At 39.6% G+C, this 134,639-nt stretch overlaps 2 protein-coding genes across 2 annotated transcripts; one reads left to right on the forward strand and one right to left on the reverse strand.

Annotated features, from left to right (window-relative positions):
* Nucleotides 1-6,129: 6,129 nt before the first annotated feature.
* SLC6A2 (solute carrier family 6 member 2) lies at nucleotides 6,130-73,254 on the forward strand. The gene is made up of 14 exons (XM_032701474.1): nucleotides 6,130-6,508; nucleotides 27,260-27,391; nucleotides 31,144-31,381; nucleotides 43,188-43,326; nucleotides 44,140-44,274; nucleotides 47,846-47,949; nucleotides 48,688-48,812; nucleotides 49,397-49,509; nucleotides 52,646-52,774; nucleotides 55,219-55,318; nucleotides 59,704-59,804; nucleotides 61,826-61,993; nucleotides 64,460-64,531; nucleotides 66,032-73,254. Exons 1-14 carry the CDS (start codon nucleotides 6,202-6,204, stop codon nucleotides 66,053-66,055), a joined length of 1,887 nt encoding a protein of 628 aa, XP_032557365.1. The 5' UTR covers nucleotides 6,130-6,201; the 3' UTR covers nucleotides 66,056-73,254.
* Nucleotides 73,255-106,424: 33,170 nt separating this feature from the next.
* Nucleotides 106,425-132,093, reverse strand: LOC116793371 (alanine aminotransferase 2). The gene is made up of 11 exons (XM_032701180.1): nucleotides 131,414-132,093; nucleotides 121,866-121,955; nucleotides 120,561-120,669; nucleotides 116,790-116,923; nucleotides 114,550-114,793; nucleotides 113,734-113,813; nucleotides 113,035-113,171; nucleotides 112,184-112,358; nucleotides 111,458-111,613; nucleotides 110,323-110,435; nucleotides 106,425-109,106 (listed from the first exon to the last, which is right to left on the reverse strand). Exons 1-11 carry the CDS (start codon nucleotides 131,738-131,740, stop codon nucleotides 109,016-109,018), a joined length of 1,656 nt encoding a protein of 551 aa, XP_032557071.1. The 5' UTR covers nucleotides 131,741-132,093; the 3' UTR covers nucleotides 106,425-109,015.
* Nucleotides 132,094-134,639: the final 2,546 nt, after the last annotated feature.

The raw sequence follows: 134,639 nt of genomic DNA on the forward strand, positions 1-134,639 counted from the left end.
GTGACCACATGAATACACCTGTGAGATGAACATGTAAACGTTAATAAGGCAAAAGATACAAAAAAAGTTCTTAAACTTTGAGTAGAAATTATTTTTGGCTCTTTGACTAATACCCACTATGAGACTTGGAGCCTTTGGAATGTTTGTATTTTTAAAGATTCAGTATATCTTTAAAAGAAATAAAGAACTGGTCTTGTTCAGTGTTTTGGAAAAGACTATTTTCAATTAGCTATTGGATTTTGTGTCTCCTGCCTCAAAAAGGTGGAATCACAGTCTCAAAAGCTTAAGGAAGTGAGTTTCCTTAGGACCACTGACAGTTGCAATGATCCTTTCTCTGAGTTAGAGCAATGGAAAGATCAAGCTAGAGCAATAGAAAGCACACCTTCCCTTAGTGAAAAGGCAAGTTTATTTAGCATAATTCAATTTTTTCTGAGTACTTTTAGAAAAGTTAAAAATGAGAAACAGAATTTAGATAATGAGGCTTTCATTTACACATCTCCTCTCCAGATCTGTGCATACCATTCTCACTGGCCACAAAGAGAGTTTTGTTTCTGTACCATAGGAGGTAACTCGGTACCAAATAGTGATATTAGGCCTAGTAGAAAACACCAACCATCAATAATTTAAATGTTTTCACTGTTTGGACTTTAGTGTGATGACTGAAATCAGCTGTTTTTCATTTGGCAAAAGAATCAGTCCTATTGTGTCATCAGGTATATGGGCATGATGGCTCTTAAACTGAATGAGGCTACACAAAGATTGGCTTTGAATGTTCAGCAATCAGTACAGTAAACGATAAACTTAAAATCAGAAGCCTATATTAAGGTACCTGTTTCAAATTAAGCAGGATATCAGACTCATCCTCAGTCTTTGTTTGCAGCCTGCACAATTGGACATATTTTACTTGCTGTACAAGCAGAGATATCAGCAAGAGACTGGCACCAAGAGAAAGGACAGGTCCTCCCAGCAAGCAAGGACAGATTGCTTCTGGGTTTTTGTTTACTCTTTTCAACAGGAGGAAAATAATACCCAGCACCTTGCCATCAGTGCTGCAATAAAAAAATCTAATCTCGAGACCTTCTGAATTCAAGGAATTTTCGTATCATGAGATGTTTTGGGTCCTCTCTCAATCCAGCTTTGGACATCGAGCAAGGTGTCTTGTTCTGGGTCTGCAGAGGACAGAAATTACAAAGTGTCTTGCAAAAGCCTTGATTTAGGGAGATGCAAATAATCCTATGACCACACAGAGCTCCCAAGTTAAAAGGCTTTTCACAAATTCTATCCATAGGTGCATAAGCACAGAAAACTCCTACATGTGAAACGAGCTTCCCAAAGGAAGACAGATTAATCTGGCACCTTGTTCTGATAACTGCCTTTTATAAAAGCAAGGAAAACGTGGTAGATATTAATCTATCACGACTTTACAAAAGTAGCTGCTGCAATGACACTTGTAATTGTTAGTCTGAGCAGAAGACGTGGAGATAAATAGAATTGTTAAGACAAGAAAAGAACTGACTAAAGAGGATATAATACTATGTTGTGCTATAAGGATAATTACAGGCTTGGAGTGAGATTACCCATCCTGAAAGATCTGTTAACGGGAATGATCTTATTAAATATTTGCATTAATAATATGCACCCAAAAGTTTGTGCTTGATAATGAAATTTGGAGATGATGAAGTTGGCAGGCAATATTGAATTAGTGAAGAATGGGACTCGCATGGGGAAAAAAAAGGAAACATAACAGAAATTAATGGAAGCAGACAGAGTAAAATGTTAAACCTGGCCTTTAAGAATTAAAGAAGTGATGGAGCAGAATGACTTCAGTGTTTATAACTTATCTATAGACAAACATTTAATACAGGTTTGAAAAAGGCAAGTGTGATCCTCTCCTCTTTGAAGTCTTGGCTGATAGTCCTGGGAATCATTACTATTTCACTCAAGGTTCGTAAGACTCCATCTGAAATCTAGGCCATGTTTCCTCAGGAAAGGTTTATTTCAACCAGAAAAAAAGAAAGATTACACAGACATGACATGGTGAACTTGGAGGAAGCACTACAGAGAACCCAAGTGTACTGGTTCTCTTACTGTTCAAAGCAGAGATCAAAGCAGAGACTAGATCAGTGTGTGTGCCCTGGTTCCCTTTTGGACCCTGCACAAGTCCAAAGGAAGGGAGGACTGTTATGACTGTTATAAAATGATATATGTTATAAAATTATAAAGATGTCATGGGATAGCTTTCTGGGATGACACTGATGGCCCTCATGAAGAAAGTCATCTGATGCCAGAGGTAACAGGTAAAATTAGCTTTGGAGGTGTGTATTTGTGACAATCTCAAGCAACTTGATAAGGAAGATACAAATGCTACTATCACAAGAAACAGGGAGAGGCCTTGTCTTCCCCTACAACCTGGCATGTTTGCATAAACAGAATGCTAGAACACTGTGGAGTGATTTTGTAATATTTATTTTCAGTCTGAAGACAGTTTGTAGCATGACAGGCACTGTCAAAATGCAGGGTTGGACCAACCCAAACAGGCCCTTCTCAGTGAAAGAAAGGTCTCTTTAGCTCTAAGGAAGAGATACTATGACAACAGCCTACTAACAATAGAACAATAGAATACAGAGCTTTTAAATACTGAGTAAACACTAGATTTGGAATGGCATTATGATTTTAGAGACACTATGAAGCAAACCTGCCCAACTCACTCGTAAAATTCCAAGTAGCTGGAGCTAATATATTGACTTTCATCAAAAGATGTCCAATACGGTCTACAGCATGGTATCCTTTACCTGCTAACCTAGAAAGATGGGCACCCCTGCCAATGCCATGTTCCTATCACTGCGAAATTGTTTTAACATTGATTTAGTCAGAAGGCTTTGTTCCCAGTTCCCACAGCAACTGGCTATTTCCCAAGTTTCTTCTATCACAGAACGACCAAACTTAACTTTATTCAACTTATGCACTTTGTTTGAGAAATGTTTAGTCTTTTAGTGCTGGTGAGCCCCAAGGCCCAAATGAGCTCAGAGTTTCTGTGGATGTACCAGGATGTGAAATTAAATACTTAGCGTATATAACCCCTGCCCCTTTTCCTCTTTTCATTATATCTTAGGTTAGAATAAGAAACTGATGTCCTGAGTCTGCAAATCCAAATCCCAGTTCTCACAAGCAACTTCATCATACAAACCTGCTCATAAAACAACATCCTAAACTCCAGGTCTCTAGTTCCCACTGCATTCACTGCTTTGACAGTTAGAATTCTTCTCACTTTCTAACTAAATTTTCATGATTCCGTTGTCTTTTGGTTTAAATGGTGGCAGTGTATTTTTTTCTCGTGACATTTACCTCGATTTATTTATAAAGCAATCATATCCCTGCTCAGTCACTGTTTTGTTTGGCTCAGCTGCCAAGCTCTTGCACCAAGTGTATCAGACATCACATGAAGCAAGACTCTTTCAGATTCACCAACTGTAAAGTGCAAGTTTCAGCATATTTAAACACTGTTTGATACTGCCCTTCTCAAAAAGATGGTTCACAGGAAGGACAATAGCCAGCCTCTGTAGTTCTGTAGTATCAGTGGCAGAGGGCTGTGCTGCCAAGCTGGAGAATTCAAACCCTGCTGCCAACAAGCACAGTAAGCCTTCACACCACCAGCAAATGGAGATCTGGAAGCACAAACTAAATTGTTGTTCATTGGAGGTTTTTTTTCTTCACAGACACTAATGTGTGAGAGTGACAACTTCAGCTTACTGTTAGAGCATATAGTATATTCTCCAATACATTGAGAGAATGATAGACAGGAATTTGAATAATTAATGACTATTTTCTGAAGTAAATTACAGCCTTTTTCCCAGCTGACAGTGGAATATCACTAACACCCTGCCATCTTGCCTGGCTACATTGAGGTTTCTAAATACAATATTCCCTTCTCTGACTTCAACTTCACCCACTGTCAGCCTCCATTAGGCATAACAAGATCCAGACAGATTCAAGATTAAGCAACTTTTCTATAAAATCCAATTGAGCACTTTCTTACCTTGAGGGTGCAGCAGATATTGCATTAACCAGATTGTGCACGCTTTCCATGCAAGAACTAAAGGCACATATATATACACATGTATGTATATATATATATATATATATATATATATGCAGAGTGACTTAATTCTCTTAGGAAATAAGCAGGGGCTTTCTAGATTCCTCCCAACATAGACATCATGATCAGGCTCAGCTAATTGAGACCTTGTGGGGAAAAGGGTGTTCCTTAGCAAGGCCTTATTTTTCCAGAAGCCATATGGAAGTGCTGTTGTCTAGTGCAGAAAGTCCATGCAGATCATTAAGGCAGCAATAGTCACGTGGAGAGAGGGGAACCAGGTTTAAAAAGCTCCTTACTGGCTAGGCTACACCTTCAACTCCCAGAGAGACTGCAGTCCCTGAGTGGTGGAACAAAGAAGGAGGAATCCCCTTCAGCCATCTTCCCCCTCCCCATAGGTACCAGGGAATGGGACAGAGACATCCTCAGTGCTACCTGGTGAGTCTGTTATCAAGATGGTTTTAGGGCTCTGCAGAGCAGGGGCTCCCTTTTTTGTCCGAAAGAGAACATGTCCTTTATTTGCTGTGGGAGAATGGGTGTGCAGGGTCATTTAAATGCAGGGGAGCAGGGGTATATTTGGGGGCACTGCACCTAACATGGGTATGTGTTGGATGGATGTGGTGGAAGGAGTGAGGGATGGTGTGAGGACTGGGCAGCAGTGTAGCTGCACATGAGCATGGTCCCATGGGCTGTGCTGCACAGGCAAACAGCAAGTGTTTATAGGGCAGAGCATGTCCCTGACAGGAGAGAGAAAAGTCTTATGTGGTGTATTTGAAGAAGATGAGCACAGGAAATCACAGAGCAACCAAAGGAGACCACACGAGCTGTATGTGCTAAGCACCCAATTGCTCTGAAGCAGTATAGCCACTGCTGAAATACTTCACCGAGATCCTGGAGCTTGAACCAAGTGGTTTTTGTGAAGACAGAACACCCCCAAATTTTCAGCTGCTGTCTTACTAGCATCTTGGTAATCTGTGGCCTAAAGAGAGGAGGGGAGGATGCCAATAAGTGAACTTTAATTCTGAGATGGGATTCTTTTTAACGTTACAAGTTCGCAGAGAAATCTCATATTCCTTGTGAACTCTGACTAGTGCCTCTTTATATATTACCACACTGCATTATCAATCCTAGCAGAGTGAATAGAATGGTAGGCTGCAACACCTCTGAGAATGCTCTGCGGTTTGACCTGTTCTCACTGATGCCAAGCAGAAGGGAAGCTGCTTAGTGTTGGGGAGAGGAAGCCAGTTTCTGCCTTTTGTGTTTAAATTTTATTCCCTTAACTGACACTGAATGTAGAGTTACCATTCACAGCTGTAACAAGAAGAGTTCTTGAAAACCCCTTTCTGCAGCTGTATTTGCTGTATTGCCAACTTTTGGCACCAATCACTGCTCTGCCAGATAATTGTTTACATGTAAAAGACTCACATTCCATTTGAAATAGCGGCAAATAGTTAATGCCTTACAAATACCTCAACCCGACAACTGAATTCTACCAGCCTCACTCTTGCCATGACAGAAAAAGCTGGCCATCCATCAGTCCTGGCGTAGGAGCATTAGCAGCGTCCGGCTCTGCTCTTCAGCCTGCACCCTACCGCGTTCTGATACCAAAAGCCAAATTGTACTGTTTAACTAAAGCCACTCTAGCGGACAGGGCAGAGCCGCTGTAGCGTAGCTCAGCCGCCAAAGGAGGGAAGCGGGCGATCCAAACAGGCTGTACCTGTTGCCTGCAAGCGGCACTTCCAGCTTGCCTGCCCGGGGATGCGTGTTTGGGCTGGCGGGAAGGAGCCACTCCGCAGTCAGCGGCAGGACGAACCCGCAGTGTCCAGCTCGGGGGGAAGCGCCGGCCGGTGCGGAGTCGGGAGCTGCCGGTGCCGCCCCAGGTGCGGGCGCGGCTCCGCCGCTCCCCGGCGGAGGAAGGGCGCGGGCAGCCCCGCTCCCCGGGGGCGCCCCGGTCCCCCCTCTCCCGCCTCATTTGCATGGCTCTTATTACGGCCGTGCCTCGCTCCCGCCGCGCTGACACCGCCGGGCTGAGCGCGGAGTCGCCTCCAGCGGGAAGGCACTTCCGTTATCTGCGCGCCCCTCCTCAGCCCCGCTCTCTCTCTCCCTGGATGTTTAAGGCGAGGATGAACAAACAGGTCCAGCCCGAGCGCAAAGTGTCGGTGGTGGCCCCCTTGCCGGACCGCGCGGGGCCGCCGCCCCCGAAGAAGGACGTGGAGCTGATCCTGGTGAAGGAGCACAACGGGGTGCAGTACACCAGCAGCAGCCTCCTGCCCGCCGCCCCCGCGCCGCGCTACGGCCCCCAGGACAGGGAGACCTGGGGCAAGAAGATCGACTTCCTCCTCTCCGTCATCGGCTTCGCCGTGGACCTGGCCAACGTCTGGCGATTTCCATACCTCTGCTACAAAAATGGAGGGGGTAAGAGCACCGCTTGCGAGGTCTTCTTTTCCCCCGTCCCCCGCGCCCCGCCGCGCCGCACCGCCGCAAGGGCAGCATCCCCCTCTCTTCTTCCCGGAGTTTCTGGGAGAAAGCCGAGGCTCACACCCCGCGGTGCCCGGCCGCGGTGCCGGAGGGCGAAGGGAGGAGCGGCGGCACTGCCCCGGCGCTCCCCCGCTCCTCCCTTCGCCTCCCGGCCGGCGGGGACCCGCCGCGGCCCCGGGAGCGCTCGGGGCGCCGCTCCCGCCGCGCCGCTCGACCCACCCCACTCGCGGGAAGGATTGCTCGCACACCCCTCGAAGTTTAACTTAGTTTCGAGCACGGGCGTATTTCCCTTCTGGTGCCTCTTCAGCCTGTTAACACTTTTTTTTTTTTTTCGTTCGCAAAAAATAGCACCAAAAGGGGAAAGAAAAAATTAAAAAAAAAAAAACCAAACCAAAAACACTCAAGCAGAAAAACAGCATCTAGAAGAGCTAGCGCCGGACCACTGAAAGGTTTCGTGGGGGTAGTTTTAACGTGGAATCGGGATTTCTGCCCTCCGTTCTGCAGCGTGGGTGTTCTCCCCCCCTCCAAAGTAGATAGGAGACTTGTTACAAACAAAACCTCACCTCCTGCACAGTTTGGCAATGGCAACAACAAAAAAATTACACGCAACAACTACGGTTGGCTCAGATTGTCTTCGGTAAAACCTTAACTCATCATCCCCTTTCATCTCCCTGAAATACGCTGTGTTGTCAGTGATGACTCCAGACTGTGATGGAGTAACACCATCTGCAAGCCGGGCAGGTGCCTGGGGTGCTTTCAAATCACACATAGGAAGAACAGACCCTGCCTGGCAGATGGAGGACTGTTTGTGTGAACGATGCAGATAGAAGAACTGATAGATAGAAAGCACGTTCTGTGAGATAGTTATGTATGTATATAGTGATAACGTGGTTGCCTGGTGATAAAGGCTAATGGGTCACTTGTGGCATAAAATACTTGCTTCCTGTGAAAATAGGAATGCAGGATGGATGGGAAAATCCCTATCAAATAACATGGAATTATACTTAACAGGTTACTAGTGCTACTGAAACACTCAGTCAAGTTTGGAACCTCCAAAACTTCTGAGAGGAGTTAGAAAATCTCTCTGCTCACCACCCAGACAGGCTGAAGAAAGTAGTTAGTAGAGAAAAATAACCTCCACCCTTATTTCGTTATGTCCAAAAATAGTTCTAGCCACTCACACTGTAGCAGCACAATGCATCATGAACCCAGCAGGCTTCCACGGTGTCAGGTGCAGGTGTGGCAGCAGCATCATTCATACCACTCAGTATATATGCACCATTTCCAGATCTCCAGGTCACCTGGCAATTTTTAGGAAGACAGATATATTCCCCTATCTCACATTGCCCAAGGTGACACCCAGAGTGCCTGACCTCTTTTCTGTTGTCTCTTGGGTCACTAAGTTTCTTAACCTGCTTCCTTTATAATTTATTGCCAGCTCAGGCACAGGAGGTAACAGTCTGCAAGTCTCTTGCATTTTGTTTGGTCGCTGTGTATTATTCTGTGTCATTTCAGCTAGAGAAACCTGAGTTTTCCTTAGCATCTTCTGATTCAAATACTTCCAAAGGGCAGTGGAGAGAAAGCTGATACAGCTACAAGAGGTACCTTTCAGTGAAAAGTTTGCACCAATTCTTCAATATCAAAGTAAAATCAGACCCTTACAAGCAAAGGTAGAGAGGCCCTGTGCTATCCGAGTCTATAGAATGACTGAGAACTATTTACTGCTACAGAGATCAAACACTGTGGTGTCTTAAAAATTTTCCATCCGTTGCCTCTTACGTTGGACATACATATCAGTTTTGGTTAATAGAACTCTTGTAGGAGATTCAGGCTCTAAAAGTACTTTACTGAATTTCAAGCCACCTCAGTCCCCTTCTTTCTTTCAAACTGGGTTTGGGAACTTGTTTGCTTTATGAGTAAATTTTCCTTCAAGACCATAGAACATCAGGCAATGGGCAGAGCTATATTTATATATATATATATGTATAAATAAACATAAACACACATTTATTTATTTATTTTCCCCCACAATGCTATTGCAGCAGGGAACCTTTCTAGCACTAGCCCAACTTTTGCTGCCTCAAAAGGATAATACAATGGGTTCCATGTAGTTGCTATGTATCCCCATACTGAAGATGTAATAAAGGTACATGGGTATAGACATGGAGAAAATTTAATTTCATTGTCTTTGTAGTTTTTCTGGACTTTTGAGTAAACTAAAAGGATAAATTCAGAAGGTGTTTCTGTATTTGTATAGCATGTTCCAGACTTACCCTTAAAAAAAAAATTACAAGATGCTCGTAGTAGGATTACAGTTTGTCTTTTGATATTTATAAGACACTACTAGATACAGGAAAAACCAACACAACAGATTAAATTTGAATTGGATAGTATGTATAAAGTAAATGAGTGGAAGGTAAAGGGTTTCCTTTCCTCTTCCTTCCTCAGTTTCTTTTTACTCTGAAAGCCTCAGCAATTACTCAGCCTCGGGGATTTAACTAGAACTGACTTTAGACAGTCAGTTGTGGGTTATGAACTTGTATATCTTCAACAGATTGATACAAAATAGGCAGTGAAATGGAAGCGTGTTGCAATGCCCTAAATCCCAGGTCAGCATAGCTTGTGCTATCTAACAAAAAGAAATTCTGTAACCTTACCAAAAGCTACACTCACAGAGGTTTTACAGATGTTCCTAGAAGTCAAAAAACAATGTCACGCACATGGAAGTGGTGGAAAATGGCATCTCCCTTTACAGATGAAAAAAGTGAGGTGGGTGACATATGGACTGCTAAGTTCCTAAGGTTGGCTGTGATTAATTTAAGATGCCTGCAGACACATTAAGGGCCTTTCCATGCTTATAAAAATAGGTGACTCTCAATAAGGCATGAGAACTTACAAGAACTCAGAAGGAAAGTATAAATACACACTGTATTCCCTCATTCAAAGTTGAATTTTACAAGGACATGGATACATTTACACCCTATTTTTTTTACTAGGCAAGTCCTTGAGTTTCTTTCTTTAGCAAACTCTAGGGAAAGTTCCTAGAAAAAAAACAGACATAGAGGCTTTTGGGTTAGATCTGGAAGTTCCACTTATACAAAAAAGTTTACTTCAGTGAGTTTCACACCACCCAGTGGCTGCTATACAGACCTTTTATGTTAGATAACTTTGGAGACAGCACTGTCAACAAAAAGAAACATTTATATTTTAAGAAGCTTCCAGTAACAAAAAGCTGGAGAGTAAGAAGCATCCAGCAGAATTAAAACACTGAATGAATAGCCAGAAACATCTGTGTTTTGGGAGTAGCCTGCTGAGAGACCCCAATGGGACTTCTGCACAAGGATAGATGGCAGAATGTAACCCTTCTGTGAACAACTGGAATTTTTGGAATCATTCTTCTGTTATTAAAAAAAAAAAAAAAGAAAAAGAAAAATCCCCAATCTCTAGTAAGATCTAAAAAGCATTTAATTTTTTCTCTCTCTTACCTACTTTCATGAGACTTGCCTGCCTTACAAGGGCAGAGACAAATCCAGTGGCTATATTGTAATATGAAACAGGCACAGAAACCTTACAGGACAGTTTAATATGAACAGACTGGATGAGATCTTGCACTCACCAACTTCTTGGAAGAAGGATAAGTCCACTATGTGCTCTAAAGTATTTATCAGGTGACAGGGAGGCTCTGTAGAGATGGGAAAAATCTGCAAGCTCCCATTAAGCAGATCAGAGAACACTCCAAAAGAGGGAATTCTCAAGCATCACCTTGTCAGTCTGGCTGATCAACGAACACCATGACTTACATGTATTTGACTGCTTCTCACAGCACCAAGGAAAAGCACTGCTGGCAGCAAATCGAATATTTTTTGTACAGTGCATTTGTGAGAGTTTCAAGGAACAGGGCACATCACTGGAGAAATCATCAACTATGGTTATTTCTACTGGCTAGGCTCGCAGCTGCTATACTCTCATTATAACTCATTGCTGGCAAAAGCCCTTTTTTTTTTTTCTAAAAAAGAAAAAAAGACTCCTTAGCTCTCTGTAAGTCGTCAACATCAATATATTAAAAAGAATGCTTCGTAACACATCCAACCTTTTAATTGCTCCCCGACTATGTAAGAGGACATGGTGAATTTAAAAATAAGACTACTATTAAAGCTATACTCTCATCAACTTAGGGAAAGATTTACCCTGATATTTGGATTACATCTTAAATTTTACTGATGCCAAATGAAGTTGAGTAATGCCTACTATTATTAACTGATGTGCTCACAGTGGGGGAGGATGATGCTCAGTCTTAGTTAACAAAGCTATTGTAGTTTTTGTACAAGATACTTTCAGTATTAATGTTCATTTTTGTTTCCTTTTCCTCCATAGTCATAGGCAAAATTGATATTTCCCACTTAAATTTGAGGAAAAAGAATTTACCAACTTAAAGTACTTTTTTGTGAACCAAAGGATTTGCAAGGTCAGTGATGTTCAGACTACTCATTAGGAAGCATGTAATTGTTGGATTAGTCACTGGAGACTTACTGTATCATAAGAATCAGATTAAGTTTTTAATGAATTTAAGAATAGCTACAGATAAATATTTTAACAGTATTCTAGTTATAATACACACTTCTAATCTCCTCTGCAGCGTTATTTTTAAGTGTTTTCAGACAACGGTATTTCCAGAAGAAAATGTTTGCTATTGTTTGCCAGCAATCAATACACTTCAGAAGTATCTTACAGTTTATTCTGATGATCCCTTTCCTATTCACATGTTCATAAACTGTAATGCAAGACTGAGCAATCCACAGCACAGATATCAAAGGCAGCATAAAACCAAATTTGAATATTCCCAAACAGGGCCAGCACAAAGTCAGGAGCCAAGAGCTGTTATGCATTGAGAACAATATCAGTGAAGCCATCACCTCCCCCAGAGGTGGGACCCTGGTTACTGCACTGCTTCACCAAAAGCTGTGGTGCTGACTAGAGCACCTTGTCTTTCTATTGCATTCTGCCTCCTCAGTTTTGCCAAGTGTCTGCCACCAAATTTAACCATTATTTTGGGAAAGAAAATAACCTGGCACTTTACAGTTTGAAGGTGGATGACCTTTTCCTTGTAATATCAGAGTTTATATTCCAAAATAGCATTGATGATGATAATAATAATAAATCAACTTTGAAGTAATCTCACTGCAAAGCCTACGCCAAGAGTTTGACTCATCAGTCAATCAAAGCTTAGATGCAAATCTAGAGATCTTGATTTCCTAATAAGGGGGTTTCAATTCCCATTAGCACATCAAACCAGTGACCTCGGAGAGGTTAAACTGTTATGCTGATCTCCTCAGGGTGGCCATGAGCTCTGGGTTCCCAGGCATCCCCTGACATTGTGGACAATGCTCAGTTGTGTGGGGTGGCAGTACCTCCTTCCCCAGGGCCGGATTCAGTGGCTAGTTCACACTTGCCCTCTTCCCTTTCCCACTTCATCTATTCTCTTTCCTTTCCTTGATCAGCCACTAATCACCTGGTGCACACAAAGCACAGACTCACCAAGGCTCATCAGCACTGGAGTTCACATGCCAGTTGCCAGCTGCTTCTCTGAAATTCCCTGTTCTGCTCTGCATGTGTTATTGGTTCCACCAAATAAATCTTCAAAACAGTAATGTCTGCAGGTTTATAAGCTAGTGTGTCACACAGTAGCTACATATGAAACATAAAGGATAGCTGAGAAGGAAGAACTGAATCTTTCTCTCCCAAATCTTTCATAATCTTTCAATTCTGAAATTCTTCTTTCTGACTCTCAGGTATGATACCATGAAATAGTGGATAAGTGTCACACCGTATAGACCATCAGCTAAATACCTGGCTGAGCAGAAGTTATGTGTCCCTGAACAATTCTAGCAGCCTTATATTGACAATTTTACAAAGGTTCTAGAGATACACCAGCACAGAAAGGTTCTAGACAAGATGTTACACCTTGAGATGACCATCCTGTGATTGAGGCAGGGCAGGTATTCAGAACGGATCTAAAGGATGCTCCAGTCAATCATTAAAACTTGTTTTCCAGCTTTCCTGTCAATGAAAGAGCTGATGTGATCCAAATGAGCTGTTCTGACAAAAGCAGAGATACCTCTTTCTAAGTACAGTGGATGCACGTTTTAATTACCACTTGAAGCACTTTATTCTAAACTAAAAGGCAGAAAAGACAAACAGTGAACCTAAGTCTGTTGTTTGGAAATTTAAAATCTCTGCTAACGGTCTTCCCATCTTCCTTCTCCCTCCCTCACCCCTCTTCACTCCTGTATGCCCTTTTCAATTCTTTAGAGGAACTGAAGTAGTGAAATATCCCTAGAAAGCCATTCCTGCACAAGTAAATTTTGAAAGTCCCATTAGGAAGCCTTCAATGCTCACATTAACTCCTATTAAAACAAATACAGGAATTTCTTACGGTTTGGCTAGGGGTCCTGGTTTTGGATACTCATTCAAGTTAAAATAGCAGGCACTTAAGTTTCATGTGCTTCTAGTCTGCTTTCTCACTCACATCTTCTTAAGCTCTTTATTAAATTTACTGGGAGCATGGAAAATAGAAAGGCTGCATTAGGAGTGTAGCAGCCAACAGCTCTTCTTTACTAAAGAAACCAAAATATCTCTAAAGAGACTGAGACATGGTCTGTAGGGTTTTGGGGCAGAATTTCCCTTTCATCTTTTGGCAAAATACCACAAATCTGTCTATCAGTTTAGTGAATATGTGAATACAGCTCCAGCAGTCTAAAGATGTTATTTCAAGGCCAATACTTCCTCCTCATACTTAGAACAGAAATATGAAATATGAAACAGAATGTTAATACAACTATTTACACGTAAGATCAGAGGGAACATAGAGCTTTAGTGAGTGTTTAGATATGCTGTGAGGGAAATGATGATTAAAACCACTCCATAAATTACTGAACTTCTTGCTGTGAATTAAAATGGAAATGAATGACTTAAAGAATTTTGAGCAGTTCTGAGGAGCAACATCAAATAGCTCATGCCTTCAGTTTTGCTATGTCTAATGGCAAGCAAATCAGCAACTCCCAGTTGTAAAGCCTTTGTACCAGGTTAACCAATTGATTAAATAGTTAACAGCTGTAGTTTGGCTGTCTGATATCAATTTGCCCTGTAAACTACATAGCATTTACATGCATTGTCATTACTAGATGTAGTTATTAGATGATGTTGTACCTAACTGCTCTGAGCAGTGCTACAAAATAATAAACCATAACAAAATAAATTCTTGGAGATATACTTATATTAAAATATTATAATTCAGAAGGTGGGAGACAAATTTGAATGGTGTGTCTTTGTAAAACATTTCAAGGTCTTTCACTGCTACCTCGCTCTTAGTACTTTCCATTCTCTCTGTACATACAGAATCATAGAATGATTTGGGTTGGAAGGGACCTTGAAGATTATCTAGGTCCAAGCATCTAGGTCCCTGGAATCTCACAATTGAATCTCAGCTTCTTCCGGAATGTGACAAGAAAAAATATTGTTGTTGTTGTTATTATTATTATTATTATCATCATCGTTAAAGTTGTAAAAGAAACAAGTTGTTTTCAGGACAAGTCCACTGTCCAAATCCAGTTTCAGTGAAGAGTATGTAAAGAATCCAGGAACATCACACTGATTATAAACTTTCAGTTTTCCTTCCTCAGGGCATTTGAAGACAAAGGATTCCTGTTAGTAAGCTATTACCCGTGACTTGACAACCTGTAATTCCTTTCTCCAACTATAATCCCTTTATCTTCCCTTTCCTTCAAGTTAAGTCTTGAACCTTTGATGGCAAGATTTCATCCTGATTGTACAGATCTGATATACTGGTGCCAAGTCAGAATAGTTTCAAAGGAAGACTTCATGACACTCAAAATTTGACTTTCTAAAGATGGATATCTGAGTACTTCAGTAAATCAGCACCAGAAGTGCCTGGATCCTCAGTACTGCTGAATAATCCCCATTCTCATGGAAATTCTGGAGACATAACTGTAGCATAATTCAGCATCTTAACTTCTATATAGATTCAACATACTTAATTTTAAAGGTTTTGAAACCTTTAATTGATAAAAAGGGGAAAGGAGGTGGGAGGAACAGAAGGGAAACAGTTAAGTTCCTTGCCTTGCAACATATTCTTCAAGAAAACCATAGGAAAGAACCTCTTAACTACTTGTCAAAGCTATCCTTTGTTTTATTCCTTCTCCTTTCCCCTATTCTATATCTAAACAAGATTTGCAATCTCTCCTGAAGCATGACAAAGGTGACAGCACAGTAGAGCAGTGTGGGAACCAGGGTCTTCCATTCAGAAGCAGAGACTATCAGCAGGGAGGTCTGGCTATGTAAGCCACATAGTTCTTCACGCTCACATTCATCCAAAGCACACTACCAACTTCCCAGTGCATGGAATTCCGTGATAACATATTACTAAACAAAACTCAGGCAGGATTGGGCAGGCAGTTATCTGTTGCCAGTCCATAAATGTTTTTTTTACGACGAGTGTTCTGATTGCTGGTATGTAGTAAGACAAGTTGCCCTTATTATACAATAAGTCTTTTTATAGAAGACAGTAATTTTTCTAGTTCTCCTACTCCTTAAGGCTTTAGGAACACAACCACTCACTTCCAAAAGCACAAGTGATTGCAGAAGCTGTGCTCTTAATGTAGGTATTAACTGGTTTCTGTTGTGTGGCTTTTATAATTGTCTAAGAGTATATGTTAATTTAAGTGTCCAAAATAGGATTTGACACTCCCAGACCAGTGGTGTTAGACTACACAAGCATAAAGCCTTTCTTGGAATGCTTTGTTATAGTACAGCATCAGAAGAGCAGTACTGGTTTGATCTCACCCCTCTGAAGGACACAGGAGTTGTGATTTCGACAGCAGAAGAGTATTGCCTTTATTTCAGAGGTGGAGAAAATTATTGCATGATTTCCAAGCACTGGGTGCCGTGTCTTGCTAGTTTGATGAACAGCATTTTTGTCAATGACATACAGGAGGGATTGTGGCTGGGCAATTGCACAGAATTCATCTTTACTGAAGATGGCAGAACTGTGGGAATGAGCTGATTTTCTGGCCCACAGGCAGCACAGAAGAATGCACCCTCTCTGCCTGCCTCCCTGACCATCCAGACAAACCGTTTCCTTGGGCCCCGTGGACATACTGAAAAAAAGCAGCTGAGAATTGTGCATCTTATTTTTTGCTGGCTATTTTTACTTTATTCTGCACCTCCTGAACTATCTGAGTGCGTAGAGCACTCTTCAGTGATTTAACTTTTATTTCTCTTTCCTCCCTTTCTCTTCTGTAATGAAAGACCTCCTGCAATGTCTATCCTGAAGCATGCCAACGGTGACAGCCCTTAAGATCCATATCTCAGGGAAAAAGAAGGATGCTGATTCTAGTCAAATTCCAGTTAAATAAAAAAAAAGGGGAAGAGGCTGGACTTTTTCTGGCACACCACTCTACCGAGTAGAATAACGGAAAACGTTTTTCAGACCACAAGGTGGAGCAGTAGATCCTTATAGATGTTGGGAGATCCTATTAATGTCACAGCAACCTACTGCATTTATGAAAAAAAAAAAAATTTCTGGAGGACCTGACAGGGTGGCTCATGACTCTTAAATACAGAGCTGTCCCTTAATAGCAATGATAATTCCCAAAGAGACCCTTCTTGCATTTCCTGATTCATTTCATCTAATAGGATATTACAGGAGTGGCAGCTTTTAGTGGTGCCTAATTCACACAAAGGACTTCACTTATCAGCATGGCCACAATGACAGGAAGGAGACAATCCATTGATAACAAGGTGTTACCCCCTGAACACACCTTTTTTAAAATGAGTGCAACATTAAAATGGCAATATATTCTATTCCCCCCAAGGAATGATACAGGTGGTATCATTTCCAGCAGGTCTCAGCATCTTTTCTTCTTGGCAGAGGCATCATTATTTCACAAAACAATAATTTCACAATTAAGTATGTTGGGCTTACTATGATATTAGAAAGTTCAATGCCAAATGTCACCAAAACATCAAGTTCACAGCTTAGAAGCTACTCAAAAATATCTTTGCTATGTGACTGTTCATCAGCATGCAGGACTGTGTCTGTCTACTGGTGGTCAGTAAGACTGATGCTAGAAGAAAGCTCAAGAGCTTGTGCCCTCAGCTGAGGAGTGATTACAGCTGTACACAGGCATCTTCTTTCTACAGTTTATCACAAAACTAAAGAATAGCTTGTATTGTGCTTTGTCTCCTTTCTAAAGAGAAATGCAGATGTGTCAATGAGATTATGAGGCTGGTGTTGGTGAGATCAAAGACAGTCCAGGACTTTATTTTGGGGAAGAGTTTGATCATTTGCTTCTTGTCTGCAGTTTGTTTCTCATTTATGTATGGCTCTACAGCCTTAGTTAAAATCAATAGATTTGTAAACCACATGGGAGAAATCCTGACCCAGCTGAAGTCAATGGGTGATTTTTTTCCATTGACGTCACCAGAGCCAGGATTTAAACCCAAATAACAGACGTCTCTCTTTTAAGGACTCCTAAGTAGACAGAATTTCCAGACTAAGAATTATGTGAGAAGAAAAACAGAGTAAAGTAATAAAAAAAACTGCTCAGACTAAACTGATATAGAAGACTTCCACTGAGGAATAACTCAGTACAATAGCTCAGTACTTTCCCTAATAAGCAAACTGTCAGGATTACATAGATGATGGTCATTATTACACAAAATGGATTTACTCTGTGAGAGTTAGACTGTGACCTCAGCATTCTCCTATGTCGGGCTCAAGCAATAAAAGAAAGTACTATTTTAAGAAGTGCCTTCTACTCTCATAGTTTCATAGGGACAAACGATTAGGCAAGACTCCTTCTAGCTTTCAAGAGTGAAGAGAAAACCTGGGAAAATACAAAGTAAATTCAAGACTAAAAGCCAGGTAAATAAAAAGATTGGACTAGAGGATCATACATTTTAAAGTATTCTGGGGCCTGCTCCACAGGTTTTGAACTTTTGAAATTGGTGGTTGTAGGAGTACAGCTGGCATTAGTTACTCTTTCTTGACTCTACCCTAAAAGAAAGACAGAAAACAGTTACCAGGCTATTCCTAAACAGCCAGTTAATCCTTCATGGTCTCATATGGAGGCTGATGACAAAGTCACTGTCTCTAACTTTGAAGTAAGAGATTTGGAGATCTTCAAGACCGCCTACACTTTTCTTTCTAAATACTGTTTTACAGACATGATGTATTATGTGTTTAAAGCTGTTTAGAAATACAAAAAAGTTTTACTGTGTGACAAGTTGCAAACACCAAGCTCAGCCACACTGATTTATCATAAGGTCTGAGTAATCAGTGAACAAAGTTGCCCAGGAATCTGCCCTAGCAAAAGCTTGCACTGGGATGAAACAAGAAGGATTTTGCTTCAAATTGTTAATAGCTCTGCTTCATCTTGGCAGTGAGCTGTGATGGGCCCTGAGGTCGTTTTCACATTCTTCCATGGCATTTCAAGCTAGGAGGCCCTGTGCAGAATGGCAGTGATAAAGCATGTACTGGACAGCTTGGACTGAGGGGAAAATTTACTTCGTTGCTTGAAGCCTATTAGGAAAATAGCCCTCTAAGAGCAAACATAGAGCTCAAGTTCCAGACTTAAATAAAAACTCTTGTCTGATTAATTCCCACAGAAGAGAAAGAGTAGTTGGAGGACAGAAAATGAAGGAAGGGTGTTGCTAGCCAGTACAGGTAGGTTGATGCAGCACTGTTATGGTTTCATACTGGTCCAGAAGAGACTCAGTTTACCCTTTCTAGCAAAAGAATATCAAGAGAAGTAGTTCTTATAATCCTTCTGCTGCAGGGATGCGACTGAGAAGTTTTACTTTGTGCTCACAATGCCCAAATTCTCAGAGACCCCACCTGATGGCTCTACAGTGCAGAGTATTATCAACAATACCCTATGCCAAATACAGACTTTTTCCAAATGGAAAGGTTTTCTATGAAGAATCCTGGACTCCTGTGACAGTTTTCATGAAATTCTTGTTCAGTGTTAATAGAAAGGTACAAAGTAAAGAAGCCACAGCCATTTGGAAGCTACCCTTGCCTAGGAAGCTACCCAGCCCTTTCAAAATATTAGCACAATCCAACAGCAACTATAATCTTTGATAAGAACACAGGATTTTGCCTTTTTGTGATAGTACAGAAAGTATTACACCATTACAAATAAATCTCTAATAAGGCCTGGAAGGAAAAGGAATGTTTTGCTTTAGTCATTGAGTCCAAAAATTGAAGTTACAGTTTAGAATTGGATTAATCACTAAATGGTAAGGGAAGTTTTAAGTGTACCACAGATTATTATGCTTGATTCTTCTCTAGCAGAATTTCAAGGCATTTACCTCCTATTGGTTTGCACATTAATCCTCTTGAAAGCTGCTTGGCACTTGTCTAGAGCTGATTTAAGATGTCTTGGGCACTTTGTTTTACCCTGGCACAGTTATGAATCTCATACTGCCTAAAATGGGTACTGTATCCTCCCCAGAGGGTGCTTAGCTTGGGGGCTGTTTTTTACTTTGACAACCTGCAAATTAAAAGCAGCGTTTAAGAGAAACACCCTCCATCTGAGGTTGTGTTGTGAACCAGAAATTGCCCTGCTATGTGTACAGAACAAAGCACGTTTCACACCCCTTGCCTTGCTGTGTCCATGAGCTGCTCCTGTGGCTCTGATTAGCTCTGCCAGGGCAGTCACATCCCCTCGAATTAGGCACCCAACACAAGGGGCATAACTGGGAGGTGAATCCCCCCTGTACAACCTGTACAAGGCACACAGGACAGCGAGCAGCTCCCACAAGGGCAGTCCTGAGAATGTTAGAGTAGAAAGGCCAAAGCAAGGACTAATACTGGCCTAAATGAGCAGCTGAAATCCAGAGGATTCATCCCAGGCTCTTTTCTAGTAAGATGGAGGAACATCTCAGGTACATAAACTTAGCATTCCTAAAATATCAAGTGGGCAGCTCAGAAAGTGGGTACCACAACTTAATGTAAGTACCAAAAGTGCCTACATAGCTCTTTGACCTGCTAACACATGAACCTGCTGCACCAAGAACTGCCTGCAAGGTGGCAATTTCAGACAGAAAAGTAGGTATCACTGTTACACTGTAATTAATTAGTTTAGTTCGCTCAGTCTTTACAGATTATAAAAAAAAGGCTGAAACACTTGATTACAGCACTTAAGCATCTTCTCAGAAGGGAAATAGAAAGTATTTCAGGGTATTCTAATTCATCAGGGAAATCACTGCCCCCAATCAAATGTCATATATCTTCAAATTAGAAATAATGAATTTTTTAAATTATGTTTTACAGCAGCAAAGTCGTTAACCTATGAAACAAAATGAAAAAAATAAAGCTAAAGGATTTGTCTTGTATCTTCAAGTCAGGTTTGTATTTTTTTCTGTCTGAAACCGTGGTGTATATTAGAAAATCAGGAAATTACATCAAAGTACCTAACAAGCCATTCTGGCATCAAAATCAGACTGATCCATGAATTTTGAAAGCATTCATTTTAGTTTACAGCTGACTGAGGGAAAAAAAAAAAAAAAAACAAAAAAACCCAAAAAAACCAACCAAACAAACAAAAAAACCACAAATGTACAAATGAACATACAAGTTCTCTAAGAGAGAGAAAACTATGACTAACAGTCTGTATCTGAACCAAAGTAAAACTGTAGTTGCCAAATCTCCCCGGCACCTGGCAAGGACTTCCCTACATTTAAGAGGCAGCTAAAGCAGACAAAGTAATATTTCATTTCATGCACATGACTATATTCTATATATCACAGAAAACTATCTTTTCAGTACATACAATTTAAGGAAAATTTATCCCATGAGGTTATGTTATTATGGATCTGGTGCTGGAATGCAGAAGAACCTGCTTATCTTGATCCACAAGCTCACAGAAAATACCTTCTGATGTCTTCGTTGAAAAATATTTTTAGCCATGGATGTTCTGCCACCAATAAAACAAGGTACATTTTGACAGACACTTGCTTTTTGTACATTTGAAGTACAGCCTACACCTTACATGGGTGGTTTTGTTGATATGCAATTGGAGGTGAATATATCCTTGTGTCACCCCTAAAAATTGCAAGACTGGAAAAAAAAAAGCCACGAATAGAGCATTCCTATTAATGATAGAATAGTATTATTTCCTCTTAATTTAACATCTCTTAAGCTTCCAGTCAGTCATGTGTATTGTCAAGCAGCAACATTCTCCAGCAAGGCACCTGCACACTGACCCAGCAGCCCAGTGCTACTCATCTCCTCTGGCTGGGACCTTCTGAAAAGCTTGTGAACTAGAAAGTTTGCTGTTTTGTTCCCAACAGTGTTATCTGTTCCAGGAAAGAATGCCACCACTCCTATAACCCCTGTCCTATTGAATATTAGCAACAGGGATGTCATAAATAACAAAGTAGCCTACAAGCTGACTCCACAGTCCAGCTCACTTACTTTCCCATTTCTTGTTTAAACCAGCCAGGTTTAAACCAGTTAAAAAAGAAAAGGGCACAAAATCAAGAAGATGGATTTGGGCAGGAATATTAATAGCTAGGCTGTCACATTGTTACAAACTCCAAGTTATTTACTTACCAAACTACAGGTAAAGCTCATTTATTTACAAACAAAGGGGCCAGCTCCAATAGTATCTCTACTATAAAGCTATCACTGCAACCTGGAAAGCAAATTTTTGGACTTCCTATGGTCACACTCATGGTAGGTGATGGGAATTGTTCTTTTCCTAAGCTAGCTGCAGCAAGAATGCTGTTGTGAAGGTCAGCAGCAGGAACCCCCTCCAAAGCTCTGGGGCTCCCCCTGCCACACTGGCTGCCTGGGATCAACCTGACTTAGATTCTCTCAAACCTACCATGTCTCTTTATTTATTCTTTAGTTTCCTATCAAACAACACAGGCCAGGGTTCTGTTCTTGTAGGTACCTGCAATTATCTTTAAGCTACACACTGTTGTAAATGTGATCATTTCATTAATTTACATAAATAGGACCTTGGCCAATGACTTGGGTGTTATTTATGAATGAATCATGCTGCTGTGAGTGGCTGGGTATATTTAACTCTCATTAATTTGTTCAGAATAGCTACTAATGGGTTTCTTGAGCTCATGACTTTTGTAACAAAAGCCAAAGAGATGACTGGGTTTCCATGGGGAGGGCTTGGGTAACCCTTTCTGTTACTACCCAGCGACCAGCTTGTAAATACACTGAGCTTCAAGTCACATCAAGTGATTTTGAGGCAGTAGCAGGTTAATGGCTCAAGACAAAAAAATGCAGGCTTCACTTGGCCTCAGCCAACAGCACTGAACCATTTCTGGAAACTATTTGTTTTCACTTTCTTTTGAGTGAAAGGAACGCTGTTAAAATTGCAATTCTGAAAAAACTGAAGGCTCTGAGCCCAAGTTGAGAGTAGTAATATAAATAGGTTCAAATCTAGCAGCAATTTGTTGGAGGGAGTAGCTAAATATAAAGGCTTCAAAAGAAACATGCCACTCACCATGGTATAGCTCCACTGGTTTTATGATTCAGAAATACTTTCCATGAAAAAAGGCTGCATACTTGGAAGATTTTATTGTATACTTGGAGAATTTTATATGTGTAAAGTGCTGCTGAAATTTTTATAGTGTCACACAATCTGTTTTGCGGAAAAATGTTATTTTTGACAACTATAATGTATTGCTGGCTGGGCTCAACATCATCATAAAGCTGCTGTTAACATCATCATCTTGTCTTTGACCTGGGGTTACACATCATGTATCTCTGTCTCCTCTTTGCTGTACCACACAAACTCTTATTGCTTTTAACCTCAGCTCAGTAAGGTCTTAAAGACGTTTCACCCCTTCTTCCCAGGCATCAGCAGCAGGCTCAGAGGTGCCCTTGGGGGCTGTGCAAGCTTGGTGGCCTGTCTGCTGAAGAGCCACAATAATGTTCATGTGCTAAGAAAGGACTTCCTTTCTAATTATCTAGTTTTCTACCCATGGGGGTCTTGTACAATCTCAATTTCAAGATCTCTGCTTCAGGGACTTTGTTTTTCATTCACAAGACTCTGCACAGATTACAGTTTCCACCCATTTTCCTTGTTGTCCAAGCAAACAAACTGCTATCGATGTACTACTACGTATTCTATCAACTGTTTGTTGATATTGTTTGAAGTACTATTTATTCTGTATGAAAAAAAAAAAACAAACCAACAAGCAGTGTTGATCAGATAGAGATATTAGCTTGTATTTCAATTCACCAATTGGGAGAGCTCTGTTTTTAGATTTTTCCTGCACAAATGCTAGAAACTCTCCTTTCGGAAAATATACTGCAATATTTGTTCCAAGTTGGTTGTTTTAGCAGACAACCCTGCCAGTATAACATTTTGACCAGAAATAACCATGGTAACAAATGCAGAAGGCTAATAAGCACAAAAAGTTCAAAGTTGTTTCAACTACCCCTGTCCTGGCCTACTTCTTGTCTGTGCATCAAAAATCCTTTTAGGATAACCACAGCTGTTTAAATTGTCTTTTTTTCAACCATTAGTAAATTAATGCTTCTTTCTTTTTGGTATTTAAAAGTTAGATGAGACCTCCTAGTAGGACTGAGAGGAACATTTTGAGCTTTTCTTTCTCACCCCTTAGAATGCTGGGAATGCTGAGGTACAAAGAGAGGAAACACTCCGTGTGGATTCTGGTATACCACAATTAAGAAGTTGTTTTGGCACTGAACACAGGAATGCAAAGCCTGTCTTGTATTTTGTCCTTCATTAATTAAATGCAATAATTTTTAAAAAAAATTCTGTCTAAGTTTCCACTTGAAGTTTCACACAGATGGTTCTTGTAGAAGCTGAGGGCTTGACCTAACCTAGTTTTGCATAAGACACAAGGCTGTCTTAGCTCTGTGTTTACACTGGTACTTTAAAGGGACATATATGGATCTTGTGAAATCTGTTAACAGAGAAACTTAGCAGTTCACAACAGTCTAAGGCCCTTTCGAGATGCTTGTGACTCAGCAGCAAGTCAAGTATGGCCCTTGTGCCAGGGCTGTATTACAGATGTTAATTACTTCAGATTTTTAGTCGTAAAAGGAAATTAGGGACCATTAGGGATTGCTGAAACTAGTGTTGCCTGGTGGGATGCAGCTGTGTGCTCAGCCCCAACCCATCACACCGTGGGGGAGTGGAATCCCCTTGAGTGCTATCAGCGTGTTACTGCCAAAGCAGCAATCCCACAGATTGCGTTCCCTCAGCTCTCTGAGGTAGGTAGATCTTGGCAAGCTAGTCTGATGTCTTAGCCAAACTGTGCTTCCCAAGAGTTCAGCTGTCTGGCCTATACAAATCTGACTTTGGGTTCATGCAATTAAAGCACAGCAGTCTCTGTGGCTGGTGGCACAGGCAGGAGTGACACAGCTGACATCACGTCTCCCTTCCTAACGTTTTGCCTTCATACACAGGGTAGGCATTATCAGCAAGGTTGCTCCTGCAGAGAAGTCTGGTATGATGCTCAAATTCACACGAGTGGACCTAAAGCAAGAGCCCCCCACTCCCAGGGTGCTGGTTTGGCTCCTCCCTGGTCCACAAGATGTTCACGCCTCCAGGACGGGAAGTCTCCTTCCAAACAACACCTTTTGTTCACAAGACACTGTACCAAAGCAGCCCTAGGATGGAGCCCCTGTGCAGTCACAGAGTGACAGCTCTCACACAGATGCTGCTTACAAGCACTTGCAGACAATTGTATTTTGTGGAAATTTGAATGATACTTGGACCATCATTTATTTTTCTTTGAAGGGGCCATAATCTCAGAAAGGGTTGAGTAGACACCATGAAATTTGATTCTGGATATTGGCAAAGGAAGATAAGAGCATATGTAAAGATACTTACAAAAACACCTGGTTTTTTGTATTTTTTACCTAATCAGAAGCTGCTAAACAAGAAGTTTCCAGAAGGCTCCAAAACATTAAGTCAAACTAATGTGACTAAGCACCCTTACTTTGGTATTTACCTCAATTTCAAAATACTTCAATCATTTAGTACCTGAAAAGTAACCCAGCTATGAAACCCTGCCATACTGTCTAAGTGCTCTTTGATGAAAATTACACCACACCTTATTAATCCCTTGCGGGGGCAGGGCGGGGGAAGAAAAAAAAAAAAGAAAGAATACTCCTTTAACTAAAGCCTGGAATGACTCGCAGCCAAATAGATGACGCTTAAGCAAGTATGCCTAAGTACAGTACACTTCACAGTTCATCTTGCTATTAGTCATACTTAAAAACCACGTATTTTAAACTAGCATTTAATAGCTATGTCCACTACGCATCTCCTGGATTAATCTTCTCAATCACAGATGTCCCTGAATAGGCATCGTGTTTTCCACACTCTCATGACATTAATCAAACAACACTCAGTGCAAACTCCATACCTCCCAAATACAATCTGAGTTTGTGAGTCAGCTCCACACACTGTGGCACTGTCGAAGGAAGACAAGGATGGCACTTCAAAGGCTCACTTACAGGAAATCTGACAGTAAGAGCACCTAAAATAGTTTTTTCCAGATTCTAGATAGAGTGAAAGCAATATGTAGTATCCCAGACTGATTTTGCTGAGTGTGTTTCAACACTGAAACATACAGAGCTCAGAACTGCAGGGTATCAGGTGTCCATTGAATACAAATGTTTTTTCTGTACAATATTCAAACATACAACAGTTCAACATGACAATCATAGAAAGCAGCTTACAAAAAACACTAAAATATTATTAAAACGTGTATTGCTGCTACTCTAGTAGCTTATGCAAATGCAGGTTGCATTTATATTATACTCTGTACAAACATCATGAATAGGAAGAATCTTGCCTCCAAAGGGGTACAACCAATATATTTCAATTTCAGCACACATTCTCAAAGCTTTAACTATTCTTTCTTTCTATTGATATACCTTGTCTCTGTTCCATTGCAAGATTTTACCTTTCAAATGACTAAACTTATGACTGAATGCTGAATACATTGTCCTTACCATTATGTTACAGCACGTTACTTTTAGAAGTAGACTGGTGGTATGACTAAGAGAGCAGTTTGTTTTTCCACACTTATTCTCCAGTATATACTCAAAATTCCCTTTCTGAACAGTCATGTTAGGCAGCTTACACCAGTAATATCTGTGAGAAGCAAACACGAAAGGTAAAGGAACAACTATTCAGACTTTTAAAAGCACAGCAATAGTTTCGGAAATACTTTTTAAATATGCAATTCATTCTGCTTACTCGTGTGTTTCAGAAAGCTGCACTGATGCTTTCAGCTTTTTACCTTCTCTAAGTTTATAAATTTAGGAGCAATGCAAACTTACTTCCTTTTGCAAAGGAAGTTTTCGAGTTACTAGACCAGCACAACAGTTTTTAAAGGTTTGCAAAAGTTTCTAGCACTTGCTGTGGGGAAAAGCAGACAAGCTGCTGGGTTATTTTTTCTTTTGCTGAAAAATTGAACCATGATTTTCACTACGTGTTTTCCTTTTCATACATAACTCCTAAGGACAGCAGTCAGTTATTCAGGATAAGTAATTATTCTGTCAGCAAATAATGGTTTTAATGTTTTTAATAGAGGTAAATTTTACATTAATTAAACTGTTCTTGACCAAGTAAGCTATGCAATAAAAATAAAAGCTGCACTTTGCAGGTCCCACAAAACAGAGAACTGACAGAGCACCCAGTTATTAAATGTGACACCAGCTATAATTGTTTTATAATATCACATGTAGCCATGTGCTGGGGAAATCTTTCTGTGACCTGGATCATATAAAATAGCCAAGAAGTTTTCAGATAGTTTCAATATTAGATGATGCTTTTGCATTTCAGGTGACAATACGTTTTATGCTACAGTAGCATTGATTTTTCCAGAGGTGTCAGTTTTTTGGTGACAGTCCAAACTCACAGGAGAACCCTCAGCCCAGTGATGTGTTCCAGGAAGGTGCAAGCAGCCCTGGCACTGTCCTGCTGCAATATAAGGATGCTGTGCTTGGGCCTATCAGGGGAACCCAGTACATCCTCCACATTAATGGTCATGAGCCATTTGGAATGGGAGGGCTGTCTAACCCATTTCATAAGAATAAGGCAATTTATTACAGCAAAAACCAAAATATGCCGTGGAAGCCCAAATTCCATATGATTAATTTTAAAGCCAGAGATTCCTGCAGACACCTCACTCACACAGTATGATTTAAGCTGCACTTGCAGGAACTCACATTTTTCTCCTCTGTTGCTGGCTCCATACCCCCTTTTGAACTTTTTTTACTACACTAAAAAAAAAAAAACTTAATTTTTCATGGTCCCTTTCCCTTTAAGCTGTGCAAGTGTGTTCAGCATCATTTTTTCTTCTGTTAGGGACTAGTTCTCAGGGACACTTTTTTTTCCCTTTAAAGACAAAAAGCAGAGGGGAAACATTAGGGGAAAATAGGAGCTTTGGCCCGCAGCTTCTTTTAGGAGTTCTGTCTCTGAGACATTAAAAAAATACAGGAAAGGGACAAGAAAACATGAGTTCTTCCTTCCTGATATTTGCTTTCTACTTCCCGAAGGCAATGGCTTTGTCTTTAGCCAATAAATGTAAGCAGCAGAGAAAGCAAAATGTAACCAATACAAAGACTACAGTGTCTACTTAATGTCTTTCCAGGTGCTTTTCTTATTCCCTATATCCTCTTCTTAATCATTGCGGGAATGCCCCTGTTCTATATGGAATTAGCACTGGGACAATATAACCGAGAAGGGGCTGCCACTGTCTGGAAAATCTGTCCAGTTTTCAAAGGTAAGTGTCCCTCAGCACCATGAGGGTGCCACACACCTGTGATCACAAAGTAAAGGACTCTCAGCTTTCACAGACAACGTTGTACTTGGTGACCCTTCCCCAGTCCATGAAGTTAGAAGGCTTTTTGTTATTACAGATGAAGCACGAAATGGGAAAAGCCACAGAAATCATGTTCAGGGTGATACCTGCCTGAGTGCAACAGAGAGCCATGAGCAGGAGCAGTTCAGCCCTGTCCTCCCTTTCCCCTGCACACTGGGGAGTGGGAGGAACTGAAGATCTCTAGGTGGAGGGAGGGGTTTGGCAATGCAAACATTGGAAATACCGAACCCCATCAGGGTCAGTTCAGCCCTGTCTTCCCCATTGACTAAGATAACCACCACTCCAATCAGGGATCATGGAGAATTCTCTGCACAAGTCAGCACACCACAGAGGCTACAACACTAAAATGTGCAGACTGCAGTTCAGCCACTAGATTTGTAACATCACACGAGTTCTCTGTGCCTCAGTTTTCCTGTCTATGAAATGGGAACAAAGTCTGTCAGAATCATTGCTAAGTGGTTTTCAAATCTAGCAATGAAAAGCACTTAGTAAAATCTGAACATTACTTTTGAGTGTTTTCCACTAGGATTAACTCTCCAGCGTTGCTGAATAAAAGGCTGTGGAGTGTTGTTTGTGCACTGAGTTAAAATCATTCTGCAAGTTAAAAATAGCCAAGTTAGGTGTTTGGATGCTGATCAGGGTGTTTGGCATTGATCAGGGATAAAGGGATCTCCCTGTGTGAAAGAAGCCATAGGTGTTCTGTACACAAAACAAGTGCTTGTTAAGGAGCCTCAAGAATTTTCTTAACCATTGCTTACCAGCAAAAAAATGTAAGTTTCCTTATATCTATACCAGATTATATCTAAAATTTTATACAAAAGCCTTTTCAACACAGACCTATCTGAAATGAAACCAGTCAAGTTCAGCTGATCTTATAACCTTAAAATTCTGATCATGTCTCTCCTGTGACTGACAAAAGCTGAGGAGCTTAACAATAGCAATCCAAACTTGACGGATCTGCTGCTTGGATATAGGTTACACTGAGTAAATGTTAGTCTTCTTTCTCAAAATACAGCTTTCCTCTTCAAGCAATCTAGTGTCACAGAATAGGAAAAGTGAAGGTTTTCTTTCTTACCGGTCAAACTCAAAACACACAGCAAAATCAGAGACAGAACAACAAATAAATTAGCAAGCTAACAAAATAGGTGTCCCAAAATTTTTAAAATTCATATAGATTTACCTAGCCCTTATATAATCCCATCATAGGAGAAAAAACTCATCCCAGCACCCAGGAACCTGAAGAGCCTTGAACAATCAAAATTCCTGTTGATATCAATTAATACCTTTGAATGACAATGAGGATTTTGAAGACTGAACTGCAAAAATGAGACTTTCAGGATCTCAAAGTGTTTGAGCCAAATACCAGTGCTCAGACATACTCTATGTGTTGACTTCAGGATTGAAAAGATTATGAGAAAAGAAAATAGAGCTTATTTAATGTATAGTCTTGTTGACATTCCATCCGTGTTTTTAAGCTGACATTTTCAGGGTGGATTAAACATACATTGCTGTTCATTTTTAAGGGTTCTTATTACAGGGACATAGAATAGCATAAGTTATTTGATTCTCAAAAATAGTAAGCATTGAGTTGTATCTGCACCTCAGTATAAACTCAGTACTTTTAAAGTTTTAACTAAAACTTCTGATAGCACACAAACACATTTTACTGCTAATGTTTTAGAGTTGTTGCTGGGATAACTCAAATTTCTCACTCAAAGGAAAAGTACACAGTCTACACAAATTTATAACAGCTTCTCTAAATGAACAGCACTATAGTACTAATTTTAGCTATGAATATTATTGCTATGAACTCTAAGGACTCCTAATGAGATGCTATCATAACACATACAATTAAAAATATATCCTATAACCTTTGTAACACAATCTGTTTTCATCTCTGCATTTTTCCAGGGTTTATTTTAGACTGTGGGTGGAGCAGCATTACTTTTAAGAAAACCTAGAAACAGGACAGCAAATTCATTCCTGAACATTCTCAAGATTTTAGGGAAGTGCCATTTAGAACACATTTGATCCAGTAATTTTTAATCTTGATATTAAATATCTCTCATTGCCCTTCTGAACTGGAGGAATGTCAGGAACACTTTCTTTAAACAGCAATCATCCAATTTCAGCTCAAGATATGTTATTCATAGTATTCATATTTTTTGTATTATTTGTATTTTAACATTCACCTTAATACTTAAGAATTATCTCCTTGGGTGATTGCCCCCTCCTGTCCATTATGTTGATCATAATATATCACTAGAGTGTTCCTGTACTAGATTCATTTAAGCATCAGGGATTTGAAAATACAGTTTCATCTTTACTCCACAATTTTCCCTGTGTTAGGGAAAACCTGTTCTACAGATTAAAAGCCTCCTGAAGAGCAAGGAGTAACTTTTGTACACGCAGCAGTCTTTGAACTGCCAGCTCCTTCAGGGTCAGCATCTGTTCCTTAGGCAAATTTTAAACCAAGGATTAATACTCACAGTGTGTGCTACTTCCTTACTTTATAAAGAACTATGAAAGCCTAGTAATCTCCAACTGCTAGGCCTCCTATGCAGTATTCCTAATTTTTTCAGTTTTGTTTTTTTGGAAGTACAGGTTTATACTTGGGTGCTATAACAATACAGTGATGTATAAAATAGCTGTAGTCTCTGTCTGTTATGTGCAATACATACAACTTGGGGGGAGGAGTCAGGGAACAATGCTGCACACATACTAAAGGAAGAATGATTGAAGTCAAGGTAAAGAAAGCTTCCTGAACAATCCTGGCAACCAGCTTCTGTTCTGCTCCAACATTAATACCAAAGCCTCCTCCCAAACCATTGGAAAATGTCCATTTTCCAATGGACAGTGGAGGAGAACAGGCACACTCTGGGCCTTTCTTGCTAAAGGATCCCTCCAAACACACTTCGCAATACGTAAAAATACAAAGCAAATGTTCAAAATCAAAAGAGAATGTTTACACTGGGAATTCTGTAATCCCAGGGAGATAATAAAAAGGTTTGAATGTCCATACACAGTTTAACCCTGACTTGATATTCACCAAGATTATTGGCATGCCCAAAAACCACCTGGAGACCCGCAGTGGAATAGCACAGACTGTTTCATGCGTGTTTTGGACCAGTTACATGCTGATAGAAGCCAAACTGGAGAGTAATGATGGGAAAGAAACAAGAGAGGGATTGGTGTCTGTTCCAAACTAGTTCAGGGTGGGAACATGAGGCATAGGGAAACTTCATTTAAGTGTCAAGCTTTACTTTTCCAAGAGAAGTTGCCAAGGTCTCTGACATCATGAAGATAAAGTGAGTTTCACTCCTAACATGGGCTTGCAATCTTCTGCATTGGAAGCAAATCAGCAATGGAGTTGTACAAGGGCAAATTTTGACATTGCTTAATTTCTTTTTCTGGCAAACAAGTGGATTTGATAAAACCCAGTCATTTTCCAGATTCACTGCTGTAATTTTTTGTTTTAAGGTCAGGGACATTGTGTCTGCATGTGTGTATGTAAATGGCAAAAATACCTTCTGCTGTTGTGAAGATCTAAAATGAATTTGCAATATGTATGTATGGCTGAGTACAACTACAGTGTTTGCATATACTGTTGCATGTCAAACACGATGTATAATCTAGTTTTCCTTTGTCTTTAGGTGTAGGCTATGCAGTGATACTCATAGCTCTTTACGTGGGTTTCTACTACAACGTTATCATAGCTTGGTCTCTGTATTATCTATTTTCGTCATTCACATTTGAGCTCCCCTGGACAAACTGTGACAACAGTTGGAACAGTCCAAACTGTACAGACCCCAAACTCTTCAATGCATCAGTGCTTGGCAATGGTACTAAATACTCGAAGTACAAGCTCACTCCTGCAGCTGAATTTTATGAGTAAGTGTTGACTTGACTTTACTTTTTATTCAAAATTCTTTGTCTAAGAGTGTTTCCTCTTGAAGGTTAGTTAGCACCTAGCCTCTAGAATGAGCATCCGAAGAGTAAGGTTGAAATGGAGTTGTAATGTTGATCTGTGTTCCAGGGTGACTCTCTTGCCTCTGTGAGCTTTGGTTGCTCCTGTACTAATGTAGTACTTGCTGCTGGGCAAAATGGAGCTGGACAAGACACGAATCTTCTCTATGTACCACTTTTGCTTGCACTAGCATTGCCAGGGCAAGGAAACACAAGGACTGTTTCTCTACTTGCAAAATATTTCAGAGCAGAGAGCAGACCTCCCTTTGCTCAACTGCTTCAATAGTTCAATGAAGTGAGATGCACTGAGCAAGAGGAGGGAGCCAGGTTATAGACAGACAGGCTTTTACTGATTCCTAAGCAAGAGAGCATTAGGCAACATGAGTCAAAACAGACAAAGGCACACTCAAATCAAGCAGTTGGAATCAACCCCAAAAAGGTATATAAATTAACAACTGAACTAGAAAATAAATATATCAATCTATGTATAAATATTTGCATTATGGACCTCTAGGGGAAAATGGGATTTGATTAGGAGAAAGAAAGGGGGATGAGCATCAGACTAATTGAATCAGCTGTTGAATTAATCTGAATAATCAGTTAATATTTCTGTGTTGGGAGTAAAAGGATATCAGGGAATGCACCTGCTGAGCAGTGAGTCCAACCCTGCAGAAACAAAGGGACATTACTGTTACCATAAATAACCTAGTGTGTGTTACACCATGGCTGGCTATAGTAAGGATCTTGAGGTCTCTGTTTATAGCTCTGAAACATTTGTGGCTGCTGTTTCTTCTCTGAAGACAGCACAGCAAAGGATCAGTGGTGATACACAAACTGTTGGCAGGGGTTTGGGTAAACTAAATTCAGTGCTCTGAAAACAATATGGGGTGTTGAGTTCAAAGGAACTCACTACAATGGCAAATAAAAGACAGCCATGAAATCTGCTGCCCCTACAATATATGATGTGTTCACAAATCAAATGTAAAAGTAGATCATTTATAGCAAAAGCCTATGTATGCATGTAGTCAGAGAATCTGACATTGAAGTGAACTATAAGAAATTATAAATTCTGAGTCTTAAAACAAAGAACTGCATTATTACAGAACTTTCATTTAAACATGTTTAAAAAGAGTTTCTTTAATTTTCTTGGGTTTGAGCCTTTGTAAAGCAAAATGCAATCCCTATATTCTTGCTTTGCCTTTTTATGATTAAAAGTGGTTCTGTGCATGTTCTGTTATCACATCACACTTGGGGGATGATTGTGCAGTGGGTGAGCTTGAGGTAGAGTGGATTCATGATGTTTTTATTTAGTTTCACTGATCTGGGGAACAGCTCTATTTGTGATTGTCTGTACACTGAAACTTGAAATATTTTGGTTCTTTCTTCACTGTGAAATAGATTCAAGGTGCAGTTTTCAGAAGGTAAGAATAAAAAGGGAATTTGACATTTCATTAGGCTTTGATTCCTGAATTTTGGGGCTGTACTCTAAGTCCCTAGGCCCTGTACTTATTAGTAAGTAGATTATATTGCAAAAATGAGAAGAATAATCACTTAAGTAAAACAATCTATAGCATCTGTTTCCTAAGCTGTAAAAACAGGGAATCACAAGGGGCATTATGTTTACCTGTCCAGTATTTGGATTAGCTCATCAAATCCAGCTGTACAGCTCAGGTGTGGACCCAAACTTGTGCAAAGTCTTAGTGTATTCAGATCCAACCTGATAAACCACATCAGAAAGCAGTGTTGCTTCTCTTACATCAAATAACCTGACTCATGCCTGTGGTCCTCTTACAACAGGGAGAGCTGAATCTTCTGATTGTAAAGTTTCCTATTTTGTGCCACAGGATGAGGGAATGGGAAGTGGTACAGCTTAAACGTGGTTCTCTAGTTTGTGTACTTAGGTCAGAGCACACACACAGAGTTTTGCCCTCTGGTGGGCAGGCTGAATGGGGAGCAGGGAGACCAGAAACAACAAACATTTATTTTGCAGCTGGAGAGTGACTGGAAAAAGGTAGTCCCAGAACTGGCTACAAGCAGAAGGATGGTGTGATTACCTCTAAACCAAACAGGCACTTCTTCTCTTTGGGACATGATTCCTTCACACAAAGCTGGCCTGACCATGAATTTAGAGTCAATTAATTCCTAAAACCCTGTAGCTGCCAGAGCTGACTGCCTCTATCTCCATCAGCACAGGAATAAACTGTAGGAGGAGGTGGGAGTACTGTGATGTGACATCACAGTTCATCAAATACTTCAAGAAAGGTACCTCAAATTCAGCAGAAATATGCTGGTTGTCACCACTTACATTGAGTGAGAGAAGACAAAACTTGCAATCCAAATCTATCAGCTGTCCAGTATTTGACAGAGAGGGAAACCAGGGGAAATCGTCTAAGCCTCAGACTTGGAAGAAATCACTTAAAGTTGCAAATTCCATGCCAAGGCACTGACAGGAGAACTTCCAAAAACATATTTGGCTTTTGTTTTCAAACCTCAAGAGTTGGACAGTAATTGAGGTTGAACTGGTTCTACACTGAAACCTTCTAGAGAGTTTCATTTTACTAAATCTGGTTTCATTTTTTCAGGCTTAATTGAGGCCAAGGTGACATTGATGTCATAGGGACAGTTTCCTACAACAGGAAGGAATGGAACCTCTACAATACTTCATTAGAGATGAATTATAAAATCAATTATAAAGTATTTGTACACTGGAAACTTAACAAAGCAAGCCAAGCCTAATAACAACTGGTGCCTTTCTGCTAGTAATAGCCAGACATAAGAGAAACCAGTTAGGAATAAAATGTTAATTCCACATTTCTTTGGAGGCACACATCACTTTAATTACTTCCCTCTTCAGTGGTTTGGAATTAAACACAAAATGCAAAGAACCTTCTCTCCTTTCCACATATGTTAAAATAATTCATTATGAACCTTTTTTTTTTTGGAAAAGCAGAAGTACATGACTGAAAAAAGCCTCCCTACCTACGCCACATCACTCCTATTTAAATACTTTGCCTGAACACAGGCATGTTTTACATTTGTTCTCTCCAGCCTTGTGTCCAGAAAAAGTTTGCTACCATCTTGCTTTCATTTATGCTGACAATTAAGAAGAACAAAACCACTTCCAAACTAGTTTAGAAGAACAAAACCACTATTCTTTTCATGAGGTACTGTGCCTGTAAAAAATCAGTGTTGTAGGAACAAATCTTGGCAATTTTTAAGAAAAAACAGTGAAATTATCAACAAATATATTAAGCTACAGCTACTTCCCTCTGATAGTACTTTTTCCTCAGGGCTGTAATACATTCTTTCTGCATGAAAAATAAAAAACACTTTTACAGGGAAATTTTCATGCCAGATTCAGTAAAGGAAACTCACAGAATTCACAAGTCTGCCCAGCTGTGAGTAATCGCAAAAACCTACCTAAGAAGAAGGAATAAAGACAAGATTCAGTCACAGCAGTCTACATCTATCATATTTATTAACATAAATTAGGAACCAGGAATGTCCTGAGAAAAACCTCACCGTATACAGTAAAGGGTACTTTTATGGACCAATAGGTTTGTCCTTTTGGGTGCAATTCTTCACCAGAAATGCCACCCCAGGCAAAGGGTCCACATACTTCAGCATCATGTCAGATGGAGTGACCAACACTATGTGCTCCAAAGGAAGATATAGGAACCTGTCCCCTTAAAACAACTGTGGAACAACTTTTCCCAAAAGAGATGACATCTCTTCAAAAGTCAGCATAAGCAATTCTGCCTATAAATGCTTCTGAAAACTGAATCAGACAGCAACAACTAGTGAGAGTGGATAGCCCTATATTGTGCCAATCACACCTGGCAAGAAAGGACTCTAAGTTCATGCTAAACATGGTCAGCAGCTCCCAACGTCCACTTTTCTGGACAACAAACCTCCACTGCAGACATCTGAAGCTTAAAGGGTTTTCTTTATTCAACATCCATACTATATAAACTAATTAGGGAGTCTGTAAGCAAGGAGAAATTAAGAATCTCTCCAGACATTTAAGGTTTGCTCATGTTTTGCATCTTAAGTGAAAGGAAATTTGTCAGATGTTTCTGAGAGGTTTGAAGTTGGGTAGCAGTCATCTGTTTACCTTCCTAGAGATCACACAACCCAAGACTAAGAATTCTAGCCAAGTTCTGTACCTTCACCACTGGCAAATATCCTGAGTGTAACAGAAAAAAACATCCTCTGATTTCAGTGGGTTTATAATCTTGTAAATTATTAAATACTTTGTGTGAGAGATTCCTGGGCACATTGGTAAAATAGCAATAAGCCAGCTGTTTTAGATATCAATTTGATATTAACTGCACAGGCATATTTAAGAAGTGTCTGGTTGCACTGGTTACACAGCTTTAGATGGAGACTAATATATTTGCATTACTGCAGATTGTGTATTTAATTTTGACCCTGCTGACATTTTGGACTCAAAGTAACTCAATCTTTCTCAGAAATTTTTGCTACAAGTATTTATGTTAATAAAATAAATACACAGCTTTGAAATATATTTTTCAGTATTTGTTCACATCTTCACATCTGTTGACCGTTTACTTATATAAAGAGAAAAGAAATTAAATGTGAGTACAGTGGAAGTCAATCCTTGTAAATGTGAACACCCATTCTTAGGCTTTGGGCAACTTTATGGAAATGATTCCTAAACCACAACATGCCCCTATGTAGCAAGTCCAGAAGACTTGAGAAATGACCACTTTGACAACAAGTTTGCAGTGGGTTTTAATGACATATTGCAAATGTCAGGAGTTGCACATTATGCAGTTGGCTTGCTTTGTGCTAACTTGCAGGAGGAATTCTAAATGCTTAACTTACATACAGAATCCTATGTAGTCCTGCAGCAGTACCAGTATTTACAGTCAATACAGTAGCTGAAGTCAGTGCTGCAGCACCTCCCCTACATTATCTTGCATTTGTAATTCAGGCAAGCAGAAGCAGAACATTTCTCTGTGGAGCATCTCCACCTGGCATATATCCCTCCAGGCAAAGCCAATAAAATTGTCACACACAACTAAACATCCATTTATTTGTATTCACCTGTTTCTCATCAAATCATCTCTACAAGACAGTAGTGACATAACATCACCACTAGTGTTTTATATGTTGCTCCCTGTAGGGAAAGTGCTCATCCATAACTGTCACATCTAAGTATTAATTCCATGAAAAAATAAAGTAACCTCACTCTGTAAAGGAGCCAGCATTACAGCAAATGGCAAACCATAAAGTGAGCATTCGTTTGTTTAAATGTGTCAGCAGTCCTCAGGTTGTGGTGCATGGGCCTATTCCTGTGACTGACCTTTTGGCAACTTTGGGTCTTCCCATGCAGCTCTTCTGAAATCAGTAAACTTTGGAGAGCTCTGAATGCATCCAAGTGGGGCACCATAGCAGGGGAGGTCAGAATTGCTAAGTTAACGGGAGAATTAAGATGGCTAAAGATTTCAGTGAGTTGGGAAATGTCATTTCACTCAATACAAATAATAATTTATTACATACCAGCCAGGGTGCCACTGGCAAATTATCTTTATCTAAGTGATTCCCAAAATCTAGTTTGCAGTCCACTACACACCTCCATTCTCTAACACAAGAGGGAGCTGAAATATCTTGACAAACAGAAAAACCCAGACAATGGTGTTGGCAAAAGACAGTGTGGTATCCAGAGCTGGAGAGAGCAGGTATAGCTGCTGTCTACTGCTGAGGAGAGCATGTCCAGCTGAAACCAAGCTGGCTCCTGCAGAGCCTCTGGACACCCCTGGAGCTTGCCCAGTGCTCCAGGGTGGGAGCAGGGAACACAGGCACTGCACATCCAATAGCTCAGCCCGCTCTCCTGTGTGTATCTCCTGGGTGTATCCTTTGGCACTGCAGCCGTGCCTTACTCAGAGCTCTTTGCAAAGTACCCAGAGGCACCCAAGCAGCTCAGATGGCAGCTGTATGTATGGCAGAGCCAGTCTGAGCCAGACTATGTTGCACTTCATGTGGAGCCACTCCGCTCTCTCTGCACTTCACCCCAACCCCAGAATGACAGGCAGGAGACACTGCTGCCCAACCTCGGCTCTACAGGCTTTGTACCACGAGCTCTGTCCCACACACTTGTATGGACACAAACTGCCATGGGCACAGCACAGCTCAATCTAGGCAGGGCTATACCTGAAGTAAAAGTACCCAGAACCTGGCAAACTCTGCAAGAAGAGCTCTATCCACACGTGCTTGGTGCAGACAGCCTGACCTTTCACAGGCAAAACCAACTGCATTTCATTCTCTGAAGGAAACTGGCAACACTGATGACTGAACTATAGTTGCCCAAAAGAATAACATAGAAGATGCATGTAGAAGAGCCTTTTAATTGAGCACAATTATTATGCTTTAAATTGCCTTCTAAATTGATTATGTAATTTAATTCCTATAGATTGCACACTGTATACATTGACAGTCCTTTTAGCATCTTCAATCTATGATTTGCATTAAGTTTGAAACCATAAAAACCTGGTCTAACTACCAGAATGGGGAATATAGCTTTGGAGGCCAGGACTACATCTATTTATACCTTATCCAATTTGCTGATTCTTAGTTTATGCAAGCCATTTGGGTTTGATCTCATAAATGCAACTGCTAACTTCCTAAGGACTTAGAGATTCTTATAAGTACTCAATATGTTAACAAATACATTTGTTAGTTAACATACTAATTTGCTGACAAGTGATGGCATTTTTCAAAATTGGAACCGATCTGATGTAACACATCTAAAAATTCAGATAAATGACACCCTTCTACTGATCACGTCAAATTTATGCCAGTAACTTTTGCCTTTACTAAGCAAAACGAGCCTATAGAGCTGTGTAATCATATTTGGGCTGAAAACTAAAATTATAGTTAATTTGGGATTGGAAAAACTAGGCTACTCCAAGATCTTAAACTCAATCTGCTAGTACAAACCCTTCTAAATTTCTAAAAGACAATCATATAAATCTGTCTAGGGATGGAAATACAAAAAGCTCCTTAGAAAGTACTGGTCTGACAGAAATGCCTCAGAGTATTCTACACCTAAAATTCTTACCTCCTGCTTTCTGGTTATAGATTAAATGTTTTAGAGTGAACAAGATACAGAGAAATTTTCAGATCACAACCCTCCCCATTTCTTCCCTGCTTATGCTCAAACACTCACCATTTCCATAACAAGTATGTTCTGAATTGCTCAGAGAAGATACGAAGCAAATATTTATAATAATCCTTTTTTTACAGGTGGGAACACCAAGACAGAGAGAAAAATTCGTTGGTTCCAACATTACTTCTTATTAGAGCTATGACTGGGTCCCTCATTTACTGAGTCCCACTGAGCAGCTGCCCCACTGCCTCCTCAATAATTTGGTTTTAGGATTTATGTGTAAACACCAAACAGCTGGGATTCCTGTTGGCTGTTCACAATCTGACACCAAATTAAAGAGGACCCAAGTGCTGCACAAAGACTAAACAGGAATTGGTGGTTCTAACAAATGAATTGCTGTTGGCAGATTTCAGTGGAGGTGAACTATCTCCCTTAAGCTAAATGCAGTGTGGAAGTAAGGCAGGAACTGGAGTTATTGGGTAACTGGGAGAATCTTCCCAGCAGGGAGCACAGGGAAGGAGAAAACAGGATGAAATTTCCCAAGAGAGAAACCAGAACCTCAGAGTGCAGCTTCAATCTGAGACCCCTTCACATTCCTGCTCCTCTTGCAGACAGGTGGAAAGAGTTTTGGCACCCACATATACAGTCTCAAAGTCATTGCAAATGTAATTTACACTCCCTTAAGTGGAATGCAGTCTTAGCATAAATCAAGCTCCTTTGCACAAATCCCTACTCTCTAGTGCATGTTGTTTGATTCTTTGTGCAGCACTAAATAAATATTTTTAGAGTTCTGACTAGAATATCAGAAAGCTTGATTTATTAGTTTCTCTTGTATTTTGCTCAGCATAAAATCCATTCCATCAGCTCCATCTGTTAATGTTTTTTGTCACACTCTTCCCTCGTAACATTCTCTTCTCATTTTTGCATGTATTTCTCATCTACTTTCATTATTTTCTCAATCACAACAAAATACTAATTCTAATTGTCTTACTACCCATGATTTTTCCATTCTCTGACTCAGAGGTCTGAATTATGAGTGTATTTTATTAGCAGAATAGGACAAAAAATCTCGTTACTTATGAAGTAAGGATTGCTTTCAGAATTTTAAGACATTGCCAATAGCTCTGGACATAATCTGAAGAAGCTGACAGACAACAGAGGCTGATGCTGGTGCTGTACCTCCTCTGGTTCCCTGGCTCGGGGATTTAAGATAACACTTCATGCAATTTTGTCTATGACTTGTACATATCTACATAGCACTGGGAGATGGGACAATCCTGCAATGAGTGCAGACAACCTCAATTCAGGAGTGGATGTTGGCCACCTTGCATTATTCTGCTATAATATCAAAAGGCTGAAAACTCAGGTGTTTTGACCTCAGAGCTTCCCAAATGGGGAATCTTGCAGTATGTCTTACTTCATATTTTCCTCACTGTAGCCAGTATAAGGGAGGTGACTGAGCATAATCTAAAAGACCCAGTCAGGGATTTATCACTCAATTTGCTTTAACATAGAAAGGTTTAAAACAGCCTCAGCTGTTCCTGAAATAAGCACTCCTTGATGTGAAGTAACTGTGGCATAATTGAGCTAACTGGATTTTCTGTAGCACTGTTGATGTATGCTAATTTGGATGAAGATGAAGAGTGCAAAGTTCCTTTCATATTTGCCCTCCTCAAAAAAAAAAAAATCACTGTTTTTAAAAGAACATTACAGAGCTTTATTCTTTAAATCAAAAAATTCTTAGTCCATCTAATACTTTGGCCACTGCTTCTTCCCTTCAGATGTCAGAACACCTTAACCTAAATCACTAGGTCTGTTATACTTTATGGTGCTACTGGAATGGAAATGTAGGTTCTAGTAAGTAAACATTCATTAACTACTTACCAGCAATCCTCAAAAAGGGCATCTTTTGAAAGCTTTTGAGACTTATCTTCAGAGGTCACCTTAAAAAACAAACAAACAAAAAAATCCCCACCCCAGAATAAAAGGAAAAGGAAGCAAGACCTGCCAGAATTAGATCTCAGAAACAGCAGCTGTCTCTAAAGATTTCCTTGCTTAGCTGCCCAGTTACACAGCTGGTTTGACTGGTTACAATAGTATTTTTCTCTTCCTATTTTATGATCTCTTACCCTGATTAAGGGGGAACTCTTGGAATGGAGATTCTCCTGAAAATCCTGGGAATCCCACATTTGAAATGGCAGTTCTGGCAAGTGTTCCAAGCAGTAAGACACATTGCTAGGTGCTTCTTGGAAAGCAAGCACACAGGGGAGCAGAAAAAAATGCTTGGGCACAAAGAAAGCAAGTCCAGAAGCCCAGAAGCAGTTTTTCTGAGTAGACTTTACATATTGTACTCCAAAGAACTTTGTTTATAACACCCAGCTCTGGTGGCATTAGCAGGGTAACTGTGACAGCACAGATTGCCAAAACCCTCCCAAGATCCTGGACAGATGTTCTGATCAGAAACCTGTGACTCTTTTCCTGGCTGTACTTATCACTGCCCAAGCTGGTGCCTGGAATCAGGCACCCCTGGCCAGGATTCACTTACACTGGGGATTCTCTATCAAGTTATACTTCATTAGCAGAAATACAAGTTGCTTTTGTTCACACTCTAAGCAAAAGTGGAGTGAAACCTATCTATTTATTTACATTTAATTAAAGATATTAGGGTTTTAGATATCACGAAGTCTGCCTCTCTGTTTCACTGCTCCCACAGGTAACAGCTACATTGTTATTTAACTGTATTGATGTATACATAATAAGAGTTAAACTCACCTCATACTTTCTAAATAGGAACATTCTTGAATATATGCCAGAAAAACATGTTCACTACCCTTTTAATGCCTCACTTGTTATTAGCCTCACAAAGCAATAGAAAGAGATCAGCTGCTTAATTTAGGAGGATGCTTTCTAGCACCATCTTGTATCCAGTTGGGAATTAATCACAGAAACAGTCAGAAATATAGTATTTCTTAATAAACAGGAGAAACTACAGAAGCCAAACCACTGCAGTTCTTCACTGATCATAATGCTTCAGAGATCCAAAGGGAATTGTATGCAACTTTTTCGTATTACTAGAAGGGTTATTCTGATGGGCCTAATGTTCCCAATATGCTTCCAGAATTTAAGTAGTACAGAGACATTTTTCAGTTTTCCTCACTGAAGTTTGCACAGGTTTGTCCTATCTTGGAACTTATGCAACTGTCTCACCCATCTCTGACTTGGCAAGACAAGTGCTTAAGTTAATTCTGAAGGACTAATATCTAGTAAGAGATTGTACAGGGACCAACAATGGGCCTGGAATTAGACTCCTCAGGCTTTAGTCCCTGCAGTCATGCAGGGCAGATCACACAGTCCTGCAGTTTCTCTAAAATGTACTTATTTTCATTAAACATGTCAAGGTCCTCCAGTGAAAAGGACTTTTTTGATTTTTTTCTGCTATTATGGACCTAAGAGAAGACAACAGAGATCAACTTTCTATTTTGCCCAAGAAGTCCATAGCAAACAAAGGGTGACAGAGAAAGGGAGGAGGCAAGGAAGGTCATGACCATTTTATCTGGATGGGCAATGAAACACTAACAAGTTGAATCCCTGAGACACATCCTGTAGGTTCACATCAGAGCCAGGAGTTTACTCTGCAGTTCACCTCTGGAGCAGGGCTCCAGCCACAATGCCATTCCTCCTGGCAAATACAGTTTTCTGTGAAGCAAAATATTCCTGCATTTCTTAGATCTGTAAAAGCAGCAAGAGACACTTTATAGCATAGAGCTGAGTTAAAGGAAGAAAGATCCACTGTAACATCTCTTCCATATCCCAGTGCCTGCTGCACACAATGTGTTTGACAACTTAACTAGATATCACCAGTCTCCAGGACAAAGGCTCTTTTCAACACTCCATTTCTCTGTGTAGATCTCAAAAGAGTTAGCCTGCCCTGGTAAGAAACAGAATTTCCTCTGCTATGACTCCACTGTCTCAGTGAATAACACAGACCACTACATCCAATTTAAATTGAGCAACTGTTGCTTTTCCTATCCAACCACTTGTTTTGCACCCTCAAGATAACCTCTTCAAAAAGAAATTGAAAATAAGGTTGGAACTGCTAAAGTTGCAGGAAGCCAGCTGTTTGCTTATCTAGAATCACAAAACAATTTAGGTTGAAAGACATCTCTGAAGGTCATCTAATACAACTCCCTATCTAAAAACAAGGCTAACTTAAAAAGTAAATCAGTCTACCAAAGGCCTTCATTGGCCAAGTTTTAAAATCTCCAAGGACAGAGATTCTGCACCCTCTCTGGACATTGTTCAGTGTTCAAGTAAGAACAAACCAATGATACTTCCAAGTGCCCCATACACTTCCAGTGAAGGAGAGCATGGTATCATTATGGCACTGTGGGATTAAACAGTGATGGGCCCGTGAGACCATAAAGGTGTTGTGGGGAGAAGCCAGTACATGGTTTCACAAAACACCTTTCACTGCTAGTGATGCCAGCAGGGCAAGTCCTGCTGCAGTGCAGCATGCATTCCTGCTACCCACAGCACGAGAGATGTAAAATCCTTTTTCCTGCAGTGACTTGGCTTTGTTTCTGTGTATCTGGTGTGTAGGCGAGGAGTTCTGCACCTGCACGAAAGCCGTGGGATCCATGACCTTGGCTTGCCTCGCTGGCAGCTTTCCCTCTGCCTCTTGGTGGTGGTAATCATTCTTTTCTTTAGTCTGTGGAAAGGCGTGAAGACTTCGGGAAAGGTAGAGCTAATCTTGTCCTTCTATCTCAACTACATTCTTTGTCTCCTTTAAAAAGTCTCCTAATTTTAGAAAGCAAGGAAGTAAATCACTGATTCTGAGGGATCCTCGGGGACCAAACCATGTGAGAGACCTTCACATATGTACAATGAAAATACACCATCCCAATTCAGCCTTTATTGTATTTGCAAGCTTTGCTTGTGTGATGTTACAACTGGAAATTTTATTAGCATGTTATTTTCAATTCAACAAAAATTTCTGAATTGTGAAAAGTGGTCACATCCAGAAAACATTTTTAAATACTCAAAACTGTCTTAAATGTGCATCCTATTCTTAGCCAAATGTACTAATGCTTCAATGGCATTGAATGCTTTGGTTTTACTATATAAAATGCCATGTCAAGAGAAAGACCTGATCAAAGTCATTTGAAGTTACTCTTTGACATCCCTCAAAAACCACCTCAGGAGTATTCTAGGGTTGGATACATCTGAGAGCTTTTTGTACATTTTCATGCCAGTATCACCTAATATGATGACTGCACTATTTTAGTAAATGATACAGAGCTGAGCAGCTCATTGGCAGTCTAACACATGTTGGTAATGTCTTCTGTTTGTCAAAACTGCCTCCTACTGGTATCTGTAAACTTATATCTGAAAAGACTCATGATACATAACAGCATTTTCCCCCAAGATGTCCTGTAGAGCGCTTCTCCATCAAACTGAATGGCCAAACCAAGAAAATGCCAGCTGTGCTTATCACACATTCTTAAATCTTCTGTAAGAGCTCATCAGTCTTTGGGATTTCTGTTGCCTGCAGGTTGTTTGGATAACAGCCACTTTGCCTTATGTTGTATTATTTGTCTTACTAATACACGGAATAACCCTCCCTGGTGCATACAATGGAATAAATGCATACCTGCACATAGATTTCAGAAGATTAAAAGAAGCCACAGTAAGTGTACTTTTCTGCTCTCATTCCCTTATTATTAAAGCTACTGCCTTGTTATTAAAACTGAAAATATTACAGCTAACTTCTGAACTTGTATAGCCACACTTCTGCTTCTGCATAAGCACTAGTCCACTGTCTCTGACAGTCTAACTTTACCACTCTCCATAACAGCACTATCTCACACCAAACCCAAACAGTTCAGGTCACAAAACACTTGTCTGAAGGCAGTTACAGGTCTGGCAAACCCTTTAAAGAGTCCATGTTTTGACTGTACACCCAGTAAATTACAGTATTCTTTATACAAGAAAATGGAGTCATGCAAAAATTTAGTTCTCAAAAGGCTAAGAATTCCCTCAAGAAGAAAATCTTGCTATTTTAATCACTAGCTTAATATTAACCTGGTAAACAAAAATTCTGGCCTATGCAAATCTTGCTAAACATATAAAGTCAGGACTAACTCAGCTGTTCAAACCATTGTCCTTCATACAAAGGAGATTTGCAATAGCATGGTGTTCTTATCTTGCTATTGAAAGTAGTCTACATTTCACTGTATCACTTAACAACATTAACAACATTAAATATATATCCATACCAATTTACTTTGTGGAGTGACTTGGAACTAAGACTTATTTCGTACATTTTAAAGCAAGATATCGTCACTAACTCATGAATTTACTGGCATTTCAGACCTACAAAAAATGAAGATCTGATGATTACAGAGAGATTTTACCTGTACTATTCTAAAAAGATCATAAATCATTTATAAGACAGTGATATCTCAATGGATGGGTCACAAGACCACTCAAATGGTTATGAAACTGAAAAGCAATGACATCACTCTCCTAAAAGTAAATGCATCATCTTGAAAATTTGCAGAAGGGTCTGCAGTCTGTCCATAGTTGCACTGTACCTTTCCTGTGAATCCTATCTTGATTTTTCCAGAATAATTAAAAAAGACCTTGAGAGTTAAGAATACGGAGCTATTTTATATACTTTTAGCAGAACAATACTTCCCTGGCTTTTTAATACTAAATTTGGAAACTGACATTTCTTCAGTAACAGAATTTTCACCAGAACCCAGATCCCATCTCACTCTATTTTGGAATAGTAAAACCAAACTTCAAATATGGGACTTTAATCACAAGGCAGTAGCCACCCCAGTAGTTCATACATTTAAATACAAAGATGCAAGGATGAACAAAGGAGGTGATTAAACTTTTCATATGTATTTTAAGTGCTGTTTGGAGAAAAGCATCATAAATTCAACTAGATGGAGCTGTGCCTGCTTGCACCAGCTCAGGATCTAGGCCCCCATGACCATAGCTGCCCTCTGCTTCTGGAAGGATATTCTGTGCACTGCTCTTTCATGGCTTATTATTTCTGCAGCTGCTATTTAAGTGACCCTAAAGTTACTTGTTGCTAAGACGAAATTTTTCAGACAACAACAACAAAAAGTTGCTCTAGAATAATAAAAGACTAAAGAGCAGTTATACAGAGAAGTTTCACTAATTGCTTTGCCATGTCAGCCTTTCCCCTCTTGGAGACTGGGATACCTGCTGCTGCAACAGTCCTGTTTGTTTAATCTTAGTTCTCAGGCTCCAAAGAATAGAATCCCACTTCACTGGATCTGATTTATGATTTTTTTTTTTTCTTCCAAATGAAAACAAAGAAACACTGTAAGTCACAAAGAGTAATGACACGGAGGCCTCTACCAATGCTCTTCTAGAAGACCTCAAAGCACCCAGATCAATGTCCAGGTGTGCCTCATTTTAGGGAGCCACATCCTGCACAGCACTGAGCAAGCCCTGAGACACCTCAGTTCTCAGGGATATTGAGTCCACAATCATGTCTATAAAAAGGAGAAAAAGATATTCAGCTGAGGATCTTTTAACTAGACCAATGATCAATTCCTTGCTGAAAGCCCAAGAGCTACAAAGTCACAATGCTCATCTCCACTGCACAAATGGATATGTTAAAAATCTGCGTAAAACAGAATCTGTGTTCTGCTAAAGGGATCAGTGTTAATTAGGGACTTCAATCAGACGTGGAGGTGACACTCACTCTTTCATTCACCTTAGCGAATATCCTGAAGATTATATAACACCTGGTGCTGCACACAATGTTTCTTCTCCTCACAATACAGTAACTTTTTAAATCCACATACACAAGAAAGAATAGGCACAAAAGTTAAATGCCAAACACTGAAGAAAGCTGGAAAGACTGATGGCTGCCTCCTGTAAAATGCTTCTATTTTTTTCATTTTTCATGCACATAAAAACAATATCCTACCATAAAATATATTAGACTATGCATCAGTCAGATTCAACTGAAGTGAAAGAGAACATGAGCATCAACAGCAGAACCAGCCCCACTGTCTGCTTCACATCCTGCTTCGGTACAAAAAAAAGGAATGTCTTACATTTAATCTTAGTTGTAAAGGAATTTCTGGTTTCTGCTCTTTGTAACCTTCACCTTGATCTTCTCAATTTGTTTCCTAATCAGCTACTAAGAACCAAGACTCTTACTCAACAGACACGGTGCATAAGTCCTTTGGGAGGCAGCAGGTGCTTATGTCTTACTTCAATCAATAGGACTTAAGCACATGCTTAAGGGTGCTTGAATAATAAGAAAGGGGAAGCACAATGAATGCAATTACACTGGCAAGACACAAAAGAACTAGAGAACCACAGAAACAAGTGCTTTATGGTGGCACCATGCAGACCTAGTTATGGTTTAAACAAAATTGATGTTACAAATGTTCAGGAATTTTGTTAACAACAAGCGTTATCTGAAGTTATTAAAAAACAAGAAAAAATATAAAAGATTTTGCACCCCTCCTTCTGCATTCTTATCCACAGAAACGCTTTTAAGAGACCACAACCCTATTAGACGTCAACCTTTGTGTGAAAATAGGATATTAAGATGTAACTGGTATATAAAAAGAATGAGCAAGGAATTGGTGTTACAGGATTGTCTTGCTATTATTGAAAGAAATCCGTGATACCTAGAAGTCCTGTATGAACTGCAATTTCTTCTGCAACTCCTCCAGCTAAGTGAGAAAGCTGATAGATAACCTACCTGGTTCTGTTCACAGCACATCAACTGTGCTTCAGTGTCTGATTCAAGAAAGCATCATATAAAGTGCACTAACAGTCACACAAAGAAAGCTCCATTGTGGGAAAGAAAATGTCCTCTAACTTTTGACCCATTAACTATTTTTAGTTTTCTGATTATACATTCCAAACTAGCTTGGAACAAGGACTATTGGAAGTGTATTTCTGCCACCCAGGAGAAAAATCCTGTAATCATTTCAGTAGTTGGTAAAATCTCAGAGGTACAACTGTCCACTCCACAGGTAACAGGGTGCACAGAGCAAGAATGTGCCAGAAGTTAAGCCATTCCAGACCATGACCATGCCCCATGTGACACCTCACTGGAGCTGGTGGCTCACACTCCCACAAGCATGAATGCCAATTGTTTTCCAAAAGCCAGTTGCTTTGTACTCGTCTTGCTTTTCTCCTGATGTATCCCTGTGGACTGAACTGACACTGACCATGTTGGTGTCATTGTGCAGGTGTGGATTGATGCAGCCACTCAGATATTTTACTCCTTAGGAGCTGGGTTTGGTGTTTTAATTGCATTTGCCAGTTACAATAAGTTTGACAACAACTGTTACAGGTAAGAGCCTATTCTTTCACTACTATTGCAAAATTATAGTGTTTTATTCTGACTGCAGCTGGAATAAGTACTATCTTTATCTTCAGTCATTTGTTAAGGACAGTGAGTTTTGCATAGACATAGCAACCAACCCAAATCTTGTAACACTGTCTTCCTTACTGAAATTTTAGTAACATGGACCTGCCAAGATATCTGCTGCACTGCAAAAACAGAATGGGATTAGGTCTGGACTTTAGACAGCTGTGTAAACTGTACTGGTGTTTGCCTTTCAAAAGTACCATTAAGCACAACAGTGAGCACAGGGTGAAATCTCATTGGTCCAGGAACTAATAGCAGAAAGATTCCAGTTTCCAGAAGTGTTCCTGTGCTTTGGGATTATATTTCTGATATTTCATGTTGAGTTCCAATTTAGGAATGCACTTTAAATCAAGACAGTTTGTAAGTGCTTTGCTGAATCACTGCCATGGAAATTCAAACAGAACTGCTCTGCACCTTCTGAGAAATTCCAACATTTAGACGTTTTGCTAACATTCCCTTTTGGAATGAAAACAAGCATCACTTAAAATTTTCCCGTGAAATATAAATTCAAGAAGTACACGTATTATAAATACAGTGGGAACTGAAGGATGGAAAGGAAAAAGAAAAGTTAAAGACAATCCCTATCTAGTCCTTAAAGTGTTTTTTTTGTTTGTTTGTTTTGTTTTTTCCTCACTGGGCTGTTCCTCTTTCCACAATTAGGGATGCTTTGCTGACTAGTACCATTAACTGTGTCACAAGCTTCATCTCGGGATTCGCAATTTTCTCCATATTGGGGTACATGGCTCATGAACACAAAGTTAAAATTGAGGATGTAGCTACTGAAGGTAGGAAATGAATACTAATTTTACCCCCTTTTTTGCAAATGTGTATATATTAATATTAGTTCAAATTAACTTGCTTGGAACTAGAACTCTGTCTTTAAATGCCTTCTTGAAATGTGAACTCTAAATGGCTTTGATTCATCTCCCCTCTACTGAACTGAGGTTCCCCAACATCTTACCCCCCCACAAGTGTTGCCTGTGCAACGAACAGGCCTTTGACCGTTTTTGATGGTTCTGGTGAGCTCAACTCTCTTGTCCTTTCACTGGTAACTCATCACACCCAACAGTTCCTTCTCCCCCACATTGCTGAAAAATAGCCTTGAGAATCCCATACAAGGTTATTCAAAGTGGAAAGAATAGCATATATTTTTTTATTATTATTACCCAACTGTCATGAGTAAATAATTAAAGTATTTTGGATATATTTTTGGTAAAATGCAAATTTTGTTTTAACAGCTACTCAGAGTGTAATGGGAAGTGAAGTAAAAGTCAACTTACTCATAATTTACCTTATTAAAATGAGCACTTTTGTGACAATAAGAAACATCATTTAATAATACTTTTCTTTTTTCTGTTTTCTATTCCAGGAGCTGGTTTAGTTTTCATCCTGTACCCAGAGGCAATTTCAACTCTTTCAGGATCTACATTTTGGGCTGTGGTGTTCTTCATCATGCTCCTTACTCTTGGCATTGACAGTTCTGTGAGTAATTTTTCCTTCTAGCCTTAACATTTTGCTTTTACTGTTATATTCCTTAAGTGGAGAGCTATCAACCTTAAGCAGGGCATTACATTTCAAATAAACATTCTGTACATTCCCTGGATCTGTTTTCACAGTCACAGGCAACATAGCAATAGTATTACTCCCAGTATTATATTTAAAGACTCACAATCATTAAGAGGTTTAGGAAAGTATCAAATCTTTTACAAGCCAGAAAATATTTACTCACTGCTACTTTTTTTACAGTGGGGCTGTTCATCAACAATTATTACTGTTTAAAGGTATAACCTAACAGCACTGCTATGAACCTGCAATAAGGTTTTGGAACCCTGCTTGCAAAACACACTAAGACATTGAGTAAAGTGGTTTCTAGAAGGGATTTTTATATGTGCTGAAGTCCATCCGTCTACTCAAGACACAATGTCTGAAGGTAGTCCCATTTTTTTCTACAAACAATGATACAGAATTTCCTGTAAATTTAGTCACAATTTAAAAATCACACCAGAATATTTCATAGTGGTTTCATTTTACTACAGTCTTGCTGTAAAATGTCCAGTCAAACAAGTGTATTTGCTCTTTCCATAATGTGGTAAGTTTTACTACACCATGATATTCAGGATCATAAAGACTTCATCCCACAAAATATTCCAAGTCCCTCAACAACTTTTGTGCTGCTTTGTTCTTGCTAAAGAGGCATCAAGATATCCTGATATATTTAGCTTAAAGGTTGAATAATTTCTGGGAATACCAAATAGGGTCTTTAAGGAATAGTGAACCATGAACAAACATTCATCCTCTTTAGCAGGGTAGGGGTTTCTTACTATTCCAAAGCATAGAAGTCTCTTTTGTAGTTCTGAATGTACAGAGTTGATCTAGGAATTTCTTGCTGGAAATGGCAAAACAGAGTGTTTCCATTGCTTGCAACCTCAGGAAAATTCATTCATTTTCAAGGACAAGAAAGGGAAAGAATCAGTTGACAAGGAGAAGATCAAAACTAAGAAAAATGAGGTTGGAGCAGGAAGCTTTGATATTCATTATCAAATAGCTGAATGAGATCTTGTGGAGTGAGGGCTGAGCTCTAAAGGTCAGATTGAAGTCTAAATGTTTCTGAAATGTTTGGATTTTTGGATTCCAGCTCAGGTTCAATGAAGTTTGAACTTTATAGACTAAGATCTGAATCCTTATACAAAAGTTAGAGGGAACATTATATCTGGGTTTGTAGCTTGGTCATTTTTCCACTATAGGCAAAGATGGAAAATGGAAATGAAGAGTTTAGCACAGTGAAAGAGCAAGAATGACCAGTAGGAAAAGGACAGAATTAAGGAGAAAATAAATGCTCAAAAGTGTTTAGATCCAAAACTGTTAACACTGCAACAGCAGTAAATTTAAGACAACGTAAAGAAACATTCGAATGGTGAAGACACAGCTTGAAATTGCAGAACACACTTTTCCTACAAGTGGAGAAAGGTCTATTTCTTGTGGAGCTAATTAAATACTGTGAACTAATGAACTGTGGCCAAGTTTATCTCTTTCTTTCTGAAAGAGGAGGGATTTGTCATCATTTCCCAAGGAAAACTCAGGTCATGCAGTACTATTTATGGTGATCTTCTCAACTCTCCCCCCCCATCTGACTGATCAAATCCCTGAAGGGAAAATTAAAATTTTTAAAGCTAAAAATCAAATAACCCCAAAGCTAGAGAAGAATAATTATACATGACTACTTGTATTCATGCACATAAGCCTCCACTGGCACAGAAATACAAAAAATTCAATGATCTGTACAAAAATGGAACTGTCACAATGTAAAAGAAAGAAATCTGACCATGCGAATTTAAGCAAGCAACAGTGAAAAGGGCAGAAAGCAGAACAAATATTTGCAAACATTTTTTTGAAGTAGGCATCTAGCTTGTTATAGGGAATTAACAAGGAGAGTAAATCGTGATACATTAAGAAATGGTCCTTTGCCAAAATAGTCCAAGCTGTCTCTTTCCATTTTCAACTTCTCCAAGGCCGATTAAGTGCCAACACAGTAGCAACTTCTGAAGAGATCAAATATTAACCCATCTTAACTGCAGGGCACCCACTGATGCCCCCTAAGACACTAGGAAATACAAACCTACACTGTGTTTTGGCGCATTTTACTTGTAAGCGTTAGTTACCTTTGAAGAAAAATTGGGTCCACTGCCCCCAGCTCCATGCCTCTAGGTAGGAATTATTCAAATTCTAAACAGACAATTCTCTGCTGCTGATTTCAACCAGAGCTGCTGGTTTCATCAAATTCTTACAGGAAAGGGACAGGCTATGTCAGCACCTACTAACCAGCTACTGTATTGCACCAAGCACTCCAGGTCTTACCATGGTCTTCTAGTATCACAAAAATAATGGAATCCAGCCTCTCCAAAATAATAAATGAATTTATTTGTTATGACAAAAGACTGAAATTACTTTTCATAGCTTCTTGGTGAGGGGGGGGCAGAATGCTTTCATTAATGGAAAGAAAACTCATAACCATTTACATAACCCAGCAATTTCAATGAAAATTTGGAAAGTACCTTTCCTATATTGCAAAACAAGGCCTAATGTTCAGCATTAACTTCTAGAAAACAAAGTAAAATTCTTTCATGTTGTCAGCAAAAAGACATTACATCAAGTTTCCTATGTAGTAATTCCTCCAAGTCTGTAAAGATTTTCATCAAACTGGAATTGGTTAAGTGGCTAAAGTGAATCTTTCTTCAGCACATTTCCCCTAGATGTTTCTTGTGCCTGTCTTTATAAGAAATATCTTAAGGAGGTTAGTTACTTAATCTACCAGCTTTTTCTCCAATGTATATTGAAATGTGTATTATTTTTCCCAAAGTACCTATTGTCCTGAGTCAGCAAAGAGTCTGCACAGGATATGGCTGTGGAGGCAACAACCATCACACTTGAGTTCCCTGACACTCTCCTGTGTGAAGAGGAGAGTTAGAAAATTAGGCCTCATAACACCAGTGATTTGCAGCTGAACTGTCAGAAAGCATAGAGGGGTTGGGTATTAATGATACCAACTGCTTTACATTCTTTGTCTGTGTTTACAACAGTCAGCAGGGTTTAACCAGAGCTCTTGCCTTCCCTCCCTCAGATGGGGGGAATGGAGGCTGTCATCACTGGCTTGGCAGATGATTTCCACATTCTGAAGCAGCACAGGAAGCTCTTCACCTTTGGTGTTTCTTTTGGCACTTTCCTACTTGCCCTTTTTTGCATCACCAATGTAAGTACAACAAAAGTTTCCATCAACCTCCTACCTTAAAAATGCAATTAACCCTATGGGATAGAATTATGGATAGGTTCAGGTGACTAGTTTTGTTATAAATGTTAGTTCTTTAACTTATGGTCAGAACAGCACTTTTAATCTCATATATATATACATATGAAGCTTCTCTGGTTTTTGGCACAAGATCACTAGCTATCAACCAAACCAAGTCCTTGTTCCAAAGAGCTGACTGTGCTACAACTGGTTTTGTTTGATTCTGTGTGCTTTGTTTTGTGTTTGTTTGGGGGGTTTTTGTTTGGTTTGGTTTTGCTTTGAACTAAGAATTTCAAGTGACCAGACCATCAGCTGGCTGCTGTCTTCTTAGAAGCAAGTAAGAAGCACTCCTTGTTAAAGGAGTGTAGAATAACGATCTCCTCTCACCCACATGTTTCTTAATGTTCCTTCATGTACCTAGATCTTATCTCTTACTCTTAACACCGTAAAAAAAAGTACACAGATAACTTACCCTGAACATCTAGTAACTGTGTTTATCACTACCATCACCCTGAATGATTTGCCTCATCTGGCTTTTGACAACTAGTTAAGGAATGAGAATCACAGTGTTCTAGGTTGAAGAGAACTTTCCTTTATTTGAGCAAAAAAAAAAAAGACAAAAAAGACCTGTAAGCAAACATGCCAAAAGTGTTAGAAAACAACTAAAACTTGAGGTAGCCTCTGTGAAAGCAGATGTGCTGAGCCTCTCTCCATCCCTAGAAATGGTTTCCAAATGTATTATTAAGATTACTCAAATGGCATAAGTTCATAAATAGCAAAGTTCTTCTCACACTAAAAGAATATCCCAATATTTGTACTCTAGTTTCCTCAGACTGGGAAACATTTGACACGCTAAAAGTAGATATATCATGCAAAATACCTATCCTTTTAATACCAAGCTATCTCTATTGATACCTAAAGTCTGAACATGCTCCTTCTTTATCTAATTTTCAATTGAAATAAAATTTCCTGAAGTATGAGATCAGAAGAAATTCAGTGTTAAGAGCCTGACCAGGTGCCAGTGGGTGCAATTCCTCTGCCTTCAAGTGAACTAAAGTAGTTCAAGATAACAACCTAGCTCCAGCTTTTAAGCTGTTAAGATTTAAGTTCACCCCTCCAGCTGCAATTCACAAAACTGCCCAGACTTGTCCAAATGTATTAGTACACGTAACTGAGGAACAACATTTCTAATGTGTACAAAATAACAAGAATAACCCGTATGAGACCATCACACGAAGTTCACGTTTCATTTTGCCCTCAGAAACATTAAGGCTGTATATTCAAAAGCAGCTGTTTCTGAAACAAATATGCTTCTTACAAAATCATATTTGTCATTCACTTTACCAAGTTTGATAGCAAAGACATTCGTTTGGAGCAGGTGTAGAGCAAAAACAAGGAGGTCAAACTCAAATGTCATTCAACAAGCAACATTTTCTTTCTAACACAACAACCAAAGTTCATTCAGTTTCCGGACAAGTCCCCACAGAATTAAAAACCTAGACAAGGCCTAAACACTGGGCTCTCTATTTTTGTAAATATGCACAGCTGTTTCAGAAAAACATCTTTTTATAAGAAAAAAAAAAAGGAAAGTGATTACAAAGATTAAAATCACCTACAGATCTAAATAGTGCAAGTGTTAATTATACCATTAGGGTAAAAACATGTAAAATGATTCCTTTGTTCCTCCCCTTCTAAACAGACATAGTCAGATTAAGTTTGGTTATAAAAGAAGATTTTAACAGAAATTTACTGCAACTACAAACATTTCAGTTATTTCCAAGTGACAAAGAATGTCCTGAAACACTTTACCCAGATTCATTTTGAAACAAGTAAACACATCATGGTCTTGTTAGCCCAAACAGTAAAATGAGCAAAATACATCAAATGACACAAATACACAGCACATTGTAAAACAAGGCAAAAAGTGGTCTAAGACTGCAGATTCACTGGACTACAGAACAAATGGCAAGGAACAAACTGACTGATAATGGCTTGTAGAAACTTGTAGAGGTCCATTCCTGCCATAAATTTAGGAAGTCCTACATTAACTGCTCTAGACGAGCCCTGCCCAACAAGTTGCTGAATATTTCCCCAAACAGCCAGTGCCTTCAGCTCCCACTGAACAGTAGTGCCAAGAGAATTCATGAATCAGGCTAAGCTGAGGCTTCTGTTTCCCAGTTAAGTGAGGACATGGATGAAAAGAAGCCTCTTTAGGAGAGTTGCAAGTCTGATTCCACTATTTTGCATGCAAATATCAACTCGTGTCTGCAGCAAGAGATCCATATTAAAATACTTGGGTTAAGATAATGTTTCAAGTAAAGCAGATTTCTGTTAAGTTGATACTAAACTACCAGGATTATTCTATCTGTAACTTGATTTTGTTGCATCTCTGAACTCCCCAATGCCAGGGTGGAATTTATGTTCTCACACTTCTGGACACATTTGCAGCTGGGACTTCAATATTGTTTGCTGTTCTTATGGAGGCAATCGGAGTTTCCTGGTTTTACGGTAAGCACTTCATTTTGCATGTGCTAAATAAACCTTTTCTAAAATTCCAGGTGCTCATGACAGACTTACACATTGTTTTAAGGGAAAACAGCATAGCCTTGTACACTTGAAACCAAGACAAGTCAGGTTTCATGGAGTGATTTTCACCTGATTCATGAACAGTGAGAAGAATGCAGACACTGAGTGGGACAAACTTTGAAACTCTGCACAGAGCCTAAGAAAATTGTCCTGTGAAAAAGATTGTGATGGGATGGAGAAGTTACTACTTCTGACAGTATTTAACAACTCTTGATATTGCTGATGACTTGCAGTAGCAGGTTTATTCCTGGTACTTTCAAAGCAAGTAGATTAACCCAAAGACAGAATCACCTGTTCCCCCTTTTCTTCTTGCCTTGAAGTCTGTATGGAACTTGCTGCCCTGATTCCCAGCAAGATTGTTCTTCCCCTGAAAGTCATCTTCATTTCTATTCAGACATAGTGTTTATAATTCATGTATGATTCAGAAGGTTCTTAGACATCATGATTCTCACTGCCACTTGCCTCCCTCAGTCACTTATTTATCCATCCATTTTGCCTCACCATGTTCTTCTAATCAAACAAGCTTTCTCTTGCAGCTAAAAATTACTGAAGAATGAATGAGGTGAAAGAATGGCATTAATGCATAAAACTGTTCTATCTACTAAAGAAAGAGTTTCTAGCTTTAATGTACTAATTGTGTCACCCAACATCAGCATGGAGCTAGCAGCACATGTGCTGTTGTCTCTCAGAATAGTAGAGGCACTGTATTTCACAGACAACTGTCTTTAATCCCCATAAAAGAGCTGAATGCAGAGGGGTGTTCACAGCTTAGCTTGGAAACAGAGGCTTCTTCAGTTAGGTAGGACAAATTATTTTCTGCTACTGTTAAAACAGGATTTACTGCACTTTACAATAGCTAAGCTTTGTATGTGGTTCACAAACTAAGCCAAGGTTAGTCAAATTTTATTTTACACCCTCTGTCCTTTATCATTCTTTCCTTTCTCCCTCTTGCCTCCCTGTGATGAGGAAAATATCTATTCATTTTTCTTAGGCACTGACAGATGTTTTTACTGACACAGCATGACCTGTTGCTTTATAAAGAACTTATTACAGCCCCAAGTGCTATTTAAACTGATTAAATCTGGCATGATCTTGTCCACCTCTTCTTTCTGATAGACCCCAGTTGCCTTAATGACCCAGCTGAATATTAAGCCAGCCTGAAGGCAAGCACTGACATTTTGGCACAGACTAAAAACATGGAAATTTAGTTCAAATTTTACCTCTGACCACTTACTATGAAGTTTCTCCTTGCAAAGGCCAACTGCAAATGTAAGAGAAGGGAGAACTAGTTTGTTCTACTTTGCAGATGTACTTGGGTAACAAGCTCGCAGACATAACTAATTTTCCTCATGTGCAACCCTGATACTATTTCTCTGATGAATATCCTAACCCAAAAAAAAAAAAAAGCCAGACACCTCTCCCACTGGCACAAAAATGCTCTCTGGTTTCAGTTGCAGGAAAATCTCTACTCAATCAGACCTTACTGTGAACACCCACACCCCCCTGAACAACAAGAACAAGCTCAGTATGAGCTCTCAATGATATTCATCCTTATCTGCAAACTCATTGTTTTCAATTACTTAAATGATTTAAAAGAAAAAAAAAAAACTCCTCAGGCTGAAATTTCAGACCAAAAGGTGAATTTATTTCTAAAAAAAAATCAGAACACCAAAACCCAGAAAAAAACCCAACCAACAAACAAACCAACCACCCCAGCCAAAGGTCAGCTGTTTGATTTTGCAGAAAGGAAAGAACTTAACCAAGCTGGCTGCTGATACTCACCTTTGCTCACAGATTGTTTTGTGTGGATGTGTGGCTGGCATGAGAGAGTATGAATGTGCACATTTCCACAGAATGGAAATACAGATGGGGCAAACCAACTTAGAAAGCTTACTGAGCTGCCATGGGGGGATATTGTTTGCTACAGTTCTGCTTGCTTTTACTTCAGCACAGTTTGCTTTTACACTAGCACATTCTTTGGGAATGGCACTGCTATGGCTCACTTCCTTCCTGCCACCAGACCAGGTAAATCACATGTATAGCATTAAAGGCAGTATTACTAATTTTTACTTTCAAAAAAAAAAAAATTCCAAATATATAAAGGAATACTATATATGACATAGCTAAACAAGACAGGAGGGGAAAACAGCCCATACAAAGATGGCTTGCAGAGATCCAAAAGACTGTTGGAGCTATGCCCTAATTCTTGGAAACATGCCCACAAATTATTTCAGCTACAGCCACTAAGCAGTTTCACCTCAGGGCCAGGACCTGCTCAAGGGCTTCTGTGCAAGTGAGTGGTTCTGAAGCCACTGGCTGAGCCTGTACAGCAGAATAACTTACCAAGTTCTAGCTGGCAGCAGGTGCAGGACTTACTGGTAACATGTAGGCTTTCATTCCATCTGAACTCTGATCTCTGCATCGGGTAAAAGATTGTTCCAATGTGAGGAGGGTAACTTGCTTTTATAGCCATAGAAATCTGCTTTTCATTCTCTTCCTAATCTGTTGGGTTTCTGTATGTTGATTTAATTCCCTTGACAACACAATATTATGTACAAATTTTCTGTGCCATTTAATAGACCATGACATAACAGAATGGTGACAATTCTCAGGCAGCTGCAGTGTTTATTAGTTCAGAAATTACACTGAAAGTCTCTTTGGGTTCAGTGTGTTTAACTAGGACCTCCCAATAAATTTTAAGTATCTTTTACTTAGTTTTCCCTGGAAAAGCAAAGAGATTATTTCCATATTCCCTACCAGGTCTCCAGCAAGTAATCTGGAGTTTTGTTTGTGGTCACGCCAGTTTCTTCCTGTAACTAAACATGTCACCCACAGTTTTGGGTTTTCATACAGAATCACAAAATAACCTGAGTAAATGCTTTCAAGAAGTGTAAAAAACCAAGCCCTACAGGTACCATCATCTGTAGCTATAACTATGCTCTGCTTTACTGATTCTTAGAACAGTTATTTGAAGACCTGTAGTACTGAAAACCCTGGTGTTGGACAGTGCAGTCTGAGAGCATGACCTCCCTGTCCCCCATTTTCAGCAGAAATCAAACACCAAGCACTGTTTGAGCTCTGCCTACATCTGTCTGGAAACACATGAATAAAATTTTTTGAGATATCTAGTCCTTGTCTTTGACCTTCTACACAATGATAAATTTCAGTCAGTATTCATAGCAGTTGAAATTCAGTCACTTTAAAGTTCACAAAAAGGCACTGCAAATAGAATCAGATTAAATTTAAAGAGCATTTGCAGATCCTCTTGGCTACTTCTCTTCACCTGTACGTAATATTTGGGCTGGAAAATCAAAGAGACATTTACACTCAAATGTCCAGACCCTGTAAATATTTTGCATCCTTGTTGCATATAAAGGATTGAGTCAAGCTGTCCCAGTTATTTATATTAAATAAATTGTACTGAACTAATCCACGTGAAGAGAAACAATCATTATGGAAAATTATACATCCTCTCTAATAAAGAAATATTCATGGCAAAAAGCTGCATTTCTACTTTTTACCTAATGGGGTTCAGGAATGAAAGTACACTTCTTGAACACAAAGTATAATAAATTATGAACAAGTAGTCTGACATGACAGAATGCACTAGAGAGATCTGTGAGCCAGCATCTCTGAGGTGTAAAGTCAGAGATTGTTTTGTTCTTAAAGAAAACAGAGAAGGATACTTTCTTCCCCTTTTTATATCGGTGATAATCATCCCATTCTAAAATGATGTAGTTTTTTACATAATTACACTGAAGAGAAGAAACGTTGCCCTAGTTCCTTGGGGAAGTGATAAAATATGAAACTCTATTTGTAATAGATATAATGAAAATTCTGTGATATTCAGTGAAACACCAAAAGGTCAGTATGCCATTAAGTGGAACATCTCCTTTGATAAATTAAGAATCATATGCATCTACCTCATTATCAGTAAGCAGTTTGTGTGAGTGAGGGCCTAGATTTTCCTTCAGTGTACTCATAATAGCATGGAGTAATCAGGTTACAATAGTCCACAACTATTAAAAAAATTTTGTCCCATTTACAGCTTAAATTCTAGATATTTGTCAAATGCCTCTTTTCAATGGTAATGCTGTCTGCAACAGGCCTGACGTGCTTTTAAAGGCATTTAAGTCTTGGACACAGTAATGTCAAAGACTCATCTAGTCACTGAAGGGAGATCAGTTTCATATATCTTCTAATTTGGAAGTCATTCGCGTCTGCTTTCTGAAAAAGAATATGTTTCGGGTATGCCAGCATCTCATCAATTTAGATTTACATCAGTCCCATGTTCACATCCATTCTAGGTGTGGACAGATTCAGTGAAGATATCCAACAAATGATGGGCTTCAAACCAGGCCTCTACTGGAGATTGTGCTGGAAGTTTGTCAGCCCTGCTTTTTTATTGGTAAGTGTTGAGAAATATTTCATCATGGAAAGAATACTAGTGTTTTGCTTCCCAGAATATACAATAGATACCAAGAGCAGGATATCCACTGCTGTGCCAGATGTTGTCGGGAGAAACAGAAGACACTCCAATTTAATTCTTTTCTCTCTTCAATTGCATTGGTTATATTTTGTATAATACATTTCAGTTTTGAAAGAGAAGCTAATTGTGGCTATGGTCGTCTTCTACTCCTTCATTTTAACGTTATTTTAAGAAAGTAGCTTTTCTTAGGGAACACGGAATGCTTATACAGACAGCTCCCTGTCCCCCCCAGTACCTACACATATTAAACACAAACCATTCTACTGGGTAAATAAACTAGCCAGGGATAAGAGATTGTGTTAGCAAGAATGTATTTTTCATTGGAGAATCCTAAGATCCCCAAATTGTGGAATGACTCCTTAGAAAAACTAATATGTGACTGCACCCAGTAATTAGCTCTGTGAAACACTGAAGAGACATATTAAATATACCTTGTGAGCTATCTGTTGTGAATCACAAGTTCTTCATTTCATTTGGGAAAAAAAAAATCCCAAAGTGTGAATTTGTTTGCTTTGTGTAAAGGTTAGATTCAGCACTACACTACAGTTTTATATTGGAATCTTTTCCTATGCATATTTTTAAATAGAAGGTCAGGATAATAACATGGAAATTTGACCTCAATATGATTTTGGGAAACTATTAATTACATTAAAGCTGTGTATTCTTAAAGCAGTACTGGTATTGAAAACATACACTGAGCAGGTTTTTATGCCAGGTCCACCTTTTTTTTTAAATATTAAAGCTTATGACTCCAATTCATCTGTAAGCACCCACCCAGCATGTATTAATTATCCTTGTAAAGACAGCTATACAAAGAAACTTATATGGAACTACATCCTGCAGCACTTCAAGAAGGCTGACTCAAGTAGAAAGGAAAAATGCTGCAGCAAGCATCCTTGGGTTTTGCACACAAGGAAACACTTAAAAATTTGAATTTTATAAAGAGAGAGCTGTAGCAATTTATCTAGAGAATGCTGGAATGTCTGTCAGCCTAACCTTCAGGTAGCTTAAGACTTCTTGGTGAAATGACCTGAATACCTTCCTAGCAAAGCCTATAAAGGTACTGCATTATCTGCAGTAGATAATGCATCTTTCAGCCATCACAAGGTACACTTGTTTTTTGCTACCTGTAAGTGCTCGAAGCTCTTTCCCCATCCTGTCTGCAGCTATGTACATAAACCCAAGAAAAATTTCTAAATGGAATTAATATTTTTCTAAGCAGATTTCACACTATCAGCTCCCTTTAACCCACACCATTGGTCTCCTTATGCAGCCTTTGAAACCCTAGGCTCAAAGTACTCTAATTTGAAATTGCATATATGGAGCAGAATGTATAGACCCAGAGAACCAAATCAAGGTACTCTGCATGTTACATATGGATTTAACAGGAGGGAAGTAGGGTGGCACCCCACTCTTTCCTTCTTGCACCTGGCACTGGACAGGATAGCACAGGAATTAAAAAACAACTTCTTTTTCCAGGCCTTGAGGCTGCTTGACCTTTCCTCAGTAAATGTATCACCCTGGAATGTGCATTATGCCTCTCATTGAAAAATAGGTACAAAGCTTCTAAATGAAACCTAATGTCCCTGGAAAACAAAGGGGAAAACAGTACACCCTGCAGAGATTTTTCTTGACTACAGAATCCCTTTTTGTTTCTGTAACACTAGTTTAAATGAGGCAGTAGAAGACAATCAGCTGATCTTCCCATCAAAACTTGAAATAATCTGTGTCTGGAGTTAACTAAAGTGAGCTGTTAACACTAGTAAACACATCAAGAACCTAAGCAGCAAGAGGCACGAAGTAAATAGGCTGAAGATAAATAGTAGGGCTGGTTTGAAACATACCTTAGTGTGACTGCCTAATAGAACACATGGAATCAGTTTTCCAGTAACTTTCTTCATCTTAAAACTATGGCCTGTGTTATTGTGTTTCTCCCCCAGTTTGTCGTGATAGTCAGCATAATAAATTTCAAACCTCTGACCTACGACGACTACACCTTCCCTCTCTGGGCCAACCGCATTGGCTGGGGAATAGCATTATCTTCCATGGTACTTGTGCCTGCCTATATCATCTATAAATTTATGAACGTGCGTGGGACCTTTAAAGAAGTAAGTGGAGCACTAATCAAATGTCATGAAATGTTGCTGTGAAATGAAATGGCTGGATCTAAGTTGGCAGTTTATTTCCTCTTACTCCCGAAACTTATTACTTATGAGTGACCTTTTGAATCCGTCCATCAGACAGATCAGAGTTTTGGGGTAGGATTACTGCGTGCTGGCTGAGTTTCTAGAGAGAAATTGGCTTTCCAGACAGCACCATTATAAGTTTGAAAAATTATTTTTGATGCCTGTAATTAATCCAGTTGATGTGACTAAATTTTGCTTATTAGCAAAAAATGTACAAATTATGGTATCTTCATATTCAGCTCTGAGGTATGGTCCTCACACAGTTCTACCCGAACAGAGTTCAGTCCAAGGTATGCTTTATCACTCTGTACTAGAATGTAAACTGTTATATGTACAAAGTTAATTTAGACTTCTCCTATTTTAGCACTGTAAGAACCTCTAAACATATATCCCCAGGCTGGGAGAGTGAGATGTGCCCATAAGGTAGCTCTGTGTTCAGGTTGGCCATTTTTCAGTTAATGATCATCCAGCACAACCAGAAGAAATGCCTTACTGGATCACAGCAACAGATCCATTTAGCCCAGTATTCTCTCTTTAACAGCAACCACGTTGTATTTTACTTTCTCTGGCAAATATTTATCCTTATCATCTGTTTTACTGGAATTATTTCAACATTCTGGATATCAGAAAACTTGAAGAAACTTAATATTCAGTATAGGCCAAGGTGCTGAAGTAGATCTGGAAATCAAGAAAATTCTGATATAGCACCACTTATGTTCTCATCTAGCCTGTTGCTTCTTAACTACTTCAGTAGAAGAGCCAGGGTACCAGACAGAAGCATCTTGCACTACATAAACCCACTTCAAGCATAATGTGCCTACTCTGTGTACTGAATAAAGCAGAAATAGTGGGGAAAAAATTTGTGACCGTCTTATTCTATTGATTTGCCGAGCAGCAAGAGGATTAACATAGAAAACCTAAATAGTGTCCTTGAAATTTCATTTGTATGCTTATGTGTAATATTAATGTATTAATTCTATTGAAAAGAACCTCTTTCTGTAGGAAAAATGCATCCATATTTCCTTACAGTTCACTCCCCTGTACTTTTCTTCATCTGTTCAAAAAGGCACAGGATTAAGGTTCACTAACCATATCATTTTTACCATCATAATTATTTTACCATCACTGTGATAGTAAATTACCTACAGTCTTAAATGGTGCTCAGAAGACTCCTCACTGTTATACAGCATCAATTTTTTTCCCCATCACATCATAATTTTATAACCTAATCTAGACTCCCTGATTTACACCCAATTGCATTGCTTTCCTTTCCTACAGCTGGAGTTACACAGTGGTGTAGCAAGATACTGACACTGAGGCAAATCACTGAACCATCACCATACAGATAATTAAGCATAAAATAGGATCTCAGCCTTTACATAAATAGGTCACAACCCCCTCACATTGACCTGGCAGACCCAAAGGAGCAAAGGTCTTGTTTCTGAAACCTTACAGTCACCTTATTTAATGTTCACCCTCAGAAAGGCAGCCCAAAGTGGGAACCCCTTGTCAGCTGCCCTGTTTTCATTGTGTCTACCATGTTGTACACAATTTCTGGATCTCATTTCCAGCAATTCTATACACCCTTTGTTTTGTTCCATTCTGGGGGGTTTACAAACTCATTTTCTAGAAGCATCTAAGTCTCAAAAAATAATTTGTACTGACCCATCAGGTTTTTCCCTGATTACTCAAGTTTACTGGTATGGGGATGCAGAAGGCTTTGGGCAAAACCATTCTGTCATTCATTTTGTGTTGTTTGGGTTTGTCTGTTACTGTAAACAGCAGTCTCCAGTTTTCCCATAAGAATTGCAGCAAAAGTCTAGTGTATCATAGCCAAGTATCTATCAAAAGATATGACACCCTAAATTGTGGCACTTAAAAGTATGGGGAAAGGTATGTTCTTATTCTAGTGGGAACTCCCTGAGTTGGTTGAAAGTTCCTGATAAACCAAATACTACATATGATCTCAAAGGGCACAGCATGGGGTAGACAAGGGAGTGAGCTGGGAAAAAGCCAGTAGCTCCTTCCTCTCCCACTCTGGGACTGGTCAACCCTGTTACAGCACCAACAGGAAAGCGTGAATTTAGGAGATGTAAGGCCTGTGATACCAACTTGTTCCTGATGTTCTTTTCCATATGCACTTGCTAAATATTTGGACTTAGTATTTGCATAAACTTTCTACTGTTGTTTCTTGTATTAAAGGCTAACACCCAAGGGCTTATAATAAGCTCATTCTCTCAGTGACTAAGGTAAAGGCACAGGATGCAGTGATATTAAAGATTTAAGTTACCACTTTAAATAAAGTTCATGCTACTTCGCCACTATAGATTGAGGATTACATACATAATCCCACTTCATATGGCTGACTTTTTCCTTTTCTTCCTTTAGAGACTAGCTTACTGCATCACACCTGAAAATGAGCACCAACTCGTGGCCCAGGGAAATGTCAGGCAATTTAAGGTTTGTACTCCTTTCACATGCCTCCTCTCCCCATACCAACCCTTTCATGTCTTTAGCAACAACTGCAGCTTTGCACCAACGTCCTCATAGTGACTTCCTTTGCAGGTCTGTATTCTTACAGTCTACTGGTCTGTGGTACTGAGGCTCAGCACCACAAGCATCATTTTGGGCTGTATTTGAATACACAGAGATCTCACAAAGAGACAAATGTATTTCCAGACTATCATTATGCATTTGAACAGGTCATGGCCTCTCACTCAGTTACTGCACAGCAATCTGAAGTCCTGTTTCCAAAACTGCAATTACATCCCACAGCACGTGGTAAACACGAAAACAAGTATCCAGTGTCAGAGCTTACATGTAATGGCCATGATAAAAAAAAAGTGCTAGGTTATGTGGAACAGGCTTTCCCCACAGGCCCCCAGCTGATTGAAAACACTACTGGGGACTTCTTAAACCGTGAAAAATACGCTATAGGTTTCCAAATACTGCTTTCCTTTTAGCAAATAAAATGAGCTTATTGAAATAAACTCTTTTTTTGTAGAAGATAAAAGGGATGCAAATATGAAGCTTGTTACGCTTATCAGCATTCATGCTGGACCACTTTCTGTCTTCAAAGCTGAAAGCCACTAGAATTATGCACACCTCCGCAAAACGTGACCCAGATTTTATAGTGGTGGTTTGTATGTTGATATTGAAAAAATAAATCTGCCTTTTGCTTATTCTGAAAAATGCTGTTTGAAGTATAATTTTAAAGGAAATAATCCAAGTGTGGATTTATGGGATGCAGAATGAAAGCAGGAAGAAAAGGCTTCCTGTTCCATGACCACAATTTATTTGATGTGGCCAAGAATATGTAACAGCACAGCACCTCTTCCTGCCTTCTCCTTCTCCTGTTTCTGCCAGATGATTTACAGTTCCAGCTGTACATAACTCGTTTTTTCCAGAGGCAGATGTTCCTGTGTGAAAGGGCTATAAACAGCCTTTCCTACACAGCACTGGTCATCTGAACCCAAATCTATAATGGTAAAGAGGAAGCAAATTAATTTCATATAAATTTGAAAAGGTTGCCCTCAGAAGTCAACTCCTCATGATACCTCAAACCATGCCAAACACAAGGGCATTTTAATTTGGTGCCATCTTCAATTAACAGCTAAGAATGGGTTTGCTAGTGCTAAAGCATAGCTAATGTTTTGTTCACAATGTTTAAAACATTTTGTAAACAAAACATTGCCTACCATAACCAAACAAACATTTTATTCTCATACATGTTCAGCAGTTCCAAATTCTAAAACTGAGCTGAGAGCTGACTAAGCAGCTTTTATATTCAGCATATTTTTTACTGCAAAGTGGAATGCACAGAAATTTAGTTACATAAAGGATACCCTATCCTTTATTTTGAAACCTCTTTGTAACTCTATATTTGTCAACCAATGCATCTCTCACTATCATCATCTGAGTCAAGAAAGTTATTTAACCACTATTTCTGTTTCCTTACAGCTCCAACACTGGCTAACAATATGACAACCAACAGGTCAAGGAAAAAGCCCACGTGTTAAGCTAAACTGAAAATACAGTAAAGTCAAGTTCAAAGCTCCCTCAATTATGCTTGGCCCAGGTTGGCTCAGAGCTTATCTACTGACTCTTTGAGGGAAGACATCTGCTCTCTGTTGTCAATGCCTCCCTTCTATTACTTGGCTTCAAATGATCTTTAAAGACTCCGTTTAATTTTTCTTGCATCCTTTGGTGCCATGAAATCCCTACGTGACCAAAACTTGTGAGTTTTGCTATTGGCAGAAGTGGAGGAGGGGGGAGCAGAGAAAAAAAAAAAAGCAATCAGCATAAGTTAAATGCCTTTTTTATTGTGAAGAAGTGAATTCAACTTGTCTGACAGTAATAATTACTTCAGATACTCATGCCACAACCTATCGTAAACAAACACCACCTGAACATTCTTAGGCCTAAGGAAAGAGTACATCTCAATTATGAGGAAAGCAACTTGAACTATGTACTCCTGTCATTAGCTTTCTTGCCATACTATCCTTTGGGATATGAGTTTGCATCCTACTGAAGTGAAGACTCAGTGCTTCATTTTCAGTGGTTTGTTATTAGTTTCTACTCTCGGTGAAGAACCTTGTCCTTGCTGGGTATGTCCATGCCATTTTCTGCCCAGTTTAATTCCACAAGCTGAAGAGTAGCAGGAACAGAATTCCTGTTACAGCTACTAGTACAGAACACAGCTTAATACCACACTGTACTTCATGAAAAATATTCCCTTCTGTCATATGAAATGGCTTTATCATATGATCCACACTCCGCAGACTTTGCCAGCCAAGTATGAAAGTTACATCCAAATAGACAGACTTTCATCTTTTTTTATATTTTGTTCCAAATAAAGAATGTAAAATATATAGAGATAATTTTTAGAACTATATAATTACCCAGTGGCACAAAAATACCAGACTCTGGCTTTATTCTCCTGCTGTGAACATGCTATTATTATAATTTAACCTGAATTCACCTACCAAATAATAGTAAGATTGCGTTGAATAATTTAAAAGGATATTTTAGGCACACTCAGCTCTCTAATCCTATTCCAGCTCTTCTTTCTAGTAGTATTATGCAAAGTAGAAGATACAGAACAAACTCTGCATTTGGGTGCTGTTCTTATTCTGTGGTCACTTGTCACTGTTGTACCTTTCCAGTGATCACTGCATTCGGTAGCTCTGATTTGTTTCTTGTAATTATTTACCACTAGATCTACAGTAATTTTCAGAGGCCGTAGCTTCTCAGCTGGATCCAACTCAGCATTTACCTCTGGACATTACCTCTGAATTTTTTTTGTCTCTATACATTCAATTCAGCTTGTCTGTTAAATGTATGTAGTGCTTCCTCTTTTTAAAGAGATATTTTAAAAGGATGGGCCTTTTTTATTTATAAAACATTTTTATTGAGTTCTTTCTTTTTTAAAATAGACCAGTTTAGAAGTCCCAAGTGATTTTGGCTTTTTCTGTCAAATATTGATTTCTGTTCAAAGAATGAAAGGGAAATTTCTCTCCTTATTCATCCTTTTCTTCCAACATGTTCAATACTCAGAATGTATCAAATACTGTCCTTTTCTTAAAGAGTCTCCATGACAAATAGTAATTTTATTTAAACAGGGTTTTAAATTCAAAGAATATTTTCTTCTAATTATAAAGAAAGTCATATTTGCTGGCCCAGCTGCTGGCCAAAGGCTGCTTAAACCCTGTTATTAAATAGATTTCAATAATTAAGGGATTCCAAATATTATGGTTCCAGGGCTGTAAGTACACAACAGGCTAAACAGTGAAAATATGTTGAGGGCTTCAAAAAAGTCATCCCACCAATTTCACAGTTAATCCCATTTTTATTGTTTGCTGAACTACATGAGAATCTTTTCATTGTTATAAATTTACTTTTCAACAGTACAGCTGCTTCAGTGACTGGCTTGGCATGGCTCAAAAGCTTCTTAGCAGAGATGTGATTACTAAGTTTTGAAACTCTTGAGGGCTGCTTAACCTGGAGCTTTAATAGTCTGTCACATCACACATTGCTTGCTTCGTTCGTGATTGGAAATGCTGAAAACCTGCATTAATGTTGACTTGTGACACACCCAATCACCCCCATCCATCCAGCAGAACCCACGTAGGAAAAGGTACATTTCATCACCACTCTGCTCTGAAATAGGAGCAAAGCTCTCTTAGCATGGGAGGGAAGTCAGCCTTACCCAGCATGTTCGGGTTTGATTGTATTTTTAACACCAACTCCCAAGGCAATTAGCTACTACATTATTTTTATTTCTGTTACTGTGTAACTTAGGTTTAGTGTAGTATTTATAGCTCAGGACTCCATTGCACTATTGCCACCTTGTTCTGAAGTTTTGTTGGTAAAGAACTTGCAATCTATACAAAACACAGAAGTCATATCAGACAAAACAGGAATCTTACTGCCACAATTAACCTGAATGAAGAAGACAATACACAGGGCATGACTGCATACCTAGACTTTAAGTTCAGGATGTTGCCCAAGGAAAGCCTCCCCCAAAATAATGCAACTTTTATCCCAGAGACAAAAGAACAATGTCTTCAGCTCTCCACTGAATAAGATGATGAACTACCTCATGCCTCTTGGATGATAAATGATGCCAATAGACACAGACTATCATCCATTCAAATGACAAATACTTTTGTGAAGTATTTCCTTTACTCCACTCAATGATATGGTACAGACAGTCCCAAAAGAAGCCATAACACTGGCCCCCACCTCCTCTTAGGGACCTGCTTTGAGCTCCCAAATACGTTGTCAACAGGAAAATATCAAATGCCACTAAAGTTATTCATCTCCCTTCAGTTCACATGTCTGTAGTTTAAAAAAAAAAAAAAAAAAAACAAAACCAAAAAACACACCACCCAGTCAGGTTCTTATCACCCATGTGGTTTAACTACAAGTCTTCCTGTAACTGTGTCTTGAATTTTCGGCCCAGCAGCTCACTCCTTCTCCCTCAGCTGTACTTATTACAGGGACAGACCCACTCTGGGGAACAGTGCTCTCCCAGATATCCCTGTGGGAGGGCAAGTGAACACTGGTTGAGTATGCAGCCTGCTTCCAGAAGAAGAAAATGTTTGGTACAAACTTATTCAAGACATAACATCATCTGCTTGTTAATTGTGTTTGTTGTTTTGGTAACAAGCCAGTGGGAAAAAAATCAGTGAAGCAATTAAATAGCTCATTTGGCAGTTCTAGAAAATATTTCCTTAAAAGCCTTTTCTTAATCTGATAAAGGAAGCAGCTGTCATACATTAGCATGTCTCTTCTGACCTTTCTTTCGACCAGTGAAAAAGACCTGTCTGTGATCCACAGTGTTCCATCAACCCACAGAAACTTAGTTAGCACCAAAGAAAGAGATCCTCCATTGTTTCTTTGTACCCCTCCCTGCTCTCATTCAGCAAGAAAATTCTTCTCATCCTTGGTACTGTTCCAAAGCTACATTACTAAAGCTCCACAGATTTAGATTTCTGGAAGAAACAGCGAGTCTTTCATGCACAATAGTTCAAAAAGCTCTAGTGCTATTTAGTGTCTGGCCCCTGTTGGACACATCTTTTTTGTCAGTCCTTCTCGTTGTTCCATCACGTCCTGAGACACACACCCTGGCAACACTTGAAAGGCATCTTACCATGGTGAGGGATAATGCAGGATATCCAGGATCAAACACAGTATTTTAAATATAGAAAGTAGGAGAAGTACTTGGCTGTTACTATTGTGTGTGTTCCCTGACTGCACGTGCAATGTGTGCCGTATGTCATTTTCCCAGAGGAAATTTCCTATACTTGGTCATTTCTTCTCAGCAAAATACCATTTGAGTGTTATTATTTAAAAAGGTCAAACCCAAACATTTTGTATATACATCCAACTTTTTATGCTATTGTTTTGACATGAATTAAGTTTATTTTGTGCTGTTAGGTTGTAGGAGGCTATATCAAAAGTTCTTTCTCTGTTAATGTCTCTTTTGCAGTTCTTCCAATTCATACAGCATTAAATAGCAGATACTTGTTTTTAGGGGAGTAGATAGCTTTCATTCATATCCTAGGCTGCTTCATTAAGTTCCATGAGGCACTGGCAAATGCTTAAGAATTTCTTTCCAAAGAACCAAATTAAAACCATAGATCAGCAATTTCAAAAAAGAGATGAGACCTAAAGATGTTTTATTTGCAGTGCCCTGTAAAACATTTTAAAATGAATCTGAAGGACTCAGATATCACAGTTATCACAGTTCAACACATGGCAGTGTACAGCCTACCTGCAAAAGTTGTGTCAACTCTGAGCCTCTCAGAGCTGTAAAATAGGATAATTTTGTTCTAACACACTTTATTTCCTCAGTACCAAGAATATTTATGGTCCACAGATCACCTCATGTGTAAGAACTCAATTTTCTTAATGTAAAGGCAAAGATGATGTTTGAGATTAGACCCTTGAATCACCTGGGAGACTTTTCCAGTCTACCTTCCTCTGACTCACACAATGTTCCTGCTCACCCCACTCACCTGTGGGCTCACCCCACTAGCCAGAGGAAAGTCAAACTGTTAAAGGATGATGCTAAACTGTTTATTGAAGTGAGAAATAAGACCTTGGAGTGACCATACCAGGTTCATATCTATATACAATCAGAAAGGAGCATATGGACTATTTTAAGCAAAGCTGGCCAGAAATCACCATAAAGGACTGAATCTGTGAGCTGCTTGGACACCTGAGTTATGACAGGTCTTCATTTACTACACTAATAATACTCTGGTACATGAGAAGGCCAGCCATGTTCTGGCTTACTTTTGAAGAAAGGCACACAAGTACATGACACTGCAAAACAGTCTGAAAAAAAAAATTTAGAACTTAATTTACAGAAATTAAACACGCAGTTAAGCTCTGTTACACTGTGACCTTGCATCATTGAGTTTCAGAAGGGATCATATGCAGGCAATTGTTCTGTGTCAAACATCCATGTTTGAGTGTTTCTGTGCTGTAGAAAATAGTTTTTTGTTCAGCCGTTTCAGTCTGTTGTAACTCAGACCTCAGTTGGAACATTTCACCAAGCACTTGCCCCTCTCTAATCCATATTCTCAAAGAACAGTTTTTGCTGACAACCATCCAAGAGCACTCAGACTGACCAAGCAGGAACACGTGTTCCTTATTTGTTCTGCCTGTTTAAGTTTAACTGGGGAATGACAAGACTTGTAAACCATGCCATGCACAGAGAAACTTTTCCTAGACCAAAAAATTGCAGATTTTTTGCACATTGTTCCTAATAAAATTTAATTCAATGTAGGACCAGGATCCTCAGCTGGTGATTAATTTGCACAGTGGTACTCTTCACTGCCCAAGACCAAATTCAGATGCATCTACATGCATCAGAGACTACTATAGAGAACTAGGAGGCCAATAAAAACACTTCAACCATTAGGAAAACACAACAGGGTAATTAGAGTTGCATTTAAAAGAAAATTTGCTTAGACAAACTGCAATCACTGTATGACTGATGGAGCAGAAATAAGCAGAGAAACAGAAGACCACCAGAAGAATATAAGTGACATAGATATCATGGCTGTGGTCAGTGAAAGTGTCCTGCTCAGAAGGACATGTGGGTGTTCAGATCCAAGTAGTTTGGCAGAGAAAGGGAGAAACTGAGAGGTTTAAGTCTCAGTCCAGCAGCTCAGCATTCACGTCCATTAACACTGAATTAGTTTCCAGAAGAACTGTGGGCCTTTTCTGCCCAAGCACGAACAGCAAGATTGAGCCACCAGTGCTTTGCTTCCCTCCTTTCTTTCAGTGTTTCTTTGGCTGCCATACTAAACATAAGTTGCTGAATTTCTTCAACAAGGAAATAGAACAAATGCAGTGAACTAAGAGAATTACTAAGCCTTAAGATGGCTCTCTTTTAAAGGTGTCATGTTGTTTCTTGGTCACTGCCAAGAGGCCTCAAACTTGCAGGTGAGCTGCATCTGTAATTTACCTTGCACTCTGTGAACCTGTCTGCAAGACTTAACTCTTATTTGTGATGGGCAATATCAGTTAAAAAGGGAGAACCTCCAAATAGTACATTTTGAAAATAAATTCTAATAGGTGTGATGAAGATTTGCCTTACAAATAAAAGCTTTATAGTGAGCATTTACTTGGCTTACACCAGTGTTTTACTTAATTTTTAATGCCTTTTTATAGCAGTGACTAGAATTTACCTTAGATAAGGGTTCCTCTGTATAGGAACTATTTTAATATTTTTACCAGGTTTTTTTAATTTTCATAGAATATGTGTATATTGTAAGGCGAGAAATTCAACTTTGATGTAACAAGGGTATCACACAAGACCTATCTCTCCATTATAAGATTTTCAGTCTAGTTCAATAACATGTTGGCCTTTGATCATAAATGTAAAAATGTGATAAAGGAGAATAGAATATTACCTACAGCTAATGCACATTGTAGCACAATATTCTCCATTGCTGCCTTAATCTCATAAAATGAAGTCATGTGTTTTTAATTTCTATTCAAAAAAAAAAAAAAAAATCCAGAGCATCCTTTGGCTGCAGTTTTGTGTTGTTAGATGACTTCACATCAAACCAAATGTGTTAGTGTCCAGTAGATCTACTTCCAAAGCAAGAGAACACATTGCAGTTTTCGGGAATAAGTTTTCATAGGAGCTCAAAATTTGCCAGTAGTATAAATACTCTCCAAAGTGCCCCAGTGACCAAAAGTGTCCAAACACAGACACAATATGTCCATGCCTGATTCCATGAACTGTGCAATCTGAATCTGCAGGTCCATTTACCTTTACTTTTTTTTTTGCCCCTTTTTTTTTTTTTAAGTCTTTGGTTATCTGGGGAAATGGCATTCCACAATTTTTTTTCTCTCTTTTTTGTTTTTTTTTTGGTTTTTTGGTTTTTTTTCCAAAGGGGGACACCTACATGCCCACGTGTGTAATTAGAAACAAGTACATTTCTTATAAATATGGATATGGATGTGTGTGATGTGTGTTGGTTAACTATACTTAAAATGCTGATAAAGATGGTGAATGTAAAGTATTTGTCCTCATACCTCTGTCTTTCTGTGATCAGTGTAAATAAAATCTGTTTTAAGCTGTGCATTAATGTAACAGATTATCCCAATATTGTGTATAAAATTATTTAAATAAAATCTGACAAATATGCACATAGAAAGAGTATCAAGAAAAGTCTTATGTACCAAAAATTTACCTATGACAGTCAATTAAAAGGTGAAATGAAAGTTCTGCTTGTTGTCAATCCTATTCTCAGCTAAAGCTTCACAGGGGCTGCTGGTCCTTGGCTCAGCATTGATCTCTCCCCAGAGCTGGAATGCTTGACTCCCAGGGACAGGCACCTCTGGAGCAGGATCTGAGAGCAGCAGGGAAAGGGTCTCTAGGAGCCAGTCTTGAGCTGACTCTAAACCCCGGCAGAGAGGTAAAAGCAAAATCCCAAAAGGGAGGAAACCCATGTAGCTCAGCCCTCAGGAGCCCACTGACATCTCTTGGTGTCAGTGGACGCAGTGGGCAGATGAATTTCTACATCTGAACTACTCTCAGGAATGTAACTACAGTAATGCAGTGGGAACCACAGATTGAAAAGAAATAATCAAGACCTGTTAGGAGCACAAATCAAAAGGCATAGCCCAGCAGATATAATTCCCCAAGGCTACATTGTTTTCCTTTTTACAAGCAATGCCTTTTGCCCCATTAATTTTGCCTTAAGTAGTAGTAGTAGTCATAAGCACATCATCCTTAATTTATGGATCAGCCAGGAAAAGGCTCTTATCCAACATGAAGGAAGAATAGGTAACAATTATTATTTTATATTTTTACACTATAAAACTTACACCATCTTCTTATATTTCTACATGGAACATCACAAAATTATGAAAAGCCCTATTTCCAAAGGTGCATTTTGTTAGGCAATCTCTCTTATCTACATAGACATTTGATCCTTGGCATGTACAGAAGCTAATTGAACTTTCCTCAGTGCTTTTTTTTTAAAGCAGATCTCAATATTATTAAGGCACAGCCATCAATTGTTTATATTCCTCAAGCAAGGAAAAACACGGTTTAAATTATTTTAATACATCTAAAAACTGAATAACAAAATTTTTGGATGTCAGTTTTTAATAATGTCAAACACCTGAACCCACAAATTAGTATTAAAAAATTAAAAGTTAATTCATTTAAAAATGCTTTAAGAGAAACTTCTGTGAAACATTTCATCAATTTGCTGTTCAGCAAAAATCTGTTCACAAAATTTTACCACGACATTCTCCTATCAACCATTTTCACCAAGCTTCAGTCAACTGGCAAGTCTTTGAGACTCAGCATTAGGACATTATTATGGAAGTAGAACTAGGCAGGGATTACTTAAAATAACGGAATAGTTTTGTCCTCCTGGAACAAGGAGAAACCAAGTTTCCTGTCTGTTTTTGGATACCTACATCATCTCATCTGATATTCCCCTAATTTACCCTAAAAGCAGGAATGTAAGTAACAACCTATTTCAACACCCAAAACAGAAGAGGCAGATTAGGCACTGGGTGCTGTTAGTGGTACCATGAAGTGTCAGCATCCCTGATTCTTCAGCATCTCAGATTCATACAAGTAAACAGGAAATTTCAGTTTGCTCTCTTACCTAAGCTAATATTTATAACCTAAGTTAGTTTAAAATGCAGAAGCACAACAAAAAAATATCTTTGAAAAGAAAATTGAAGGCTAGGAAAAGTCAAAACACCTCTGGTTGTTTTTTATTATAAAACAAATCAACAATACTGCCAGAAAGTTTAAATATAATGCTCTTCTAAATGCAAAGAGAACAAAGAGAGAAATTAAATGATGTGTTTGAAAGTAGCAACTAAAGTAACAAACACTTCTTTTAAAAAGTTCAGAGAAACCAGTTTAGCCTTTTTAAAACAGTGCACTGTTATAATTGAAAGAGATCCAGAAATGCCTACTTGCATAATCCACCAATTATTCCAGCAATAAATCAAAAGCAATTCCTAGAGAACAGAAAGGCCCTCTGCTTCCTCAGCTGTAAAAATAGTGATAATAAAACTTTATCTCCATAAAGTTTTGAAAGACCTTGGACAGACCAGAGCAATGGCATTACACAAGCCAAGTATTAGAACGCTCCTACAGTTGTTAGAACTTCTTAAAGCACAAAACCAACCCCCACAAGAAAAAACAAACGAACAAAAAAACTCCACAGAATGTTGTACCCTCTCCTATATTTTGGAAAGAAATTTGCCTTAATTTTCTTTGACTTCTGCATTGAAGACCTATTTTCAGTTAAGGACTTTAAGTCATTCAAGTGGCAGAAGCACTTGGCCTTTGAAAGGGTTTGTATTTTACATGGCTCAGAGTAACCTGAGCAATCTTTTCTGCCAAAACTCTCTGCTGCTGCCTGCTTCCACATCTCCCACTGCAGCCCTCCCCACTTCTCTCACTCCTATTTTCTTCAGTGCTATTTTCAAGGCTACCTATGGATTTTGTGGGGGTTTTAGTACCCTCCTGAAAGCAATCAAGTGCCTTTATCTTCCCAACATCCTCCTAGAGGTGTGTTATTAGTGGCATTTACAGAAGTGCCAGGCAGACAAAGGTCCAGATCCATAAGATATATTTTGAAGATGCCTTGGCCCCCAATCCCACAAGTCCTCTCAGAGGCTTTCCTCTCCAAGAAGGTTCTACACATACACACAGACACATTTTCAGGAAGGTTGCTGCCTAACTCAGTACTGTGGATTCCAGTCTGAGAGTCAAGAACTCAAGAACCTTGCCTTGGAAAGCCAAGCCAAGCCAAGCCAAGCCCCCTCACAGGTCCTGCCCTCAAATTTGGCCAAAGTGGTTTTGGTGACACACCTGGAAAACCACTGTGTAATACAGACTGAGAAGAGAAAGGGCAGTCACAGCCCTTCAGCCAATGCACCACTGCAGCTGTCAAGTTATATTCTGTTGTTTCTCATTATGCTTCTAGATGCAAGCTGAGACATGAAAAATTGGATCAGGTATCCACCTTTGTAGAGTGCAGTGACTATAAAAGATGAAGCTGAATTTTAAAAAAGGACACTGACCATTTCAATTTTCTCCTTACATCAATATAATCTTTCCCTATGCTATCACAAGTCTAACCATTTCCCATAAAATCATCTTCATACTCTTGCTACAAGATTAATAATTCCTTGGCACGGTAGAACAGTCAGTGCCCACTATGCTCCTTCAGAATATAGAGGAATATCAGCATATCATACATTTATAGGCCCAGCCAGCACATACATCCAAATACTCAGGATTTCCCACCACATTATCCTCAGTAGCAGAGTATGTTTAGCACAGTTCTCAAATTTCAAAGTTAGAGGTCAAAGAACCAATCTTCTGATCTTCTAAGAAGCTCATAAGATTTAACCATCCACCTCAGCCAACAACAGAAATCTGGAGCCAGCATGGATCCAGGTAAAGGAGTAATATCATTTACATGAACGAACACCAGTAAATTGCTGAAGGGAACAGGCATTGTATCTTCCACGTACACATTTAAAATAAATTGACACAGTCTAGAGCTGCATAAAGTTGATATTTACCAAAAAAAAAAAAAAAAATAGAAACCTTATGCCTAATCCAAGCATAATCTGCACAGCTCCTTTTGCTTCAGACTGAAAAGCATCAGCTGTGGGCAGATGTACAGACAGAATGTGATGAAATGTTAGAGAAATGTACACAGCACGTGTCATAACAAATAAATTACTGTGCTAAATTATATGCAGAATTATTTTTGCAGGGCAATCTTGCTAGAGAATTCATTTTCTTCTGACTTAAACACTAAGTTTTACACGTCTTTAAAATAGAGAGAAATTCTCGTATTCTCATATTCTCATGGCATCATCATTCCAAAGACTTGAAACACAGAAGGAAAGAAAAGCTGAGGTTTAATATATGGAAGTGTTCCATCCTGGGGGGCCAGATTTGTGTATTCATTCAGCTGAAGACAAAGTAAAAAAATGGAAGGTAAACCCAGACATTTCCGTAGCAAAATTTAACACCTTTTTTCTTTCAAAACAAAAAATAAATACACAATAAAATAAACAAATAGAATTTCCAGCTTACTTACCTTGCACCACAAGCAGAGGTAAAAGAACAAAACCAAAATATTCACCCTTTAAGAATTAAAAGGTTTTTCCTTGTATTCAATCAGATTAACAACAAATCAAAGGCAAAAATAAACCAGGTTTCAAGTTTAACCACCAAACAAGTTTAGATCAGTCTGCAGGTGCTGGCCCCTTTGAAAACCCCTCTTTCAGCTCTTACAAGACTGAAGGCAAATCCTGCTCTGCCCTCACCTAATTTTGGGGAGTGAAACACTCGAAAGGCACAGCTCCTTATGAAATCAGAACAGGTAACAACTGAGATATTCCAGAACAGAGACATCCTAAAGTTTCCTGCAGAACTGAAATAACTACAAGTTGCTACAATTTTCAAACAGCAGGACTTTATACCTAACAGCTCCTAAACTATCCTGAAACCCTGAATTTTTCAGAAGCAAAAACATAAGTGGCTAAGGAAGGACAGCTCCTTATCAAGTATTTCAGCAATTCAGAAGTTTGATGTATCTTGCAAATTAAAGAAACATTGAGTGTGTTTTCAAACATCCAAAGAACAAAGAAAAACACAAGGAGTCACAAGTAGCAAAATATTTTTTTTTGTTGCCGTATGCTCTATCAATTCCTGTTTCAACACAATGGCTAATCATGTTAAGGGAGTTGGTGTCTTGTAAAGTATTTAAAAATCAGTGGATGATTTTATTTCAAGGTATTATCCTTACTGTGCATGTTTAGATTTTCATAATACTGGCTGATCTTTTTCAGATCGTTACATCTCACACAATGTCAACTCACACTGACTTGGGCAGAAATTCAGCCAAATACATCCAAAGACCACTTGACATTCAAAAATGAGCTAGCCAATAGCAGGAAAAATTATTGGCCAAAGGAAAATTAAAAGGCAAATTATAAACCTCTTAAGCCTTCAAGAAATCCTGCTTTTACTTTTTTTTTTGACAAATATCAGTGACATTTGAAATTCTTTGAAGATAAACTATACTATTTCTTTGCCCTTTTTTATTGTTATGGAAGAAAAATATTCAAAGTTCTAGTTGGAATTCTTAATAAAACAGTTTTTTTTTTAATATATTTGGAGCTAGATGAACTTTACAGATGCACAGCTGTATTACCCACTAGAGTACAGAAAAGCTCAATGCTTCAACGTTCAACTTCAATCCTCTAAGAGCCAGATTTTCTAGAGGAACGAGTGGAATCTACTCTTCACAACTCTTTTTTCCTAGTACAGAGAATTAAATCAAACTCTAACCATACATGCAGCTTCACTGCTCATGGTTTGCAATAGAAAATCAAAATAAGGCAATAATTTCCTTCCTAGACGTCTACACAGTGTCTGTGGAAACATTTACACATTTTAACATTATGTAAACCAAACTGCAAAGCTAAACACCAGCATCTACTGGTCCTAATTTTCCCTGTCTATGAATTTTTTATCCATAGAAGCAGACTAAAAGTTTAGCCAACCATTAATTATCTTTCTTCAGCGTCCTGTTAAAACCAAATTGTTACGTTTACTGTCATTTCAGGCAAAAAAATGTCTGGTCAAGCCATTGATTCCAATTTCAGGAAAGATTTAGTTCTCAAGTTACCCAGACAGAAATTGACTTTAGCCACAATATATGACACTGCACACATTTGCAGAAGGCACCAATGTTGGAGTTTTATTACTTCTAGTCACTGAGACTCAGTAAAAAAACCAACATAATTTAAGATACTTACATAACACTGAAACATTTTGAAATGAAAATCCATTTTTTAATTTCCTTTCTTTCTGCCGAAGCCAGAAAACAATCAAGCAGGGAATATTGGTGTTCAATACTGTTTTCCTAAATATCTGATCAAAAATCTTCCATAGACAGGCCTGGGAAACCTTTGAAGTTCAAGTCTTAACTAATTGATGCACTCTATCATTTCTGATAAATTTGTGAGATTAATCTTGAAATTAGGTTTTCAGTTTCACCAAAAAAAAGCACTTGCTTTCCACAAATATCAGCGTGGTAATTATTGCTTCTACATATATTTCTGCAAGCAACTATTTATAACTATATTAACCAATGTGAACATGACAGTTTACAAATAGAGAACAAAACTGCCATTTTGGTCTAAGTGATTATTCACTCATTACTTTTTACATAAACCTTCCCAGACAGCTAAACAGCAGAAATAAAGAACCTAGAAATGGCAAAAAAGTTGTAATTTCTGTCAGAGAAAAAAAATACTATCACCTCTCAAAAAAGAAATGTTTGATGCTTCCTTCTGTGGTGGCCATGAAAGCAAATCTTTCAAGAAATTTGATATTTTGACATTGAATATGACCAGAAATTATCACAGTTACAGCTACTCAATTCCAAAATTGAAAGTACCATCATCAATACTGCATATTCACACACATTCCTTTAACTGGGAAAAGTGAAAAAAAATTCACAGAGAGGAAAAGCCTATCAAAACAAACAGGGTGCTCCTAGTCTCTCTATCCCTGCAACAGAAGAATTCTCTGATAGTACTGGCTCAGAATGGTTCAGGCTGGAAGGGACTACAGTGGCTCATGTAGCCTTATCCAGGTGGATCCAGTCTTATTCCTGTGCCTCACTTTCTGCTCACTGCCTCTTGTCCTGTTGCTTGGCATCCTCCAGAGGAGCCTGGTCCATCCTCTGACACCTCCCTTCAGAGTGACAGACACTGCTGAGGTCCCCTCTCAGTCACCCCACAAAGTACACTTAACTAAGGCTAATTCCTCCCTCCCCGAGCAGGGAAGCTTATTCTAAACCAAGGCTTCAGGTAAATGGGGGTGATTTGCTTGTAATCAAATAGACACGTATCTAAACTATATTCTGACTTCTTTCCAGAACACGCATTAAAGAAGCCACAGAGCAGAATTCTGAGCCTGAGGTGAAGCAGACACTGACTGCAGGATAATGGATCTTGTCCCTGGTTTAGTTCCTAGAACTGAGTGATTTTTCTGCCACCTACTGTCTTCATTAGAACTCTGGTCCTGAGAGTTCAACAACATTCAGACTTCCATGTTCTGTTAAGAGGTCACTCACAGCTTCCCTTAAGCTTCTGCTTTTAATCCTTGAAGTTAATTAAACCTGATTGTAAAGAGTAAATTGATTGAACTTCGCAGTTCAGTTTTAGTTCTGCCATCACTAAGCTTGCACCATCAGTAACAACAAATCTGAAGGGGACAAAAGCATTGTAGGGCTGCATGGTGAGACACACAGATCACCAGGAGTTTCACAAAGCAAAATGAGAACCCTCTAAATGAACACACAACGTTAATGAAGTAAGGCCATGACGTACCTTGGCTGTCTTCAGCTCTGCCAGATAACTCTAACACTGTCCCCTGCTGCACTGCACTAGGTCATTGCTTCACCTCCTCAGACACCTCAGGTCTGCCAGCTATGCAACCTGGGTAGGGGCTTCTTAATCCTCTTTAATCAAAACAATTCAAGTCAGCTGTGGCATTTAAACCAGCTGTAGCTTGTTTGGTCCAGGTCAAGTAATAGAGTATGAGAGAAAGGGAACCTGCAATGCCTTTGAAAGAGAAGGAAGCATTAAGTTTTTCATAGAACATTCCATAATCTAAGAAAACATAGATAAAGGTCTGCATTTGAAGACTATGACATTTGAATGTTAGATAGAGATGATTTTATTTAATTTATTATGTAAATACTACATTTGTCTTCCTGTTTCTCTGGGCTCCAGTTGCCCCATTCCTACTGGGATAATAAATAAGACTGAGAATTGACTGTGTGAGAACTCTGGTTTCCCATTTTTGGAAAAGAACAAACTGTTTTTTGATTTCTGGTTGCCTCATCCAAAACAATGGTAAGAAAAGCCTAAGTGCTGATTGAGTGCCAGTGTAACCACCTAGATGCCCCTGAGATCAGCTCAGTTGGTGAGAGGATGGTCCTAATAACACCAAGATCATGGCTTTGATCCCTATATGGGCCATTCACTTAGGAATTGGACTCAATGATCCCTGTGGCTCCCTTCCAACTCAGTATGTTCTGTGATTCTGTGAAGGGACAGAAGCCCACATCAGCCTTGCTCTAATTTGGAACACTTAAGCAGCCCAGGAATTTCAAACTATCCTTAAATCACTATTTTTGCTCTTTTGTTAAGCGTGTTACGTGCACCTACTGAACTGACCCTGAGTCCCTTGAACTATTTTATTCTTTGTTTTTAAATCTATTTTATTTAAAAATTAAACCTGAAATATTAATCCCCCTCCTAGGCATATAGGCTATCCTTTGTTATTCAAGAACAAAATGAACTGTTTTCTACTCATCTGATTTGATGTTTTTGTCCTTGCAATATGCCAGTTCAGTAGTTCACATTTTCCATTGACTTTTCAATGCTTTCTGAAGCCCAAATGACATTACCCTTTAAGTACATGAGGCTGTTGACATCAAGAAAGAGGTAACACAGAAAAGTCACTGTATACAAAGCTAAGATACAATTAAGCAACTAAAAAGAAAAAAGAGAATAATGATCAACCATTTCTGCTTCCATTCACCTTTTTCATGCAGAGCCCAGTTGGAGATACATCAGCTCTGACATTCCTCACAATACAAATGAAGGTAGCAGGCAAGATCAGGTCAGAAAGAGTTCAGTTCAGGCTTTATACTGTGGGTTGGATTCTTATTTTGGGTTTGTTGGGGGTTTTTTTCCCAGACATAGGAGTCCCTCGTATGATCAAACCTCAAAGACACCTTACCACCTCTTCTGGATGTTTTGGGCTAAGTAATACCCTTTGAAAGTTCTTTTTAGGCATTACATAGAGCTGGGCCCAAAGACTTCTGAGACATTTCAGTTTCCTATTTTAAAGAGAAATATTTCATTTTCCCCAAAGTTTTGTTTCAGTCTGTGACAAATGAGTTATCACTGTGATTTTTCATTAGCTATCATTACCCCTATCAGCAATTCCAGCTCAATTTCCAGGAATAATTTCAGCCCAGTTACATGTACTGTAGCTACACCAGAACAGACTTTTTTGACTGTTTAGTTAACAACCTCAGTCTCCATAAGATTAGATTTGACCAAATGAAGACCTCAACCTAACAAAAATGGCTTATGAGCTAAATATTTCTGGTACTTAATAATTTTTGTATGCAAGCAGAATAAGTAGTTATTACCTAGATAGAACAAATGCATCAGGATGGTATCAAAGTATTTGAAATGTAATTACCACTCAATATTTCCTAATTTTCAAGGCTTCATTTCCAACACAGAAATAAAAAACCTGATGTGAACTAAACACTAAAAATTAGAAAAAAATCCTTTAGAATTATTCAAGAGGTTTCAAAGATCTTCTGCAGTGTTAGTATAATCCATCTTCAATAATGATCATATGCTTGAGCAAATCTGGCTTTTCAACAGTTCTTTAGCCAGCTGATTTCATTCCAAACACCTGATGCTATCCGATGTGACAAAAGGTCAAACTCACAAAATTCCTTAAAATTTATTTATATAATAAAAGTCAGTAAACTGCCCAGAAACCACAGCATAATTGCTGTGACTACGACAGTTTAATCCAATTCAAGAGGAAAAAAAGAACTTCGGTTAGCTGTCTGGTATCAAACTCATTCAGACAATTTGGACTCTAATCGAATTCACAAAACATTAATCTGTCTGGTTCCTGATCTAAAAGCTACCATTTTCAAAAACTTGTATCTGATCTTATTTGAATGTTTTCAAGATGTATAAAAACATGTCAAACATCTTCCAGCAGGAAAATGTATGTGCAATTGCAGTATTTTGACCCTTGTACAAGTCCTTCCCATGATTTAATGTTAAACATTAAATACCATACCAAATTTAAGGTATTTAATAAATATTCAAGAAAGAAAAGTAATTTCTGATGCTGAAGTTGCTGCAGTGTTTTTTCTATATATAATTATTAATACAGATTATACATGCATACAACATACAAAAAACAAGAGTAGCCTGATGTCAAGCAATGCAATGTGCTGATTTATAGAAAGCTTCTTTGTGAGAGGACTTCCATAGAAAAGGGACTTTGTAAATAAATCTGAACTGTTGTTCCAGCTATCTCCAGCTCTCAGGAAACACTTTATTCCAATCCCATCCCTATTGTGATTCAAGTATATGGAGTTATAAATTCCTCATTAATTCTTGTTTATGCACTTTCTGTGCCCAATCAGTGGCAATTAGACTGATACATGTTTATGCCAAGACAAAATTCTTATATTAAACCTGACTATAATTAATATAAACTCAAATCCACTGACCCTAGTTAGTACAATCCCTAGGGAGGGCTCTTTCATTATTTCCAAAATTTCTACAAAAATAATACTTCCATATACTATCAACCCAGAAATATACTCCAGTTCAGCTGTGGGAGCACACCCAGATCTGTCTAGTAAAGGCATTCAGAAGATTTGCAGAAAATTCTCAGGCTTGGCCATTCTGAAGTTGTCCCAAAGCCAAATAAAATGAGGGTAGAGGAAGTACAGGGAAACATTTTGCATGAATATCCATTGGAATTCAACATGAAATTTTGAGTTTACAAGCCTCTGCAAACATGAAAGCTGTTTTTCTTTTTTTTTTGGCTCAAAGACTGGAAGAAGCTCTTGAGGGGCAAAGTTCTACTCTATCAATAGCATGTGTTAAACTACTATGGAATAATTTAGGACCACAAAGCTGTGCAATTGCACAGCCTTGTAAAGTGAACTCACAAGCACAGACAACATTCCCTGCATTGGGGTTTGTGTCACATATTATTTTAAGTCACAGAAAAAGCAAATATCTAATATATTACTGAAAAACAGTGTGACCACAACCTTCTGCAGGAGAGGAGCATGGAACACTGCTCCAAGATCACTCCATGCTTGCCCAAACATATGAGGAGACACAAATAGGAGATGTGCTAAAAGCACGATCCTGCTCAGCATTTAAATATGAATGTGAACACATATGGACTTTATCTGCAGTCAGTAGAAAAAAGCATCACCAGACAGCACTAAAGATTCAGAACTTGAATAGGTTTAATTGCTTTCTGGAATCTTTGCCTTTGCTCTTCATCAACTAGATCCTTTAATTATGAGTCTCAGTTACAGTATGATAAGTTCACATTTTATATGGAATAACATCCCAACTGACCCACCAAATCTTACTTTCTTCAACATCAACTCTCTTGAAAAAGCAGGAAGTGGTGACAAGCACTAATTGCAGGCCTATCTTCTGATGTGGACACTCTGGAAACACAAGTACTCCTGAGTGACACAGATAAATAAACATACATTTACCATAAGCATTTCAAAGAATAAAAAAAAAATCTGCAGGAAAACTTAATGAGGAAGGACTTCAAACAATATTTGGATTCAAGGGTTTTATCTGTTTGGCCGAAATTTCATACCAGGAACAAAAGGAGGGGTGGAGAGGTTGTTTTGTGAGCCACTAATAGCTTGACAGCTGTGTTTTACAGCCTAATAAATGAAGCTGATGAGCAGAGCTTCCAACAATTTATGATGATTTTTCTATTAACTCTGAAGAACTTTAGACATTGTTCTGATTAGTTGTTTTGTTTAAATCTTATGAATTATAAAATTTATATTTTACACAAATACTTGAAAAAGGCATCAATTCAAGAACGCAGCAAATGACTTTCTGAACTTTTAATCTGAAACTCTAGTTACTGTTGTAATTTCACATTCAATTTGGCTATATTTTGCCAAATTATCTTATCTGTGTTATCTTAAAATAGTAAACAAACTTGTACTGTTAGCCTGAGAGCTGAGGCAGTAGAACAGCATCTCCAGTTTATGCTTCTGTCAACTACAGTACAGATCTTGGCCAAAAATATGTGAAAATGTTTTCCAAAATTTTTTAAGGAATCCCCTACCCTATGTTACTTTTCCTGAAAGAAGTATGACACTGCAAGAAAACAAAGGGACTCGTCTTGTGATCTCACTTGAACCAAAGAAAAAGCACATATAGACCCCCAGAAAAATGTCTTCAGGTCTATACAAGCATCAGATTATTGACATATAATTGTGGTAACGAGTAGATTACAGTTTTTCATTAGTTGTTGCTGGAGTGATTTTTACATGGGGTTTTTTTTAATCTGGGGCAGCATTATTAGAATTCTAAAAGGAAACTTTCCTTCCCCCATCTTAGCAATATTAGACTGCATTCTGTAGGAAAAAAGCCCCAACCATTTATAAATAAGGTTTATTATGGACTATGAAATATATTTTCTATAAATAGCACTTTTCTTGTCAAATATCTCTCAAAATTTATTACCAAGACATTATTAATTGTTCCCAAGTCAACAGATTAAAATGTTTAAAGGGTTTAGAAACACAGAAAGAAAATGCACTCCTGCTATACATGGGCAAAGAATTTCAAGCCTCTGACCTGGCAAGAAAATCTGAAGCACAAGAACAACAATAACCTGTAAAACAAAATGACCACTGTCTTCTGGATAAATAAAACTTGTACACAGACATGAAGACAAGTGAACTACCAAGGGCTACGTTGAGCTGCAGATTGATTTTACTGCCCCAAAAAGGAGCCCTGGCAGTAATCCTGTCTTTGAAATCAGACATCTCACAAGCTCCTGTGGGGCATGACTAACTGGCTAGAAGGAAGAGAAGTAATAATTTCAGGACTGCTACTAAAACCAGTCTCACAACACATATATATTGCTTTATGTTGATGTGCAACGTGCACAAACATCATGACTTTGCCCCCTAAGACACAGTGCCACAGATGCCTGGGAAACATTCACAAAATGGCAAAAATTACACGAGAGGCAATTTTACTGCAACTCAAACATCCTTTTCTCCATGTTCTGCTACCTGTATGTAAGCCAGGCCACATGTCATTTCTGATGTAGCAAAATTCTAAAAAAAGTTGCAGCTCCACCACAGAGTAGGATTCCCAAAAGAAGAATCATTGCTGGAGAAGTTGGTGTTTATCCTCAGGGTAAGCTGACAGGCACATGCTTTTGGTGGATAATGTGACAATAAACAAAGCCTGCTCTATATATTTTCTGGCTCACAGACAAACACCATGCAATTAAAAGTCAAATTAACTTGTGCAGCAACTGCTAATAGTTTTCACATATTTGGAAAATAGAGCAGTGGTTGTCTGTTACAAATTATTTAAGGCTGACTCATTTTCAGGGATTCTAAGCACCATAGGGCTTTTAGTGACACTGCCTGGCTTTCACAAAAATAACACCAAAAAAATTTTAGGAGTAATGATAATAAACAAACCTGACATTACCTACTGGGGCTCTTTATTACAAAACTGTTTAGACAACAATATCTAGAGGCAGAGGAGAGCTGTTGAGCAATAAAAAAAATAAGCACTTTTAGCCTCAGGAAGCACTTCTTTCTAGCATATCCCACCCATACCAAAATCTGGGGTTAGATAAGACTCTGAAATGCCTAACAGTATGAAGATTTTTCTTTTCTTTACATGGAACAAGTATTATGTACAGTTTAATCCACATCACCCTGTCAAAAATGTTTCCTGAAAGTACATTTAGACTCGTGGTATAGGTTTAGGTAATCCTGCCATGTCTTATTCTTCCCCTATAAAGCAAATACTGTGGTATTTCGTTCCTTCACAGAAATCAGCTTGTTCATAGAAATTCTATGAAACCTCCAAAGAAAAAACAGTGACTTTAATACAGTTTCTTAGCTTTTCTGATTAATACACTATACACAGCTGCTATTCTTGATTCATTTCAGTTGCAGCCTTCTACTTGGATAATACTGCTTTTCTCTCACATACAGTTGAAGGTGACAAACTCTAATATTTTCCACACATTTGTAAATGTATTAGCCTATAATAAGTTTGTTAAGCTCATTCAAATTCCAAAGAATAAAAGGGACAAGAATGTACACAGCTTGATGTCTCTGAACTTAGACGTGTTCAGTAAAGAATCAGTGTATATCACCCCATCCACATCTAACATTCCTGCATCACAACACAGTTTCTTCTTCTGTGCACAAGTCTCAGTTGTTTAGTATTGTCCCTTGGTGGGCCTGAAACAGGGTAGAGCGTGATTCATTTAAAAGACAGAACTATAAATTGTTCTTTGCAGTGATTCAATCATGTCTCTGAAGGTATACAAGAGGTACAAAATGTGTGTGTGTGTATACAAATAAATAATTCTTTTGTTGAAAGTTGCCATAGAGACACACTACTTACTGTTGACCAGAATGGCAGCTCCTGTTGAAGTAAACAGAGCTGAGAAGACAAGATAATAGACCATGAGATTTAAAAACTAAGTCACATTAATCTACCACTTTAATAAAACTAGTTAGTTACATAGAAATTAATTTTGTGCCGAATGTTCCTGTGGGCTGTTGTAACTCACTGACTTCAATGAAGTCACCTCATGGATGGGTTTGCCTCTCAGTTTATTGAGGCTCTCAATCCCTGACAAAGCTTATCTGCCAGTGTGGAGCTGAATGGGGGGACTGGGTCAATATTTCCTAACTTAAACTGTGGTAAGAACTCTCCTGGCCTAAATAGGGTCTCAGAATGTGTCCCCACAAACTTCATTGTCAGCGCTTCTAAAAAAAAAGTGTCCTGACATTTTAAATATCCCTCAGAATTCAGCAGATAATTTTGTATATATACACATACACACACACACACACAAAGCCTTTTAGAAGTTTTAACTCCCATCTTCCAATTCTTCACTATGCCTTCTCTGCCAGCTCTGATGGTCACCTACCTAGCAGTTTACACATATGGTTATTCTCATATCTTATCAGTGCTTTCTCCTGGTGGATTATTCAAAAACTCTCCTCTGCCCAGAATTTTTGACATCCTGAATAAGCTGGAAACAGAGCATCTTCAGAAAGATAAGACTATACCAAGATCATTCTATTCAAAGCTAAACCTGACCCCTCTAATAATGGAAGCAAGATGCAAAAGCTTAAAGCATCAGGAAGCCATTTTACCATCACCTCAAAAGTTTAATGGGGTTTGACTCAAATCAGTTAAGGTCCTCTTGTTTAAGGAAGGGATGCACTGACATCCAAGTCAAGACATCAGTCAAACAGGAAAGCTTCCAGTCCAGTCTATTTTAAAACTATTAGAGCAAAATGTACATTTGAGCCAAAGCAGAAACAGTAGATATTCCTGCAGGGCTCTGGATAAAATGATTACTCAAAAAACATGTGACTTCAAAACAAAGCTCTACTTACTACCAGACAAGTCACAGCTTTGCTGCTTGTTCACTCAACTAGTAGGACCCTTTTATAACATGATGGAAGGACACAGGACTTACATGCAGGTGAGGAAACAATAGACACAACAGATTAAATGGGATAGGGAACTAAACTAGCAGCCATTATCCACCTCCTCTAACTTTTTTCCTCCAGTGTTAGAAAGATCCACACCAGCTGAGCCTGAAAAGCCTGGAAATCAAAGGCTGGATTGCTAAGAATTGTATCCTTCCTATTCTTCTCTATACATCTATTCACTACCAGGGTAAACAGCTTTAAGACAACCTATCTGCAGACACCTATCTGCACACTTTGCAGAAGATAGTTGGGAGAGGACATCAGCAAGCAAGGAAATCTTTACAGATTTCAGAGACACTGCTACAGGTATTTCCCCCCATCGTCAACATTTTGAAGTCTCCACAACTAAAATACATATTTATATATCAGAAAAATTCTCATAAGTTGTTGTTAACAGGAAAAGAACTCACAGCACCAGTCACACAAATATAATATTTAGTTTTGAAAAGAACTTTTAACACTATATCCGTAAAGACAGGCAAAATCTAATCAAGTGGTATCCCAACACATGACATTTTAAATGGATATCCTTAAAATATTTTGTAATTTTTTTTTATTTTAGAAAGCCTTATTTGTTCTTAAATCCTAATTTTAATAGGGAGATAAGCACTTTTGCACCAAAGGAATATGACGGTTATAAAAATGCACATAAAACTAAGCAAAAGCCCTCCTATATCAGGCTAATTTTGTTCAAACTGAAGTCAAAAGAACAAATAACACAAGAAGATATGTATTTAAACGAGACAAAAGTGTGCTCAGAAATGAAAACTCTTTTTCAACATTCAGTCCCCTCATACTAAACTTTCCTGAGTTTTAGGAGTCATTGTAGGCACAGCTTTGGCTCTAGAGGGTTTGGTCTAGATCAGGCTTTTTGAAAATATGAGTAAGAAGGATCCATTACAGCTGCTGTATTCATGTCTTTCTGGCTGGGGGAATAGGCTGACTCCCCCTTTTCCCTGTCATCAGTAGGTCGTGTAGGTGTTAATGTCATCAGAATCTTTGCTTCAAGGGGTTTTTTTCCTCTCTTCTAGATTTTAAAACCAAAGACAAAAAAGGAAATTTGCCTGTGTGATCCACTCTAGCAGTAGCAATAATCTTTCAGCATTAACTCCTTACTGAAAACTGTGTCACATCTAAGAGATTACCATAAAAGGACACCATTTTAGCCCCTGTGCATTACTGAGAAGTCATTGCACTATTTGCAGGATCCTGCAGGAAGATAATAGCTCATTAAAAGCAAGAAAGCTGGAGAGCAAGCTTATCTACCAATTCTAAAAGTCATCATGGGGCATATGAGGTCAGTTTATACCCTTATGTCCCGTGTCTCACAGCATTAATCTTTCCATGACAGAGACTGGAGCTGCTGGGAAAACCTGCAGGCACCACAGCGTCTCCAGCAGCATTTCAAGGCCACTGACACAGCACAATTAATCAGCATGTGCTGTATGTGTGTTCCATACAAGTTATTCAACTCCATCTCTGTCTGTTCCCCTCATAACCACCGGGCACTCACACCTACAGGGCAGCACAGCTGCATTTCCCAGCGATTTGGAAATGGGATCATCATGGGAGAAGCAGTATGAACAGACTCAGTTACAGCTTTTTCTTTGAGAAATGGGTCCAAATGACCTTCCTCTCACTACACTGCACACACAGGGACTGCTCCCTGCGGGCTGTGCAGAAGGCAAAGCTACGAGCTCTTCTTTAAGAAAGAGGCAGACTAATTGGGTTTGCCAGAAAGACACACAGAAGTTACACAGCTTTCACTTCAGGGATGCTGTGGCCAGTCACATACGATTTCAAACAGAACTAGAATTATGACATGGCACGAGAATGTATCTACAGGCTTTTAAGATTATTTCAGAGCCAGAGGCTATAGTGTTTGTTGTTGCTTGGAAGGGGAGGGAAGGTGCAAACCCAGCTTCCCTTCTCTTTAAAGAAATTAGAGGATGGATGTCAAGATTCGTTTCTGATGCCTTCCATTGATTCCTCTCAGAGAGGTGGTTCACCTTCAGCTTTTATTTTGCCCTGCACATCCAGATGACCATCTGCTGTTCTCATCTAACACTCACACAGATATTCCCCACAGTCTCTTCTGAGGAAACTGGGACACTGGTGCCTCACTTCAGTTCTCACCTCATTTTCTTCAGTCTTTTCAAGATGTGTGCATGAATACCAGCTATTTGCCTACTGCTATACTAATTTTGTTTTCCCATTCAGATCTCTCCATTACATTTCCCTTCTCATCTACCACATTCTACCTCACATAGACACCTCTGTTTTGTCAATCTCTTTTAGCACACTTGAATATTCCAGGACTTTTTATCACAGCTTGATAGATTCATCCTCCCTGTATTCCCTCTGTCTCTAGACAGCAATTCTGGCAAGGGAGTACTTTCCCAGTGAGATCATTTAGCAGGACCTATAAGACATACCTAGTTTTGATCCCAGTTACATCCACAGCAAGCTTCAGATCGTTGAACACAGGCTTTTGGTCACCAAGGGAAGACATTTCATATTGAACTTTGTACAGCAGGGACTTGCAAATCTTTTTGTATAGTTAGTACTGGGAACCAGCTACATGCCTATTTGTAATAGTGCAGCTTCCTATCCCAACAATAGCAAAGAAATTATGCCAAGCCAAAGATTTTAAACTCTTATCTTGTAACTTAGCAGACAAAACCAAGAAGTCTTCAAAACACAGATATACATCTGTGGATCAAAGTTTGGTAAATGCTGCTTTAAAAATATTCTCACAGCTGAGTCAGAGATAATAGCCTTTCATGTGGTGTCTCTTAACTCATAAAAGATTATTTGAAGCACTATGCCCATAAATGTGCACATATGTCTTATTAATGCCAACTGAAAGCATACTTGTGGAATACAGAACAGATACTTGAATCTTCAATCTTGAACCAAAATTAAAAATGATATATTTAATAAACTCATTTAAAAGAAAATCTTAATGCACTTGCTTTAGCATAACAGGAAAGATAGAAAGAAAATACCAAAGTAGGTTTTGGTAAGGTCTCTCATTGTAGATAACAGCTCTCTACGTCAGGATAAGACCACAGTAAATTAAGCCAAACCATTGCTTGCCCTTTTCATATACACATGACTGCAGTTGATATTTTGTAGGGGAAAAATCCTCAGAAATTATTAATTTTATTAAACATTCTGCCATAGACCCTGCATTTGGGTTCAGTAGAATGTTTGGCCCTGATGACAGAACAGAAAAGAAACAAAGATCTCCAACCAAATGGATGGTGTTGCTCAGACTAACCCAGTCTTCAGAAGTACATTTTTTCCATTTTCCTTAGCAGCTGCTCTGTGTGGAAGTGGCAGAAGTGAGGAGACTGAATGAGTCTTCCACGGCACTGAATAAACTTAGGTTTCCCAGAATCAAGGTTAGATGTTTTGGGTTACAAGTTCTTCTTTTGGGTTTGAGTAAGAAAGCAAACAGTTGGCCTTCAATGTTTCCTTCCATTTGCTAACAGCATCTAAGTAGTAAAATTAAAACATCGTGTTTATTTCCATCATTCACACACCTTTTAATTCAAGGTGGTGGTGCAATATTTAAGGTATGCAGCAAACTGATATGCCATGAAATAGAAACCATTATAAATTCTTCTGTTCATGGAATTAGATGTGGCTGACACAGGTCCCTTATTGAATAGTGTTCATCTCAAAGGGTAAAGAACACCATCTTAAATTTCATGGGGGATTTCCTTCTGAAGACTGAAATATTGTAAGATCCAACATAAACCCATCAGCTGAGCACAGCTGAAGGATCTTACTCATCCCTGTAGGAACAGAAGCCAGAAAATTCCCACCACATATTCTATTTAAAGGAAGCAAATGAGTTATTTTGGCAGTGTCTCAGTCAGGACTCCCAATGCCTTAGCAGGCTCTGAATAAACTCTAAATTATAACAAAAGAAATAAAATCTCCAGAACACATGTTTTTCGGGTTTGGGGGTTTTTTTGTTTGGTTGGTTTGGTTTTAAAAAAAGCCCATTTAAGAAAAAACACAAACATTTTGGAAGTTATGAGAGGAATCTAATTGTTTTCTTAGACTGGTTCTACACCAATGAACTTTAATAGATATTTTTAAAATAGAGACAGAATTGCCATTACCAGCTTTTATCAAGCTCCAACGATAAATTTTTGGATTAAAAAACTGTCATGAAATCCATTCAACACCATGGCATAGGGTCACAAAGTACTTTTATAAATAGCAGTAATAGTTTAGGTTGTTTCTTTTATGAAGAAAGCCAAGAATAGCAACAACCAAAATATACTATGCATTCACAGAAATTCCTTATTCTACAGAAAAAGCTGCAACCAAGTGAAGTTTCATGGACAATAAGCATCCTTTGGCAAGTTATGCTGTGCAGTTTTCTTCAGCCAAAAGGCTTTCACAAGTACTTCACTTCCTCATATGAAACTAGGGATGGAGATTCCTTTTACTGTGCATATGGTATAGACATGAAACCTTGTGGAATGGATCCTTACACCAGACATTTTCCTTTGTTGAGCTAAAATGAGCACTCAGGTGCCAATAAAATACTGCAGAAACTGTATTAGAAGTATAAGCAAAATGAGTATATGAGCTGGAAGTGAGAATGGTACCAAATTAATTATTGGATTTTTTTAGTGTCTTCCTAACAGAAGGGTTAATTCAGTGTCGTTTACATTAAAAATTATAATGCAAAAACTTTTCAGTATAAGCCCTTCATTAGTGGTCATAAGACACTGAATAGCTGAGCACAGATTAAGTTCTCAATAGTGAAACTACAACTGTTGTCTTCTAAATGGTTTGAGAAGCCTCTGCAGTCTCTACAAATGTCACAAAAATTAATTTCTTCCTAAAACTGACTTCAAAATGCTTTTTGGAAAAAAAGGGACTATTACTTAACTTCTTAAACCATGAAAACCAAGGCACAGAGAGGGAAGGACTTCGCAAAAGGCAGCCAGCCAGACAAATTCAGCAAGGAATGAGATCTCCCAAGGCTCAGCCTACTGCTTTTGACCATTAAACAAAGGTTTTCATCCACATCATATTTTCATAGGAAAAAAAAATTAAAAAATAAAAGAAATAATTACCCCGTGCTCAGTTTTTCTTCCCGCCCAGAGCAAAATGCAAATGCAAGCACAGGAAATAAGTGCCCATCTTTGGCTGACCTTATTTCCCAGGCTGTAGCCATCAAAATTAAGAGCTCTGCTCCCCCCACAGCTGTCGTCCCAAAAGAGGATGCCACTTTTCAAAGATGACCAGATTGCTCATAATTTGCTAAAAGAATTTAAGTGAGGCATTTAAAACAAATAAAAGCTCAAATGGTCACTATTAAAATGTCAGAACTCCTCTGGTAAACACTGAAACTGTTGACATTTTAAATGTCAACTATTTCATATTTCTGCACTGTAGCAGAAGCCCTTTATCATTTAAAAGGCACTGTCCATTTTTTTAAACTTCTTATTTGTGGAATTTCTTTTTAATTTTCATCAGTTCATTCAAGACAACATTATGTCCAATTTAATTCCAGCATTTATGTCCCAAACATAGATTACTTCATTTTGCCTTTTATGGTAGCCAGAACAAATCAAGGCTAAGCCTTCTTCGTACCTTTTCTTACAGTGTCATCACTCACCTTCTTTCTGTCTAGAACACATCATTGCTAACATGCAGAATTCCAATTGTGCATGACTAATGCCAAGCTGGTAGTAGTCTCACCATCAACTCCTGGTGTAGTGATGTTTCCAAAAGGATTCATTCCAAACTCAGCCTGTTTTCCCTGAGATCATTTTAATGGGAGAGACAAGGCAATGCTGACTATGCTTGAAAACTGCACTACTCTAAAGAAAGTGATTTGGAAAATACCAACACAGAGCTCTTGGGAATAGTGCATAAATTAATTCTTATGGTCCCAGAGGCTCCAATGCTGAGAACTGTTCTGCTCAAGCAGCTTTCCTTGTATACATTCCATAGAATAGAAGGGAGATCATAGGTCTCCAAGGAGAAGACTGCTCAAACCAAGTCACAGCAGCTTTACTATACTACTTAAAATAAAGGCTCTGGAATGAATAGGGCTGGTAAAGAAGCTTCTTATCTCTGTGTCCTTGTTTACAGTCTTCATAGCCCACATTTTCAAGTACCTTAGAATACACTGAAAAGTGTGTCAGTGACTACGGTTGGTCACTGCTAAAAAGAAATCAGATTGTTTCCTTTGATTTTAACTGTCATCTCTGTAATCTTCCAAGTATGGAGTTTATATTTTAAATTATTTAAACAGCCTGAAGTTTGGATTTCTTAAAAACTCTGCTCCTGCAACAGGGAAAACCATAGTGGCTTCATTACAACTGAATTGGTGTTTCTGTTATCAGCTTTCTTTCATGGAGGATGCTCTATCAGAATATAAACATTTCCATGGAGATGAACATGAAGTGCTCAACCTCAGTACACCACCACCTGGCTTTTACCTGCAGAAGCAGGACAAGTGACTATTGGCTGCTTTCCAAATTCAAGATACTGACTTGCTGGAGGAAACTGAGGATTTATTGGTTCGTTGATATGTTAAGGCCTTACCAAAAGTAGAACTCCTATTCCATCCTTGATTTTTGAGGCCCAAAGTCCACATTAACATGTGGGCTATTGTGACTGAGTACAAAACAGATTAGTATATCTTCAGCACCATGAATAAAACCCTCCAGTTTTAGCAATCCAGTGTACATTTCACGTACACAGCCTGTGAATCCTGTTATTTTCTGTGGTACTTGCTCATTTCCTGTGTTTTGTAAATCATGCTGGATTGTATTCAAACTGTGGAAGGCCAGAAGTAGCCTGTTCTGCTCCAGCAGACAGAATTCCAAAGATCACACAGTGGTTTGGATTGGAAGGGACCTTTAAAGCTCATCGAGCTCCAAGCCCCCTGCAATGAACAGGAACACCTTCAACTAGATCAGGTTGTTCAGAGACCCATCCAGCTGGACCTTAAATTTTTCCAGCTACAACCTCTCTGAACAATCTGTTAAGACCCCTTCATGCAAGTCAGGAGGCACTTAATACTTCTCCCCTGTGACAGGTAGCAATGGTTAATTCCCAAAGAGCTTTCTCTAGGAAGGCAACACAAGTATAGATCTTATACCTTCTGTTAAATCTCTAAGGAATTAGCATTGAACCTCTTTGAGGTCAATCTGTACCCATTACAGAGAAATGCAGAGACAGATGCAGGATTCTGGGACTATTTTGCACATTCTTGTAGCCAAACTTTGAGCTTTAGTTAAATAGCAGAATCTCTTCAATAACTTTTGGTTGGAGTCAAGCAAAGGAACAGTTTGCATGCCTTCATTTTTCAGGGAGCCACACTGCCCATGTGCAACAGGATTGACCATCTCAACAGCCACCACCTCTGCTCATCACGAAATGCTGCAGTTCCAAATGAAATACAACACAAATCTCAAAAGGAGACCAAACATGCACAGTCTGGCCACATTTGGTACTGGATATGACAATGTCTAAAACAAGTGAAAGGTTATATTCTCAAGCTTACAGTGCTGGACAGGCACCAGAGCTGGGAAACACTTTCAGATTTCAGATCCCCATCTCCCCCCCGGTCTTCAAATGGCTATAAAAGGAGAGATTTCCAGTAGGCCAGTTTCCACATAGGAGTTTCCATTGTGAGAGGACAGATTTTCATGAGATGTTAAACATGATTAGATGCTGGCTCAAAATCTCTCGTGGTTGATCTGCATGCATAAAATTAAGTACCATCTCCCTGCCAGGTCTGGTCTGGCATAATGCTTAATGTTGTAAACTTCAGATGTTCTCATTACACATTTGTAGCTTTGCATAGCACAATGGAACTAAGATTTATTAGGGCTTTTAGCCCTAATAATACACAGAAAACTAAGAAAGATTCCAAATAAACTCTCTTTCCCCCTTTCAAGTGGCTCTTTTACTTCACTTACTGACAATACAACCCCAGGAGAGAGGTAACAGACAAAGGAGAACAAACACCAAAATATTTGCCTTACTCTTTCAAAGCAGTAACCAATGTCCCACTGTTTTCATAATCTTTGCTATGTCAAAGGCCACTTATGTTTAACTAATTAAAAATAAAGTCAAGAAAGAACAAACCAGCAGGGCAAAAGAAAATGAGAAAAATAAAATAGACTTGGGAAGTACAAACAAAATGGAGTAAATTTGAAAAAGGAAAGGGCTAACCTGACTCAACAGTAGAACTCCCAGGTGGTCTAGAAAGACATTTTTGGATATAAACGTATGAGTGAAATCACATTAAACAAATATTACCCTTGACATTTTTCACTCATCATTTTACACCTTTTCCTGGAATTTTCAGAGCAGCTACACTTCAGTCTGCAGCCCAAGTCTGCAATTGAAGTCTATCAGCAATTTGAAAAAAACATTTGAATTTTGCTAGTAGTAAAATATACTCCTGGTGAGAGTAACTAATTGCCCAGCCCATAAAATAATTTTATTCTTTTATTTTTTACTTTTTCTTACTTTAGTTTTATTTTTTTTATTTTATTTTATTTATATTTTTATTGTATTTTATTTTTGAATTCTTCATTACCTGAGATGCTAAGGTTCTTAACTTATACTAGAATACAAAACTGACCACTGCAAGTATTACTATTATAAACAACAAAATCAACACATTCAAAACTTGAGTTGCTGAGGGAGATTTTCTCATGAAAGCATCCCATCAGTAGTTCTTTCTGTCTTCTTTCACTTGTTCGAGAATGTGGTCAATCTTTCCTACATCATGCTGGACCATAATTAGAGTCTTTCATCCATTTTCTTGGATTTGCTTCCATAGTTGCTGCAGGTCTCCATGATGCAATAAATCTCCAAGCAAGGCATAGTCCATTCCAATGAGGGCAGGCTGGACCTCTCAAAATAACACACAGTCACATCGTAACAAGGAGTGTGAAACAACTGGAGCTACATAATGAAAATCAACCTTCAGTGTTAACAAAATTGCAAACACAGAAATCAGACTGATTACTGGTCATTAAAATATGTTTATCTGCATGCAACAGTCTGCTTGGGGTCCTCAAGCAAGCACAGCCTTTACCTCATGTAAACAATCACAGGTTTTGGGATTTTCAAATGGGTGCATCTCAAAATGACAAATGCTTTGTTCAGTATCCAGACAGATGTCCTGTGCTCTCATACTATTGCTCTCAGATGAATCCTTGTTGTTCTTGTACAGTGCATGCCTCTACATCAGTTGTTTGCCACTTATCTCCTTTTCTCAGGGCCCAAACAATGTCTCAAGGGTTCCAGTGTAGTTCTGTCATGACTTGCCCTTAAGGTGATAATTGGGTAGATCCTATTAATTTCAGCTTTTTGTACAGTTAGTACAAAGGCTGTAGCAACACCAGTAGTAGGATCAGGAGGTCAAATTAACTCATTACTACCACAATTGCAATTCTTATTCAAATTGTGTCACATTTTGCCAAATAACTGCACAAACTTCAGTTGATAAGATACCACCTTCACCTTCCCTAATGATTGCCACTATCACTGTTTGTATCCAAGCTTGAGCCTGAATACAACTCAGAGCCAAACAAACATTGGTCTGAGCTGTCCCAGGAGCTTTTGCAATTAACAGATGATATTTTCATTAGTTTCTTCCCATGGGAGTAATGCTTCTAACGTGAGTTGTCGACTAGGTCCTAGGGCTGAAAGGGAACATTTTAGGGGACTTTGCAGTTGATTCAAATTGCTGGTCACTCTTTCCAATCTATTTATTAATATTTCAGAATCCATGCTGTTCATAATCCCTGATCCTGATCCTAATGCCCCAACTGTATCTCTTCTAGTCCAATTCTTGAAGGTGAATGTACCTTTGCGCAGCCACGCTGCCCATCCTGGATGTGAAGTTTTAAGAAAAGGTGAACAGGATGGACCCCCAAGAACCAAAGAATCTCTCACAAAAATTTGGGGTTGCAATTTTTAGTTTTCTTGTAGGGGTGGATTAAGTATTTTACATCCTACTCATACTTCCTTTCCAACAACTTCAGTCAAAATGCTTGCACCATAGTGTGGATTCTGCCAGCCTTTTAAGATCATTGTGTCCCTTTGTAAGACCACAGTAGAGGTTTTATATGTAGCCATTTGTTGATGATCATCTATATACATGGTCTCTAGACCAGAGAACCCACAACATGCTTGAGACCATGGCCAGTCTAAGGCAGAGTTATTATACTTATCAAAGATCAATGCTGGGAAAACTTGACAGTAGTGGGTCTGCCTGGTTCTGATGTCCAAGCCTTCTCAGGTGCTTTCTTCCCTCGTGAATGGTGAATCCATGCTCTTTGACCTTGATGGCAGTGAAGGTTGTCAGCAGCACCTGGCAGGGTCTGTTCCACTTCCCCTCCAGAGGCTGACCTGAAAAAGCTCTAACATACACTCAATCTCCAGGTTTAAAACAATGAACTGCATAGTCTACTCCTCTAGCTCTAGTCCCCAAAACACTTTATTATTTCATTCAACTGTTTCCCTAGAGCTACTACATATAGCCTCAAACATTTTTTTCCTAATTAACTCATGTCTTCTTCCTTGCACTGGATTTGATAAGGCCTTCCACATAATATTTCAAACAGGCTTAGGCCTTCCTTAATTGTGGTTCAATTCTGATCCTAGGCAGGGCAAGTGGCAATGCCTGATCTGACCCCAGATTAGCCTCTTAACCAATCTTTGCCAACTGCTGGTTGATCAAATGATTCATCTTTTCCACCTGCCCACTGTCCTGGGGATGGTAGGGACTATGCAATGCAAGTGCCAATCTATCCTCAGAACTTTACTAACTTGTTGTACCACTTTACAAGGCTGAATTGTATTGTCCCCCAAGCCCCAAGTCTGAAGGTGCTTGCAAATAGTCAGATTACACTGCCACTCACACCCTCGGCTTTAGTCTGTCCTGATGAGTCCCAGACAACCTTCCCATTGGCACTGAGTAATTATAACTGGCTGGCACCTTCTACAAAGGGAATCAAGGGACAGGGTAGCAATACACCCAGATAGAAATTACAATACACACAATACCAAGTCTAAAACCAAGTCTGTAAACTGACAAAAATATCAACCCCGAATCAGGAGACCACATGACAGACAGAACCATATATAAAGTGCCCGATGTGTATCTATAAGGCACTGGCAGCCTGATACACTTTGTCCAGCACTTTATATGCACTTATGGGCAATAACCCAGAGCCTGGTCTTTTAACCATACCAGAAAAGGAATGCTCTTACCTGTGGCCGGGACCTTGTCTTCTCCTGCAATGATCCCGTGGCTGAGGGAGGCTGTGCCGGAGAAATCTCCAGGGATGCCCTGAAAGCGTCTGTCTCACCAAGGGGTCTCACAGCGAACAGCGCGATCTGAGTCACAGCACCAACCGAAACAAAGACACGCTGTCGTTTGGATGAAACGTTCCTTTAATTCGTCGTGACGGGAGCACGGGGAATCATTCGCCACACATCCTCTCCGAAGTACAGTTTCTTCGGCTACTTATACATTGTAACATCCAAAGTTGCTTCCAAGAAAACTGTCCACCTCATTACAGCATGATCCTATACTCAAATCTCACCTGACTGCTCTTTCGTGGAGCACGTCTGCCATCTAGTGTCTCTTTCGTGGCAGGAATTTGGGGCTGGGGACGATCTCAGCTGATTGTCTTCACCCTCTACAAGACACACCTATCACTAGTTAACAGATAACCTCATGTTATTTTTCTACTTCAACAATCCTTTAGTTGAATTGAATTCCTAGCAAAACAACTTCTATTGATTGTGCCTTTTCACGTATATGATTCATTTGGTTAATGTCCTTCAGGTGGACTATTCAGCTGTTTTCAATTATCTCCGCTTCCTTTGCTCTTATTTTATGATACTAAACTGATTACAGGTTTAAGAGAAAAACAGTCAAAACGGCAAAGTTCAGGAAAACATGCATTTTTGTTGATTAAGGTACAGCTCCTCTTCTAAGGTCAGAGACCACTAAATTCCCAGGCTAATTGAGGTAGAGATGTTGCTCCTTTGGCTCACACTTAAGAGTTGGACTCAATGATCCCTGTGGGTGCCTTCCAACTCAGAATATTCCATGAAATCCTGTGGTATTTAACAAAATTATTTATTAAGAACAAGCCAAAAAACCCTGTTCTGATCTGCTTAGATGAGGAACCAGGTTCTAAAACTTTCCCATAAGCGAGATTAAGCCACAAACGAGGCCAGATGCTGGATTCCAAAAAGGATAACTCTATTTTGTTACACAAAAGAGCAGAGAGAAAGAAGGGAGAAAATCAGGAAAAGCTGAGGGTGACTGTTAAAAGCACAGGACAGGAGTTTACAACCACCACAAAGTGCCATTGGCATGCTGCCTTAAATACCCTCCCTGTGGCAGATCCTGACTGCCCACTGGCCAGTTCACCAGTATCCAAGCAAAGTTTGCCTGGGACCAGGATGGGCCTGAGTGTCCATTAGCTGGTCCCCCAGTATCCAAGCAAGATCTGCCTGGCATACCTTATTTGGGAGAGTGAGTCCCTGCTGTGTTCTTGATTGCAATGCTTCTTATCCAAGGACCTTCCTTTTCGCTAAGAAGGGCTCAGCTACCTGGTCACTTTGCTAAGTACCCCCTGGAGCTTTTGCAAGCAGCTCAGCTGGCACATCAACCTTTTTAGCTCCATGCTCGAGGCAATGGTGAAGCAGACTCCATCTTTTAATTAGCCCATTATAACCCCTTACCTGTTAGGTATCTTTGGAGTGGCTCTGAGATTTGTGGCACTGCAATAAGAAGTAAGAGACTTTACTCTTCTGCCAGTGTGACTTGCAGAAGGATTTTAAACAGCTCAAAAAAAAAAAAAAAAGTACTTATCAGTTTTTTATTTTGTTTGGGGTTTTTTTTGTTCGTTTGTTCTTGGTTTATTATTATTTTTATTTATTCCTCTTCCTCTACTTCTAATGTGGAGTTTTAGCTGGGATGAAGATAGACAGACAGTGGATTAGAGAATGGATTAGGGAGTGCTCCAGGACAGACATCTAGTGTGTACACACATGAAAAAGCCCTCCTGAGGTAAACATGATATCCTAGGACCTAACAACATATAGGAACAAAAGAGTTAACTGATGTTAGTAAGTAAGAGAGGGCTGCAATAACCAAATTGAGTGTTTATTACAGAACAATTTATTAGTCCTAACAGAGCAAAGATGCTTCCCTTACATATTCTCTTCCATTAAGTATTGTTTCAAAATCTATACTGATTCCCTAAGTTCAGAACTATGCACCATTCAGTGAGAAATACAACTCCATGCCTTCATCAGCTAGAGGTGCTTTTTAGTCCAGGTTCACATAATCACAGTGCATCTCAGTCAGGGAGGACATCCTTATCAGATGAATTCCTGTTGGGCTCAAATCTCCGCTACTTTATTTGAAAATAATTTTCTTCAGCATTCACAAATTCAGGTGAGCTAAATAAGCTACCAAAGGTCAGTCTTACCTGGAAAGAGGGTTCAGTTTCCCATTTAAACCAGAGGCCAGTAAAACCAATGACTTGGTTTTGGAAATCTGAAAACCTATATGCAAGACTGCAGTTAAAAGAAGTGGCATTTGAAAGCAAAATGATAGGTATTTGCAGGAAACAATACTGTAAGAATTCCCAATTGAAAAAGAGCAGTTAAGCCACACACACACACACACACACACATATATATATACATACAGTTCTACATATATATAAAATGGCAAATATGCATTCTAAAAGGACTTTCATGCTGTCAAAACATATTAATACTCAAGTTCTGTGCAACCAACACCTGTCTCATATATACACCTTCCAGTCTAAAAGATAGTGTTTATCCAACAAGGGGAGATCAACAGATTTTGCCCAGTAAATAAATATTATGTTACAAAAAGCACATGAAAGGAAGTGACAGAAGTGAGATTGGCTAAACACCAGTTGATTTTTGCATGAACATCTGGATTTCTGCCAGCAGATGATCCTAAAAGTTTAGGTAATGTGCATAACTGCACTGTGGCTGGCTCTCTAGTCTTTTAATATCATCTTCTATTTAAACACACAGCCAAACAAAATATTTTGTCTGAAATATTTACAGCAGGGAGAGGAGAATTCTATTCTGTAAACTGTGATAAAATTTGAAAACACACACCACTGCAGCAGTAAGAGCCACTTCCTTCCCTCCTTGCAAATATGTAGTTCAAGAAAGTGTAACTTGTTTAGATACTATTATTTGCATAATTTTTATCTTCAAGTTCTTATCTTAAGGCCTTGAAGCTGAACAAGTAATTCAAGATTACAGTGGCTTAAATAGTTAACCTTAGCTAGTATATATGTTGCATTTTTTTGTAGTCATCCTACAAAACAATGAAAATTTCAGTATGTTTAATCTTTGAAAGGATACTGAGTGTAGTCACACAGTATATAACTTAAATTCAAAGAAGAATCACATAGACACGCTGTATTCCAGAAATCTAATGCTTTTAGGCAGAAGTTTCTCAAGAAAAACACCAAAATACATACTCAGGCTTACAGCAAACATATGTTCTTCATGAGTCTTAGGTCTGATATTTGTGTGGCCCCTGCAATTTCCAGCTGCCAGGTCGCTTCCAAAAACATCAGTTCTCACCCAAATATACATCTGAGGCTGAGTATACACCACATCTTAAACTGCTGCACACACGTGAGTTAAAATTAAACTTATTTGCTCATCATCACAGGTAAATGACTAGTTGAGAAAGGCTCAGTAGTAAACGGCTTCAAATTGACAAAAACTAAAAAATCTCTGTGGCCAGGATGAACAGATTCAGATGGACAGAAGTGCTTATGCTTCTATGCACAGAAAGCACTAGGTTTATAATTATTCTTTTTTCAGACGTTAAGTAGGACTTTAGAGCATATGTAGGAAAAGCTCCAGACTATACACTGTTACTTATTAATTCTATACCCTGCATCACACAGGTCAGTCTGCCTGAACAAGAGTGCTTACTGACCATCTGCAGGGTAACAGCTCTGCTGATTAGCTTAAAATACTCACCAGACAAAGCAAACTTGTTCATAAAAGTCCCCGAGTTTACAGATTTTCTCACAGACACATCCTGCCCTAGTCCTGTCCGCACCCCTCGCAAGGACAGGGCCACTCACACTTACTGAGCAAGTCTTTCCATTTTCCTGCTGGCAACCGGCATCGCCAGCAGCTCCACTGCAAACGCCTTCTCAGCTGTTCGCAACGGCGAGTCGAGCTCTTTCTTCGTCTCCTGGACGTGCTCCTTGTCTCTAAAACAAAACAGACTTTATTGCCACGCGTGTTACATGTTTCCAAGTATAAACGTTGGAAGACCGCATTATAAAAGGAAATTAAAACAACGCTTTATCCGGAGAAATCCGACTTGGGAGTCGGAGCGCCTGCTACCAGCCACTCCTTCGGGGGCGAAGCCCGCGGTGCCGGCGGCGCTGCCCGAGGGCGCGTTCCCGGCCCGGGGGCTCTTCCCGCCGGGAGCCGCTGTTCCCTCCACCCATCCCGGGCAGGGAAGCGCAGGCAGGCGGGCAGGCACCACCGCCTCGCCCCGGGCAGCCCCGCCGCCCCCCGCCATACCCTGCTGGTGGAAGTCGCTGAGGAAGAGCGCGATGCGCTGATCCTTCTTCTCCTGGGACAGCCCGGGGCGCTGGTCCCGCTCCTGGGGCAGCGCCCGTGGTCCGGCTCCACGCCCGAGCTGTGCCGCTCGCCCGGGGGCTTCGGTAAGGGCTTGGCGACCATCCCGACGGGAGCCAAACCCGGGGCCGCGGGGAAAGCGGGGGATATTCCCTCCCTCCGCCCCCGCCCGCGGGCCGGGCGGACACACCTCGGGGAGGGGATGGGGCGGACACACCCTCGGGGAGGGGATGGGGCGGACACACCCTCGGGGAGGGGATGGGGCGGACACACCCTCGGGGAGGGGATGGGGCGGACACACCCTCGGGGAGAGGATGGGGCGGACACACCCTCGGGGAGGGGATGGGGCGGACACACCCTCGGGGAGGGGATGGGGCGGACACACCCTCGGGGAGGGGATGGGGCGGCCTGGGCAGCGCCGGGGCGGGGGCCGAGGGTACCCTGGTGTTTCCCCGGCTCCTGTCAGAAGGGAGGCCAGAGAAGGGTGGGGATCTGCGGGTGCCTCGTCTCGGGGGTGCCCGAGGGATGGGCAGAGAGGCTCAAAGCCTAGCCTATCCTATCCTACCCTATCCCATCCTGTAGCGATAGGACAAGGAGTAATGAGTATAAATTGAAAGAGGGGAAATTTAGGTTAGATATTACAGAGAAATTTTTCACTGTGAGGGTGGTGAGGTGCTGGTAGAAGTTGCCCAGGGAGGCTGTGGATGCCCCAATCCTGACACTGCTCAAGGCCAAGCTGGATCTAGTGGAAGGCGTTCCTGCCCATGGCTGGGGGCTGAGACTGGATGGTCTTCAAGGTCCCTTCCAACCCCTCAGCATTCTATGATTTTATGACCCTTGTGTCCTGACAGGAGCTGGGCAGCCTCACACCACACACACAATTTGGTCTTGAACAAATTAATTGTGCTATTTGGAGTAGCCACAGCAAAACTTGGAACACAAGGAGTGAACACTTCTAGGGCTTGGACAGATACTGGGAAACCTTTCTGCCCCATAGGGAAACCTTTCTGCCCTATTTCAGAGCTGAGGTTTGGGTTTAGCTACTTTACTCCTGTTCAGTGTGCAGAATATGCAGGGTTCAAAGCCTCAAAGCTTCCAAGCTACCAAAGTGAATAACCTGTTCTGCCTCATGCTAATTGTTACAGGTTGTGTAAATTCTAATCACGTGAACACAGCATTTAATAAACATGTAATAAAGTGGAACATTAGAAAGGCATGACTACAACTAATATTGAATATTCAAATCTGTATCCTTAAAAGTAGAATTCCTTGAAGAAACTTATTATCTTACATGCATCCAAATAAAAAATCATACCAGAGGTATGAGTCTCTTGGGTTTTGTACAAATTTGACCAAGGAAATTTATAAAAAGGAATTTAGACAATATTTTAAAATGCTCGTGGTTTTCACACAGTGTATACAGTTCATGCTGCAAGCTCTCTGTAGTAGCTTTTTCTGTATCATATGCATCTGGCACAGCACCCTTATCTCCTGAGCCAGATGGGACAGCCTATGTCACTGAAAAAAAAAGCTGTAAAAAATCTGACAGTTCCTAATATAAGCATTTAATATCAGACCATCTTCTTGTTTGTAAAATAAATAATATACCTCCACCAGCCTCCCACCAAAAAAAGGAGGGAAAAGTTTCTGTTCCAGAAAACACTCAAATACGTGATAAAAAGATGAGAAGATTCTGCTTTGGGAGCATGTATGTTTAGGGAAGCAGAACTAACTCCCCTTTCCCTAAACATCATTTTCTTTGGAATGACCTAAAAAACACACTGAAGTAATTCTGTGGTGTCACTGAAAAAAGATTGTTAAGTTTAATCTCATATAAACCATGTAAGAAGTTTTTTTTAAACGGGAGCAACCAACATTGACAAACAAACCCCTCACCAATGCTTTCATGACACAGTTGATCAGCCTCAACTGACTGGTTGATCCTCTCTTAGAAGAAAAAAGTCTGGCTTGCCTAACTCCTGGTTACAACTCCTTACATTGTATTATTAATTATGAGCATAAACTTGCCCAAGACCGTCTCTGTTTACAGTTCTGCAACAGCAGGAATTAGTTCTGCGGTAACAAGTTGGACAAATTTCAAGTCCATAAATTGAAGTGATGCAGAGATTAATGATCTGGTACATGCATACTAAATACTAGTAAATACTGGTTTGAACAGGGGATTAATGTGTCATAGTGCAATCCAGTGTTGCTTCAGTGACATAGGAAACGGAGAATTATTACCCTTTTTTTAACATGTGCTTTATTATTTGGAAGTCTCATACATCTGAAGTACTGTTATAAGGAGCACCTGTAGGAAGATCAAACCTAGAAGCATGCATTTGAAAGTAAGGATTGTCTGTTATTGATGAAAGACTTCAAAGACATGGAAAATAAGCCTCTTTTCTCAGCTTTACAGCATTGTTCCACAAAAATGCACATTAACCTTATCACAATACATACAAATATTGTGGATGGACAATAGAAATCACCACGCTTCCACATGAGATGCATCAAGAACAAATTGTTATCCCTTATAATGTCACAAACATAAAAGGCACCATAATAGAATGTTTAGAAAAAACTCAGTTTATGTCATTATATTTTGATTTAAAAGTGTAAGAATTGCTGTCCCGACTGAAAAGAAAAAGCCTTTCACACCTGTAAATTATCATTAGAAACTTGTAAACCTTTACATTTTTTTTCCAGAAGTAACAGGTGCAAATGCAAGGCAAATATAAAATCTATTGACTTATTAGATTACAAATACTACCCCATGAAAAAGCTGTAGTTACAAAAATATAAAAAAATATTCTAACTCCCATTGTTAGATCTTAGCTTCAATCTACACTGCATTATGAGTCCAAAGCCAGATCTCACTTGGGCACATTCCCAGAGCAGGAAAGTGCTGTTTGTCTTACTTTCACATCAATATTCTGATCTCCTACTACAGTTTTGCTTTCTGGATTTGTTTTATTAGTGCATATTAAGGATGCCAACAGATAAAAGGTTGTATTTATCAATGGATAGTAGCAGCATAAATATTCTCAGTCTGCTGTCCTCCCACAAGTGCATTTCTCATAGTACGATTGTTTTCTCTCCAAGCCTCCACAGTAACTCTGGAGCAGTGTGACATTTTCATTCATGGACCTGGGACCACTGGCAGGTGATTGGGAAGGACTAAATTCCTCTCACAGACTTCAGCAAGGAACTGTGAGGAGTACAGCTAATGCTGTGTCCTAAACTGGTGGTTGCTGTTGCAAGGGCAGTTATTGGCAACACCTCTCATCTTCCACACATAATAAATTGGCACAGGTTTATCCATACAGTGATTCTGTAGCCCTTGGCTTTAGTAACTTGGATCAGCAGAGGATGTTGAACCAGCTACAAAGGCAGCCTAACAAAGTGCTAATAGACATGAAAATGAGTTTACTTCTATATAGTAACTTAAAATTAATGACTGGATTAAATGTGATATTCTTAATGAATAAACTCTGTAAATGCTGAGGCAAAGCCTGACAAATGCTAATGCTTTCACGCCTGAATACTGGAAGCTCTGTTCCTTTAGCCCTTTGTCAGAGCTAGTAGGAGGTGTCCAGCTTCCAGCTCTAGAGAAACAGAAGCTGTCCTTTGTTTTGCAGGGAAACTGGCATAGATTAGTGGAGTCATACAGCTGTACTGGATAGCAACCTTGTTGAGCCAGGCTTTAATAAGCACTCAGGGTCATTCAGCCAGTGGAAGATTTAAGTGTTAGCTGTACTATCATTCTCTTTATGCTTGGTGCAAGACATTTTCCTTTAAATACCTTTTCCTTCATTAGAAACCCCCCTCAGCATTTCCCCTGGTAACATGTGTTAGTCTTTGCCAGTTCAAGCTGGATTTTGGCCACACTGTGGGTCTCTGTCATGTGATTCCAAACAAATGTTCTCCATAGACAGAGCAGTTCTGGAAGTGTGTTGTGTCTTACCCTACTTGAAAGGACTGACTGTGCTCACATCTGCTTTGAAACAGTACCTTACTGTGTTCCATGTGTACGAAAGATGAGAGTTAACAGGAGACTCGTGGAGTTGTTATGAGAGGAAATGTTCAGCACTCCTGTGCTGGGATTTTGTGTTGAACAGCACATGAAGAAGAAGAAAATATTCCTCATTATCTTTCAGTTTCACAAAAATAGGGTCCAAGCAGACACTGTATTCACTCCTCTAATCAAAACTGTATGTTCCATTCCAATTATGCTGTGATGGCAGGATTTCTCTTTAGCAGAATTTCAAAGGTATCTGCACACATGTGCCAAAGATTTTTTAATAAGCATGATGTACCTACATGCTTAATCAGATCTGGAGAACTCAATAACAACAACAAAAGTTAAACCAAACAGTATCTATAAATGTAGGGGTTTAAATTTTTGTTTAGTAGAATTTTAGGATGGGACATTTTCCTAGCTAAACAATTGATCTTTGCATTTCTGTTCTCTAAAAAACCCCACATAACAGTAATAATTTTAGTGAGCAATTCCCTTTCCCAACTTATTGAGTCAAAATTCACAATGTAACTTCCAATCAAGGCACAAAAACATTTACTGACTCTTTCTTCTCACCACTTCCTTCACATTCTTCCCCTTCCCCTTAAAAAACAAGTTGTCGTAACAATGCCTTCTATACCAGACATTAACTTTTTAACAGTCCAATAAGTTGTAGCAGTATCTGAGACTGGTTCTATCTATTTTGAATTCAGTTAAAGTAGATGAACAGCACATTCTCAGCACATCTTTGTTCATTGTCTTCATTTGCCTTGAAGGGGAGGGGATGAGGGGGAAAAAGCCACAGTAGTTTCATGCATATTTTTCAAGAAACTTTATGTGGAAGTCTTTCACTTTCTCCAGTAGGATCTTCAGCTTCTCTACTGGAGGAAGAATGGTCATTCTGAAAAATAATATTTAAAGAAAGAAAAAAAACAACCCACATTATCTTCAGAACAAACTAAACTGTGATCTTTGCACAGATCTTGATTCATCTCAGGGCACAGTAACGTGTTAATACCCACTTTGATGTGATTATGCAGTTATACTTCAGTTGAACTATACTATTAAACTAGAGCCATTTGTTTCAATTGGTTAGTTCATAGGAATTCAAGAACTGTTATTTTCTGCTGAGTTAACCTGAAGAAGGTCATCAGTAAGAAACAACAGCAACTTGGTTTCCATAGTTGGCACAGTAGTGCCAAATTGTACCCAGCTTTTTGAGCTTTAGGAGCGGGCAGTTATGAGTAAATGTACATTTCTTCTTTAACTGGAAACAGAATTCAGAAACATTAGAACAATGCAACATCCTACTCTGTAGTTTTTAGTCACTTTTTTCCTTATCCTTCATGATATGAAAATCCCATGGAGTATTTATGGCAGACTGTGAGCAAGACCTACAGGACAGAGTGTTTTTCCCACATTGGTGCTGGAACGGCTTTTTCCTGGAGCTGTATGTACCCAGATACCTCACCCAGCTGTGTTGCAGAACTACCAAATCTAAAGATACCCTCTGTTACGTTGTTTCAGACTAAATAAGACGAAATTCCACGAAAAATTCTAGTATCAGTGGCTTGGTTGGAGCAAAGTGCTATTTATTGGAAGCAAAAGCAACAGAGTTTATGTTCACAGTTCTGGTATCAGATTATTTAGCTCAACATCTTGTTTTGGTAAAGTGAAGAGTTATTCAGCGTGCTTAAGGAGGAGATTTATAGGGGAGATATTGCATTTTTCATGCAGTTTCTCCATAGAGAAACAATGTTTAATGCCCCCTCATCCCAGAAGAATGCAGGGCAATTTTTGTAATTCTGTAGCCAACTTTAAGATTAAAGTCTAAGATATTATTATTGTTTGTATTCCTGGAGAAGGCATTTCAAATACCAGTGCATAAAAATAGAATCAAATTATGTCAGCAAGCTGTGAAAACACCACAAAAACCTGGACAGCTCATCTAGCAGACCAGGTCTTTGGCCTAGCTGTCAGTCCACTGAAACTGTCCAGTTTAAAGTGAGATAACATAAACTGAAATAAAAATCCTTATATTTAATCAGAAGAGAAAGTACTGGGATGGTATTTTGCTTATTACTGTTAATTTGATCTTAAACAAACAGAAACTGTACCTGAAATGGTGGGTTCCTTCTCTTTGGCCAAATCCACTTCCAGGTACAACACATATTCCAGTCTCTTCCAAAAGTTTCATGCAATAGAACATATCAGGTGCCATTTTATGAGCCTAAGGGAATGGACGCTTTGGAATTATTATAGAATATATAGATATAAAATACATAGAATTTCATGATTCCTTTTTTTTCCTGAAACCTTATCTTACATTATTAGTTTCTTATTCTGCTCACTAAAGAAGGTGAGAAACATTTGCTAACGGGACAGTTCACAAATTCACACTGTGCATTAAATAACAATACTTCATGGAGGAATAGGGCTGAGGAACCTACACAAAACACTCATTTCAAAAGAAAGATTTTAGGTAATTTTGTTATTCTCCTTGACTTGCTTATAACTTTTTGTCAAAAGTCTCAAAATTGTACTTAGAAAAATCTAAGGCACTGACATTTGATAAGATTAAATTAATTTGAGAACTGTGTGTTCCAGATCCGTTGGCAGTTACTATTTCCCCTTCCCCCAAATTATCTGCTGATTAGAAAGTTCTTAAATTCATGCAAGTTATAAACCTAATCAAACAAGCAGCTGAAAAACAGCCCTATTTTTGTTCTCAGCTGTGCTGATAAAATTCCCTTTAAAAACCAAGTATTACACATCAGGTATCAGAGCTCTAGTCAGGAACAGAAAGACTTGCCTTTCAGTAATAGAGGTTACTGACCCAAATGCAAAAAGGTAAAATCTGTAAGGAAACCTTCCTCTTTCCCAGACTTGCTGAATGGGGCTTCTTTTGCAGGCTCAGTAGCACACTGCCATTCCCAATCCACTGCCTCCCTAACCCAGGCAGGGGCAGCAATTTGGAATTGCACAGGTCCAGCTACTTGTATGCCTTGAACACCAACATCCTCGGGAACACTCTCACCCCGAAAGCCTCACCACTGAGACGAAATGCTCTGCTTTGTTTTCCTCTCTTAAAATAAAGGTCATGTCATATTTAAGATCATACATAGTCTATGAAGTTCTGCTTTTGTAACTGTGTGAGCTTACTCTGTCTCTGGAATAAAAATTCATCATTAGAAGTGGCAGGCACAGGCCAGTGAAGGTTAAAATTAATTGAGGCAGAAGCGACTGACTGACCTTTGCTTCCTCAATGGCTTTGGAGGGAATAAAGATCCGTGGGAAAGCATACATAGCTCCCTGAAGAGGATTGCAGTGAATTCCTGGTATCTTGTTAAACATATCTTCTGTTAGTTTGGCTTTTTTGGCAAGATTGTTCAAAACAGACTCTTTCTCCTGTTTAAAAGAAAGGTGTTCAGTTGGACATATTTGAAGTGGCAACAAAAACTCCAGAGGAAACTATGATGCTTCAAGAGGCCTTCCCCAAATTAAATACTTTTTGGGCTTTGCTAAGCTGTTAGAGCAAACAGTGTTCCAAATTCCAGTCCTGCTCTTAAAAACAGCAATACAAAAATGCATTAGCAGGATTCAACTACAAAGTATGGTAGACACACAAGAACCTGTAGGAGTCTATCTGTGTGCCTTCTTCCATTCTTCCTTCTGAGCATCCACTCTTGGCTGTTTTTAGAGACCACATCAGCTGAACTTCTGATCTGACTCAATAATGTAATTTTACGGGAGAAAAGTTGAATTTATCAGAAAGAAAGCTGCTTTGATAATGTCTTCTTAGTATTTTTCAAGGTAGTCATATTGAGTTCATTTTAAATACACTGCATGGTTCTGTAAAATGGTTCTATTACAGGATTGTCTGAGGAAAAAGGAAAGAAAATATGTCCCTGTGCATATTTTGAGTTCCCAATACTTAGGACAGGTTTAGGAAAAGCACAAAAGAGCATTACTGCTGACCTTTATGAACTGTGCATAAGATTCTTCTCCAGGTACTGGAGGATTCACTACAATATCCATTGCTGCTTGTCCTGAGACTGGGGGACAAAGGCGAACAGAAAGCAGCTTAACAAGCTGTCCTTTGATTTCTGGGTGCAAATTAATGACCTCCATGTAACCTCCTCTGTAGCCACATCTGTGACAAAGTGAACAGAAAAGACTGGTCAACCTCAAGTGTACAAATACTGGGAAAGCAATGAAAGTGTCTGCAGAAGAGGAAAGGCAATTAATGAGAATCTTACAATATGTAACATACAGGCTGTTGAAACAGCTGCTATACTGGTAATGGTTTAAGATGGAAGTACATGGGATGTCATCAGTTCCCAGTATCCCATATAAAGTTAAAGGTGCATTAACACGGATTGTTTAATCTCCAGAACAGGAGCATATGGCTGTAGCAGCACACATTTTATCACAAATGATGTGTCCTTTTTCCTTTCATCTCTTCCTCCCCAAAACAACCAAACCCAAACATTTACAATATCAAACATCCCAGCAATAATTGAGCTGTTTCCTTGAATGCTGGAGACCAGTTTTCCATTATCACAGGTCCAGATTGGGACTGTAGGATTTCACCTCTGTGGAAATGAGGCATTAAGTGTCTGAAATAAATGTGCTTATTATTTCATACTTTGAAAACCACAGAGCTAATCCATTACTCTGTGCTTTAAATGCTCTTTTTCCCTTTCTTGGTAGTTTTTAGTTAAAATTAATAGAAGATGGTGGATTACCTTCAGGTCAGTAACATGAAAGGGCTGTCCAACCAGATTAATGAGGAAGATGAAATAAAAAAAAAACTAAATCAGACTTACTCGCCCATGTATCCCTTAGAGGTGGAGTGAAAAGAGGCCAGCTCAACATTGTTATAGTACTCGGGTCCCATCTCATACAGAATCTTTTTGAAAGAATGGAACTGGCATCCTTCAGAGTACACATTGTCCTGGTAAACCTGAACAGTCAGAAGACATTAATGTGCTCTGTTCCCCCAACTAAGGATAAAACATGGCCTTTTAGAGAGACAGATCTGAACTGAAGAAACAGCGGTAACACTCAGAACTTAAAAGCTGTTAGAAGACACAAGGTTCTTTGTTAAGTAATAGTTACTGTCATGATATATTTTATATCATGTGACTATAGTTAAAGGTTCAGCCTTTGGAAGAACACTGAGCTTCTTTGTATACAATTTAACCTTTACTTGCATGTTTAAATTGATTTTCCTTCTATTTCTTTCATTTGAAGTGGTCTCAGCTTCACATAGGTTTCTAAGTCAGTTCCAGCAAAGTTCTTCCTTGTGTCCCCTACACTTTCTCTCTAGTTCAAATCCAGATCAAGCCACCTGCTATATTGATCCTTTGATACCAAGAATCTTGCATGTTTGTTCATGTCTTATGATATGGTATGATAACAGAAAATCTGTTCCTTGTACTTAAAAAATACCAACACCACACGTGGAACAAAATTATACCTCATACTCTCAGCTGTGCTTTTGAGAGAACAGAATATTCCATTACCTCATCAGCCAGAAGAAAAAGTTTCTCTTCCCAGGCAAAGTGTATGACATCTTCAATGCACTTTCTGTTTTGCACCTGTCCTGTAGTTTGATTTTTAGAGCAAGAGGAAAGTTAGTAGAGCATATATATATAGTAAGACCTAGTAAGACTACTAGTTTTTCAACAAGATATCCCTCTTTCTCAGAAAAGTGCTATTGAACTTCAGAATTCAGTTCACCAAGTATGAAATTAAGGAGTATTTTTGGAGGAATTATGGTTTAAGGTAACTTAGTCCATCTCGAGCAAAGGAATTGTGAGATACAGTAATCAATCAATGGCTTACTAAGAGTATTCTGTGTATAACTTATAATTTCAAATGTTCACAGCCATGTGGGTTAAGTTGGATCTAGTTTCTCACTAATCAACCTCAACTATTCAAAAAACTAAATTCTGAGGGAGGCAGTGGTTGCCACGAGTGCAGAGTATCTACAGTCATTGTCTCTCAGAAGCAGAAGACTACAGGCCATGCCAGAGACAGGATCCTTCATAAAGACCAGAAGTGACTGAAAGTCATTCCATAAGTCTGCCAAAGTTCAGTGGAAGCAGTGGCTTCAAATGGGATCCAGTGAAGTGAACCTGCTCCCTCCTCTCTGGAGTTCCACGATACTGAAAAAATATTTCTGAAAATGCGACATAGTGTCCAACTTAGGGCACTGACTCTAGAATTCAGCTTTACATACTTGATGTGTATTTAGGATTTGCCTGCAACGTCAAACGAATGAAAAATTAAAAAAAAAAATGGTCTTAAACCCCATCCACTAAACAAAATTCCCAGACCTGTGGGATTTCCAGGGTTGATGATGCAGAGGACTTTTGGGTTGCAATACGCCTTGGCTTCATTCAAGGCACGGCGAAGTTCATTCACATCTAGAGCCCAGCAATTTTCTTCATCCAAATAGTAGTTCACCTGGACAGCACCTAGCTCAGATATGGCTGCTGAATATAAGGGATACTGTGGTATAGGAATCATCACTCCTGTTCGGGATTTTCCACCTCCTGAGATCAGGATCTTTAAAATTGCCTGGGGAAAAAGTAGGAATTTAAAAAAAAAAAAAATCACACACCAGAGTTAATAGTATACTCTGGAAAAAGTTACTGATCTTCCTTCCTAAAAAAGTCCAGAGTTAAGGTGGATTTCTGTTCTAGAAGCATACAGTCATCTTCTCATATCAAAGGGCATTTATTTATTTCACGTTGTTACTGGCTGAGTGAGTACAGTCTATCTCAGTTCAACTCAGTTAAATGGAATTCCTCTGCATGTCATGGCTTCCAAAGATCATGCCTGATCAACTGCAAAATTTAGGGAAAACATTCTGAGCACAGTGCTAGAGGGAAAGTTGTAAACAGGAAAATCAGGATGATGATTTTTCTGCTGTGCCCGGTTGTAAGCAAAGAAGCCTCAGCTAGTTCTTGCTTGTTGCCTTCCATTTATTTTATCTCACTAATCACAAGAGACCAATAAAAAAATCAGAAATTAGAACCGGGGTACTGTGCAGATTCTCCTTTGGAACAGAGACCTGTTTTAGATTAGGAGGAATTGTGGCTAGCTGGGAACAACACTGCAGTCAGATTATGTTTCCATTTTCAAGTAACAGAAGAGACCAAAAATCTGCATGTCTTGGGATGGAAATATAACCATATGTAGTTTATGCCTGGAAGATACAGACAGAAATGTAGTATTTGTGCTAAGATGAGTCCAGAGGATTTACCTGTGTGTGTCTGTGTGTAGGCTTTTTACATGTGAATTAAATAAAAGAGTGCATTTGGTGCAGGAAGTAGAGAGATTTCTTGCTTTTATAACCAAGGGAGAACTCTGAAGTGCAGGTGCAATCAGAGCAAGCATCTTTATCAGCATGTAACCGACAGTGTAAACCCAAAAATATCTCTTCAGACACAGCAGCATATCCTCTAGTTTCTCAGTGATTCTAGTACCAAACCTGCTGTTCTCTACCTCTCATCACATACTAGCTCAGCTGCTAAGCTAATGATTTATAATCAGCATAATTTTGTACCCACCACTAGCTTAAAAATATCAAGCATTCAAAATATACAATCAGGACCAAATGCATATTTTAAAATTGCTTAACACCCTCTGTCCCCCAAGCTATGAGACAATAATTGTTTTATTTTTGAAAGGGACAAATAACGAGACTCATATTACCGCTGATTTTTCTTCACTGGTGAAATCAAATCAGCATGGTACAGACTCGATGTGCTATGCTGCCATTCCTGACAAGCTGCCAATATCATAAACTCTGGAAAGCCAAGTCACTACAAACATCTGGAGAGCCGTTCCTGTCAGAACATTGCCATTCTGAGCTCTGCCACTAGATGTCGTTTAAAAAAACACTTTTACCAACAGGCTACGAAAGGCTGCCTTAATAAAAGCAAAGAACTGCTGGTGGTTCTGCTGGTGGTACTGCTGGTATCAGTAAATGTGTCTGTGTAAAGGAAGAATCTAATAGAGACACTTATGCCTGTCTTAACCAAGGACCATCTTTGAACCTTGGTTGAAGCCAAGACCCGAATTTTTTCCCAAACAAGCTGCTTACAGAAATAGATCTTTGGATTTTCATTGGCATTGATCTGAACCAGCAGAGTTTACCAGGAAAATGAGCTGTTGAGACTTCTCACGTCTGAGGTCATTCCCTCTTTTCTCTGTCACTGACTGATACCTTCTGATCTTCAGTGCTTGTGTACCTCAACCATTGAAGACAATCATTATTTAGTCTGAATGGTCTGAATGTTCTAAATTTATATTTAGGCACCTGTGTAGTTCATAGTACCTTAACAGAAAGGAACAAGTTAATGTATATTAAGAGACTTTGCACCTGCTTCTTAGTTGGCACCTGACATCCACATAGTGGATATCCATTGAATGTGACTTCAGCATCTGTCAGATCAAACTCACATCAAAGTTTGTGAGACCTGATTTTCAACAGAGATCTGTATTTCCAAAGGTAACTGATAAATTACAGTTTGTACCAAGAAGGGACAGGTTTAATTTTAATTCTTACAGAAATCCCATCACTTGCCCCCGTGGTGAGATAAATGTTATCTGGGTCTGCAGGAACCCCTCCATCTCTTCTTTCAATATATGAAGCAACATCTTCACGGATACAATTTATACCTTGACTGGCAGTGTAGGATCCTGTGAAAAAAAGAGAATGAGATGAGAATTGAGTACAACGTACATCACATTTTCTGCTTGCTAACAAAACTCCTGAGCTAGTATTGTAAGGTATAGTTTGTAAATATCAGCACTTTGGATCCCCAAGATGGGTTTGATTTTCTCTTTTTTTTCCAAAGGAGTAGGAAAGGGAATTGATTTGCTCTCGGAACAAAAGAACAAATTTGGAATTTGACAAATACAGTATCACTAAAATACAAAAAAATATTGGTACAAAGTATGACTTAAAGGCTCCTTTGCAAACTGGGACAACAATCCCATGTTTACTGTCTTTCCGTTGCTTTTTTTATGTTGAAATCAGTTCTGAACATAAACCAACACCTATTTAAGTACAAGGAACAAGGAAGAGAGGTAGCATGTGCAGTAGAAAGGAAAGTAACTTCTTCAATTCCATGACAAATATACGGGGTTTATTTGCAATATGAAAATAATATCATACCATTATCTCCCACAGTCTGAAACCCAAAAAATCCTACACTGCTTCTCTCCTTCCCCCACAGCATCTCCCACAACCACTTTTCAGTCACTTGGAGCAGAAATGCCTAGGATCAGCCCAAAAACATGTGCAGTTTACAGAGCACCACTAATAATTTTAAATAAAATGAGATGTTAGATACCTGTGTGCATCATTTCTGAGTACGTGCAAGAAGTAAAAGAGTAAAAATAAGACTAGGCCAAGGTGAGGAATGGATTCAAGCTATGGAGCCTAAAACTGATGGACAATGAAGTGACAAGTGTACATCTATTTTAGAACACTGTCAGGAAGCTGCAGAATCTTCTTTGCTTGTTGGGTGGAGTGGAATAATTGTGCCTGACTTAACTCTCATCTCTCAGTTATATGCTAGTAGTCTGCCTGGTAACACTTCTGTGAAACCATGATTTATAAAGACAAAGAAGCTTTGCAAGTACTGCACAATTGCATGGGGCAAAGTGGCAATTCAGGGCACAAAGTTCCCTGATGTCCTAAACATTTACTTTTACAGGGCTAAAAGTTCTATTGAGTCTGTATATGGGTCTTTGACCACAGTTCAGAAGCTGCTGGTAAAGCAGGAGAGCAAAGCCAAGCTGTCCTTGTGTCTTGTGCTCCATTGAGTGCAGTGACTCTGAGGAAATAACACTTAATTGTCCTGTACTTCTACACTTAACTGCACTCAATTAATAGCTTTGACTAGAACCTGTGTGTTTGCACTGTGGGATGCAAATAAACAAACCCAACCCAAAAAGTTGCATATGCATATAACAGGTATTTTTGTACAGAGGAGAGGGGTAATTTTCTCAAATGCCTGGGAAGACATGCCAGTTAGCCCACATGCAAAGTGATGTCCACAGAATCCCAGAGTGTTTGGACACAACAGAAGCTGAGGACATAGCTGAGCCTTCATACATGGCCTGGGAGTAGCAAGACTCAATATCAAGAGCAGGGTTTTCCCAAATGAACGTTCATTGGAAGTGAGGTTATTCTAGTTCATATCCAGAGGTCAAGACATTCATATTAACTTTACAGTTAATGCTGGTTTAGATGTGGGTGCAACGCTTCAAATGACCACATGTAGTGAAGCCAGTTTTGTGTTGGATTGACAAATCCATTGAAAATAAGGTTTTGTTAGAACACAACACAGAACAAAGCTACACAGAGGGATGAGGTTTTGACCTTTGATTTTTTCCCAAGAAAGCCAATCTCTCCTTCTCAGCCAAGAAGACAAGAGCAGTGAGTTGTCAGACTACCAACACAGTGACTTCCTTTCAGCTGCAGGTCCACCTGTCTCAGACTGTGTGCTTATGGAGTGCTGTGCAGAGGCTGCTGAGCTACAGGGGCCAGGAGAAGGGACTGACACACGATACTGGAGACAAGGGACAGTGGAGAGGAGGCAGAAAACAGTACAGCAGATCAGTAAGGTATACAGTGGTTTTAGTTTTCAGGAATTCAGAGGTACAGTTGTTCTTGGCACGTATCATTTCATGAAAAAAACATTTAGACTCCAGTTACTTACAGAATTTCAATTTATCCACTGAATTTAACAGGATTTGTTCAGAATTATCATCTTATTTGAATATTGCAACTGTTCTAGGTCTACTTCCTCAGAATCTACTGAGCTAACACAAATTGTTGGAAATACTTGATCTGCTGAAAATGGAACTTATTTCTGAAGTATTATGCAAGGATGAATTCCTTTCATTTTACTCCAGCATGGGGCTGTGGGGTCTCACCCTTAAGGGGAAGGGAGCACTCAAGGGGACAAGACTCAGCATTTTGACAATTCCAACCACATCACATCCCTGAATTTGAGAATTACTACAAAGAAAGATTGAGTCAAAACTCAAAGGTATCCCCACTAACTCTTACAACAGTACTATGTGGATTTATTGTGCCAAAGTAAGACAGGAAAGGAATTCGTTGAGCTAGAGGAACTTCTGAGTTTTGATAAAAGTATTTTTAATGTTCTATATTAAAAGACAAAACTGATACAAAGAAGGTGAAGATAAAATACATTCTGTACTAGCCTGTGTTGCCAGGAATAGTCCAAGGCTGAAATACTGCTAATGTAACCACTGGTTAGGTCTTGTTTATTTTATTAAGTTTCAAAGCACCTAATCTCAAAATATGCCAGTGCAAATAGGCAGTGCAATTACAAAGATTAAGAAATATGCCAATTACTGTAATATGTGCTCTGAAATGTCAGTGTTTGCCTACTTGAAATAAGGTAATTAAGTGTGCCAGACTCTTTGCTGTGCCCAGCAGCGGTAACAGTATCTGCAGAGTAGAAATTCTAGTGGTGTTTGCCAGGTACAAGTAGGCAGTACAGCTGCCAGAGGAGAAAGAAATTCTCTTCAATTTCCTCTCTACTGAGTATGCAAAGTTTGTACTTAGTTATATGATACTACAGGTGTAGTCTTGTAGGACCAATGGCTGAAGAACAGAGCTCTGTAGTTCTTTCAAGAGTTATTTTACCCTGGAGAAATAGGGCTCTGACATATTCAGTTAAAACTATCTCAGCTAGGTAAAAACCCACCACCTTTCAGTTCTGCAGCTTTCCCTTTGCAGAGGATTATCACCCAGGTACCTGAACTTCTGATACTCCAGTTCATAACCTGACAAACACGCTTGGACTGATGGTTCAAAACAAAGCTACAGGACTGTGAACTGGATCAGCTGGGGTGGACACACACTGTGTATGTCTGTATATGCCTACAGTGGTAGACTCCTTGGCAGAGAAACATCTAGAGAAGACAGAACTATAAAAACCTCCACCTAGTCTTAGCAGGAGAGCAGCTGTCAGAGCCTGGGATTTACAGATGCCATAACAACAGTATAAAGCCTCACAAGTACTCTCTGCCTAGATGATGTTGTGGTGAGGGCTCCATAACTGTATAACCCTCATCTGCTCCACTTCTGTGATAAGTCTCATCAAAAACTTGCCCCATTAGTCACTGATTATCCGTAGGTCACACAGCAAACCTCCCCCACCAGGCTGTCCCAGGCCCTCCCCATTTGACTTGCAATCATATAAAATGTGACAAAGAAATTTCACTGTTGCAGATATTGGAACAACCCGTTTTGTTTCTAATACCAACAGGAGCTACTCAAACTGAGTCTTACCTAAGCTGTTCCCTCCACAGCCCTGCAAGATCCGTCTGGCTCGCTTTTTGGCATCTTCTGGAAAACTTGGGCTGTCCAGCAGGTTTGGATATGTACACAGGGCCACCACCTAGAGTGCCAAGAAAATGTAAATTCACCATTTTATCAATGGTTATTTTAAGTTGGTAACATCACTGTTAACTTTCCTTGGAAATGAAGGTCACAAATACTGGCTAATTTAAAACACAGGTTATTGATGAAGAGTTTGCAGTTGTTTTTTTAAAGGTAGGGCTTACAGAAGTGAAGAAATCTTATCAGGTTCCGAGTTGTGCTGATAAACAGAATTCTAGAACTATTAACTATTTGTACTACAGACAGTGAAGACTGGAGTCCAAGGGACCTAAGACAGTGCAAACACAGTAAAGCACAGTTAATTATTCATATGTTATCTCTAAACAGCTCTATCCTCCCCTCTTTGTGTATTCCCAGCCCACCTTATTGACAAGAAGTCAAGAGTCTGAATATGGAGCAGAACTGAGAAATATGATCAAATTTCGAAGTCCCAGTTGCATGTTCTAATAATTCCTACCAAAAATAACTTACAGTTCTTACTAATTTGAAGTTGTGTAAAACATTTAATTAAAAAAAGAAGCAGTGATATAGAACATAGTAAAAGTAGAAACATGACCCAGCAGAATATATTAAGGAATATAACCCCCAGTTTGATACAGCTTCAGTTTGTCCTAGAACTCTCTGAATTTACATTATTATAGCCTGAGGATTTTACATGTGTGTGTAAAGGATGCTCAGTAAATACTGCAATACTAGTTTTAACCTTACTTGTGTTTTAGGAATAATATACAAATACGAAGTCTGTTGTGGTCTTTCCTAAAAGTTAACCCACCAATTAGCTTGTCCACAGGTAAAATGTGCAAAATGAACAACAGTACAACTCCTGCACCCAACTGTTGCAGATCAAAAAGTATACTGTCAGGTGAAGAAAGGCATTTGCTTTTTTTCTCTGAAGACAACCACTCCAAGTACATTATTGATAATGAATGTTCTGACTGATAACACAGGAGAAATGGTAGAAGAAAGTATGGCTGGAGAATGATACAAAAAGTAAGGAAAGCTGCTGTGTTAAAAGAGGACAATCAGCAAGCAAGGTCCACGCCTTTGGCTCAGAAATGAGAATTTGTAATTCTTTACAAAAGAATGTTTTAAGTCTAATTGCATCCAGGGAATCATTTATACCAATACACATATCAGATGGCTTTTAAGGCAATCTAGTAAAAAATGAATAATAACATTTTATAAGAGTCTTACCTGACGGAGGAAGGTGATTGGCCTCTGTCCCATCGCATGTGCATCTCCAATGTTGGCTTTAATTACTTCAGTAAAAGGTTTTTTGATTCCCTAAAAAGGGAGAATGCAGAATATTTTGTTAGGACTGAAGTAGGTGATTCTTTTTTGGTATCTGTCATATGGCTGTAACTATATAGTGCCTAATCTCATAACAGATACAGTGTTGAATGTAAAGCTCAGTGCATTTCTTATTCAATACTGCCAGTAAATCTTAAATGATTTACAGAAATTGTGTTGACTGTGACACATTTTTAAATGATAGGCTGGCTTTTATTTTTCTGCTTCCTGCAAGTAAGGGACTGACTTGCTTCAAAACTACACACTGAAGTAGAAAAGATGAAAAAAAGGCACTTTGAACTGTCAGTATTAGAGCAACTTTAGAGACACCTAAAGGGAGGGATGGATCAGTCAGGAAGCTAAAAAGATTTGAGGACATTTGAGAAACCACCAACAAAACAAGCCTTAAGATCTTTAGCCTTTTTAGAGTAAAAGCAGTAAACATACTACTGGCTTATTTATTTTTATTTAGATTAAATATTCATTGTATCGTGACCCCACTTTTCCATGCAGAGATGTTTTACAAAATATATCATAGTGAGGCTCTGTATGATAAACAGCAGAAGTGCTAAATAATCACCATGAATATTTAAAAGCTTCTCAGTCTCTGAAATCTGAATAGACAGCCATTTTTCCTGTGAGAAACCGAATACATTATGAGGAGACAGGGAATGCAGTTAATGAATGTTGATTAGCAACCACAGCCCTTTAAAAAGTAAAATAAAATAAGGAAAAAAAAAAAAGACAAATAGCTGACTGGTAGAAAAAAACACCACTGGTTTAAATAAAAAAAGATTAACTGAAAGTAAAGGCCAACATTACAAGAAGAATAAATGACAATTATAAATTTACAATTGTTCTGGTGTATATTTGAGAGACAGTAGGGAGGCCTCCTAACAGTGACAGAATTGCTACATGGAATGGCAAGCTTGAACTAATTTTTTGCTTTTCTACAGTGGATTATGTGTTGAATTTCAGTGATAGACCAGAACCCAGATGTGCAAAGATAACAAGGACCAAAATACAAGTAGTCACCAGGATACAGATTCCCAGGTATACCAGGATTTGGAGGTTTAAGGCTGCATGATGTGCCTGAGAGGTTATGTGACCACGTGATTCAAATCCCCACAGATCCAGTCCATCATATGACTGATAGCCTATAGGGGTTTTTAAATTTTAAAATTGAATAGATAGTTGTAAATGGCACTAAAACAAGACAGCTGGACTTACATGATCCTGATTGAAAAGGGTCAATTTTATATGGCCTCAAATTCAGCAGCAATTGAAAAAAAAAAGTTCACTTTAACTAATTTAAAGTGACACAGTGACTCCATCAAGTCATTTGCTTTTATGCTTGTTGATCTGAGTCCCTAAATTAAGAGTTGCATTTCAGCTCTAAATAAAGAATTAGGAATAGAGATGCCAGACAAAGATAACAGATCATCTTTTTGGTGTCTGTGTCAGGTTTATTGTAGTTTATTAGCATTGATACCATCCAGATCATTACTAGTGCCAAACTCAGCATTTATGCCCTCATTGTCTGTGGGTATCACTGCAGGTATAGAATCATCACCAACCCCATGAACCCCATACTATCTTTGCTACTCAAATGATTGATCTGGAAAAAATGGCAAAACACACACAAGTTTTTTCACAGTTATCTCACTGTAAAATCTTGTTAGAGAAGGAATTGTTGGGTTTTCTGTGCTGTACACACAGTTCCCACATTAAAAGCCCATGGTCCTCTTGACTAACTTGTGCTTCTTGGCCTCAGCTACAAGAGTTGTTGCCCTTTTTGTCTTTCAAAAGAGAGATGCTTTTAAATAACTTGGGCCTTTTCCTTGGCTGACAATGAGTAAATATCAGCAATTGTTTAGAACTGTATTCAAGAAATTCCCTACATGCCTCCTAGTGAAATCTATACAAAAAATGCGACGACTACTTAGTATTTTTCTATTGATTTCCAATCTCTCTAGGGAAAGAAGGAATATCAGAACTTGTCAATTTTAGTTTAGAACAAGAAGTTCTAAACAAGTTCTTAAAGAAGTTCTAGAAAAGTTCTAAAGAAGTTCTTTAGAAAGTCCCATCTTAGCATTTCAGAAAGGAGGAACTGGAAATAGTAACAAGCCTCAAACGCTAATGGGTCAAAGTTTCAAAGCAAGGATATCAGAAGCTGGCATCAAGGGAAGTCTAGCCAGTGCCTATGACTCTGCAGATGAGAGCAAGGTAGAATTCTACCCAGATCCCTAAGAAAGTGTGGAATGAGTCACTGGTTACTTGCGTCAAGGTTCCTCCTGTGGTGATGGCACTGGTGTGTGTGGGTATCCAAGGGAAGAGTAATGATAAATACTTTTGGGGAGGTCTATGAAAAGATCTGTATGAAAGGAGGAAATATGAATGTGATGTTGATAACCTCAACATCAGGTCGCAGAACAGCAGGAAAAGGGCTGCAGCAGGACCTAGTTAGTTAGATTTATTTCACTGCAGAAGGCTAAGCAGTCTTTGACCATGCCACCTACAGACCTGTACTGAGACAATTTACATCCCTGCAAGCCAAGGAACACACAGGAGGAGCAGACACTGGGTTATTGGAGTTGTTTCGCTTTCCTCTAGGGATAGAGTGCAGCCCCCCACACACACCTGTCCCCCTCCCTGAGTGCAGGCAGGCTCTCAAGGTGTGTTCCAGACACAGTCTGACTGGATTGGAGCTGGCAGAGCTTTGGAAAAGTGCAGCTTGAATAACAAGAGCTCTAATAACAAACTCGGGAGCAGTAAGTACCACATTGATACTCATGTCTACTGAAGAAGGTATGAACCACATGAATCAAGAAGAAAAACCTACAAAACAAGCACTGTTAAAGCTTCTGCCTCTGGCGGCACCTCACACTGTGCTTACAACGTGATTCAGCTTCATCTGGGGAACAAGGCCAGTCTCCTGCCATTCTTTTGTCAGTGTTGGCAGACAGACTAATTGTAGTAGCCATTTTTAAAGCTGCAGAAGCCATCTTTCACTCTCTGATGTAAAGCAGAAAATATAAAAATGCGTTCATTCATTTTTCAGTTGCTCTCTTCTTGATAATGAAAGTATTTTAATGGAATAAAGGAATCTTCCAGGATTTGGAATATACTCTTTGGAAATTAGTTACTTCTGTCACACTGCTCTTTTCAGAGGAGATGCTGTCTTTTAAGAGACCAGATGAAAAACATCTGAAACCTGAAGCAGGTCAGACAGGATTATTCGAACAACTGTGTCAGTGTTCTAAATACCACAAGAAGTTGGGAGAAGGGATTTTTGTACATGAACCAGAATTCATTGGTGCAGAGTCAATACAAATCTTCAAGAATTTAATCAGGTTTGGGGAAGCCTCCTCTTCCCCTAGACATTCCCACAGCCTCAAGACACCCAGTAAGCAAGGAATACAGCGTGCAACAATGAGCTGTCTCTCAAGGAGAGTCACCAACACCAGAATTACTTGATCAAAGAAACAACATGATGCCAGAACATACACTATTCCACAGAACTAGCATGAGGGCAGTGCCCTGCCATGAGCTGGTTTGGTCTCTCAGGAGGTTTAGTATGCCTGGACGTTCCCTTCACTATAGTACCATCTAAGAATAAATGACAATCATAAATGCTGGCGTATTGCTGGGGCCAGAAAGGGTGAGGAAGGGTGCAAGCTGACCTAATGCTGTCCTTGCTTAAGTCTTCAGCAAATTTCAAAGGAAACCCCTCAGTCTGGAGAGAAGCACATGTGGATTTGGTAATGGCAACAGGAAAGGACTGAAAAGAGCTCCCTTGAGGAAGCCATCAAAATGTGAGCTGCTTTTAATCTCAAAAGAGCAAGACAGTATTTCAATTATTTCTGAATGCCAGAATTAGTCCATTCCTGGCTGCTCTCAATTGTTTCACTTTCATTGCCACTTCTTTGTGTCTCCTCTTGATGATTATCAGGCACTAACATCACACTATGAAACATTGTACTATTTCCTTGAGTCTGGTTTTGCTGTGACTTGCACAAACAAGCCGTACAATAGGAGAGCTGGCAAATCCAAACATTTCAGCACAGTTGAGATCTATGCTGTAGGAGCCAAGTTGCTTGCTTGCTTTCTTTTCTCCTCCACTCAAAGGGACAAGAAAGCACTGCCCAGAGGCCCTTAACTAATAGGGACCCAAAGACCTGTATTAGCATTCCAATCTTTTTATTAAAACAGCTCACAGCAGAAAAATAAACCTGACCTGTTTACCACAGAGAAAAGCTTTCAGTTTGTATTATGCATGTGTAATTCAAGCTGACAGGAGCTGGTTTTGGAAGGAAGGAGAAGGCAAATTCTGGATTTTGACTGGAAATGGCAGTGATAGCTTGCATGCCCCCTCATATCACATGAGCAAATCCACAAGGCTGACCATTAACTGGCAGATCTGACACAGAGATTACAGAACAGGACTTGTCCTCAAGTTACTGTTGCCTTACACATTGGTCAAAGTGCATTTGCATTCAAAAGTTTTGCCTATATGAATCAAGCCCTAGATTTCAATGGCGTTGCAAATGACAATTGAAATAATGCTCACTAGAAAGTGATTAGACATTAGGACCCTCTTAACTTGAAGACCTATTGGAAAAGGGCTATTTTGGAATAGATTTTGCTACTGTATTCAATAAGAAGAGATCAAATAACTGGATCTTGCGTGCTGTGTGCTTCTGAACATATGATTTTGGTAATCATACTCTTAAAACTCGGTTTTTTTCATCTTTATCTGCAGCAATTTTCACCCTGTTAAAAAATAGGGGGTTTACTACAGATTCACTTATGTATGCAACATGTACAGACAACTGAGGAACAACCATTCTGTCTTAATGAGGTCAAATGCTCTTGCCTGGAAGATACTTTCTTAGTGTGCACACAGTCACGTATTCAAAGCAGAAAATTACAGGATGGTAATTTAAGCTTAACATCTTTTATTACTGGGTGTACCAGTCAATCTTGTATCTTTTTCTTGGCATGTCAAATTATATTTCTGCATGTCATTGCCTAAACTGTGTTTTATCTTTCCACAACTCCCAGAGACACAGTCAACTCGCATTTACAATTAAGGCTGGATTCTAAGTCAGACTTTTTCCATTCAATTTAAAAGCCTGATGAATTAGTTAAAAAAAAAGAAAAAAGAAAAAAGAAACGCTCTACAGTCTTTTAATTAAAATACTTCAGCAGAAGCTGCCTGAGGTTACACCTACACAAGCAGAAGGACTTTGGTAGTTTTATTATCTAAATAGAAATATAGGGAGTGAACCAGTGACTTGAACGAACATGCAACAGGAACCGATTTGCAATAATTATGCAAAAGAAAAGTGTGGGCACAGGAGATGAGTGTACAACCCTGTTACTGTAAAAGTAAGCCAGACTACTGTGGCTTTTCACAAAAATAAGGGCTCTAATGTGTAGAGACTGTGCATTGCCATTGAAGGCCCACAGTTGCAGGTCCAGGGGTAGGACATGGTAACCACCTGTGCTGGTCTGAAGGAACTTTCTACATGCTACCAATACCGGCACACCATCCCTCTACCCCCTTCTGCCCTGCAATTCTGCTTCAGTAACTTGACAACTCTGAAGAAGAACCTCGTGTTGTGTGATTTATATAAAGCCAGGCACTGCTTCCAATGTTTCATGAGCTGAACTTGTGGATCCTGAAATGCTGTTTAATACGCACACACTTTGCAAGTAGATGTAATCCAACTCAACCTGACATAGAACTCGACATTATGTAAAACCCAATCAGGAATTGTGAGAAAAAAGGAGAGTATAAGTGAAGAAAAATGTCAGAGTAACAGATATGAAGGGACTTTCATAACAAGGTCAGTTAAAATTAGCATGAATGCAAAGTAATAAATCAGGTATGTGTGCTGCCTGGGTAAAGATAAAGCTAGCTTGTTATTACTGATTAAGTAAAGAGAAGGGTTCTGTCCAAAGACTACATTATTCTTGCATTGAATTCATGTTCAGGATCAATTTTCTAGTCTGAAATACAATTAAAGTCAACACTTGATATGGTGGTCATCTGTTAGCAAGTCTACACAAAGGGGATAGAAAAAAAGGTCTTGTTTGTGTTCTATTGAGAGTGTAATGATTTATTAAAATATGTATGTGCTCTAGCTTGCTTTAAAAAGTTCCCCAGAAACACCTAGGAAATTGGTTGAAGTCAGTTCTTTCTGTGTCATCTTAGTAAGTCAGAATCAGCTAAATATTACCATTAGCAAAGAGGAAGAAAAATCACGTTTTCACTTTCGAAGCATGACACAATTTCAAAACTATTAAAAAAAAATTCAGGGAGCTAATTCAAGTCAATGATTTTGCATAAAGATTTCTATCTTGAAAGACTTAATGTAGATCAAAACATTGATTTTCCACCTAGATGAATACGGGTCACAAGCCAACAAAACTCATGAAGTCCAGGTACAACATACCCCACCTGTACTCCAGAGCAATCAATCTTATTCTGCTTTAACAGAGTATCCTTCTTGCCACTTTCAATGGCTTAGTCCCAGGCACATGAGCTAAAACTAATGCCTCACTTTTATTTACTTTTTCAAGATCTAGCCTAGACTAGTTGCCTAGTCAGGGACTTCTCAAGTAACATTTTAGTCCTTATTTCTGTGTGTGCTGTGGAGTTACAGCTCCTGTTGTAATCATTTGAGTTAATATACAAAAGCAGCAAGTGCCAGATAGAATAACAGAGGCACTGCTATTCAGGATGTGAGACAGCAGGACAAAACTCAAAGAAGATGAAAGCTTACACTGTGCAAACAGCTCCAAGTAGCTATTTTATAGTCTACAAAACAAGCTGTATAAGTTATGTAAGTACAAAGTGTAACTGAATTGAACCAAGTTTAAAGAGGGAGAGTCTCTATCACATCTGATGAGACAATGGCTGCTTTTAAGGTGATTTTACTTCAGACTAAAGGTGTCTCAGCAGAACAGGATAAATGCAGATTTGCTGTCATTGCTTCACTCTGCCTGTTCTTGATACCCCAGCCAGTGCAGGACTTCCACATCATGTTGGGCAGAGCTCCTTCCCCATCAAACGTGGTACAGTTGCTATGGGGCAACTCTTTTGCTGCCAATGAAGAGTAGTTTTGGATGTAGAGATGCTGTGGGGCATCACCTTCCTCTGACAACCTCGTCAGCCTCTCTATCTGGCAATGTTAATTCTGCTGGCAGGGGTTGGCCTAACTCTGAGAGCTAAGACTGAGAGGGATGAAAAAAATAGCTGTCCAGTTTTAATCAAAAGTAAATAAAGAAGAGCCATTGACCTGTGATCACACAGAATTGAGTTTCAGACACACACACAAACAAACAAGCAACTAGATAACCTATAATATTTTGTTACTACTCAACACTGTACACTTTAGCAGACAGCTTGGTTAAACAACAGAAGGAATAACAGTATTTTTATCAGAAGAGCAAAGAGGAATAAATAACTTGAAAGGTCTGGAAAGAAGTAAAGTCTTTCAGCTGCTTCCTTAAGTTGATTAATGTTTTCTGCAGATACACTGTCTCAACTTTTGCAGTAATTCTGTCCTCTTTCCCTGCCAACTGGGAGGTTTGTTTGCTTTAGTCATCTTAGAGCACAGTCACCCCTGGGAATGCTGGTAGCCACTATCAATGGCTAACACTATTCCATGAGACTAGTTCCAGAGAAACACTTTTAAATGGAAAATGCCATGTAAGTAGGCACAAAACTGACTTTTAATAAAGCCATTGGCAATGATTTACTCCTATATTTTTTCAAAAGTGCATAGTGTCTCTGTCAGTGACTCAGCTGGTAACTGGAGTAAGCAGGGGAGTAGGGAGGAGTTTGTGAGGATCATTTTATATTTGTTTTGTCAAGTAAAACCTCCTGCCCTGTGATATTAACTCGAAAACAAACATACTTGGTGAGAACACTGGAAGATTTTATACTCAGGAAAATGCACCCACTAGGAAACCCCATTGCATAAACACAATGACACCTTTATAAAAAAGTTTTAAGGGAAAAATCAAAACAGATGTTCTGAAACTAATTCTCCATCACCATTCTGAAGTTTTTAAGTAAAACTCCTTTTTTTTAGAAGCTGCTTTAATAATTATTGAGTAGATGTAAATAATTGATGTATATACTACAGTGAGCTAAAAATATGTTTTGCCTTTTAAAACAAGGGTTTTAAAACACAAAGACCAGAGAATTAAAATAATCTCTTACAATTAGAATTCCTGTGGCACCTTTTTGTCAAAGCACTTTACGTGTACTGATCAAAACAGTCTTGCAGTACCTGTAATAACATATTAGCAAGACTTTCTAAAGTAGTGAAGGTAGGGGAAGATATTTGAAATTAAAGAAAAGTAACACTGCCAGATGCTTTATTCAAAACAAAAATGAGTCCTTGTGCTGGGAGGGGAAGCTGTGGTTTGAACAGTAGAAGCAAAAAGTCATGTCTGTATTACTAAGGTTTCTTGTTTTGTTTTTTTTTTTTCAAATACTAAGTCTTAAGGAATATGAAAAAAAATATGAAGAACAAAATGTAAGCACTGACTGATTTGGATGCCTTATTTAGTAAATTTTGGCGCAGACCCTTAGGAGTATCTTGTATCTTGCTTTATTTTCCAATCCTCCTAATAGCACCAACCACCTAAAACTTCGGGCAGTGCCACTGAGTGTTTGTGCTCTGAAGGCTTGTCCCCAAGCACCTCAAGTTCTGCAATTAAAAAAAGCGGAGCACAGTGTCGGTGGGCTCAAAAACCCTTCCTTCACCTGCTCGGCTCTGAGCGGCCCAGGGCAGCGCTGGATGAGGCTGCGGAGCAGTGCCCGGGACAGCCGGCTCCATCTCACCTGTTGGGGGTTTCAAAGGTGTTTCCCTGCCCCGGCCAAGGCAGTATCTCTAAAATCCTCACGAACGACTCAAACGCTCTATCAGTATGACGAAAGCTGGTCAGTCACCCCCTTGTATAACACAGAGGACGTGGGATTGCAGCAAAGGGTCAAAGTGGCCGAAGAAATGTAAACACTGCTCTATTTGCCTTACGCAGGCAGTGACACCAGATAAACAGTAGCCGGACAGCGGGTTCCTTTGTTTTGTGCCTCTCCCGCCCCCCGTGAGAAGGGGCGCGGGTGCGGGGGGTGCCCGGAGCGGGCAGGGCCGGGAGGAGGAGAGCGCGTCCGGCCACGGCTTGGGGCAAAGAGGGATGGGGGGAAAGGCTGCCCGTGGTGCTGAGTCTTTAACTTGGTAGGAGAAGGCACTGCAGCGGTGCCTCCCGCTTTCCCGAGGCTTCCACAGGGTCGCGCATCAGCCCTGCGGGGTGTCAGGGTGTCCCCGCCGGCCCCACCGCCGGCTCTGCCGAGCCCCCCGAGGTGCCCCGGGGCAGGGCCGGTGTGGGCTGCGGGGAGCGCGTCCTGCCTGCCCTGCCCTGCCCTGCCTCACCTTCCGCAGCTCCTTCTCGATCTCCCCAGCTTTCAGGACGATGGGGCCCCGCACCGCGTATTCCACCGCTTTCACTTGCGGGTTCATGGACTCCAGCGTGAGGATCTTCTCCCTGCTCGCCTTCTCGTTGATGTTCACGGCGGAGGCCTTGGCAGCGCTGCTCCAGCGCACGGTGCCGTCCCGGCGGGGTCCCCGCGGCTGCCGCCCCGCCGCCACCGCAGCGGCGCCGAGCAGGGCCGTGTCCGACCCTCCGCCCCGGCTGCCCCCCGGCCCGCGGCCGCACAGGAGGGCCCCAGTTTGCCTGGCAACCAAGGCAAACCGATGCATGGTCCTCCGGGTACTCCCCAAAGCGAGATTCAGGATGCGAGCGCTGAGGATCGGGGTGTTCTGCGGACGGACCCGGGCGCTGGGAAGGAGGCGCACGAGCAGGAGGTGCGGTCAGAAGAAACGCCGAAGAGCTGGCACAGTTACACGTCCATGCTCGGTCCTCTGATGTCCAGATCCCGCAAACTTAATTGCAACGGATACAACTGATCTTGCAGTGTTGCGATGCCACCGCGGGAGCAAGAGGTCCCACCATTGCATCCGAACAGCGCCGCAGCCCCCCGTCCCCGACAGAAGTGCCCGAGCTACTGCTCTGCAAGAGTCCCGGGTAAAACCATCCTTCTCCCAGCCGACGCCTGCCCCGGCCCCGGGGCGTGCTAAGGTGTGATTGCACCAGCCGTGCTGCCGGGCGCGCTGCCTGGCGGGGTTTGTAGTCCCGGCCGCCTCGGCTGCGCTTGCCCAGGCATCAGGTGATGGGCAGGGAACTACCGCACCCAGCGGCCTCCCCGGCCCGGCCCGCATTGTCCCCGCCGCCCGCGGGCGGGGCGCGCTCCCGCCGCTGGAGATGCCGCGGGAGCCGGGGCGGGGGCAAGTCCGGTGGTTTTCCCTAAGGGAATGGCAAAGCCAGGTCGTCCCGCATCCCCGGCGTGCGGGGAGCGCGGCGCTGCCGCTCGGCCCCCGCGGTGCCGCCGCCCGCCCGCGCAGGGAGCACCGCCTTTGTCTGGGTGCGCTTCTCTGCTCTGCGGTGTGAGGAGTCTTAACCTTGCCCGCGCTGATTCTCGTCTGTCCGTGGGGGAAAAGGCCGCCTGCGCTTATTGCCCAGCCTCGCACAGCCTTAGGAATGCAGCGCGGTGGGGTCTGCGGGTGGGTCACGGTCACCTGTTGCGGGGCTGCTGGAATAGCGAGCGAGGAGCAGGGATCGGGCAGGGAGCGGGGCTGGGCGAGCGCCAGCAGCCTCATCCCTCACGCTGTCACTCTGCCAGGGCAGCATTCGCTTCTGCTCCTTCCCTCCCGCAGAAACAAGTCGGTCCTCTCTCACAGTTTCCTCATTGTTTCCAGATGATGAAAATGTTTTTATCTCTCGGGTTCAATTCAGCTTTCATAGCAAACGACTGGAGATCTGCCACGAAATACAACAGCGGCAGGATTCAGGGAAGAGAGATAAATTCTCTCTCCTTCTTGCTGCCCATGAGGAGGAGAAGGCCCTTTTTACCCGTCCTGGGTGCCCAGAAGAGACTCCTTGTTTGTGCTCAGAGAGTGGAATAAGGGATCTTTCAGTCAGGAATACTCCTATGACCTAATGTTACCTCCCCGAGTAAGAGCCTGGGCTGTAAATCAGCCTTATTTGTGAATTGTTTTTGTAGAACCTTATTTTTACTTTCTCTTTCTCCACTGACTGAGAGAGAATATTAAAAAAACAGCTTCCTAATTTTAGATGCCTAAATTAGATGTTTTGAGACTTGGATTTTGTTCTGTTGTTTTAGTATCTTTCCTCGGTTGATGAAGAGCAAGGAGGTTGCTTTTGCTGCATTTGATTTTATTTCATCCCATACAATTATGTCTTAAGCCTTTTTCCTCTCTTTAGCATTTCTTCTTTTTAACAAATTTCTGCTAGCCACAGTCTTTAGTTTCATAACTAATTTGCTCCAGTCTTTATTCTATTTCAAGTGCACTATTTCAGCAGTTGCTTTGTGCTAATTTAAAATAATTGATCCTTGAAAATTTTAGTCAATACATAGTTAACAAAGTAACAGAGATGGGATGTTTTTTGTGCTGAAGGAACACTCGAGGTGATGAAGAAAACTCATTTGTTTTGTATTTCCAGTCATTGTACTGATTGTACTAAGAGCTTTTTCTTGTTTACTCTTCAGCTTGTGAAGGCCATGTGGAGTGTTTCTGGCCCTGCTTGTCCTCCCTCCAAAATTCTGCCCACAAAATGAGCCAATAGAGCACTCTGTGTTAGAAATTCAAGTTCCAAGAAGTCCAGTTCTGTTTATTTGCAGCCACAGGAGCTGTTTCAGGACGTTGCAGTCTACATCTCCCTCAGACTGATTTTTTTTCCGTATTTTAAAAATTCTTAACTTTTGAAATGTCAAATTTTGGATCCTCTATGTTTTGGCACTTTCCTTTTAAAGTTGTCATCAGTCATGTATCTAGAAAGCTGAGTGTTCTCTGAATCTGGCATTTTGATTGATAATTAACAAGCAGTGACATGGTGCCTTTTTTCCAGGTTTGATAAAAAGCTGTTCAGAAGAAAATATTACAAGCTGTGGTAAGACATGTCAAGGTTGGAGTTACCACAAAACCAAAGGCAGATCTGGTTTTATAGTAAGCTTTAATCAGATTACCTGAAATGTTCAAATTATTTTAAATTCTAATATTTATATTCAGTGTATACAAGCAGACTTCCCAGGTATCTTAATTCAAGTGTGTTTTATGGTTCATTAGAAATCAAGGTTGAAGTGCTACCCAGGCTATTAGAAATCGAAGTGCAATGGATTTGGAACCACTAATTTGGCTGGGGGAAGAACACACATTAACCTTTGCTTTTGGTCCATATGTTGCTCCACCCCAAATCCACCTCCCAGAAACAGTTGGCGTGGCAGAAGGTGTCCAGCCAGCACTGTCCCCATATCTCTGATTGATCCCCCACCAGTAAAGGCACAAAGTGCCGGACATCTCCGCTTCTGCCTCCAGGGACAATCCCAGCAAGACCTCAGAGCTCACTGGCAAATTCTGTAATGCTGCTGGTTAGTGTGTAACAGCCCAGCAGTGTTGGAGTGGGGCTGGACACCTTCAGACGCGTGTTGCACGACTCAAAACAAGCGTTTGGAGCGAAACATTGCAATGAACACGAGCAAAGCTGAAATTCAATGGTCTGATCGTTTCCTAAGTTTAGAAA

The sequence above is a fragment of the Chiroxiphia lanceolata genome, chromosome 13 (genome assembly GCF_009829145.1).
Source record: "Chiroxiphia lanceolata isolate bChiLan1 chromosome 13, bChiLan1.pri, whole genome shotgun sequence".
In the NCBI taxonomy this organism is placed as follows: Eukaryota; Metazoa; Chordata; class Aves; order Passeriformes; family Pipridae; genus Chiroxiphia; species Chiroxiphia lanceolata.

Bases quoted from the DNA above. Each gene is read 5' to 3' on its own strand.
- LOC116793371 (XM_032701180.1), bottom strand. From the start codon at position 131,740: ATGCATCGGTTTGCCTTGGTTGCCAGGCAAACTGGGGCCCTCCTGTGC. The intron at 121,956-131,413 runs GTGAGGCAGGGC...CTCCCTTTTTAG, and splicing joins TCGAGAAGGAGCTGCGGAAG to GGAATCAAAAAACCTTTTAC. The intron at 114,794-116,789 runs GTAAGAATTAAA...CTTTTTCCCCAG, and splicing joins GGGCAAGTGATGGGATTTCT to GCAATTTTAAAGATCCTGAT.
- SLC6A2 (XM_032701474.1), top strand. From the start codon at position 6,202: ATGTTTAAGGCGAGGATGAACAAACAGGTCCAGCCCGAGCGCAAAGTG. The intron at 44,275-47,845 runs GTAAGTGTACTT...GTCATTGTGCAG, and splicing joins GAAGATTAAAAGAAGCCACA to GTGTGGATTGATGCAGCCAC. The intron at 47,950-48,687 runs GTAAGAGCCTAT...TTCCACAATTAG, and splicing joins TTTGACAACAACTGTTACAG to GGATGCTTTGCTGACTAGTA.